The sequence below is a fragment of the Molothrus aeneus genome, chromosome Z, assembly GCF_037042795.1.
Source record: "Molothrus aeneus isolate 106 chromosome Z, BPBGC_Maene_1.0, whole genome shotgun sequence".
In the NCBI taxonomy this organism is placed as follows: domain Eukaryota; kingdom Metazoa; phylum Chordata; class Aves; order Passeriformes; family Icteridae; genus Molothrus; species Molothrus aeneus.
In genome coordinates, this window is record NC_089680.1 from 48702636 (window position 1) to 48846814 (window position 144179).

Genomic DNA, 144179 nt, shown 5'->3' on the forward strand with positions numbered 1-144179 from the left:
CGCACATTCATGGCTGTTTTAGGAACTTCAGTGCTAGGCATTTCAATTATTTACAGTAGGAGCTCATTCAGTTTCAGAAAAATCAGAAGTAACCAGGATGGCTAAACCAAAATACTGGTTTTTATAGACTTTCAAGAATCCAACAGCTATTCACAGTTAGGATGCATATCCCATGGTGAAAAGTAACATATTGCCATGCAATTAAAGGCTGATAATAAAAACTTGAGGTCTAGCCATAGAGATAGCTCCTGAGAATAACTACCATACATGGAGTAGCAGGGAGGAAAGTTTTATGGATAGATACTTTATTGTCACAGGTAATATATTAGATGAATTATATGCAGAACAAAGTTATTGCACTGAGTGAATACCATTATTTCCATTGTTACAAAATTCTTTTAAAGAATAGACTATGATAGAGTGGCAAGTTTGTGAAATCTATGGACAGGTGTGTGTACTTGCGGTCTACACAGTACTGCCATTTTCTAGGAAAATATGAAACAAACAAAAACAAAATGCATTACACTTAAGTTGGTCCCAATCTGTAAATTGAGTGATGCCCTAAAAATTGAGTACAACCCCTATTTCTATTCTTTTGTGTGGTTGAAGAGGTTAAGAATTGCATTGATCTGATCATCAATGAGAATTAATTCAACAAAAAGGGAACTAAAATGTTGAGCATAGCAAGCCATGGGAACGGGATGCACAGGTGTTCACAGTCACAAAGAACAGATAGATCTAAGATGAGTCCTATACCCAAAAACATCCTAAGCCTGAGTGTAAAAGCTCAGATGTACAAGTGTGATGTTTCTTATTGAGATGTGAAACTAGTTTTTACAGTTACAGTTTGGCAAGTTCAGTCTGAATGAAGTCATAAGCTGCAGGTATTTCAAACTGTTCGTCTAAGTGATGACAAAAAAATGATGCAGGTATTGAAGTCTGCATAAAGACACAGGTCTATGCAGGATTAGAATGTTTTAAATTATCTATTTACAGGTGTTTACAAAAGTTAGCAGGTGCAAGCTCACAATCATTGATTACCCTGCACCAATCCCATTTTGTCCATGCTGCAAGTCAATGTCATACTCATGGATATGAACTATCAACCCAAATGGATACAAGTAGTTAAAAACTATAAATACAAGCTTTCTACAGCTGTATCCAATAAAAATCCAACAGTGCATTAATTGAATAACAAAAATTATAATTAAATCCATAAATTTTTTGAGGTTATAACCAAACTTGGACCCAGGTAACCATAAACAAATGTACACTGGGGTAGACTCATTCTCATGGCATGGTTATTCAGACCCATGTCCCACTAGTAATGTCCCTATTTTTGCCTTTCAAAATTGTTGGCAGAGTTGGCACGTACAGAAATGAAACACACTGTTGTCTTGGGCGGGTTTATACATGAAGAAACTCTGTACCTCAACATCCCAGCAACAATCCCTCTGACATTCCTGTCAATATTTATCAGTGCTGTTTAATTTAGGAATATCTCTGTGTAATTTAGGAAGATTACTAGGAATTAATGCATCCAGTACACCTGCTGAAATGAAGAAATACATTACAAAGCCATTTTCTGATGGAGTGTATAATTCAGCTTTCTTAGGATTATCCAAGTTTCAACAGATGCAGGGATTAAGAAAAATTTGTTTAGTTCATGACTAAAAAATAAAACTTACACATTTCAAATATTAGTGAAATTTCCAGAGAACACTAAAACAAAGCTGCTTTTAATTTTCATTTATTTGATTGCTTCAAAGTACAGAAAAGTAAAACCTACACATTTAAATACAGTCCTAGGAAGTCTATAATCACTCTAAGAAATAGGAGAAGACCAAACAGGCTATTACTACTCAGAGCATAGTTCTGTAATAACTTCCTTATTAGGAATTAAATATTACACAGACCTATACAAGAACAGATAACCTTGAACATCTGAGCACTTTTTTACTTTTTTTCACACACATAATTTTACTAGCCCTGCCCCAGAACAGCTTGTATATAATTACATCTCCATAGGTGTGGCCTACCTGAAATTTGCAATGGTGTTTTTGAGCAATGTTGGGCTTTAGTGGCATTAAAAAAAAATCTCAGGTTTATTATTATCTAGCTCTTCTTGGAAGACCAACTAAGGGAGGAAAAAATTTTGAGTTTCAGTGGAGTAAATACAACTAGAGAAAAAGTCTATTTTTTAAACATTTATGTCATAGTCTTTAATGCAACACAACATTAGGTAGTTCTGATTTTCCTGAAAAAGAAGGTGAAATATTTGAAGAATTGTTGTAGACCTATCTTTCTAAAACCTGTGCCAGCCCATGGTGGCTGATCCTGGCAGGATGCCAGATGCCCACCAAAGCTGCTCTATCTCTTCCACTCCCCTATGGAACAAGGGAAAAAATATAACAAAAGCTTATAGGTTGAGATAAGGACAGGGGGAGATATTTCAGCAATTACCTTCATGGAGGGAACAGACGACTTGGGAAAATAAGCTTAATATATTAAATCGGAGTAGGGTAATGAGAAATAAATCTTAAAACACATTCACTTCACCTTCCCCTTTTTCCCAGGCTCAGCTTTACTCACAAATTCTCCAGCTCATCTGCACCTCCCCAGTGGATCGGGGAAGAGGGAATAGGAGCTGTGGTCTGTTCATCACATGTTGCTTCTGCTGCTCCTTCTCTCGGGGGAGGAACTCTTCACATTCTTCACCTGCTTCAGTTTGGAGTGTCTCCCATGGAAGACAGTCTTCCATGAACTTCTCCAATGAGGGTCCTTCCCAAAGGCTGTAGTTCTTTACAAACTATTCCAACATTGGTCTGTTCCCTGTGGTGTAGTCCTTCAGGAAAAGGCTGCTCCAGGGTGAGTGCCTCCTGGGGTCACAAATCCACCAACAAACCTGCTCCAGCATGGGTTCTTCTCTCCATGGAGCCACAGGTCCTGCCAGGAGCCTGCTTCAGCCTGGGCTTCCCAAGGGGCCACAGACTCCTCTGGGTGTCCACTGCCCCATGGGGGCTCTCCACAAGGTGTTGGCGGATCCCTTCCAACAACTCTTTTCCAAGGTCCCTGGATTCCAACAGACAGATTGTGATGTGAAAGCAGTAGTACAACAAAGGAGCTATGATACCAAAACTCTAACATGACTAACAGAAAATGCCAGAGCTTTGAGCCAGTGACATCCAATTACCTCCTCCAGCTGTCTGAGCTGGGAACCTCCAGGTTCCTCCAGGCTGCCATGAAGCCTTTTCCAACATGACAAAGACACATGTCACTGAGTTTGTATTACATATTTTGAATGTCAAGCAGTGCTAGCTACAAGGTCTGCCAGCCAATAAATACAATTTACCAAGATAAAGCTACATTTTAAGAAATGTGTAACTTTAGAATAGGATGAAGGAGCTTGTGTTAAAATGTTTCCAAGGCTAATACAGTATATTCCCATGAGAGCATACCCCAATTTATGTCTTTGTCCAAGGTAATAGTACTTGTGGACATTTTCATTTGAAAACAGTTCAGCTGTTTTCAAGGACATATAAAGTTACCAAGAGTCTGGTTAAAAATGAATAGGGATGTAGGTCTTCATATAGGAATAAGCACATCCATAGAAACATTTGACAAAACATACTGCAAACACTATTACAAGGGTCTAAAGGGAGATGGAAAAAGTTTATGGAAGCAAAATCTGTAAGATGTTACTAAGTACACATCTAGCTTAGAAAAGTGCCAAAGCCAAGAACTGTTGACAGCCGAGAAAGTTTCCAAACCCTGGCCTGTCCTGTGCCTCTGTGTATTCATTGTCCTCACCATAAAAGCAATTTTGGGACTAGTTGCCTAAGTTTTCCATGTTCCTGCACCACACAGCACTGCCAAGAGCAGAACAGTCTGTTCTCTATTCTTTCTACTTCTTACATAGAGCTTTGATGATGCTTTCACTTCAGTACTCTATACACAGGCAGGTGCTACACATTTCTGAATAGGCTTCTCTACCCACTCCTTAACCCCTGAATATGGACCAAAAAGCTTAACTTGTCAGTAGAAAGGAGCAGACCCTGAAGGGGTCTACAATATTACGGACTTGAGATACATTCAATCAGTCATAATAATTTTCACAAGAAAAATAACATGCTCAGTTATTGAACAGACCTGTACTCCAGAGAATACTGTTTCAGGAACTGAGATTTCCAGTTCTGAACAGTGTAACTATAAACAGAATCACAGAATGGTTCAGGTCAGAAGGGATCACCGTGGATCACCTGGTCTGACCTCCTTGCTCAAGCATGGTCATCCCAGAGCACTTGGCAAAGGATTGTGATCAGGTGGCTCTTGAGTATCTGCAGTGAGGGACACTGTACACCTTCTCTGGGCAATCTGTTCCATGCACAGTCACCTGAACAGTAACAAAGTTCTTCCTCAGCTCAGGTGGAACTTCCTGTGCATGAGTTTCTTCCTCTTGCCCAATTGCTGGGCACCAAGAAGGTGGTCTCATCCATGCTCCTGACACCCTCCCTTGAGATATTTATAGATATTGGTGAGGTCGCCTCTCAGTTATTCCTTCTTGAGGCTGAACAAGCCCAGCTCTCTCAGCCTTTCCTCATTAGAGAGATGCTCCAGCCCCTTTAATCATCTAACCTATGTTAGCAAGTAGAGATAAATTCCCAGTAGGTGGCACCAGGTCATCCTCACACGGACCATGATAGAGAATATTCCTCAAGAAAGTCAGTATCACAGTTTTGAAAGAACCATTTAGACAGCATTTGCCCTAAATTTTTAAGTCTACATATGAAGCAGATTCAAAAGCAGATCTTTAAAATATTATTATATCTTTCAACATTCAAAGGGTTCCACACTTACAGCTTGCTGTCCCTTCCTTGCTCTGTCTCGTAGTTTTGTGTTATGCACAAATCTCAAGGCACTTGGGTTTGTGTGTTTGGGAAACACACAAACCAGACTTTCTTCTGGACTGCTGTTATTATTGACAGCACTAAGTAACCCCTCATTTGAATATCTGTCAAATATGCTGTTTGCTCAAACAGAAAGATTAGACATCATAGTGAGAGAGAAAGCTTCTTAGACATTATTACTTACAAAAGAAACATGTATTATTTGTTAAAGAAAAATAACAAAGTTTTAGCAACTTCAAATATAAGACTTCAAATTCATAATTTCTTCCTCCATAGCTGTATTGGGTTTTGCTCAATAATGTTAATTTTCTACATAGTAGCTTGTATGGTTCTATGTTTTGGATTGGTGCTGAAAATAGAGTGATATCCATGTGTTTTAGATACTGCTGAACAGTGCTTGAACAATGTAAGTCCTGTTCTGTTTCTCATGGTGCTTGGCTGGTGAGCAGGAGGGGAGTGCACAAAAGGTTGGGAAGGGACACAGCTGGACAGTTGACCCCAACTGACCAAAACAATATTCCATATGGTATGGCATCATGCTCAGCACATAGGGCTGAGTGGCAAAAAGGGAGAAGGGGTATGGGCACTTGGAGTTATGGTATTTATCTTCCCAAGTAATCATTACATGTGATGAAACCTTCCTTTCCCAGAGACCGTTGAACATCTGCCTGCTGAAGCTTTGTTTGCACACACAGTTTTTGCTTTACCTATCAAACTGTCTTTGTCTCAACCCACAAGTTTTGTCACTTTTACCCTCCAACTCTCTCCCCAGACCACTGAGGGGGACTGAGCAAGTGGCTGTCTGGGTCAGCTGCCTGCCACAATAGTTCAAACACTCCTGCTGTCTAACTTTGCAGCAATTAAATGTCAAATCTTCTATTTTCTTTCTTCAAACAGATGAAGTCTTTGCTGTAGATCTTTCTAATTCAGTCTGACTACAGAGAAGCCACTCACAGACCAGTCCAGAGAAAGAAAATGACCTGATGAGATTTCTCTATAAAGTCAGAGATCCTTGACAAATGGGTCATTGAGTTTCTCTTGCTAAGGACCTCTTTCTGTGTGCAAGATGAATCAAAGTAGTAACCAGGAGGATATGCACTAGGTAGATATGTTGATAATATTTGCTTATTAATTGCCAGACATTCACACCTTGACCATGTCTAACAGAGTACATGGATTTATCATCCAGACAGTATGTGTTTGAAATGCTGTATAATATCAAGAATTAAGATGCAGCACCTTGATTCCATTGGGAGGATAACTGATATAAAAACCAAGAGTGATATAAATCCCAAGAAGAGCAGTAAAACCAAAGAAACACAGATGATACTTTTTGTCACAGCACACCAGGAAGGAAGGGATTTTCTTCAAGAAAGGCAGAAGGACTGGGAGTCCTTCTGTGGCTTTCTCTCACAGATATAGAGGCAGAAATAGAGCAGAGTCTCTCCTGCAGAAGGGTGATAGATATACAGGCAGCCTGATGTTTACTTATGGTCATTGGATGGAATTCGAGGCTCTTGTGGTTTTATTTTCTGTGAAAAAGTCATGATTAAAGCACTTTGAAGGATTTGCTATGGCAAAGTCTTCAAGGTATGCCTCAAAAGAACAAGAGCTGTGGTCTGGCTGGAGTTCAGAGGAATTAGCTGCCAGGACTGTATATACACTGGCCATTCATTTCTCTAATTCGTCCAAATACACGGCACTCTAGAGAGCTGAATATTGTGGGATAGACTTCTCATCTTTAGTATAGGTAATGGTTTTTATCTCTAAGTGTACTTTTCTCCCACAGAATTTTATCAGTCACATTCCAGCACTTAGATATATATTTAAGAATATAATACTTCTATGTGGGGAGGGAGCACCCCTAGGGCCCTTCTTAAGAAAAGAGACAGCAAGGCCCAAATAGAGCAAAACTACTAATCTAAAACAATAAATGATGCCTGGGTGAGCAGGAATCTGATCAGAGTACTTCAATTTCCCACTTTAGTGTTTTAACCACATAACTTTTTTTGTTCAAGAGAGAACAAAATGACAAACAGAACAAGACACAGAGTACAAAGATAGAAAACAGTGAGGATGTACTGAAGGCTTAGCAACAACTTTGCCACATCCACTTAGAGTGTGCATATTTCCACCCTGGGTAGCACTGCTTCACAGTGAAAAAAAAGCAGTGTGAAAAAAAAAAAAAACAACAAAGGAAAAAACAAAGGAAAAAAACAAAGGAAATTTTAAGAAGGCAGGTAAGAATTTCCTTTCAAATCACCATTCAGTAAGAGCTGACAGATATGAACAATGGTGAGAAGAATAAGAAGACATAACCACCACTTAAAGTGAGGCAGAAATATATTTGTACTGCTGACTGAAATAATTCTGAAATAGGAAGCCCGTAGCTATGAAGCTAGGGTAGTTTTCCTAAAGCCTCAAACCTGTTTTCTTTTGCGTGATGAGTATCAGCTTCTGAAGTACATGAGCAACATCTAGTGTTAGCTGAGGCATATTCCACATCCGTGAATGGTTGAACATCCGGATTATGGACAATCAATGACTATGCAAGAGTTTTCTTGAAAACTCTTGGCCAGGTCAAGAGGATACTGTCCTAGAGATCAGACAGGTATTACCACAAAAGCCACACATCATGTATTTGCTTCCCTTGTCTCAATGCCTGACTGCTGTAAGTTGTCTGTTCTGTTGGTGTCCGTTTTAAACTTACTAATAAACAGTTTGGACCCTGAGAAAGCATGTTAAAGGTACAGTACCAATTCAGAAGTGGTATGTTTTAGACAAACAAGTTTCTAATCCACAGGATATCCCTGTATCTACTCTGGGAGTCATCCAGCAGCCATGCTTCCTGCAAGCTATACATCATTCACAAGCCACAAGTAAGCTAAAAAAAAAAATGCTGTCAATTTCTTCCACTGGGCTCAGTGCAAGGTGCTGGTGGCTGCTGCTGCACCATGAGGTCAGACAAGATATTAGATCCAGGTGTCATGCTAGCCCTTTTAACTGCATAACCTACAGTTTTTCTTCCCATGCTGGATTTTCAAAGATAGCAATATAGTTATGTTTCTTGGGTTTAGCAAAATAGAGCTGGTTTCAGCAAAGGAGGCTTTAATATGAGTTTGATACTCCTTTTGCCCTGGCCTGTACTATTCCTGACTCAAATCCAAGTTGCCAACGATAAAAATCTCTTGTCTTTTTGTCATCCTACTGGGAAAATATCTTGTGCTATAGGTATGTGAAGGTAAGAGCATCTGTCCTTGATTAAGTTTAATCAAGGACCTCTTCAGTGCAAAAGGGAAAATAAATGAGAGGGGAAGTGATAAGGAAGAACACTAAAAGACAAACCTGATAGACAACAGATAAGACAGATGATGCCGAGGATTAAAAGTTTCTAGTTACTAATTGATGGATGATTGAAAGAAACTCCCAGGCCCAGATTTGGAGATGGCCACCTTCATAACTGATAAGAAAAGGGGAAAAAAAGGATTGTGAGGATTTGAGATGTTCAAGGGGAGAGGCGTAGTGACTAAGAAAAATTTACACAGGAATGTTTAGTGAAAGGAGACTGGGGAGAAACAAGGAAAGGGAGTAGAAAGAAAGTGGTACAAAACAGTCTGGTTTGCTGGTCACTACACTTGTCTGAACACACCCTGTGCCTGATCAATAAAGTTGCTCCTATCTTCTTTTTTAAGTCTTTCCTTAAATACAGTGGGTGGTGGTCTTGGCCACCAGCCACCATGACAAGAACAGTGGGCATCCTGAAAAACAGTAACTGTGAGGGAGAACAAAGCAGGTGAAGGGCTCAGCTCCAGCAGCTGGACTGACACCTCAAGTCACAGGCACAGGTGCGTGGCACCATCTGCCATGGGGCACAAGAGGGTCTGTGTCTTCTGCCAAGCCACTGGGTGCAGATGTGGGGTGCACTTCACTGGCAAACCTCAAGCTGCAGCTGTCAGCAAGCAGAAGGTGCTGGGTCCAAGCAGAGGTACCAAGCAGGCAGAGGAGCAGGGTTGGTACCTGATGGCACCTGAGATTGTATGGGATCTGTGAGAAGAGCATGTGAGTTCTGGATCTGTTAACTGTACAAAATGGTGAGTAGGAGACTTGTGAAGCATGTAAAAGGTTTCAGGATCCAGCCAGGAGTGGTGGATAGACAGACGGGTGGGCCGTGCCAGTACAAGCTGATTGATTGCAGCAAGGCAGAGGTGCTACAGAGACCTCTAACATGCTCTGGTTTACCACATACAGAACAGACATAAACACCTCCAGTTGTACAGCACACTTACTCTGCATTAAAAAACTTACTTTTAAAAGAAATCTGAGTTTTAATGAAATTAAGGTGCAAGAAATTCCATGTAAAGCTTGAACACATAGTAGAGGAGGCTGACTAGACAAAGCAGATAAATTCAGTAAAGCATTGGGCATTTGAAGAATATTCAGCTTCTTTTTAGCAGTGGCCACTGAAACTTTGGAAAGGTTTTTTGTCAATTTTTAGGCTGTAAACCAATCCCTGTACTGTACTTCATCATTGACATCCTAATTTCTAGGCAATTTATTTTGTATTCATTCACAGTGGTACACCTAAACACTTCATGGATTATCCGTTTCCATTCCTGCTGACTAGGTGATGAACTGTTAAGACATTATTTGCCAGCTCTTCTGCAAACTGCTCTACTTGCCTAATTTCCTTTATAGCTAATCAGTTCTTGGGCTCAAAAAAAGAGGCTTTTTCAGAATTCTGAAACCCAACTGATTTTCCTCAAATATGAGTCTTACCATGGAAAACAACTCCAACAATACAGCTTTACCTCCCAAGCAGACAATGGACAAGTATGCCCACAATAATAAATAAATAAACAATGCAGTTAATTCTGCTGAGTGTAGTACTTTGAATGTGTGTAAGCTTCCACACATTCAGACAATTTAGGCATCAAGCTTGAAAAAGCTTGAACAAATTTGAAGAAGCTCTTCTGTCAGCCCAAGATCCTTTGGTAAAATACGACTGCATCCTAGGCAATGTTTGGTGATTTCTATTGCAAAGACTCTGTATTTTCTTGTATCACTGTTAATATGAACAAACTTCACTAGAGTGACAGTGGTCCCAAGTCACCTTCTAGAGAATAAGTTCCTTTGCTAAGTAGTACTTTGATTACTATACTCTACTTCCAGGGGTAGCAGTGCAGACTAACAACACTGCAAAAAACCCCAGTAGCACTGTGTGGCACTCGTCTTGAGGGAAAAGCAGACTGTGTACGTGCACAGGAGCCCGGGTGTGGGATGTCTACATAGTGATGAAGTTCCCCAGCATGGCTGGGGTGTTTGCACAGCAGCAAAGTCCTTGGAAACATTAAATCCCCAAGGCAGACAGAGAGCTGCTGTACCTGTGTTGCACACCTTTTTGCCTTCCATTCCAGGGCAGGAGACTGATATTCAAGATTGTTGTTGCTTATAGCATTTCTTCTCCATCACTTTTAATGGCCTTTGTCCATTTTATCCACTTAGGTGTGAGTTTATATCCTTGAAGCTGTACTGGCAAATAATTATCCAGTTTGCTGCAAAAGTCCAGCACAGAACTTCACATGCCTTCCACATGCAACTGACACCCGAACCCACCATTGGAAGGTATCAGAGAACAGCCTTGCCTGCTACCAAGCTCGGGGATGGGCCAAGTGAGTTTATACAACATTCCACTATGTTAAAATCAGACGCCTGAAATCAGGCACCAAATAGCCAGGTGGAAAATCACAGTAATATAATGTGTGACTACATGCAGCTGCATATCTGCTGCAATGCAACTTGAAAAGACAGTGTCTTATTTTATTTTACTTCTAATCTGAACATAATCCAAATATCTGATTATTACCATTTCTTTAGAAAAGGCCACCTCCATGCAGAGGATGTCTCCCTGTATGGAGACATCAGCAGGTAAGAGGCCACCAGGAGGAGCTCTGGCTCCAAATCCCCTCTAGCAGAGGGCTGAAAACATGTCTTAGCCAACATTTTAGTCTCAGAGCTACCTTAGGGTAAAAAGGCTCTGCTCCATTTTTTCTTGGGACTCCAGCAGCAGTTCCTCCACTGGGTGTCCATGTGTAGAAAGCTGGACCTCTGACCTCCTGCTGGTACCACCCAGCTGCTACTGGGGTGGGGGGAAGCAGAGAGGACAATCAGCAATGACTGGTCTGGAAGGAAAAGTAGGGACTGTAACCACTAGTTTAGTTCACAGATATCAACCCAAGTCCATAAGACCCTCAAAAACATCTTTATTTGATTACTTTGCAGAAAGACTCCCAGGATGCAGCATCTGTAGGCACACTATCCACCACAGTTAAGTACATTTCTATTTCTCTGACAGTCAGGCACTTGGAAAGAGGCTACAAAATGAGTTACACCAGCAGAACAGAATTATTCACAGTGTTACTGCAGGTCTCTGTTATTACAAAGTATTTTAAAACCATCTTTCCTCATACCAACCTAAGAAAAACATTGATGGCTGTTTCACTCAACCCAGTTACCCCCACAGAGATGAAGCTCAGGAGCCACCCTGGAGGAGAAAACACAGAGAAAAGGCAGCCTGGAGCTGTTTTACACAGCAGCCTTGTAATGGAAAAAAGAAATGAAATCTCTGCTTCAACCACTTTCTCCCAGTGCTTGCAGTGCTCTTTCAATCTGTGCTACAGGAATGAGATGAACTCCTAAGGTCCCTTCCAAACCAAACCAAACCAAACCAAACCAAACCAAACCAAACCAAACCAAACCAAACCTAACCAACCCAAACCATTCTATGATCCCATGTGCCCAGTTTGTCAGGCCTGCAGTGCATTTTTGTAAGTAACCTACACTTCATACAATCTCCTCCTTTCAGGTCACATTCAGGTCAAGGAAAACAAGCTCCAGCTCCATCAGGTGTATGACCAGTGAAAGACCAACCAGAGGGAGAGACAGGGGAGCCTGACTGCTGTGAAAGCCAAGGAAGACAGAATGAATTCAGGTACTCAAAGTCTTGCAGTATTATGTGTGAAAAGGAATTCACAATGAGGTGGTGCTGTCTTCTACTCTAGCCCAGACACATTTAATCCCCCACAATGCTGCTGCTCACTGTGACACTTAGCCTCTCCTTTCTGTTTTCCTCAGCAAACAGAGGCTGTGTTCAGGCTCAGCCCTTCTGGAAATGGACCGAAATTTTGAGATCAAGAGATGAAAAGCCTGTTAGGAAAGCTGGAACCTTTGTTTTTCCTCTTCTGATGTTCTAAAGAAAGCTATGAAAAAGATCTACTTTTTGCAGTCAACGGAAAAAGCAGTGAAGTAGGTGTAAAGGCATAGGGAAAGGAAACCTGAAGGTTTTTGTCTTACTGGGGCAGATGATTACTATCTTTCCCAGTTACTAAGCTCCACACAGTGGCTCCAAGTTCACCCATGGGTGAAACTTCAGAGATCTTCCCAGTCAATGAAACCCCGCTAAGAGATGGGGGTGAAATATTACTCACAAATTAAGTGTGATCACAATGTCCTGTACAAATACAGGAAATTCATCACCACTTCCAAGCTTCTTTACATTCCACAGTCAACAGCACATCTACTTCACACAGACAGTAAAGAACTTAAAATAATTTGGAAAGTAATGAACTTAGTAGAAAACTTGAAAGGATTTTCTAGAATTAAGTCTTAATTGTGCAAATCACCTCTTGAGAACCTATTTTGGGAGACTCCAACATTGTGATTTGTGAAGTTCCCACAGAATTGTTTTTTTTCTTAAATGTACATTAGTTTGCACTTATAAGACTTGCCCGGCCACTAGAGGTTCAGGGGGACCCATCTTAAATAGCACCAAACAAACAGCAGACACATTCTGTTCACAAGTGTTCACTGTTTTATTCTACTGTAGGTGTTGCCATGAACCTTTATATGTAATCTGGAGCCCTAACAAGCAAGAATTAAAAGCATTACCAGTAGAGACATAAAATACCAACTCTCTTTCCCAGCTGTGCTCATATGATCAAAATATTCTGTTCTAATAAACAAGTCAGTGGTGTGTGAATCTTTTTACAAGGCACTGAAGGTGAAAAATATGTACTTTAGTTGGGCTCAAACAGCTAAACAACAGCTATGTTATAGCGGCATTATAATCTCCCCAAAGTATTATGGGATAACATGAAATCATTCTTCTGCAAGAGAAGGATAAATAACACTTTCATTAAAATATCTTCTCCTCTATTGGGAAGGTCAAACCAGTTAACAGAGTTAATGATCTGGACTCAGGAAAAGGAAGCAGTTTAAGAACATCCCAAAGAATAGGTGTCCCACTCATAGTCTTCTATTTCTTTTTTGCATAAACTTCTTTCTTTGATTTTTAAGGCAAGAGTCTTGCAGCTTGGGTCCTCCTGCATTTCAATGAAGCATTATCTTACACAAAGTCAAAGTCAGCAGTGGAAGGCAGAGGGAATGGGGAATCTGGTGAGCCCTGCTGGTGTCTGCACGAGCGTGGCTGGACCACCTGTGGCCCCGGGGCTGGGGCTCGACCGTGATGTAGCCATTGATGATGCGGATCCGCGGAGGAGGATCAGTAGCACTGCAAGGCAAGAGAAGAACATCAGTCCTGACCCAGCCCAGAGCTGCCCAACAGCCACAGAGCAGGAGGTGGTCAGCCTCTGTGACCCCCTGTCAGTTTTCTGGGGCCATCCGAATGGTCTCTTGTACAAGTTACACACTGACCAAAACTCTGTGCCTCCTAAATGGCAGAGTGCTGTTTTGTCCCTTCCTCACACATGTGAACAGCTCCCACACCAGCCCACAAGGATGAGGTGCTACCCAGCCAAATTGTGACGTAGACTTGAGGGGGAACAGTGAAGAGACTGAGGAGGGTGATGACAGCACCAAAATACTGGCCCTGTCTCAAATCTACCCAGCCTGCTCACTGCTCCCATACAGTCAGTCAGGTGCGTAAGAATACCATATTCTAACCTCTGTCAGCTGAGCAGAAAATAGATAAGAAGAAAACAAGTGTTGTTGCAGACGAGTGTCACTGGTGGGGCACTTTTTGAGCACAGCTGAAGTGAAGCACCTGTTTTCTGAGTACATCTTCCTCAGCCATGCTCCATGCACCACACTTCATAGGGGCCCACCTTGTTCCTATACTGTATGATCTCTTCCACAGGTCAGGAATTACAAAAAGATTTACATGACATACTTCAAGCAGAGAAGAATGGCTTCCAGAAACACATCCAAGATCACCACATTTCAGAGTATTTTCCAGAGGTAGAGAGTACTCTGACATCATGATGATCAAGAACTGAATTAGAGCATACATAAGCTGAACTCCCATAGTGGTAATACATGATGGAGGAGAGAAATTTGTATGCTCCAGGCTGCTAAGACCAACTGAACCTGATCTGGGGGAGATCACACACCACAGCAGGCCAGGAGTCAGAAGGGTCAGACACTACACAGGTTGTAGTTCTCTTTGGCAATGGACTGAAAGCAATGCTTGACACCACAGGTGTGTGCCTCACATACCCCCCCAGGACTGCAGGGTGCTGTGTAGAACCTGAAGATAAATCTGGACAAAACTAAAAGCAAGTCCACCTAGCAAATACAAAACCAAGTAATTTCTTCTGCAGCCAATCTCCAGCTGCTGTGCACCATTCTTATTTCAGTCCACTAAGCAAAAATGCTTTGGGAAATTAAAGGCAATTACAATCCTTTTTAAAAACACTTTATTCTTCCTTACCCAAAGGGCTCCCCGGAAGATCTGAACAATGGCCAGAGAGAAGCCAGCTGGCAGCACATCAAGGAAATTCAACCAGCGGCTGATGCATACAGGGGCACGAACCAAGGCCATTCTGACAAGCACACTACAACACTACTAAATCACTTGAGCTGCACCTTTCACATTTTCAGGCTCACGGGAGGAATCATAGAATTATGTAGGTTGGAAAAGACCTTTAAGATCATCAAGCCCATCTGTAAACCAGAAAGCTGTGAATGGCCCATTCGTAAGAAACCAACAGCTTTACCGGTGTCTGCACACCCTGAGCAATGTTTGGAGTGAGGGCTGAGACTCCCGGGCAGACGTGCACTGCACAGGCGAGCTGGAGCCCAGAGGTGCTGGATTTCCTTGGGAAGGGATGCTCTGGGAGGTGGGGCTGTCAGCCCAGCCCGGCAGCAGCACGGGGGCTGTGGCAGAGCCCAGCAGACAGCCAGGGCTTTACAGAAGCCCAGTGCACGGGTGGGGCTCTTGCCTGAGGGACAGCTGCCTTCCCTCGGCACTATGGGCACAGCAATCTCCCAGGCATCCTTTGTCTTTCTCAGCACTGCCATGCAACATCTCCATCTCCAGATGTTTAAGCTCCTCTCTGCTGCTAAGGAGTCGCCCTACAAAGCATTTGTCACCTAGCACCAGGGTAAGCTTCTAGCACAAAGGACATCTTAAATAGTAGAGGAAGAAAGGAAACATAAAAAGAAGAAAAGAAAAGCAGCATTGCCTGTTCCCATATTTATGCAAGAGTTTCCTAGGCTGCCATCAATGTCTTTGCTTTTCCCTCACTACTGCCTGGCACTACTTCAAATCTATGCAGCCCTAATATGCCTTCAATTTGGTCACAGTAGCACATCTTCCCATCTTCCGTCTTCTTCTAAAGGCTTGATACAGCAAGTGCACAGGTGTCTTAGAGTCACTGCCCTCTGACTTCCTGAGCTTTGTGGGAGCAACTGCATGTGAAACACTGAACATGGCATTGTGGAGGCACAGTGGGAGATTAAGACTGATATTTGTTAGCATTTTGACTAAACAGACTATCAACTGAAACTCCAAAAATCCATTCACAATCAGCTAGTATAAACTACATTAACAGAAAGTAAATGGTACAATAAGAGACAAAATGAAGTGTGATCAGTATAGGATTTGTTATATTGGTGAATCTTGGACTGTGTGTAGCTCTGTCAGATGACATGTTACATGAGCATTTGTCTCCCAAATAGTTAATATTAAGGCTGAAGGAAGGAGCAAAGAAGGGAATGCGATCTAAAAGATCTGACAATGGCTGAATGCCTCAAAGAAAACAGCTGCTGCAGCCACTTGTGGCCAGCCTGAGCCACGTATCACTCATAGCAGTGGTACAATTAGGATACAGGGACATGATAGGAAAGGCATAGGAGAACTCTGCTATACTGAGTAATGTGGGGAGCAGGAAGAAGTATTCTTCAGAGGGGAAAAAACCCAAATAATGTACAGGCTTAGTTTCAAGAACTGTCAGACTTTTTCCATTACCCCCACCTGTCTGGTTGTTTGTGGTATCACAAAAATTTAATGCCTTCAAGCTGAGTATGGCAGAGATACAAACACACAAAGTACAAAAGAAAGCATATTTGGGCATGTGTGTTTTCTGACAGGAGGGAAACATTAAGGTATACATTCAGTCACAGGCCTTATAGGTAATGAGAGAAATCTTTTTTTTTTTTTTTTTCCTGAGGGTTGCTGTAGTTCTGGTAAGTAAGCTTGATATGTGTGAACATCTGCCCCACAACACACTCATTTTTTAATATAAACTCTGCCATCCATTAGGATGTCATGCTTTTTCAGACTGAAATAATACAGAGACTGAAAATACTGCATGAATATTGCCCAAGTACAAGGAGAACATATGTCAGGAATAATAGTTTCCTCATATGCAGCAGCTTTTGTTTAATGATCCAACGCTTTGATCTGTATCATCTACCACTGGACCCAGCCTTCCATGAAAGAGAGGACTGCCATATGCTCACAATCCCTCAAGCCCAAATGGAGAATGATCTAGACAAGACTTCCACTTATTTTATGCCTAGTTTTCTGCAAATCTAGCTATGCAAAGAAAAAAAAGAAAGTTCAAATACTTCAGAAAGAATCACAGCAGTGGAGAAGGTCAGATCCTGTCCACAGGATATATCTACCCCTGCAGAAGGTTGAGGGTCTGTATGAAACCATCGAAGTTAAAGCCCAGTTTGACAAGCCATCCTCCCCCTCCCCAGCCATTAGCTACCTTTCTTCAAGGCGAACCCAGAGGTCGTTAAATTGTCGCAGTTTTTGTTTCTTCTGCTGCTTTTTCTTCTTCTTTTTGTACTTCCTGTCCACTTTCACGAGCACATCAATGCTGTCAGGGAATAGCAGGTGAGGCAGGAACTCTCCCTCCTCCTCTTCCTCCTCCTTCTGGGGGTGCAGTGGGAGCTCATGGGACATGACATAGGGACTGTGTGATGATGAAAAGGCTAACAAGGTTTTGGGAGATTTTCGGCTGGAAGAAAGAGAGAACACAGATAGCATTTAAAAGGGCTTTGAGGCAAAATCCTGTATCAAGGCACATACATATAAAATAGATGTTTCTCCCTGGATGCTCATGTCTCTGCTGTTTGTTCCTGCTCCCTCTTCCTTAAGCCAATATTGATTTTATCATCAAAATAGTACTCTTTAGCAAAAAAAAAAAGCTTTGGAAAAGAGGCAGTCTGTGTCAGAGGAAAGAATGCAGTCTGGATAAGGGTGGAGTATAACTCTTGGTAATAAGCTTGCACATCTAGAAAGAGACAAAAACGGAATCACTTCTAAGTCAGAGTGAAACCACACTCCTCTAATCTGATGTGCTGCAGAACACAGACCAGATTATTCCTTTCAACATTCCTGCCCAGAGCAACTAACTTGGGGGACAAAGGGAAGGGCAAACAACACAACTAAAGCACAACAGCTGATGAAACCAGGTCTGGATGAGCACCTCTCACTGGTGGAAAAGGTAAGAAACAAGGTAGCTCACAGACCATGACTATGGCTACAGAAACACATCTTGAAAATTACCGCCTTTGAAGTGAAAGGCTTAGCATGCCATTAACAGTAACATGGCTGCATGCTGGACCCAGAGAAGGCTGAGGTTCTCACTGACCACTATATGTCAGTGTTCAATGGCAAGTGTTCCAGCCAAGCTGCCCAAGTCAGGAAAGGCAAATGGGAGTATGAAGGCCCTAAGACAATGTAGGAGAGAATCAGGTTTGAGACCATCTAAAGAGCCTGAATGTGCACAAGTGAGTGGGGCCTGATGAGATTAATCTGTGGGTTCTAAGGAAGTTGGCAGATAAGTTGCTAAGCTACTACTAAATAATTTCTGAAAACTTGTGGCACTCAGGTAAAATTCCCAACACCTAGAAAAAGGGAAATATAACCCTCATTTTTGAAAAGGAGAAAGTAAAAGTCTCACCTCTTGGGTGAGGCAAGATCATGGAGCAGATTCTGCTGAAGACTAAAACAAACATAGAAAACAAAGAAGTGATTGGAAACAGCCAACACGGCTTTACCAAGGGCAAACAATGCCTGTTAAATTCGATTATCTTCTCTGATGGGGCTGCAGCACTGATGGATGTGGCAGAGCAACTGCCATCGTCTGCATGGACATAGGCAAAGTGTTTGGCACTGTCTGACATGATATCCAAACTAGATAGACACAGATTTGATGGATGGATTGCTTGGTGGATAAAGAACTGGCCGGAAGGCTGCACACAAAAAACTGTGGTCAACAGCTCCTTGTCCACATGGAAACCAGTGATGAGGAGTCTCCCTCCAGGGTCAGTCCTGGCACCACTGCTGTTCAAGATCAGCGGCATGGACAGTGGGATCAAGGGCACCCTCAGCAAGTTTGGCACCAGCACCAAGCTCTGTGGAGCAGCTAACACACTTGGCAGGCAGCAATGCCATCCAGAAGGGCCTGGACAGGCTGGAGGGCTGTGTTTGTGCAAACCCCACGGAGTTCAACAAGGCAAAGTGCAGGGTCCTGTCCCTGGGTTGTGGCAATCCCAGACACAGCCACATGTTGAATGGAGATTGACAGCAGCCCTGAGGAGGACTTGGGGGTGATGATTGAAGAAAACCTTAACATGACCCAGCCATGAGCCCAGGAAGGCAATGGGACCCTGGGCTGCATCCAGAGCAGTGTGGGCAGCAGGGTGTGGGAGGGGATTCTGCCCCTCTGCTCTGCTCTGGTGAGAGCCCACTCAGAACCCTGTATCCAGCTCTGGGGTCCTCAGCATAAGAAGGACATAGTGGAACTGCTGGATCAAGTCCAGAGGAGGCCACAACAGGGACTGGAGCACGTCCCTGTGAAGACAGACTGAAGAAGCTGGGCCTGTTCATCCTGGAGAAGAGAAGGCTGTGTAGAGACCTCATTGCACTTTCCCAGTATCTGAAGGGTCCTACTGAGAAGCTGGAGAGGGATTCTCTCAGGAATTGTAGTGACAGGAGTAACAGACACTCCTGTCTGTTACTGAAGAAGGGATACATTTAGGACAGGTATTGGGAAGAAATTCTTTACTGTGAGGGTGGTGAAATACTGGAAGAGGTTGCCCAGGGAGGTTGTCGTGCCCCAACCCTGGCATTTTTCAAAGCCAGGTTGCATAAGACCTTGCAAGCTGGTCTACTGGGAAGTGTCCTTGCCCATGGCAGGGGGATTAGGACTAGATGATCTTTGAAGTCCTTTCCAATCCCTTAACATTCTATGATTCTATGATTAGGGGAATCCTTTGGGCCATCAGTCTGCATCAACTGAAAGCAGATTAGTTTTGGCATCACCAAGTTCACTCTCTTCTCATTTTCTTCTTGATGAAGGCAGACAGTACAATGCAGTGGATTCACAGCCTTTACAAAAGATCACATCAGAGGACATGTCTGACACATAAGAGACCAGAGCCCAGCACACAATTGTGATATTGGCTTCTAGGGTTGAATGCAAAAGGGTGTAATGCTGTTCTGCCACTCAGATAAAGCACACCAAGAAGCATGAAATGGTGGTCCTAATGGGTTTTATGGACAAGTATGGAGGGCTACATGAAAGGGAGGAAACTGAGAAATTGCATCTCTCTCATAAACAGAGCTGAGCTTTGCACACATTTATAGGAAGTAATGACGGAGTAGGAGTCAGACCTTAACCTCCCAGCTGCCCAGATCCTGTATTATGCTGGTAGCATTATTGGGAATTTCAAAGCAGCTCCAGTGAGATATGTACTGAGACTATGGGCATGTACAAACTGTCCTATACAAGAAAAATCTTGGAAACCCCAAGCAGAGCTCCCAGAAAAAGCTCTCAGGGCTATGACTACTCAGCTTCCTGCAAAGATGATAAATTGAAAAAAACCAACAATCAGCTTCACTGTGATTACTGAAGCTGTTTCTTTATTTTTAGAGCAAGCAACATCTCATCTATACTCCAAGGCAGGCAGTCTGCAGTATTCTATTCAGTCATGGCTTTGCTGGCCCACATTTCTCATTGTTTGGAACAAATTTCCCTTGTTACTTGTTTATGAGCATCTTGGACAAAACCACAAACTCAAACCACTCTATGTGTACACAGAACCTAACAGGAATATCTGACTGATCTTTATGGCTACTTCATAAAGAGAAGAAATGCAATAGTCTTTTGTAACAAAAGTGCAGACTGGCTTGGGCTGAAATTCAGGAAAGTAACAGAAAAACACAGACCATCGAGCAGAAACCTGCCTTTAATCAATGAAACTTCCCTAGAACTGTGTTCCTTTTTCAGCTTCCAATGACATGAAAAGGAGGTGGTCTGGAAGGAGGCATATTTTGGCATGGGTGCACTTTTAAAGCTAGCCCATCACTGTATGCACACTTATTTGACAGCAAATACAGGGTAGTTCCTTGAGAAGGGGAAATGAAGTTGTGGACTAGAACATTGAGAGAGTAGATGGAAAACAAAGAAAATTGTCTTATTTGCTGCAAGGAAAATCAGAGTTATCACATGTTTTTTGAGAGAGTCTGCTGCAGAACGGACCCTGGTTATCAATCTCATTCAAAATCATTGCAGTGTCACACATTGTCACACTTTATTGCCTCTGGACTGTCATCACCCTTCAGCTTTCCTCCTCAGCTGCTTCACATCATCCACTCTTTAACTCCACCTTGCAGAGTGATGAACTCTCATTAACTCTCTCCAGCAACCTGATTTAATCTGTTTCAAGATCTTCTGCCCATGATTCCCTTTTCCACCATTTCTCTTCACTGTTTTGTTCCTTAACTAAGTCACAGAGCAGGTAGGGCCTCACCCCTGTGGATTAGAGTGCCATGCTGCCTGCAGCCTTCCCTTCTGAGCCCATGGCCACACCATGCTGTAGCTCAGCACTGCTACAGGTAGAGGATGACCTGCATCATGGACAGAGATTTATTCTGATAGATGCAGCCTCAGACACGTCCATATTCCAAACCTCCTTTGCAACACTTCCTGCAGGCAATTCTTCTAGAGACCACTGGAAAAGGAACAGATTCAAAAGCCCATCCTTCTTCCCCCCCGGCCAATTTCCCATCACAGCAGCTAAGGGAGAGTCAGCAAGCACCTTAATTATGGCTGCAATTGTGTTGAATATTTTACAATATATTACTATATTCTAAAAGCAGGAACAAGAGTTAAAGACCAAAGTGAGTCAGAAGGAGCTTGACTAAATTTGTGGTACTATTTATAAACTGTTCTTTGCAATACTGCCTGCTTGGGGCACCTCTTTTGCCTTCCCTGCCTGGGAGAGACCAGGGAAAAGGAACCTTTCTGTCTCCAACTAGGGACATCCACCCCATTTGCTCTGCAGTTGGAAAGTACACCTCAGGCAGCCCTGCCTGCTACAGGAAGATGAGCATGACTATCCTGCATTCTCATTGGTTCTACACACAGATATCTACAACATATCTCACAAGGAACTTTTTGTTTAGCCAGAGCACAGGAAGCAGCAGACTGTACTGCTACAGCAAAACATCATGTTGCAGGGAAAGGAGATGAATGCAGACTTCCTCCTCCTTGTATTTTAGGATCTCTCAACTAATATACCTACTGTGTCTGACACCAGAGCAGTCATTTAAACTCTCTGTCTCAGTTCAACCACTTGCCTTTTTTACCTTGTCTCAGTCATGAACAGTAAATAGTCCACAGGTACTGACTGGACTGTGTGCAGCACTACATAGGAGAATAGCTGGATACAGCTCCACATTTACGTGAGCAGCACTGGGTTTCCTGTCTAGGCTGCTCTGCTATTTGCCCCTAGAACAAGCCCTGGATAGCAATTAAGTGAAATCTTCCTTCCAAGCCCTAGGACTCTGACAAACTCTTTCCACAGGTCCTTTCCCTTACCTTAAATGCTCTTTTCCTTTGAACCCACATTTTTCTTAAAATGCATTTAATATTTTTAAATCTGTTTCCAAGTCATCCAGAAATGCCAACAGTGAAGTGCCATCTTGTTACTCAGGTTTAGTATCAAGTCTCCAGGGAAGATGTTCTGTTCAATAGTTCTAATAAGAGGTTTAAGATGCAACTGATGGCAAACTGAGGGCTTTCAAAGGCACAAGAGGCTGAAAAATGAACTCCCACAATGTGGTTATGGAACTGGGTGCCCAGCTACTCCAAGTAACCTTGATACCAGCCTTCCTGATAAGTGAAAATCTGTCCCTCCTTTATTCAGTTTTCTACCCTTACACTTACATCTTTACAGAGCAGTATCAGATCTTATTTATCCTCAGGTACCTATTAAGCTATCTTTCTTAAAGCTTTAAGATGCTGTTGTAGCTGTTTTTAGGAATAACTAAGCTAAGAATGAAAAAAACATGAAAATATCAGTGCAGGCTGGTTTGGGTTTTTCTTTGTTTGTTTGTTAGCTTTTAATCATCCTTACAAACACTGATTTTCTAGCATAACTCCAGTGTCACAGAATCATTAAGTCTTGTGCTTAAGCACAGGTGCTTCTCCTTGTCAGACCACATGCCCACTGATAGAAACAGGGTTAGGGACTGGCATTCATATAATCCTGGGCCAAGTGTTGAATCAGTTTTTTTCAGTGCATGTAGAGTTAATGATGTATGTCCATATTAAGAATCATTGCAGAAACACGACCTGCCAGAATTTCAATATCATGTTTTCAGACAACAGCAAAGGTGGCATAAAGAGAAAAAGGAAGCAATCAGAGTATGAGAAAAACAGCTGTTACTAACTTGCACCACACCTGTAGAGCCCTTGGCACAGACCAAGACCCAACACTGTGCCCTCTGCACAAATCCTATCAAAAGGCAGTAGTCCTGCCTGAGAGTCCCACATCAGAAATGTGGGGAAGGAGGGACAGAGATGTAAACAGGGACACTATGGCCAGCACAGAAGATAAAAGGAAAACAGTACTGTAATTGAGACCAATTTCCAATTTTCTCCTTTGTGGTTTTTAGGAGAGAAGAGCAAGTATGTCTGACAGCTACATGTTTGGTAAGAGTCTGCAGAAGGGGAAAGCAAAGATTGCAGACCCTAAGCTGGTGGCAAGAATTCCAGGAAGAGGTGAGTCAAAGCACAAATAATTCTCAGTAGAGAGTGGAGGAGGAGATTATCTGGCATTCTCTAGTTACTGAAACCATGGAGGTGGATAAAAGCATCCAGTGAGAGATAACAAGAAGCAGGAAGGGTATATCCCAAAGGACAGCTGCAGGATGAACCAGAACAACAAGTACCTTAGCTGAAAAATGCAGAAGAAAAGAGGGGACATGAAAGCAATCAGTCATAGACACAGCTTGCAAAGACTCTGGGCAATCAGATTCCAGACTGGGAGAGAGAAAAAAGAAATAATAAAAAATAGCAGTTTAAAAGAAGGGCATTATTTAAAGGCAGGGGAGTCAAACATAAAAAAGAGAGGAAAGAGAAACCTGGGAGCTTGTTTGATACAAGACAGCATCCAGATCTGATGAACCAAGCATGCATAATCTGTGGCTGTTCATTTAAGAGTTAAAAACTTACAAGGGTAGAAATTTTATTAACAAGAAAAACAAAAAACCAAAAAAATAAAAAAAACCCCAACAAACAAACAAACAAAAAAAAAACACAAAAAAACCCCAAACCCACAAAAAAAAACCACCACAAAACCAACAATAACAAACCAATTAACCAAAGAGCCCCAACCCCAACAACAAAACCCAAAAAACAAACAAAATAAACAAAGAAAAAAGCCCCACCAAAACAAAACCAAATAAAATCCCCTTTCCAAACTAGCTCATGGAAGAGAAAAGCAAACTGCTGGGAAGGAGAGAAAAAGCCTAGCTCCCTCTTAGTTATAATTCCAGCTACCATTCCTACTTCATAATTGTTTACAAACTCCCCCCAATAGCTGCTCAGCTAGGTAAAAGCATGCATTACTTGTTGACGGCTTGTCCAGCTGGGGTGTGTTCTACTTCATACCCTTCTCTCCTCAAAACATCAATCACTGTGTTGTTGCCCATGAAATGACCTGCAGTTAAAAGAAAAATGACATCAGAACTCACCAAACACATGGAACGAGGGAGAAGAACAACAAAGTCCTTCCTCATCACAGGAGGTGCCACACTCAAGGCCGGCAGGGCTTTATCACTCCCCATCAACATGCACCAGAAACACAGGATCTCTAATGAGTGATTGCTGAACTTTCCCAAGGTCACTCCAATTACTACATTGTGCCTTTCTAAAATGCAGATGTGATTGCAATTACTCTGGTCCCACAGGTTGCTGCATAATGGGCTGCCCAGGGAGGTGGTGGAGTCACCATCCCTGGAAGTGTTTAAGGAAAGAGTGAATGCATCACTTAGAGCCATCGTCTAGTTGGCATGGTGGTGGTTGGGCAAAGGTTGGACTTTATCATCTCAGACATCTTTTTCAACCTAACTAACTCTGTGATTATCAGGCCATTGTGGATTACTTGAGGGAATAAGAGATGAAGTTTGGACACCCCTGTTCAAAAGCAGCAGTGAGTCTACTACTGGTGGTGATGCAAAGAAGGTCAGAATCCGGCCAACACTCTCCACCCTGAAAGCCAACGACTTAGACCATCAAATGGACCAACTTCTTCATTATATACCACTGGGGCCAGAAACTTGACCTCAGCCACGCTGATGAAAGGACTCAGTTTTAGAAGGACTTAGATAGTTCTGCCCTCATTCTGTGATTTACATCTCTACTCCATTTTCAGACAGCTGTCATGGCTGGTAAGATTGTATTTTGGCATCATAGTGAATAAATGACTACTCAAAGACTGCAGGAGCTTTCCTGACTGTATGCTCTGCTCACAGAATAGCTTCCACCATCACTCTAATCTGTCATCAGACCAGATTCTGCTGAGAAGCAGAAGAAAGAGAGAACAAAGAGAGAACAAAGGCCTTGCACATGCCCTCATAGATCCAGCTTTTATAAAACATTTCTTCATTTAACAGCCTACATAAATTAGAAGAATCTCTAGAAGAACTGTTTTCTGATAATACTGTTCATAAATACATGGCAATAGAACCAACAGAATTATTCTAGTAGCCAGGGAAAGCAAGAAGTTATAAAGAGAATTCTAATAGAGCTGAGAATATCAGGAGACTAAACATAAGGGATTAATGACTTTTCATTCCAAAAGGGGTTGAATGAACTGGAGTACTAAAATTCCAGCTTGTCATGCCACAACAGCAAACTACTTATGATGTACCAGCTTAAGGCATGAGTTGGATAGTACCATTTGAGCACAAGATGAGCTCCCCTCAGAGCCTAAGAGCATAAACCAATCTAGCTCAAATGAAACCTTTAAACTGAACAATGCAATGCACACCCATTGGGTACCATATTTTCTCAGACAGTAAATGGATTTTGCCCCACCTCCTCAGATTAAATTTTGTCTTCAGACGGAGCAGAGCTTATGTACTATTATGTTGACCTAACCTAATACTGATGGTATCTGTTGCTTCAGGATGGCTCAGCTCCAGGTACAGCTAAGCAAGAATTCCATCATGTCAGTAAAAAAGACCAGGTGCAACAGGGAACAGGAATGACTGCAATGAAATATTGTAATTGAGTAAAATTAGCTACTGTAAAACAAACACTAGGTATATAAGATGCCAGACCCAGCTTCCATCTCTCACCTTCAACACAGAGGAGAGGTATGTGCAAAGGGAAGGGGAGAGGGATTCATTCCTCCTTCCCTACCTCCACAGCAGATGAAGGGGTGCTTCCAAAGGGTGATGCACTCCTTTCAAATGACAGGCAGGTTGGTCAACTTGGACTTTTAGAGAAGTGCCTCTCAACTGACAAGGATAGGGGCAGTGTATATTCCAAATTCAGATGAGGCATTCACCTCATGCAAGCAATGATGCATGAGCCAAATCTCATCTTCAGAAGTGAAAAGCAGTGCCAAGTCTCTGTACTCATATTTTCCTAATCCAAATCTTTCAGAAGGAAAGGGACAAGACATAAAGATAAGCAATCTATGGGGCAATGTATGGTCTTAAAATAATTTTCCTTGAGCCAGTTTAAGAGCTTACAGTTACATGGATTTCATGTGTGAGTGAGCTACTGAATAGCTGCTCATACCACACCATTTAACATTCTACTCCTCCATCAATCTTCAGTCATCCTTGCTCAGAGCAGTGATTTAGACTGGAATGTAGGAAATCACTGTAGCACATGGATGAATCCCATTTCAATAAGTCAAATTGCTTGAGTGATTTTCTGTAGCTGGGCTCTTTATTTTAAATTTAATTTAATGCAGTGATAATAATATATTTTTTATCACAGTTATCTGTACATACTTCCACGGAGTGCCTTTGCTCACTGTTGCCAAGGCAATGAGCTATGTCTGCATGTGAGAGAAAAATGATGGGCTAATATTGTGCAAAAGAGAACAGACCAGTTGAATAAATATGTGTGAAAGAGATGCATACAAATACAAACAGGTATGGGATATTAGATTTTTCACCAGACATGATCAATCAGGAGTCACCCAGGCTAGGAACATAAAGGGTTGGGTGATGCAGTATTCACTATCCAGAAGGCGGGCCATTCACTCTTCATGAGACAAAGCTTGTTTGTGGCCCAGAGAATCTACAGGTTCAACTGAGTGAGATGCAAGATTTAAAAAGTGGCAGAAGGTTGAGAGTCTGAGGTACAGAACTCTATCAGGAGCCTCTCTAGAGTCAGAACTTTTGAGTCATTACTGGGGACCATCACAAAAAGCAATCAGTGGTGTATGAGAGATCAGATTGTCAAAAACAACAGTAAGAAACACAAGAAAGAGTCACTCCCCAAGGTTTAAGATGAAGCAGCTATTGCTGCAAGGGAGACTTAGATGATAAGTCATGCGGCAGGATGCAGGCTTCTTTCACCTGTTTCTATTTTAGCCTAACACACTTGAATGCTCCCCAAAAGAAAGGCCCTGGGCTCTGTCCTATCAGAAAGCTTGCTCTTTTCTTTCTGTACATAGCCCTGCATTATCCTCACACCACTAGGTGAAGAGATGCCTCCAAGAGGTCAATTTACTCTGGCAGGGGGTGGGGAGTCATGAATCTTTATTCTTCTATGTTCAAGCTCAAACAGAAACTAGGAAGCTGTTGTGTGGACCAGCTCAGCCATGCACACTACTGGAGAGTAAATAAGACCCAGGCCTTTAATCTGCACTGAAAGGAGATGGCATGCAGGGACCCCAACAGGCAATATGCTCAAAGAACAATGCAGTTGGACCAATGCGCACTTGCAGACTTGACCAGGCTTTGTGTGCTTCTGACCTTCCTCAACAGCCATACCCAATCCTGCAGAACACAGGCTCCTACTGCCCTGAAACCTGTCTCCTGCTTGCAGCTTTTACTGTCAGCGCTTGCAGAGCTGCTTCTGTAACCGTGCCAGTTTGGGTAAGTTTTATCTAGATGACTGGGTTTCAGCAGAGATTGTTGAACCCAAATTTGAGGCATTGGGAGTCTGAAATATTTCTGTGTCTAGCAAAAGGAGTTAAGAAATACTGCATGACAAAGTTTCTGTTTCTGTTAATAAATTTTAATTTTTCACCAAAACCAAGTCTGTAAGACTAATGAAAACTATACTCCTCTCTGAATTTCAATAAAATTGACTATTCCAAGCAGATAAATAAAGTTCTTTGACCTCTTAGAGTTGTGTAAAAGGAAACCCCCAAGTATACATAATTCTGTGTTTTCTTTAGTAGAAAGATGGCACTTCCCATCCGCCCCAAAAGCATGTCAAGACCTCACCATGTACAAACATCCCAAGACAATGAATCACTGGACATACATGTAAAGACACCAAACTGTTTGTTAGGAAATCTGATCTTGACTGCTGACTTCCAAGATGTTGCGGGAACAACTAAAGCCCAGAATTACAGCACTGCAATCACAAAACAGCACAAATTAGCCCAGCCACTGGGGACATCATAAAGCTGGATGTTTATTTGGACTACAAGCACTTGAATGGACTTTTGGGGCCAGAGACTCTATGCATCACTGAAACAAATACTTTCAAGAAAGTTTCAGAGGTATGGATCTTACAATTATTTAGAAACTTCCTGGAAATGCTTATGGTAATTATCATCTGCATTCATTCTTCATAACTTTGCCTTTAACATAAACACAGTTATACTTCTTAAGTACACACTGGGATGCAGAATTTGGGAGTAATTTTAACCCAGCTAGTACAATCATGGAAAAAAAAAGCTATACAAAGTATTTATTACGATCCAAAGCAAAAGAAGGAAAGCAGGTGATGTGATCAATTCAATTACAAATCAGTTTCCTTCATACATATGCTTTCTGCACACACTTTTCAAGAGGAAGACACTGTTTTCAAGCATGAGTATGATACACCCATGTGTAGCAAGCCCACACTTATCACTTCTCCCAGAATCAGGAGGAGGAAATTTTGCACAGTTGCATTAGATAATCCAAGCAACATATGCAAAACAGAGCCACCAGATAAGTGGCTGGACTTCCAAATCTGCCATTTAAGTGTATCAAATGCAAGACATGTAATACTAAATCCAGTAAATTCTTGCTTCTCACAGTATTTCCAAGTCCAGAAAAGGCCAGGTACCAGAACAGAAACCAAAGGACAAAGAGCATGGTAGTCTCACAAATACTGCAGGGAGAAGGAAATGACAAAGATTGAAAGGGATGAAGTGGCAACAGTGATACTGTAAGTCAACTTAAAGAATCCCTGAATTCACACTAGGTGTAGCAGTAAAAGGATGTTGCATTAAAACACTTCTGCAGGCTTGCAGGTCAAATCCCACACAAATAGCCCTCCCATGCTTTCCTGTATTTTTCAGACCACAGACCTCCAAAGAAAATCCTTACTTTGATTACCTACAAGATGAAATATTTATGAAATACTACTCCATAAACTTTGAACCAAGGTTTTATCCTACTGAGGCCATGATAAGTGTTTGTCCACAAAAACATGATTTTGTGGAAATCTTTTATTAGTACAAAGTCTTAGTGGACCATACTTCACTACTCTTAAACAAAACAGGAAAATCTGGTGGGTACAATTGTGGAACAGTGGTGTCTCTAGAAAGTGCTTTCCCTAGACATGGAAAGGCTTAAAGCAAGTGCCTCAAACTTAAATTCACTCAGGAGGAAAAAATATAATCTTCCATTTCTTCAAAAGCGATGTGGTTTGCTAATCAACTCACCTACGTAACTTCTCAAAGTAGTAGATGTTGTGCAAGTGGCCTTGTACAACATGGCAAATACCATGGAAAAGAAGCATGTGGAGTTACAATTTGAATGAGCCAAAATGAAGGCATTTTTCTTGAGAAAGATAAGAAGATATTAATCTACCTGTTTCTGTTGAAAATTAGGCCTCTTAAATGTAAGACGTATTTTTTACCTCAGGGATTCCCATTTTTACCCTTAGGCAAGTCAAACACCCTAACAATCACCAAAAAATAGTGAGAAAAAGCTTTTTCACTGATTATGAGACTGAATTTATAGCTAAATTAACAGAGAAGAAAAGTTTACATGCCCATATTGCTTGTTTTGTAAAAAAAAACAGTTCAGAGAAACAGTTTATATACAGGCAGCCTTAGCTAGTGGGTATCCATTTACTGAGAGTTTTCCTTAAGTTATGAGACAAGAAGACCCTTACAGAGGTGCTACGCTAGCAGCCAGCACTATGTTACCAGTAAGGGAAGGAATTACCAGTGTAATACCTGAACTACACTACTCACAGACACCTCTGCCACTGAACCTGCTCCCATTACACACCACTCCTTCCTTTCCTGCAAAAAAGTTATCAGGAACTTGAAATTCCCCTAGCTCAAAACACACATTACATGATGAAAGTTTTCCCACTTTAGTTGCCCAGTAAAGGCAGTAATGGGCAAACCCAGCACTGATAAGAAGACTGTCAGTACCTGAGCAGAAACAGCACAGTATTTTGGCCAGGCTGATTTTGACAGCTGTTCTAATATATTAGAACAGAGGTGACTGTCTCTAATGGAGAAATGCAAAGCTTTCTTCATTTCGGTGTCAGAGATGTCAGGAATAGTGCCCTTCATGTGAACCCTGCGGCGCTGGATGTGGGTCCTGCCTCCACACAACATTATCTTTCCCCTTCAGGGGTTGTTGTTCTAATAAACCCTGTCATTCTGAAGACTCAAAGAGCCGACTAAGGAAAACAGTCTCAAAGCTGCTGGTTTGTATCTGGCATTCTCAGATTACAGAGGTACAGGCACACCTTCAGGCACTCAGCCTTTCCTTCCATCCAAGGAAGTTAAAATGCTGCTGCATTCCAGAGACACAAGCATGCAGGCAATCAGCAAGCCCTTTGAGCCCAGGGAGAAGTGAGATGGCCCCACAGGACTCATTTAATCTGTTTTTAAAATCTATTTTATCACTACATTGTCTCCTGCTCCTCCCACCAGCTTTTTTTTACCTCTTCCACGTTCCACATATATTTACCCTCTTACAGACTTTTCATGAACTTATTCATTAAACATTTCAATTCTTTAACATAAGGCATAGGTAAATCTACATTCCCTGTGGAGCCCATATCTGCAATTCCAAATATACTGATGGCAGCTTCAAATTTTCCATGGTGGATTCTGAATTCCCACCAAATTTCAAAGTGATATCTCATTTCCCTGAGCAATTTTTGCATTCCCATGGCAAGTTTTTGTTTGGTTTTGTTTTATGGGTATAAACACCCATACAAGCTGGACAGACACATCCTGGGCTTTTACGTCTTTGACTGCTTTTTACACCCACTGCTGACAGATCCTTTCTCCCATCTTTTTTTACCTAGAGACAAAAAATCTTGGTCTTCCTGCATAATTTCACATCTAAAGATTCCAGATGGAAAAGAAAATGTCAAGAAGTAAGACTGAAGAGCTCTACACAGAAACAGCACCACCTAACACATCACTCAGATTCAGCACACTTGCTCCTGGAATTTTTGTTTTGGTTTGGTTTTTTTTGTTGTTGTTGTGGGGGTTTTTTGTCGTTTTTTTTTGTGTTTGTTTTGTTTTGTTGTAGGGGGGTTGTTTTTGGTTTTTGGGTTTTTTTGTTTTTGTTTTTGTTTTGTTTTTTCTTTTTATGACATAAGGATTGATGGAAAAGGGTTTAGACATGCCTGTGTGGCACCTAAGGCTGACACAAAACTGACCTCTCACATCACAAGGATTGCCTCAAAACCTGGAGAAGGTGAAGGAAGCCATTTGGTGGACTACAGCAGACTGGGATAACCATTGGTGGTAACACATTCTGTCTGGGAAAAAAAACAGTCAGTCCCTGGAGATTTGACTCCATACAAGCAGACTAATGCCAAATAAACACATTTGTTATTTCCTTTAGTAATTAGAAGAAATGGAAGCTGAAGAAGTTCTCACCAATATCCTTTTTTTCTTTGTGTTAATGGTGGCTTACCAACATCCAATACACTTTAAAGCCTCAGAATGATGTTTTTTTCAGGAGCAAGGAAAAATAGCTCTAAGAGAAAAAGGAATTTTCCAGTGTTCTCAAGATTAAGAGGACCAGCTTCTGAGGTTGTCAAATCAGCCAGCCTCTCTCACTGAAGTCAGTAATTTCTTCCATAGGGATATAAGGAATCTTAGATCCCTCTGTACTTCTTATTCATGAACTGACACTTTGGAGTTTCTCAACTGTTCAAAGAGGCAGGAGAGACTAGAGGGAATTTAAACCTGGCTCCTAGAAACCTGGCTTCAGCAGAGGTCTTGTCTGTCAAAATAAAGTCAAGATCTCAAGCCATTAATTATGCTTCCTCCTACAAAATAAAAACGCCAACACTTTTTTTTTTCTGTCTTATTCTTCAGCTCCTCTGAGAGAAACCATAAGTAAGCTAAAGGAATAAAATGGAATAAAATTACCATGCTGAACAAAAACCCATCTAGAATTGAATCTGGTTAGAAACATCAAGGGGAACATGGAACACCTCTACTGGCACGTCAGCAGTAAACTGTAGACTAGATAAATATAATCTAAACACCGAAGGGGGCAGAAGACCTGATGGCAAAGAATGTGGAAAAGGCCAAGTAAAAAATGTCTCTGTTACTTTATTTAGTGGTCAAACCTACCTTCAGGAATCTCAGGTTCCCATGACTAGGGCGAAAGTCTAGGGCAAAGAAGGTTCACTATAGGTGGAGAAGGATCAGGTTATGGAACATTCAAATAGACCAGACATGTTCCAGTCCCTATAGGATACATCCAGAGAAACTGTGTTAGGTTGCTTAATGTCAATAGAGGCCACTCTCAATTACCTTCAAAAGGTCATGGCAACTGGGGAAGGACCCTGAGGACTCAAAGAAAGCAAGGGTAACTCTTGTCTTCAAGAAGCACAGGAAGAAGGATCTGGGGAATTAAAAACTGCTCAGCAACACCTCTGTTCCTGGGGGAGGTGGTGGGGCAAATCAGCCTGCAAACTATTTCCAAATGTGTCAGCGATAAGCAAATGGTTGGGAGGGGTCAGTATGGCTTTATGATGAGAGAAAACTCAGTTCATAAAGTTCAGCAAATCAAGTTCTGTACCTGGGCAGGAATAGCTTCAGGCACCATGACAGGCTGAGCACCAGCTGGCTGAAGACTAGTTTGGCAGAAAAAGATGTGGTGTCTTGGTGGTCATCAAGCAGGCCTTAAGCCAGCAAGGTGTCCTTGTGGCAAAGGCAGCCAATGGCCCCCTGGGTTGTGTGAGGGGAAGTGCTGCCAGCAGATTGAGGGGGGTGATCCTTTCCTGCACCTCAGCCCTGGTAACACATAGCTGGGTCCATCCAGAGTCTAGATGGGTGCTTCCCAGTACAAAAGAGATGAGGACATACGAGAGAGTGCTGCTAAGGGCCACAAAGAAAATGAAACTATTAGAACATAATTGTGTGTAATTCTAGGAGAGACTGAGACTATTCTGTCTGGACAAGAGAAGGCTGGGGGTCAATAACTTATGCATAAATACCTCATAGGAGGTTGCAAAATAGAGCAGAACTTCTCCCAGTAGTAATGTTCCATGAAAGGACAAGAGGCAATGGACAAAAACTGATATTCAGAAAGTCCAACTTAAACATAAGAAAAAGCATCTTCAGTGCTTAAACACCAGAAAAGATTACTCAGAAAGATTCTGGAGTCTTCATCTTTGCCCATACTCCAGTCCTAGGAAAACTGCGTGCTCTATATGATCCTGCTCTGAGCACAGGGATGAATCAGACAATTTCCAGAGCTCTCTGCCAGTATCAACTATCTCTTGACTCTGGGAAGGTTTAGCCAGCATGCAGCACCCTTGTAAAACTTGGACAAGTGGTAAAACTCTCCACAGTACAGCAAGACAATGCAGTTCTCACTTTGTCAGTGTTCCCTTCCTAGACAAACCAGAAACCTATGGCATTTCCTGGCTGGCTGGCTACAGAATCACATATGCCATCACTCTCATTGGCTTAGCATCCAGAGCCTGACAATGCCACTCCAGAATGCAGTGAAATCAGAAATGCATTGGGAAGGAAGACTGTTGGTGAAGGATTATAGCTGGCTTTGCTTCACAAGTTCTACCACTGGCAAAAGGGAGTAGGCCTGGCTTGTTACCCTGGTGCTGCCATACATAAAGGCCTGTCCACAATTAAGACAAATTTTTACTGAACATAGCGGAATGCTGCTGGCATTGCCAGCTCTCTCTTCCCATGCTTTCCTCTAATTCCCTCAAAGAGACTTACTTTGGCTTGAAACTTTCCTTGTTTGCACTCTGGCCAGAAGCAAAGTGTTTTGGATCTTTTCAGCAAAATCTGCTGGTTTTTAGTTCTCCGCTTTGGCGCAAATTACTTCCAAACAAAAATAGTTCCAGAAATGTGCTCTGACTGTGAAGCATTTTTGACCAAATATAGGGAGAGTCTGCCTGATTGTTTTTTAAAAAGGCATAAAATGTAATGAATCTAATGATCAAATTGATTATGGCCCAAATTATCACACATAATTCAATGTAAGAAGTTAACATCTATAGTCATGCAGCTATATCAAGACCTAAAAAGGGAGGAGACTTATTTTGCACAATGTGTTACACCTCTCTAAATCCCATCAATCCAGTTAGCATATAAAATAAATCAGTATTTTCTGATTTTCCTCTGTTTAAAATAAAAATACCAAGAGTAGTTTAAATAACAAGAAAAGGTACATGTGATACCACAGTCACCCACAAACCACGATCTTGCTTGCATATAATTGATGATAAAAGTTGTTTTTTCAGTGGTGTTTTGTTAATTAAAAGACTGAAGTTTCCTTACAAAAAGCCTAGCTGTTTTTTTCACAGGGTGAAAAAAATCTGTAAAGAAAACAACTGTAAGTCTTCTCTACTAACTGGGAGACCCTTAAATATCCTACTACCATTTTAATACAACCTTGTCCTGCAGGTTATAAGCTACTGCTAGGAGATAACTTTCTTCACTGGTGGTCAGAAGAGGGCAAGCCACCACGCCATCATGATTTATTTCCATTCCTATAGCCTTTTTTTTCTGCTTCTCTTTTCCTACTACTCATTCTAACCTGCCTTGTATGAGGACTTTCCTGGAACCTTTTCACAGTAATTAACAGCAGTACAATTCCAAACAATGCTTAAAACTGATCACAAGATATTTGTTCATCTTCACTGCTTGCTGGCATAAAAATAACTCTTCCACATAATTATCTATCACATACAGCAATCTGCATAAGCAAACGGCTGAATTAGCTTGCTGGAAAACAACGAAAGACTGCATTCATAATTGTAATATGCACTCAGGAAACCTCAGAAATCTGTAAAAATTGATCTGTTTTCTGCAATATATCCTGTGATGCTACTTCTCGTTTAGATGCTTAATAAGAACCAAATGAAACAAATAAACAAATGAACAAAAACCCACCAAAAAACCTCATGCAGCCAAACAAGGGTGTAATCAAGAATTGTGCTGCTAAATGTGGGAGGCTGGCACTATCCTTTGAACAGAACTATTTGGAAGAGCAGATGAGTACAGAGTACAGACTGGTATCAAAGCCAGAGAGTAATTAGAGACAATTTCAAAATCAGTCCAAAGTCCCCAGAGAAGACAGGGAAGCTGTCTGGGTTCAAAAGTATGATGGAAAAGCATGAGAAGAGCACACCGGGTTCTTGGAGATCAAGCCATGTACACACAGCCAAAGATCAAGGGTGTTCATTTAGGCCCAAGGCTCCTGGGAGTGCTGCAGTATAGAAATGTTGGGAATCAGGACACAGAAAAGGTGGAACTGGGAAAATAAAAGGAAAAAGAAAAGCAAGATTCCAGCAAGCCTGGAAAAGGATTTTAGTACTGCCATGAATGCTGAGAACAAAAAAGCTGAGAAATTAAGGACAGGGATCTGTCCTGCTCCTGCAGTGCTTCTGGGCTCTGAGGCAGTGCTCTGCACACCTGTGACATTGAAGGCAGTCTGGGCAGAGGGGCAGGAACAGAAAGAAATTGATGGAAGGGGAAACAAATGACAAAAAACCATCTAACGACATGTGATTTGCAGCTGCTGGGATTCAGAGTGTGTGCAAGGAGGGGAAGAAGCTCTCTCCTATCAAAGGATCTTGCTCTTGGGACATGTCAGAGCAACACATATGTCTGCTTACATGGGCTGCTCGTCACTCAAGCTGTGATGCAGTAACCAAAGCCTAAATATCTGCAACTGGCCTCCTAACAGAAGAGTAGCTACCTGCAACAGATGCAACTTGGACCTGGGGCTGGCACATGCTTTTGTCAGAAACATCAGTGCAGCAGGTTCAAATGTGGTCAGAACTTCAGCAGTGGAGTGCAGCAACACCCTGATCTTAGCCGACAGAATATATACAACCAGGGCCTGCTTAATTGTTCTTTGTCACAGCAAGTTGCACAGAGCAGTGATACTGCAGAAAAACTGCAAGTTACAATCTTCACACATATCTGAACAAACATGGTCAGCCACCTTTCCTGACATCTCAGCTCTCACACATTTGGCCCTTGTTATGGTAAATTTGTAACCACAACTCCCTATTGCAAACACAGAAATTCTCACAGACTCTGAAAACAAATGCCTTTAGTGTTTAAGTAAGTATTTCCCTTGCCTTGTCTAGATCTTTCATCCTCACTAAAGCAATATGCACTGAGACTAGAAAACCACACATGGATGCTGACACCAGTCTCAGTTTTCCCCCTTTCCCAAAGGCCATATGGCTCATGGCGGAGGGGATGTGATACTTCTCTGGGAATTAGCACCTGTCTTTTTTAACGTTGATCCTAACTTCTTCCTTTCCCTGGAGCTAGAGTAGAAGATGGGAGTCATGGCAAAACAATCGTGTTCACACCCTCTACCCAGCCATAGTCTAAAGCGTGGATGCTAACCTTATTGAGTTGGATGTGCTGCTGGATGTGCCTGTAGAGTCCTGCTGACTGCTAAGAGGCATAAAATGGAGTAGGTTTTCCCCAGCTGGGCCTACTGTGCTGCTCCAAAATAGTAGCAGACACAACTTCCTTGTGGAAGCACAGTGAAAGAGGTAAGGAGGTGCAGGAAGAAGAGAAAGGCAAAATTGTGCCTAGCTTATTCCCTTGCATTTATTGAGTCCCTTAGATTCACACAATTTGGCATATTCTTCTTTTGAACATGTCCTGAAAGGTTAATTCAAGCACTGGTGCAGCCTCAGATGTGCTGCCTTTCATCTCAGTTCCCTATTGCTCCCATTCTCTTGCATTGCTTGCCCAGACAATAAACACGTGTGTATTTTGATGACCTCCTGTTCATGCACTGTAGTTGACTCAGTACCTTTGCCTCCTCATACAACAAATATGTCTGTAATTACCAGATATTGCAGTAAGTACATGCATTGTGAGCTCTTTGCACACTGAAGAAAAACAGTCTCCTACACTGAAAAGGTTTTCCTACTAGGGTACAACTGTTGGGGAAAAGCTGAGTTCCGTGTCCGCCACAGTAAAAATACTGACCCCTCTTTAAACTGAGGCAAGCATTTGCAAAATGCTTCTGAATGACACAGGAAGGATGAGTTCCGGTTAATTGGCACCACAGTCACATACCAGCTCCAAATGCAAAGAAGAAACTCTTGTCTGGGTGCTCTTCCAGCAGGTCCTTCACCCTCCTGCCCATTCGCTCATTTCGTTTGTAGATGAGCTCCTGCCGGAAGTAGCTGTCTATTTCTTGGGCAGTAATGCGTTCATGAGCTGGAAGTGTAGCATTAATGAAATTTGGGACCTAAGGTAGAAAAAAAAAGTCTTCATGAAAGGGGAATTTACTTCAGAGGCAGCCATTATGCACAGGCATTTTTGTTCCACACAGAGTGTAGCAACTGCCTCATCCCTCAAGGCACAGCCAGTAGGACAAAACCCAAAGCAAGCTAAAAAAATATTTAATAATCTTCTAATGATGCATGGTGCTTCATTTCTCTCAATGCATCATTTCATGAGCAGATGGATTTTTTTTAATTGAAAGTCAACAAATACTATCATTTTACCATGTTGAAGACCCTAAACCCTGATTGTTCAGTAGAAGAAAGTAAGTATTTGCCCCTAAATGCCTTTAGCTACATACCTCTTTCTTAAATTGCTACAGGTATGACATAACTATAATGATAATTATGCTCTTCTAAGAGAATTTGACTGGTATCAGAGCCTTCAGGCTGCCAAAGAATAACTGTGCAATTTGAAGTAGTTAAAAAAAAAATCTCTAAACTTTAAGAGGCCCAGATTTTGTCAAGAAGGAACGCGTTACCACCTCCACTTGCCCTGTCCTGACAGTATCTTTTAAAATGCTGGCTTCCTCCCCTGGGGCCCCCAAGGACAGCTGTGGCTGCACACTACCCTGACCTCTTGCCAGTGGAGAGAAAACATGGGTCTGCTATTGTTGCAGCAATCCTGGCTTCTTGACAAGTAGCTTTAGGCATTCAGTTATGGGGATGGTTAACTAAAGGGCCTGCAAGCGGTGATTTCTGGAGAGCAGACCCACTAATAAGCCAGGTGCTTTCCCTTGCAAGGCTGCAGCATATGCAGAGACTTTGGGTTCCCCCAGAGACTATTACAGAATCTTTCCAAAGGGTAGCGAGCCCAGATGTAGTCATCTACTGGGCAACATGGAGTCAAATACAACTTACGGAGAAGTTCTACTTCAAACATAAGCTGACAGTGTGGCACACTATCAGTATTCAGCTGTGCTGCCAAGGAGAGTGCCCTGAGGTGGAGCCCCTCACATTAAGTAAAGGACAGTTTTTCCCTTGGCAACATGCTGGTCTCAGAGCTGCTCTCTCCAAGGACCTAGGGGCAATGTCTGCAGTCTGTAACATCTCCACAGGATAGTGGTGCAGCATCTGCATCCTCTTAAAATGCTGGTCTCCTCTGAGAAATGCTTTGAAACCTGTGCATAGAGTGCACAGTGTAAAAGCTAGGCAGTACTGAAGACCAGGATGCCTGCACCTGCAGAAGGGTGGATGTGCAGGATGGGGAGGCAGCAGCACACACACCAAGCTCGGCACCAGAGAAGCAGGAGTTGGTATGGCTCTGCAGCTCTGCAGTTCTGCACTGTATGCCACAGCAAAACAGTTATTCAGCACAGAAAGGTCAGGTACCAACACCTATTCAGCACTCTAAGGATAGAGCCTGTGTTTTCACTGATGTGCATGAATTGCCAGGCAATACCTCACAAACAAGAACAGAGAGGCCTGATGTCTCAGCCTGAGGTTAGTTAATCTAACAGCCCAAATAGGCCAAATTGGTCCCTGCTGGGCATTTTCTCATGGTTTAAAGATCAGTGTTACATTCCATTGTGCTGCTTAGGAAACCATCTCCATAAACCCAAGTCTGTGAGGTCTCAGAAGGTCTCTTTTCCTTCACATTCAGTCTAAATCTATCTTTTCTTTGTTTCACTCCATTTCTCTCCTTTGGGCCTTGTCCACAGCACACAATCATACTGATAGGGAACATTAAAAAGCTTGTAACTTGCCCAGCCTTACAAAAATGTCCAAGCCACAAGTGCATTGCTCTGTTCTTATTTGCACAAGAGAGCCTGCTGCTGCTTTCTGTTGGCATTAGGTTTGCTCGTACCTAAACTAGCTTAATTCCACAGGATCCTTAAGAAAGTAAATTATTAACTCATAGAGCTTTGATGCTAAAGTGAACACGGCACTCATCCAAAAGGGAAAGCCAGGTGCACCTTCACTGCTTGGGTGCAGGAGAGGGGTTGAGGTGGTGCAAACTCCTGGAACAGAGGGCTCAGGAAAGCAGATGTGCCAGGGAGCCAGAAACATGCCCCTGGACCTCACCCAGAAAGGAGTGAGAGACGAGCACACATGTTACAGGGGTTAGCACTACAGGGAGATGTGTGCAGCACAAGGGCTGCAGCGGCAAGACTCACTTGAGAAGTGTCATGGTTGAAGATGATGGAGCTGAGGTCCCCACAGTTGTAATGCTTGATAAGGTCTTCTGTCGTATAGGGGATCTGGAAACTGCCTGCTCGGAGGCTCTCCTGCTGCAAGAGAGTCTGATTCAAAGCAAAGACCACCTGAGGGAGGGGGAGAAGGGAGGAAAAGACAGAGTTCCTGGTAAGTTCTCTTTTCATCCCATGAGAAGGTCACAGACACACAGCCACTGGCTGAAGGCTCTCTGAATTTGCTCCTGCTCTGAGCCTGCCAGTCTAGATATCACCAATCCATGCCTCCTACAGCTCCACAGCTGCTCACACCTTGGATCCTGGCTGCTCAGGGGGAATGGACTCACCACGTTTAACTCAATGGGGTTTTGCCTGTGACTTGATGAATACAAATGCTACAAAGAGGCAGGCGGAAGCAGGGGCAACCTTGCTCCCTTAGATGACAGTTTGCCTGACCACCACAGAGCCCCAGGGCCTGACAGGCTCCTATCCTCATATCTCCTCAGCCACCTTCCTAAACTAAGCATGGCTTCTCCTTGTTTGCCCTTCCTTCCTCATTTGCAAGAACTGTCACAGGCTGTTGTTTCCTGCTTTGTGTCTCCTCTCAGACACCACATCTATTTCAGGCAGGAATGGCTCTCTGGAGCAGGCCAGGGAAGAGCTGTGGCTGTTGGGGGACACGGGAAGTTGCTTTCCCTGCAGCTGTTCAGCACTCAGTCTCTCCCAGCTGACTGCCTCCCCAGGCAGGGTGCTGACAGCATTCCTTCCTCCTCAGCCTTCCCCTGGGAATGCAAACGTTCCCATCCCCTTTGCCTCAAGGAAAACAATCTGGCTGCCCAGGGACCTCTCTGTTGCCCATAAAGAGAGAAGATCAGAAAAAATCACCCTCCAGATGTTGCTGCCTCCTCACCTCCAGCACAGCAGGGCTCTCCCAAGGTGATGGCCTCAGGGCCTGACCCAGACACTGGCTGCTGATACAAGTGTCCCCTGCCGTGGGCACTGCACAGCCCATGAGGGTGGCAGCCACTTAAAGGGGACAAGAGAGCACTTTGGACCAACAGGTGTCTCTGAAGCCAAAGAGATGCAAAATCTCTGTACCTCTAGCCACTGCAGACAGAGGCCACCAAGCTCCAGAGAGGCAGGAAGCCAAGGAAAGACTTGGGGTGGAACTCCCCAGGCTGAACATGGGATACCTGTGGGCACCTTTGGTGAGGCATGGAGCTGCATACTCTCCTGTGCAGGGACCAGGCCTCTGTCAGCACCTGGCAAGTAAAACACTACCATTTCTTCCGAGCACATCTCTTCATGCTTACACTCAGGCTACCACTGGTTTTCATACCAAAACTGGACAACTGTAACAAGCTTTCTGACTACCTACTGCTCTATTATTTTTATTTTTAAAGGAAGTAAGCTCAGATATATTGCTTTGAATTTTTTCAAAAATTACTCATGAGAGTGTTATTTTGTAAGCTCTGGTTACTCTCTGTGTAATTAACTCCTGGACATTTGCCTCAAACACCATCAAAGGCACTCAAGAACTGAAAGTATTTGCAAACACTATGAAACTCACACATGAGTAAGCATACTCAATGTACTGAGACTATGTGAACCAAATTTTGGGATTACAGAGCAGATGTAGAAACAAACAGGTGCAACTTCCCCACCACAACCATCAGTCTTCTACAGAAAGGTGCAAATTCCATCAAACTTGAAATCATGCTGTTCCCACTATAGCTAGACTTACCTCTTTGGATCCAAACCACTGTGTATGTAACCCAATATGAAAGCACACAACGGAGCATTAATTCTGGGAGGGTGAATAGCAACATTCACTCACATCTCATTTGTGTAAAAAGGGAAAGAATTCACTTTGTTGGTCCAAATTGCACTCAACTAAAATAATAACTCCATGTAGATGTTCAGGCAAGTTACATATAACTAAGCAGTGCCTATCTTGCAAAGGACCTCTGTTATATTTTAAGTAAATTGAACAAAACCAAATTGAAACCACTTTACATTTGAACAAAGGTTTGCATGCAGGCTAGAGTTTATCAGACTCCAAAGTCATTATTTTCCATTTGTTTGGCTTCAGAGAACTCTTGGTGGATGCTGATGACCAGACAACATTCACTGAGAGACAAGCCAAATCCATCCTGAAAATATGGGACTTCTACAGCCATGAGTGCTAGGTCATGCCAGGAAAATGTCACATGTACAATCAGTCCAGCCGAAACCACTTCCATGAGAATGGCCTATTTTTAAGCTATTGGATACCACCTGCTTGATTATTTACCATTAAAGCAGTATGCCCTTTTTCAGACTTGGAAACAATGACCAGACAGTCTCTGTCCAGACAGCAGTCAGGAAATGTAGCAGCCTCCTGAGCTGTTCAGGTAGCACTGCCTCAATGTAGACTAAGGACATCAAAGAGGCTTTGCAATCTTTACTGTTTGATTTCATCCAAACACAAATCAGTAGAAGGTAACTGGCTTCTGGGGAGAAAACACCAGCCTGCTGGGTGAGACGTGAGAAAAAAGACAATCTTCCTCTCTCTGCTGTACCCCTGCAGCCTGTACTCCTGCTGTCACTTGCTCTGCATGCTACACTCAGATCCAAACAGATCTCTTCCCTTCTCCCTTGCAATGTGCTTCAGGTGAAATATTGTCTTGCCTCCAAACAGACTGGGCCTGCACTGCAGCAGCCAGGCCAAGCCATACAGACATCTTCCTTCCCGTAAGCACACAGTAAGCTGCAAAGAGCTACATAAATCTGCCCCAAAAATACAGCATAAATTTCAATGATGACCTACAGTTATGGAGGATGACTGCACAAATTTTCACAGGAACAGAGGCAACTCACCCCCTTGTCCTCCATATCTCAAATGTTACTGCTGACATGACAAACAACTGCCCCAGTGAGGCAGCTTTGGCAGCTCTATGGCCTTTGCTAAGAGTCCACCTTTCTGGTTGGAGGTGTGAGAGTTGATACTGGACATATGAAGAAATTTCAGGACGGCAGCAGCTGAAGGGCTTGCCTGCCCAAATGGGAAAGCACGAAAGACCTTTTACAGTGAGGTTGTTCATGTTTCATCTGAAAGAACAAAGCGTCCCAGCACACTGCTCAAGACTCCTACATCCCATCCTAATCACAACTGCCTGGGACTCCATGGCCATATTGGTGGTTTGAGTCGCAATGCATCAGCTGCTTTTCTTCTTTTGTCATGGAGGACTACAGCTGTTCCCTGACAGCTCAGGTTTCCCCACAAACAACTTTCTCCACTTAGACCACCTTATATTTCCCCACTTAGACCACCTGTACTATCACTGTACATAGTACATGAGGGGAGGTCACACAAGAACCACCTGAAGTCCCCCACATAGAGAGTGGGTCTCCACCTTGGTGCTGTGAGGGACGGGGGTGGTCTCTGCTCCTTTGAGTACAGCAGCAGCAGCTCAAGTCCTTCTGCACCAGAAGCAAGAAAATCAAGATACAACAAAGAGGCAGAAATCAAGAGAGCATCAATGTCCTTGACAATCAGCCCTTCCTAATGAGTTACAGTAATTCATGCATCAGGCTTTGCACAGCTGGAGTACAGGAAATTCTGTTGTCAAAAATACTCTCCACATCAGCTGGTCTGAACAGAACGGTGGCATCTGCTGGAGGGGGGATGATGGCACACCTACTGAACAGCTACACAGAATTACAATTTGCCATCAGTGTAAGTGTACAGCCTCTCAAAGCAATTAGATAGTTCCCCTCAATTCCTCTATCACTCCTACCTTCTTGGGGGAATTGAAAGTCCTCAGCAGAAAGAGAGGAGTAAAGGGGCAGGATCTGTTTGTGATATCAGAGGTTGCTTAAAGCTCTGCCCTAGTGAGAAGGTTATCTCCAGTAAACAGTAATGGATAAACATTGCCAGGGTCTCAAAAAAAAAAAAAAAAAGGTTTAGATTCCTGAATCTACTGTTCTTGAAGGATTTAATTTACTGAGATGGGTCTTGCTCAGAAGTTGATAACTCAGTATCTGTCATTACTTCTCAAAGAAAACATTAGACTGGGTGCAAAGTGATACTTAAAGAAGACCACAGCCATCAAACTCTGCAAACTGGATCTCAGTCTTGTTTACCAGGTGTGAAAAACTGAAGTCAACAGAGCAGAAGCAGGTACCACATCAGCAGCTGGTCTGAAATTGCTATATTTGCTAGGCACAAATACTGCTTGCCTTCCAAAATCCCCATTTGATCCTGCAGTCCTTTTCTTGCTAGTAATTACAAACAGTTAAGAAAACAGCAAATATGGAAAGGTTAAAAAGAAATTTTTGTTTTTTCTTAGAAATGAAACCTAAGAATTTGGGTAGATCTGAGCTCCTCCAGTACGTGGTACCAAAAGTATTCTTCTGTTTTGCAGATATCTCTTGTATTACACTATTTTACTATTTCCAAGATCTTTCCTGTGTGGAATGCACAGAAATCACTCTACATTTATCCTCCTTGCAAGGCTATTCTTCCTCATTTCACACACCCCCTCCAGCAACTCCATCCTACTCTGCTCCATTAAGTGTATTCATACTAGCATCAAAGCATCTTCTGAAAAGATGCATTTGGAGAACAAAAGTAACAAGTTTATTAGAAAGGGATTTTTTTTATCTCCCACCTCCCATTTTCACTGTGATCCCTGTTTTCCCCCAACCCTCTCCCTTTTTGTACTGTGGAAAAAATCGATTAAGCTCTCCAGTATAGATATTGCTGCAAAACTCATTCTCCTCCTGGAGATTTCTTCAGCTGTCAGGAGACACTTGTCCCCTTTGCTAGCATTGTTGAAGTGGCCTGCTAGGCTAAGGGGGTGGGGAAAGGAGAGTTAGAGCCTGGCAGATGCCTTTTTTGTCAAAGACAAAAGACCCCCTGCCATCCTCTCCACTTTTCAGTACTTTCATCCACATTGGATCAAAGTGCTACTCTGCATATGAAAGGAACCTGGCATTATTTGCCTCAAATTAGCCTATCGCCATCCCGCTAGCCTCCAAGTCTTCCCAACAAAAGCACTCACATCTGTTCCATCATTTGCCTCATCTTCGGGGTTTTTATTCTTTCTGCTCTCAGTTTTTGAGGGCCATTCAACCCCTTGAATTATAGTCTGGGGAGCATCTTCCTTGCTCTGGGATCGCTCAGCCGGACAATTTGCTTTTAATTGTCTTAAGGAATCATGGGCTGCTTTTGGGTCCTTCCCAGAGAGAAACTGCATCCATTACAGCTTCCATTCAACCCCTCTTCAGCCAATTCTTTCCCTTTTTCTCCTCCTTCTCAAAAGCATGTTTCTCTCCTTGCTCTTCACCTGGAGGAAACCATTGCTTCTTTGGGCCAATGAACACTATTGCCCCAAATCAAACCGGGCCCTAAATCAAAAGCATCATGACTAAAAAGTCAATAATCCTCCTTTGTCATGGTAATGATCCAGGAGGCCAAGTGTTGAGAAGAAAGCAGGATTTCTTGCTCCAATGTGATGCAGCTCTTTAGAAGTCTGGTGAGCCTTCAACAAAAAGTTGGGACTGGCAATGCCAGTGGCCTGGAAGTCTGAACCCACCTACCATGAGGAGCTCCTGCACACACAGGCACAAGAAGCCTGATTTTGGCATGGGCTGAAAATGGCAAAAGAAGGTTTAACCCACCATCTGCAGCCTTCAGAGCAGTCTAAGTCACTTTCAGAACTGTTGCTTTAGTAATGAAGAGAGAAAAATGAGGCAAATTCTCAAACTTGAACCACTTCTGTGAGAAAGACTGGATTAAAGCCATTAGCAGAGAGAGGTAGTATGAGGGACCTGTCCAGCAGACAAGAGACAAACAGTAGAAGTCAATGAAATAAAAGGAAATGGAAACTACTTTAGGATACTCATGAGTTACACATTTCCCATGGGCTTCGTATTATTTATATTTGGGTTTTTGCTCAAAGCCAGCATTGCAAATACAGGAAGCACCTTTTCTGTAGCAGGATCATCCAAGTCACTTAGATGACATGCAGTTTGCCTCAAGTCAGACAAAAAAATGCAGGCACAGATAAAGGCAGTGAAGAATTTGATCTGTCTCTGCTGACAATAAACTCACACTAACACATCTTTTGCCGAATTTTTGCAGTGTGTCTTACCAGGACCAAACAGAAGACACTGAAAGTTTTAAGTTGTTGTCTGAAATTTAAATAGGAACACACAAACCAAGCCTTTTTCAACGAGGAGCTATAAAAGACAAGGCTTTAGAAGCAATTAATGAATTTTTCCTTCTCTTCTTATTGCAGAAGGACGGTTGATAATGTTGAATCAAAGGAACACTACTTACAGCACTTCTTCCACTTGCAGCTGGAAGAACTGCGATGCATTTACTTTAATAGACTGCACTAATACATAGCCCTTTGTCTGAGCAATTTACAGTGTAAAATGTAATTTTTTTGTTTCACAGACTGCAGCAGAAATAAATGCCCCACTATGTGCTGAATATGGAGTAAGACCAGCAGTAGAGTAGATTGTTCCCATTTCTCAGGATGGCTTGTAATTTACATCTGGACACCTCCAAGACCTCACAGGAACTTGCTCCCATTTTCTATAGGGTTAATTATGTGACTGTGAACCTGCAGCTGCACTCATCCTGAGAAATCTCCATCTAAGCTTATTGGGATTCCTCCCTGTTCTGCAGGAATCTCTCAAGCTTTCATTCTATAGTGCATAGGAAGTGCATTCTTCCTATAGTGTAGAAAATCCTAGAACTGGTGATCCATATTTACACATTATTGGAGAAAGATTAAACTTTTTTTTTAATTCCATCTTTGTTAAAGATTTTGTAAATATTACCAAAGTTTGTTTCTAAAACCTTCACATATAAAATCTCCATCAGATACATTTTTACTTCAAGAAACAGACTAGCCCTTTGTCTAATTTCAGATTTCTACAGTCCTGAAGCAAAATTGAAGGCAAAAGAAATCCCCTCTATTTTCAACCTACTACACTTAGAATTCCTACCTGTCTCCTACTCAGCATTTCTTCAGTTAACAATGTCCAGCTTCAAAATAATTTGGAACAATGACCAAAATGAAAAGGAAATACTAGCTATCCTTATTTCTCTTAGAATATACTCATTTTCCAATTTACAGACCTGTCTAACCAGTACACTAGTACCAACCATTTCTTTCTTTTATGCAATACTTACTTCACAAGACACTTAACAAAATCATCTCAAGATTGTATTAAAAAAATAAGCAAGTTGCAAGGCAAAAAACCTGAAACTAGGGTTTCCTGGGCTGAGACTAGTTATACTTTTAAAATTCAACATCTGCAACTGATGTTTTAGTTGGCATTTTGTTTGTTTGTTTGTTTTGAATAAGCTTCTGCTGAAATAGTTGCTTTGATCCACTTCCTCCGCCTTCCTTTTCACCGGATAGTCTTAAATGCAGTTGCAACAAAACTAAAATCCTGAGGTTAACGGACTTCTTTTCTTACACTTTTTAACATCCATACAGGAAAATTATCTTAGAAAGGTAAAAAAATTGGCTTTCTGACTGTAGAAAGCATTTAAAAATGTAGAAATTATAACACTTCACTGTGTTTGTGACTGAAAGGAGTAAACTAGTAAAATTGCTGAAGACTGCCCATCTTTCACAGCTTCAAGAACAACATTTAGAAGCACTTTCTATCCTCTTGACCCACAAATACAGACACTAAAAGAACTTGGTATTAATGACCTGGGGTTTAGCAGCCATGTTTTTTTCACTCAGTGCTCACAGATGCTCTTTGGAATGCTGCTAGATGAAAGAAAAATTCTTACTTGTCTGCTTACCTTCAGTATTTTTTTAATTTGTCCTCTCTACCACAGGCCATGTATAGCTTAGGACTAAACTCAACAACAGAGATTTTCCTTAGAAAATTTAGAAATAATTTCTTCCTTAAAAATTTAGAATACTGAACATATTCTCACCAATATCTGTACACCTTTTTTTTTGGTGGAATGAAGTAATTCAGAACACGTATTTTTAATTGGCTGGAATGCTTCCCCCTCTTTCTGCAAAACTGATGTACATTACTCGCACAATTCCTCTATGTGTGAACAAATCAAGACTACAAGGTTGCTAGAGTAAACAACCTAACCTTGCAATGCCACAAACAGGCCCAGACAGTTATCATATGTCTTCTGGTAACCATGCAACAAGATCTTTGGATTTTCTTGAAGTTCTGCCAGCTAGGAAAGCATGTTCTGTATAAAACATTCAGCACTGATAAAACATTTTTCCAGTCAATAGAACAATTAGGCCAGGACTTTGGCTGCTGTTCCAAACAGAACAACAGTTTTGAACTACTCTTTATGTTGTAGGCAACTATTAAGAGAAGGTTCTAGCTTCCCAAAGGAGTACAGCAGGGCTGAGATGACCTTTCCATGGGTACAGGGGTGAAAGGAAGAATTTACATTATATTTCTATGTTGTTATATAATGTTACACTTGCAACAAAAAACTTCAAACAAGAACTGCTGGAATGGTCCCTAGCTGATTTCAAGAGGATCAAAGGCTGGAAGTTCTCAATGCAAAAGTTTTCCAAGAGGAATGACTGACAAGATTTTCAAACAGTGAGACACAGGCCTAAATCTATGTTCTTCATAGTACCTGTGAGCTCAGCCACACAGAAAAAATAGCATGTCCCAAGGTAGGATGGGAATTTACAAGCCACCAGCTGTGCATTAAGAACCTCCTAAGATGATACCCTTGGAATGAGTCACATGGATCCACTGCCAGATGGCACCTCTACTCACCTCCCTGGCTGTCCACATTAGGACATGACCAGTTGTCCCAATTCAGCCAATACACCAATCTAAAATATTTAGATTTTCAGACCCAGGAAAATCCATCTGCTGCCAATGCCATGAGGAAGCTGCTGTTTGGCACTTTGGAGCAAAAGGCTAGAAAGTATCTGGGTGGTTTTGTTACATTTTTGTTTCACTCTTGGAAAGGATTGTTGCATGCCAACAAGGATCCCTCAGGAATTTTAAGTGGCTGTCTAAATTCAACTGATTTGCAAGACATCTCCTATAAGGTAAACTGTTACTGGCAAAATATGGAAGATTTTAACCTGTGGACTTCTGAGCCAGTTTCAATGCATCCAAAGCCAGAAGAAAAGAGTCTTATATTCCTCTGCTAACCCTGAGCAGTACTTGTTCATTGTACTACATACCTTTATTATTCAAATTCCTCTGCTACCTACATTTGAAAATAAAAGTGTTATATCATCAAAATGTAACTGCAGTCCATCAAGATAAGAAGGCAGAAGGATGCTAGCTCAAATTGGATAGCAGAAACTTTATTAAAGGTCTCCTCCATCACTACCACTTGGAACGGACAAAAAAAAAGTTACTGCAAGATTTTGTGGGGCAAAAAAGCCATGAGAATATCTCTGAACTTAAACCTTCTAGACCAACTGAACAGAAATGTCTTAAACATCTCAGTGAACAAGGTAGACAACTTTTCCAACTGCTAACCCTATCTTCTTTAGCACTTTTGAGCCCTAGATAGACAAATCATTTTTTTAAAGGCCAGGGCAGGTCACCTTCCCCACAGCAGTTCCAGCACACTTACTGTCAGGGTAAGTGTTCTGGACAAACATTTGCTCAAAGATCCCTAAGAAAAGCAGAGCTCTCTGCCAAGAGCTCAGAAGTTTTGCTAAGTCACCATGATTATGTAAGTCTGACTGGCAAGATTAAAATGGTCCAAGATAAGCAGGCAGGCTCTGGGGTGTGATGAAATGAACAGAAACAAGAACAAAGGATGTCAGGATTTATCTTATGGGCATGTTACACTTTGACCTCAAAGTGAATTACTGGGTAGTTTTCCTGGGCTAGGCAGGGCAATGCTTTTCAGAAATTACGTGAAAAACCCACAGTGTAACTGGTATCAACTCAACCAGCAACTCTCTGTAGGAAAAAATGCAAGAATATATTGACTTATGGCCTGTAACATTCAGCACCAAAGCAAAAAGCTCTGGTGCAAAAGATTGTAAAGGATTCGAAAACATCAAGTGACTTAACTCCATTTTTTGAACAAGAAACCCTCAAGAAGGTCTGTACAGCATAAGCATGAGACTTGTACTACAAAAAGTCTACCCTAAAAATTTACATGTGAATGAGAACACAATGTGTACGAAGTCCTGGGTTAAATTTCACTACTGTTATCCACCCCAAAGATCTGCTGAAGTATGCCTCCCTCCTGCATCATTACATTGTTAGTAGCATGCACCTTCTTAGTGTCAGGCAACACCACTGGAGCTCCTTATGCTTCTGTCTCTTCAGTTAAAATCTGAGATGCAGGTCCACAAGCCTTGTGTCTATGTAGTGTTGTGACACTGGATTAAGGATAAAAGAGTTCAGAGATTACTGATCACTGATGCTATGAATTGTGACACAGAATAAGTAACATAAAGCACATAATCAGCCCTTGCAATATTCTACATATCCCACATCATATAGCTTCTACAGGGTTTTTTAAAATATTCATATACATTAAAGGATTAAAACACTCATCCCAAACTCATATGCAAGGAAAATAAAGCTGGAATTGAAAAACTTGTGTCAAAATCCATCACCAGAAGAAAGAAACTCTCATAAACATGAACTTCTACGAATTCTTCATTTGAGCATAAGAAAAATGCTGCCCTGTTGGTATTTTTGACTCATCTGTAAACTTTCTAACTAACAATTTCTGACACAAATTTGCCTCCTAAGAACTGGACATATGGTGTCTGAGAGCCAGAGATGCGTCATTCCCAGGTAGGGAATCTTTTACCAGAGTCATTAACCGTGAGGGCCCCAATGGGCTGGGTGGTATCATGGCTTACAGGGAGCCCTTCCCAGCACTACACACACCAGCATGCCACAACACACAGGGCACCCTAATGCTGCAGTCCTTACACTGCATTCTGTTATGAGTCTGTTTCCAAAGCCATGCTTGTTTGCCCTCCAAAGCAACCCTAACTCCAAATCTCCCCTTCCTTTCTATTAGCTGTTTTTTTCTGAGATGCACTAGCTTGCTTTCTACTCAAGTCCACACTTGGGAGTGGTTTTGCCTCCTTATACATGACCAGGACAGGGATTCACTGATGACAGAGAAATATCAGTATTACTTCTTGCCTAATTTTTTCAGATACATCAGTATTTCATCAGGGAAGAAAAGCCCACAAGAGCCCTGCTAGTGTAGGAATCTTCCTAGACATTTCCCTAAGAACAATCATCCAAAACCACCCCTCCACCAAAACTAGACTTGTGTTTCTCCCAGCCATGCCAGTTTTTAGGCTCTGCACCATTCAAGATTTAATAAAACTAAACAGAAACCTAACAGGACAACAGAGGTTCCTGTTCAGAACATGCCATATTTATTGTGTTGTTCAATGAACTTGGTTCTGAAAATTAAATTCACATCAAACATCTTGTATAGATCCAGCAAACCTTATATAAATTAACATCTGTTTGTGACAGCTCAAACATGGAAAGAAATCACCATCCCTCAAAACTGCATTTCAAACTCTTACATAAATCCCAAAAAGCTCAGAAACATGGTCACACTTCCAGAATCTGCTGAGAGGTTTGGAATTAATGTAAAAAGGAAATGTAAGTTTTTGAAGAGATTTCAGAAGCCACTGGATACCTTGCACATCACTATGATCTCTGTGAGTCCAAAATGCAGTGAATGCACATGCAAATTTCAAGCATAGAGAACATTAAAAACTTCTGTCATGTGCATGCACATCACTTTCCAAAAATTCAGCTCTAACCAGCTGAACAGTGCTGAAAATTAGGTGTAACACTTGCTAGTGTCTCACTTCATTGCTTCTACTCGCCTTCTTGTACTCAAAAATAGGATTTCACACTATATGAGCACATTGAGCTGGTTGTGATACATGGGCTGAAGTCCTTCTTCTTGCTGCACAAACCAGAGCTCTATATAAATTCTCTTCCTTTTCCATTCCAAGCACCGTCTTCCAGGCTTACTTGTGACCTGCTGTCATCCACTTTGACTGTATGATTATGCAAATAAGCCACTCAGCCAATGAAAGTGCCATTAGTGGGGTGGGGACCTGACAAGTCAAGTCAGATCTCACCCAATTCAGTGCTCCCAGTTTTCTGCTGCTCCAAAGGAGGGAAAAAGGGTAGGGTCTATTCCTGATGGTCACATGTTAAGTGCTGTCACATTTGCTTTTTATAATGAGGCTCTCCATACCTCCTGGATGCAACAGCAAAGGGTGTCAATATTTCAGTATGAAATTTGAGCTGCAGGGTGATGTATCAGATTCTCCTGACATGGCAGTATTGATTCTCTGCCTGATGACAAGAAGCACTGTGGAAGGAAGTGCTTCCACATCCAGCCATAAATGGTGAGAATGAGATCACAGGGAAATAACTCACTCCCTTGGTATGTCCTCTGCTCATCATCAAAGCTTAGTGCCAAACCCAGAATCCCAATCTTCTGCAGCCTCTACTGCAATCCCCCCAGTACAATTCCTTCCAGGAGACCTTTCAGATGAAGTGGACAGAACTGCTACCTGAGAACAGTCCTGCTTGTTTTGTTCACACCAGAACAGTGCAAGCTCACAAACACAAAACAGCAGCACTACTGCTCAAAAAGTGCAAACCTGAGTCATACAGCAGGCTCTCATCATGTCCAACTCCATACACATTCCTGAACAGTTCAAATCAAATAAAACAAAACTTGAAGGCTGTACACCCTGGCAAGTAACTACTTGATTCTCTATCCTTGGCTAGGGAAACAATGTATTCCAGCAACAGAAGGTGGCATTTCTCTGAAGTCCTCTTTTTGCAAGGATGGTCAGATAAACGTCAATCCAAATCATGAATGTGCTTTCAGCCTGTCTGCTAGAGATACACAGCCTCTGCTGGGAATATATCACTCCTCTGCAGAGGCCCTTAGAAAATATTTTAGCACATTTATTTTTTATCCAGGATGGAACATAGAGACAATTTTACTCACATTTCAATTAATCCAGGCCCATGTTTTCAGTTTACTCAGCAATCACACAGCTCTGCTCCAGAGGCCCTCAAAATTTTGTCAGCCCAACCTTTTGTCTTGAATGACTCCATGAAACTCAAAAGCTACTGGGCCAACCCTCAGTACACTGTGTCAAAGATGTGTTTGGTGCAGCACAGTGATGATTTAAATTTTGGTCAGACAGAGGAGTAATCCAGGGACACCGGGCAATTATATATTAAATGACTGCACATTTTGAACAACTTAATCAAAAATCAAACCTAAGCAATTATGAAATAAAAATAATTCTTACTTTAAGCCTATCATAATTTTTTCTGTACTGATGGAATTGTTGCAACAGCACTACACAGAATGTTCTGCAATCCTCTACCAGCAGAAAGGTTTAATTCAATTTCGAATCAAAAATAACTGAAAAAGTGTTTTTTATATAAGTGCTGACACGTTTGACCTTCATAACATTTGAAAATTTTTTTAATTCAACTTTCTGCTTAACAATTTCCAGGGACATGGCTTTTATCTTGTTAAAGACTGTTACTACATTTGCCTAGCTTAGTTTCCTTGGATCTTGTTTGTTTTCCATGGAAGTTCAAACAGGCTGCCTAGCAGTTTGTAGTATCCTGTGCTAGTTCCTTTAGAAGCCTTGGCTGCACGTGCCTGCTTCTGCAGGTTTTTAAATAGTTACTTTTGCCAGGTATCTTCTCACTCTCCCCTCATCAATAAGTTTCTGATGAAACCAGTATCAGTTCTATTCTCTTCCTGATGGTCCATAACAGCACTTTTTTTAAACAAAAATATTTGCTTACTTCAGCCTTTCTGCCATGCTCAGGTAGTCCAAGGCTGTTCTTTCAAGTCCTTCTCTCCTCTCCTCTCCTCTCATCTTCCTCTCCTACCTCCACAGCTTCTGCTCCCCTGCTGCAAAATGGTGCAATGAATATTTGGGCATAACAAGGGCAGATCTGCTGGTGGACAGTGCTCAAAAAAACTGGCCACCAGAAAAAATATTTTGTACATTACTTGCTTATGTCCATTCAATTTTCTTATCACACTCATTAGACTTCACGGCTTTTTCTACCCTATAAGAAAATTCCTAATTTAACAAGTCAAAGAAAAGTATTAAATGACCACCAACCTGTAAGTCAATTTCCTTCATTTGGAAGGGAACATAAATAACAAAGCATCAGCTGCATAAGTAACAGTTTTAGCTAAACCCAGACAGTCCTCTGAAACTTTTATCCTAGTTTTGAAGGGCAGCTACACATTGACAGGTTACTAGAGGGGGCGGGAGTGGCTGTAGAAAGGGAGTCCCGTGGTCGCTTTCTATAAAAAGGTTTTTTACAGTCTTTTAAATTCTTAACTTCTGACACAAGAAAATATGTCTGCTTCTGTCATAAGGTTCTTAATCCTCAGCCCTGTTCTTTTCAAAAACAAAGCATGGGGTGTCTTTCAAAGGTGTTGGCAAGAACTACAGCTAGCATACAAAAGAAGCCTTGCAGAAAGCACACACTCCAGAGGGGAAAAAAGCCCCACAGTTAACAAACAGCCCAAGTGCTACCACCAGGTTCCCTTTTCACAGAGTGATCAGATGGTTGCACCAAGCCTGTTGAAACAGCTCACCAGGAACTACCAAAACTTGGAGCACGGGCACACTGCTGGCACTAAAGCTTCTCACTGCAGAAGTCCTCCTCTGCAGATGTGAAATATCACAACCTCAGACACACTGCTAAAGCTCCCAAAACATTTGCTGCTTCTCTTTCCAAGCAATGCATACCAAACTTGGACTTTAGCTAGAGCACACACAGTGCCCTGTGCTACTGGGCACAGCTGTACCACAGCTTAGGAGTCTGCAGTCACACAGGGCCTGGGACTTGTGCAGCACTGCAAAACACACTGCACTCAGGATCACTGCACAAACTGGCACAGCTGAATGAACTAAAACACCATAATCCTTCCACATTTCATTTCATTCTTCATATGTTCTGACATTATTTAATAAGTATTTGATATCCAATAAATGCTTATGGGATTTACTACATTAATGAAATAAAAGCACAATTACAATTAATTTGTAACATTTCTGACAAATTTGGGTTTCAAGCTTGTCATATCTGTTGAGCTTCCAAACCAAATGGGCACAGAAATCAAAGGACTTTTTAGACTTAGAAACAGGCAGTATGTTTAGGCAAGCTAATTTATGAGGTCTTCCCAGGACAGGGGCTCTCACTGCAAACTGAATGAGCCTTTCTGTAATAGGCTAAGGAGCTAAAAATAGCAAAATTGATTGTGAACTCCTGGGTCTCTATCTCAGTACATGAAGATTTATACAACAAATTTTGGTGGGATTTTGGTTTGTTTTGGTTTGGTTTTTTCATTTTTGGTCAGGTTGTTTTAATTCCAAGGTCAAAAAGGTCACTAGAACTTCCTCTTTGGAGATAGCACAGTATTTCACAACAGTTATGGTAAAATGAAAGGATAATCTCAGGTGGATCAAATCAAAATGTGGGAAGCAAAAATCAGGATCAATACAAAAATAAACATCAGGAATTATTGAGAAGGTAGTCATACCATCACAGGATCTGTGGGTGGCAAGGCATTAGAAAATTTGTGAATCAACAACATGATGTTTTTGCCAAAGCAATTTCCAGTAGTATAATCCATAACAACTGGGAGGTAATTAAGCTGTCCTATCCAGTCCTGTCAAGGCCTCTGCCAGTCTCTTGCATTCTGTTTTGTACACTACTGAGAAAGAAACAAATTCAGAGGAGAAAAGGAAGACTGTTCAGAGGGTTGCAAACATAAGCTACTGGAAAGGATGAAGATACTGACTTAATCAATTCAGGACAAAAGAAGCCTGAGGAAAGAGAAAGGCATCACCACAGTTCATCCTGCCTACAGAAGACAGTTAACAAACAAAAAAATCAGCAAATTATGGTCCACAAGAAGAAGACATCAGCTTGCAACAGCAAATGTGTTGGGTATGAGGTGAAGCTAATTTGGGAAGGAAAGAAGAGGAATGGATTTCCCTGGGTCACTGTACAGTTTCCAGCACTGCACTTAAGACACCATTAGCTTCATTTTCATGCATCATTTGGTTCACTTTTACCTTGGGACAAGAAAATAAATTTAATTCAGGAAGTCTTTTTAACGGTCATAACCAAGTGCTCTCACGCTATAAAGTATATGCTTCCTCAGGCATGAAGACAGCAGCTCTAGACAAATAAACTGTTAGGAAAGGCTGAGTTGCAACATCCCTTTGCTAGTTCTTCAGCCTTTGATGCCTAACTAGTCATGTGCTTACTACTCTTGTCAAGCTGTATTCTTAAGGAAAGGATGCTCAAAAAAAAGGCTCATTTCAGAAAGTAGAGTAAGTAGAATACTGTATATTACCTGTATTCGGACAAAAAAAAAAAGCAAAAAGGAAACAAGTTCTGTTTTTACAAGCCATACTAGAATTCATGGACAAAACCAAGCAAAGTGTCTCAAATTGTCATTTCCTACATAGTAGCATCAATTGAATTGCCCAGGTCCATCTCCATTTTGAAGTGATGTAATACTTGGGGATTTTTGCTTTCTAAAAGGTTTGTTGCCTTATTTTCCCAGTTATCTCTGAAACATTCCTAATTTTCTAGGTCAGGCTACTTTGCCCAGAACTTTCCCATTTCACGTGATACCAGAACACCAGACCTTACCAGCCCTGAAAAAGTGATTGCTGAAATGAAACCAAGAGCTCTATTGACTGATAGGTTGCTCCAGCCTCTAGTCTTTTTTGCAAATTTGTTCCTCCCTATTAAAAAGGTTTCAGCTGCTGCTGTAACACTGTGCTGGTTTTGGATGGGGTAGAATTAACTTTCGTCACAGTGTCAAGTATGGGGCTGTGTTTTGGGTTAGTGCTGCGCACATGGTTAATAACATAGAGATGTTTTTGTTATTTCTGAGCAGAACTTACACAGATCCAAGGTCTTTCCTGCTTTTTGTACTGCCAGGCTGGTGAGGAAGTTGGGGGATGGCTGGAAGGAAGGGAGGGGACACAGCCAGTAAAGGTGACCCAAACTGACCAAAGGGATATTCCAGACCATGAGACTTCTTGCTCAGTGTTTCAGGATGAGGAAAAGAAGGAGGAATGGGGAACATTTGGAGTGATGGAATTTGTACTCCCAAGTCATTGTGAGATGTGAGGGGGTCCTGCTGTCCTGGAGATGCCAAACACCTGCCCACCCATGGGAAGCAGGGAATGGGTATGGCTTTTGCTTTTCCTTTTATACTATCTTTATCTGGGTTGACTATGAGTTTTCTACCTCTTACCTTTCCACTTCTCTCCCCGATCCCATTCATGTGGGAATAACCAAGCTGCTGCCTGGGGCTTGGTTGCTGGGTTGCTGGCTGGGATTAAACCACAACTACAAACCTGAAATTGCATACCAAATATTGTACGCACAATAATTAAGAGCCATCTAGAGCAGTGAAAAGAAATGTATGCAGAGAGAAAGTCAGCAATCAAAATAATACCATAATCTTCCCAAAAATTAGTATCTGAGAAGACAGACTATAGAAAAGCATATGCTCCCTGGCAGTTTTGTAAAACTCCACAAATGCACAAGATATGAAATGTTTCTGTTTGTTACATGACAAAAAAAGTCATCTTGGAGATTATTTATATAGTGGTGGTTATAATTTTCTCCGAATCATGAGACCTGGTGATAAAAAATTCATCTACATCATATGAGCTCAGTAGCTGTCTGCAAAACGGCTCAGTCAGGAACTTTAATAACTGCCAACTGCAGGTCCTTCAATTTCTATTTTATTAAATTAAACCAGTCAGTTTATCTTATAAACCTACTTAATATACCAAGTGTCATTGTTGAATTAGCTGTTGATTTAGTTACTGAGCAGAAATTATTCATGGATACCCACAGAGCTCAGAGACCACTCAACTCATTCCTACAGCACAGACATATTCTCAAGATATTTCTAGTAACCAGAAAAGGTTGCTGAAAGTGAGACTGCATCCAAGGGACTGCAGTAATCTCTGCCACAGATGAGCCCCTTCTACAAGTCTTTATGCCAGAAGGCAAAAAAAAAAACCAAAAATCCCACTGAAATAATAAGTCTCGCAAAGAGAATTCTGATTTCCCCATACTCCAATCCTTCTTGACAAATCATGTCTCTACCAAACCCTATCTCTCAACTCCATGTCTTTCTCAGATCCCCTTCACATGTGTCACCTCCCATCACACTGCTGCTTCAGCTTAACACACTCATATGCACACACACACACACTTGAACAGGAATGTGTGTCACAGAATCACAGAAATCACAGAGTCATCTAGGTTGGAAAACACCTTTGAGATCATAAATCCAACCTATGATCAAACACCTCCTTGTCAAACAGACCACAGCACCAAGTGCCACATCTAGTCTTTTCTTAAACAGCTCCATGGATAGTGACTCCACCAGGCTGCTCCCTGGGCAGCCTGTTCCAATGTCTGTTCAGCCTTCCTGAGAAGAAAACTCCTCCTGATTCCAACCTAACTGAATTCACAGGTACAGAGTTCTAGTCTTTCCCTACTGCCTTACACTGCCAGAAACTTGAAAGCCCATGAGAAATCTGCATAGAACAGCTGGATCTTTTAAAGACTGCCAAGATAGCAAGCAAACAGGCACTCTTGGAAATACTGGGCAGAAGGAAATCAAAGCTATCAGAATTTCAGAACAAGCCCAAGAAGTCTGCACAATGCATATCCATCCAGCTTTCTGAAAATCAGAGTGATGTTTTTCAAATGGGGCTGTCCAAAGAGAATCAACCTATGATTGAGTTCCTGTGTATAAGATATTACATGTCAAAAGTCCTGTGACTCTTTTGGCCCAATTCAAAATCACTGGCAGCCAGTAGGACTAAAAAAATATTTAACTTTTACATGCAAATATAATGAGATTTAAAATTTAAAAATTTGGAGATACAAAAATGTCAGAGTCCTTCCAGGTTTCCTGTTGTCACAAAAGTAAAGTCACACTGCTATTCAAAACAGAGAGATCTTACTGAAACCTAGAAAATTCTAGTGGAAAAATAAACCCTTTCCCACACACTTTTAGTTGTACCTTTGAAAGTCAGACCTGAGAAAATATGATTCCTTGCCTTCTGGCTATGAACAATCCAGTGGGGAGAGAGAATAAGCATCAGCTACCAGGGTTGTGCTGAAAGACCCTTTAAGCTACAGAACTCAAGGACATGGCTTGTATTCCCCAAGTCAGTCTTCCTCCTGATTTATTCCCTGTGATAATAATGCTATATCAATGCTAAAAAAGTGTGAGTTGTATGTGCAAAAGGTTCAAATCTCCTTTGACCTGAGTTATATCACATTTTCAAAAAGCCAAAAATGTCACCACCTGAGATTACTGAAAGATGATTGTTTGCACCTGTCTTTGTCTATCCTGCCATCTTTGCTGTAAGCATAATCCATGGAAAAGATACTCAGCAAAGGAAAGTTAGCCACAACTTCCACTCTGCTCTAGGCCAGAAAGTGTGCTGATGCTTTCCCTCAGCATCTCTGTTACATAGCAACACAGCTGAGAGCACGGCCAAACCAGCAAGAAACCATCTTCTCACCTCCAGCAATCTGAGTTGTTACATTGCACTAACAGCTGGAAAATCACTTGTTCACACATCCCTGACGTTGATGATGGGACTGTCACAACACAGGCAAAGAGATTCAGACCTAACATCTTTTAACAAACAGTCTCCACAGTCTCCCTGAAAAGAAATAGGACCCTTTAATAGCTCTTTCAAAAATCCAGAATTATGCAGACTTTGGGTTATCCCAGCAAAGATATTTAGATGCAGACTGGAATATAAGAGTCCAAATAATATTGAGACTAAAAAGACTTGTTCTTGTAACCCACCTGACCCTTTTCAAAATCTGCTTCAGCCAATACGTATTTACTTATCTTACAATTTGCTGGCAAACATCACATCCAGGAGCAAAGGGATGCTCTTCACACTGCAAGAAGCCTACAGGAAACTGTACATCACCCCCTGCACTAAACACAAACCCATCAACATGACACATAGGCTTGAACTAAAATTTGCCATGACCCAGCTTAACTCATTTAACCATGAGACAAAGCACTCATGAGACAAAACTCTCAAGAACATTATCTTCAGGCTGCAAAACAGCATCTGCCAACACACCCTCTTCCCCAGCTGAAAGGCACCTACCCTCCTGCTGTTTTCTTAACAGGCCCATTGGTACAGAAATGTGAAATACTGTTCCAGTCTCCAAAATAATTCATTTACACTCACTAGAGCCCTGAAAATAAGGAAATCAGGAGACAACAGCTATCCTCCTCTCCACAAAAGCGTGTAAAGTCACTGGTGCAACACTATCCTTTAAAGCACTTGTGTTTTAGAATATAATCTTTCCAAACATGAAAATTTAATTCCTGCTAGAGAAACTGAGGTCTATTAAGAGGAAAAACACAAAACACCCAGCTACTGCTGGGTCTCTGCCATACTGGGCCACTGTCAATCTTAATAAAATTTATGGTAAAATTAAACCAACATAAATAAACAAAATCCACATTCACTAAATCCTTTAATAGGAAACATCATAAAGAAAAGCAGCATTACCTGAGATTAAAAGACATATTAACAGATCAGTGGAGAAAGTAAGCAAACTAACCCCATTCTGGTATTTGCTTTTGTCCTATGTAATTTTTTGTCTGTTGCTTACAGGACAGATTTTGTACCCATCCAGGAAAGAGTATTTACTGTAATCTTGATGCATTCTTTCTACTTTTTTACCAAAAATACATTCTTAGCTCTTGAAAGAAAATATTTGAAATCTAATTTATTAACATAGCTTCACTGCATGTGAAAAACCTAGACTTCCTGGGGAACTAAATCTATCTTCATTCAAAGGAGACAGAGTACCTCCCATGTCTCCTCAGCTGGCTTTGCAGTACCAACCCTGTTCTACCTCCCTAAAAGGCTACTGCAATGGCTTGCTACTAATAAGGGAACTAGATTCTCAGACTAGGAAAGGAACAAAAAAAAAAAATGAACCTAGAGTGTGAAAGCATGTGGCCAGCCTGTATTTGTTTAGGAAAGTCAACAGCAGAAGCAGCATGCTACCATCCTCTGTTCCTGTGGACTCTTTTGCTACTGCTATTTCCAGTAGCACAGCAGTATTCACTGCAACATCTCCCTGACAGCTCTGCACAGCACTGTTAATCCTGATATTATACAAGGAACAGAAGGCACAGTACAGGCAGAAATGCAAGGTCAGGTCTCAGAATTAAAGCCAGGTCTTCCTATTATAATTTCTCAGCCTGAAAACACTAGGCCCTTTTTCCATCCCATATTATCCCAATAATAATCACAGTATAGCCTTTTTCAAACTATCATCAAGATGACATTAACATGTTCATGGTTTTCTTTCAACTTACTCCCCTCTGGCCTTTTCACAAAACTTTTGGTAGAAAAGAGTTTCCCCCAGATCCTCAGAGCATCTCTAGTCAAAGCCCACTGCAGAATTGGCAATCAGGAATTGCAGAGCTGCCACAGAGCTGGCTGAGGACACAGGGCATAGGTGAGACATGGAGGGCACTACATCACCTGATCACCCTGGTCAAGATACAGGGGAGTTTGCAGGAACACAACAGCAACAGCACCCACTTCCCCTGCAGCACACAGGACCTGTTTGCAGAAACTTGCCTCCAGCCACCACTTGCAAGTAAGACTCTCCATCTCCTCCTCCTGAACACCAAAGCCTGCTCCTACTCTGCACCTTGTCTTGCAGGCTTTGCCTGGCATTCTTGAACACATCCTTTGGGCTCAGACTTCTTTCCTTTTCACTGAATGCCAAGTCTCTGGCATGTGTCAGAACTAATCACTGCAGAGCACAATGGAGCAGAGGTAAGGGAGAAGAGACCATGCAGCCAGGTGTTCTGACACCAAGAGCACATGTTTGGAGCTTCTGATCCCTGATCTCCCACTTCACATACCCCAGTCCTACAACATCATCAGTGCTCTATGCTCATCTCTTCAAGAGGAGATTCATTGTCCATAAGTAGGGGACTTGCAAAACATGCTACACTGCAATGCAGGATCCAGGCCAGCCTAGCTTATGTCATGTGAACAATTAACATGGATATTTCAGCACACTGTTCCTCTGAATCTATTGCAGTGAGCTAATTATGCAATAGCATTTGTGGCATTCTGATTCACTCCTTTATGGAACCACATCTTGTTCAGCTCTCCCTCCTGGCTACAGCTGGATAAGAAGCTAGCCAGGCCTTGGAGGGATGCAGCGTAAAAGCTAGGAAACCATGACCTCAGAGGATAAAAAACCTGGAAAACATTTAAGGCTAACACTTACTAATTCAGCTGTCCTGATTAACATTCTTTGACCTGTTGGAACTGTGGGAAATAGTAAAGGTAAAAAGATTTCCAGAAAACGGTAAAAGCAGGCCTTAGAAACAGAAAGAACAGAAAACTTAGAACTAGCTGCAGCTGCAAAATCTGAAAGTAGAAAAAGTTACAATAGTACAGCAAGCAAGGACATGAAACAATAACTTGGGTTTTAGGCTTGGCTAAGATAGACTTTAAGACTGCAGAAAAATATGCTTAGCAAGATAGTAGAAGGTTTTGAGCTTAATAATGAAGAACTGTGTATTGTTAATAGGGAGCAGACAAGCAAGCACTGTGTGAAGCAAGTGTATGTGTGCTTTTAGTGATTGGCTAGAACAGTTGTCTGTAAGCTTTAGCAATATGCTATTGGCTAGAAAGCTTTAAAAATGCTCTTTAACAAAGAAATCTTTGGCTGCTGCTGGCAAGATGTGAGCTATTGCCATCTTTCTATTGTTTCAACTATGTAATGAGGATGATGCTTCAATAAAAGCTCAAGGAACATAACCCAGCAGTCCCATCCTGTTCGTGAAAAAAACACCAACACAGGAACAAGTAACACTGTTTATCAGAAGGTCCAGATCAGCAGACATACAAATCACATTACAAGGTAGATGGTTGAATGGAAACTTCTCTTGTAGATCCAGTCCCAAACTAGTTCCTTTTCCTGTGCTCCCTTCCCATTTCTAGGGAAGTTATCTACTTCCACTTTGAAAGATCAGTGGAGACAACAGATAAATAAGTCTGTTAATGTGTCTCATTCTCCAGTAGAAGATACAATAATTTTTTTCTACAGTATACCACTGCTAAGAGAATATCTGGATCCTCCTCTCATCCTTTCTAATTTCCTTGCTTCTAAATACAATTTTCTGCATGTATTTTCCACCATGCTGTGCTGTGTCCAGCACTGGACCCTTCTCTGGTCTGCAAGCCATTAAGTATATGTCTTCTATGTTTTCTGAGTAATCCAATCTCTAGATTTTGGAATTACAAGCTGGAATCATAATTCCTAGATTTTACAGATAAGCAGTGAATGCAAAATTGACATTAATGAGTCAGGCTGCGCTGCGATGGTGGGAACTGCTATGTTCAATCTCTGTCCAGGATTTTCATGTTTCACTGCTCACTGGAGAGAATGTAAGTGAATAAAAGATGTCTTCTTGTGCAATTTTCAGTTGCAAACTGCTAGCTCAGGAGAGGATAACTGATCTACAAAGCATAACTGGAGTCCTTGTAATGTCTGATTAGATGGAGCACAGAAATGCAAAGTAAATTCAGTAGAGTCTACTATGTAGCAGGCTGCACATCAGGGGCAGACTTACTAGTCATGTCAGCACAAATCAAAAGATGAAAAGGTTAGAAATACTTTTGTCAATCACACAGGAAGAGGGCTGTCTGCTATCACAGGTGACACCACTAATAATTACTGATGCAGTACTAGGCAATCTTTGGTACATTTCTGCAGACAACTTGCAGTACAGCATTATAGGATTGCAGTCAAATAGAAACCATAATGGGCTACAACCCAGTGGGCTCCATAACTGGTTTTCCACGCCCCAACCCGTCTGCTTCTTCCCAACACAAGCCTTTCTTGTGAGTCTACAAAGCCCTTGCATAGCCACAAATCAGCACAGGGATTCATGGCTGGCAAAGCCATGTGGAGTCCTCACAGTTTCACCAGGACAAGTTGTGAGACTCTCCACAGGGATCCTCAAATGACCTGGATATCTAAAACCTGAAGTGATATATGAAAAGTGATAGAGAACATCAAGCATCTCTCTCATGAGCTGTACCCCATGTCTTTAATTCTGCAGTTAAGCATTGCTTTATGTAGCTGCCACTCCATTTGCCACCTGAAGTGATGCACAACAAGTGTCTCACCCCTACATCTCAGGGGCAGAGCCTGGTGTAAGAATAACCACCTTGAAAAACCTTAGAGCCAAATTCTGGAAGGCTACACATTGCTTGAACATCAGAAAAAAAGAGTAGGAGCAGGTATGCATGAAATGTAAACACTCAAGAGCAACCAGACATCTACAGGGCATGCTAAGTGCCTGCCACTGACATAGCTTGGAGAAGCAGAGGGGAAAGCAGTGATGCCAACACTAGGAGCTGTTCCATTGTGCCACTTATCATGTGCTGTCACTTACTCAAGGACTGCAGTATCTCTCAGACTTATAGTCTCCATCCTTGAGAAATTTCACTTCAGCCCTCTTCACTCCTGCACCAACCATTTCACAACCCATTTTCCCACAGCTGCTCATGCTGGGCAGTTTTGAAGGCTAAACTAGCAATCCCTTTGCTGTTTGACTCATGCTGGGACAGAGCTGTTTCCTACCATGGTTCTGCCACTCTAAAAAAGATGGCATGTGACTGACGATAAGATCGTCTTCATGGTAGGAGCTGAAGCTGAGAAATGGATTGGCTTCAGTCACCACTCTCTGAGACCTAGACACTTCACCAGATTTTCATTCCTGTGAGTCTTAGCAACAAGATAGTACCTTAATTTTCTCCTGCCACTCATATTAGAGGTCATAGCAGAGATAAGGGATGACTGCTCCTACTCAAATCACTCTGAGGCAAGTACAGTTTCTGCCTTCATTAAAACTAAATGCAGTACAGCTTTCAGAAAAGTGCTTTCCCAGCTGTATTAACTCTTAGCTATGAAAGCCCATCGATAAAATCCTCTGCTGGAACTGTCTGTGGCCAGGATAAAATTCCTGCTATCAGCTAACTAATCTGCAATCACTCGCCTCTAGGGACTGTAGGGGATGGAAGAACATCTTGGCCAGGGCAAATGTTATTAGAACCTGAGTAAGCTATCTACAGGATGCTTGAAAACCTTATGTAATACTTACAATACCTAATGTGAATATTCATACATTGGTGAATCTCCAGGTTTCCATTCTATGACATACGGCTAGACCTTGGATGATAAATTGACTAGTTTCTAGGATTGCCAGGCTGGATTAAAATATAGTGAGAGCAGAAAGCAAACAGGAGTTCAAGCAAACCAGCAGTGCCAGTGCAAACACTTGAGCTCTGATACTGTAGAGGCAGGCATTTGCAAGCAGAGATCCTGGGACTGAAGAAGATCATGGTCAATTTGGTATGAGATCCCAGCTTCAAAGCAAATGTTCCTCCTAATTCAGCAGTACTGCACCTCTGCATGGCATGAGTGACTGGGAAAAAAAGGAGGGGACAAAGAGGGGGAAGAGAAAGGCTCTGAACAGAAGCACTGCATTGTGCTCTGGGACAGTACAGCAACGTGAAGAACCTCTGGTTCACTGAAAGTCCTTGAGAAAGGCAGGTGAGCATATAAAACCAGGAACCTCAGCTAGGGAGAAAATAACTGAGAAAATGCAGCAGCTCTAGAGCGAATGGCTTGTTGCCAGCCTTGAAACAAGTCACGTTTTTGTTCCCTCTGCCAGGCAGAAGATGACAAATGTCTGCACAGCTCTCACCACCAGACCCTGGGAAGCTCATTAACCTTCAGTGGAATGGCACTATCTATGTATAGCACGTGCTCTGGGAAACCCACATCATTAGCCCAGGCTCTGGCCTCCCCTTCACAGCTGGAGGGAAGGGCATTCCTTTTTACTTCACAAGGGGCTGTCAGTGAGTGGAAACCTAAGCCTTATCCCACCACTCCCGGCACCTCTGGCTGTGCAACCTGCAGAGCATGCAGATGTACAAATCCAGCCAGGAATGCAGTCCTGCCTGGAGGGTATTTTCAAGCAGTGTGTAGCAAAGTCTTGGCAGTCAGACTGGCAGGAATCTGGGCTTCTTTCTTGGTCATCTCCTAGCACCACCTGGTGCATGCACACTGAGTCCAGGAGCACAGTGGGGAGACCTGCTGCCCTGAGCCCTGCACCCATCTGCCAGGACATCACACATACTGCCTGCAATGCTGAAGGAACAAACATTCAGCAGACACCAGCTTCCAGGAGGCTTGCTGCCACTACAACAGGGAGTTCAAACAGTAATGCTTTTGCAGGGCTGATGCCTGTCACCCAAGAATCAGGAAAGTTTGCTTAATGGTTGCCTTTGTCTTCAAACATGAAGTAAAATTGCTTGCTTGATTAGTCAGAGCTCAGGCACTAACTCCACTGGTATGCATCAGACCTATCCAACTGTGAATAACAGTGTGTATTCCAGGAAAAATACTTGAAAGGAAAAAAACAAATCAAATCAAACCAACAAACTTCTGGCCAAGGGTTGATTTTAAACTGTAAAAAGGAGCCAGGCAGGAATGCAGTTAAAACACAGTTCTAGAACTGTCCCTTTGTGCTTATTCCAGAAAAGAGCAGGAGTCCAGAATTTGGCAAGGGGAAGGAAAAAAGAATTCTGCTCATCCTGAAGAGGAACAGAACTGAATTTCTGATGCCTGTGGGGTTCAGAGGCAGCAGAGAAAATGACAGCAGCAGGATTATATGGAGCATCATAGTACCAGGCAAACCAGACCTGACTGGAGAGTTTCTGTAAAACTAGGCCCTGGATGTGGGACAAAAGGAAGAATGACCATCATGCCATGCAGAAAATGGGAGTAACTCAAATCCCTATGCTTTTACCTCTCCCCTTCTTCAGCTAGACACACATACCTCAGGGTTTGTCATTGCTGTGAATACAACCATGTGAGCACCAAGTAACATTTCATTTAACTTCTGCAATCAGCAGTGACATCTGCCCTAAACCACACTGTTGTTAAGATAGGGAGAGAAGAAGAAAACCCATCTGAAGGGAAAGTACAACTGAACATGAGTGTTTCTATTAACACTGTGTCCAAAGCTCTTGACCGCTCTGTTTCCATACTGCATGGCAAATGCCCTGACTTGGTGAGGTCTAGCACCATGCAGCAATCTACTGACCTGCTGGAACCAACAGGCTCTCAAGAGATCTCCAGCATCTATATTAGGAGGAAGAACAGAAAAGCATACAGCACATGGGACCACAACTGTGTACACTAGGGAGATACTACTGAGTCACTCCATCACTCCACTGCACTCCCTGAGAACTTGCTTGATGCCAGCATCCAGTCCTGCACTCCCTGACAAGCCATAGCCACCAGCTCTGAGTTCAGCAAAGAGCCTACAGGGTGGTTCCTTCCAGAGAGATATCCCTCTGGTAGGAAGATACATAAAAACAACAATTATGGATGAACATACATCTCCTAAAGATAATGGTATGTGGAAACACCCGTTTCTCCTGTCTCAGTCACACAGAATCACAGAATTAACTAGGTTGGAAAAGACCTTTGAGATCATCAAGTCCAACCTATGACCTAACATCACCTTATCAACTAAACCAGACTAACTCATTTAGGTTCCTAAGCTAAGGACATAATTCCTCTAAATTTTAAATGTCTGCTTAGCTGCATGTGCAATTATACATGGTAAATGGAACATGAAAGCAGTGCCACGGACTTCCCCCTGCAAGCCCATGATCTCTGGAGGTTACAAAAACATTATGCTCCAACAACAGAGGCAACCCATCTTCCCTAATCCACCACAACAGGGAGCAGATTCACTCACGACTGGTCTTCAAAACACCATAATAGCCTCGAAACACTACCTGTTAGAAAATTACCTGAGCAAGGCAATGTCTTCGGCCAGGTTTCCAACCCTCACTGAGCATGAGGAGGACAGAAGAGATATCCCCACCTAACTACAATGCTTTCTCTAACAGTGACAACATAATGACATTTTGGAAGCAGATTTGCAATCATGGCAATGAGCTCCAACTATTCCTTTGGTAAGCTGGAAATGTTAACTTTTATTGTTAAACTGGACAAGCCTAAAATAACAATCAGATTTTGGCCAAAAGTAGATTACTCCCAGGGAATTCATTACAGTGCCACTGTGTATACATGCTGCAACTTCCTCAGACAGTATGAACCTCAGCTGGGGAGGAAATACTGAGAGTATGAACAAGAAGAGTGAATGAAGAGTGAATGAAGAGTGAATGAATTCATCACCACTGCTGCCACAATTTCCCACCTCAATGCACCACCCTGACACTGCTGCTGTCCCAGTAACCTTCACAAAGCACTGCTCTGGGGACCAACTCAAGCATCTTAACAACAGCACACAGGAAAGTGTCTGGACAGCCTTGAATTAAGGGGACCTGGAAACACAGATGCTTTTAAAATCATTCCTCATCTGTCTGGTGCTCCCTGTGCTCAGTGCCACACATCAATGACAAGCTGGGACTGTTATCACTTATCAAAATCCCAGTCCCCCACTTAACAGCACCAGGTATGGGAAGGGCTTTTGTGGATATGAGGGGACTAGTGTCAGACCACATGCACACAGGGCATGCTGCCCACCTGCTGTGCATCCCTGCACCTGTCACACTCTGGGGGCCATCCCCTACCCTGTGCCAGATAGAAACAGGCCCTTTACAGTGTCCTGGAACAGAGGGAAACCATTAAGGTTAAGGCAGGTCCTTAGTGAGATGAAGGCCCTGTTGAATTCCAGTGGATGATTCCTGAATAACCAGAGGAATGTGGCTTCCAGGCAGCATTATGGCTTTAAGGTCCCACTTCATTCCTTGCTAAGCAGCTAAACAGAGTCCAGAAGAGATGATACCTGCTCCTTAGGGACCTTTCTCTGCAGGCACTGCAGCACTGCATGCACACCCACAAGTCTTTTGGTTCCTGTCACACACACACACACACACACACACACACAGACTCACACAGAGCTGATGCCTGAGGGCATTTCTAACAAGGTAGCAAGGGCCTCCAGTACCTCAAGACCCCCACTTATCAACTTTCATTTAAATGTTTCTAAAAGCTCACTCCATTTGCAGAGGATGTGCAGCAAAGAGCACACAGCTTTGACCTGCAGCTGCCACATTATTCTTGCCTGCTGAAGTTATTCTTGCCTGCTGAAGTCACAGTACTTCTGCTTTAGAAAACCTTATTGTCCTATGACTGGTTGTAAGAAAAAGTCTGGTTTCACATTAGCATAAAGATAGTCCCTGGCCAGATAGATCAAAATGTACATTGATACCCTGCACAAATCAGGAGATACCTAGAAACAGTTTCTGTTTCAGAGAAATATCTACTGGCAACTTGAAGTCTAAATAATGGCAGCTCCACTAGGTCCTAAGGAAATTTGTTAACTGGCTAATTGCCTTCACTAGAGACCAATTATATTGAATCTGATAGCGTGTTTCCTCAACAACATCTAGGCCACTAGACATACAGCATTTCTTATATTATCCTGCTGCCTCAAATACCCAAGCAAATTTAAAGAATAATTTGTCTGTTTCTCTAGACATAACTTGTCAGATCAAGTTCAGTTTTGTTGGGTTTTTTAACTTTCCTGTTATAAAAGCATGGTCTTCAGGTCCCAGAATAATTGTGTAGCTCTCTCCTGGCCACTATCTAGCTCTTCAATGCTCTCTGAAGTGCTGACACCAGGACTAGGCAGCATTCCTGCACTAGGATCCTCAGAACATCTCTCCCATCCTTCTATCACTCACATGAGGACTGCAAGTTGCCTCGAAGCTGAACTACTGAGCTTGGGAGTAGTTAATGGATATTTCCAAGCCTGTTGCACCACCAGGATATTCCAGACAAGGCCTCTTGCTAGCTTGACATCTGTGCCTTGCTCTAGATGTACATTCTCACACAGAACAGCTGACCTTGTGTAAAGTTGTGTACGTCCCCTCCAACTGCAGCATTCCCACACTTGTGCCAACGCTTACGCAGCATTTGTATTACTGGCAGAGCCACTGGGTAACACAGGACCAGGAACAGACACCTTCAATGCTTCTTTACATTATTTTTTTAGCTTCCCTACTCTCTGGTGGAGGAGACTCCCCATCTGCAGCTTTTTCATAAGAATGCATGAATATTCTCAGCTATTTACAATAAGCCACTTTGATTTTGTCTGGTGTGTACTCCTGTATAAGAGTATCACCAGGAACAAGGTCAGAAGCTTCCAAAGCTATGTGTAATTACTCCACCAATTATTCCAAAAATCATACTCATATGAAGAAGTTGTCTGACAAAGCCAGTTTCCCATTCAGGGAAAATTGGCTAGTACCAACTGTCTTCTCTCAATTCTCCACCAGCTGTAGAGCTTATCAGACTTTCTGTGCTCTGACCAAACTGAACTTTGGGTAGTCTGGCAGGCTAGTCCCTCATTGTCCCAGAAAAATGCTCTTACAGTAGTTTTTTTTCCACTCCCCTGAATTTTTTCAAGTGCAATTAATGATTCAAAGATCTCCTTGGCTTAGTCTCTAAAAATTATGGACTGTAAGTTAACCATTGTTTTGAACATTTAAAAACAATGACATTTAACATTTTTGCCAATTACTGGAAGCAATTTGTCAGCAGAGCAGAAAACATTCTCTTATGACCAAGCTACGAATAGAGTCTTCTCTTTTCCAAACATCACAAAATAAATAGTAATTATTTCCACCACTGCTTTTTTACTATGCTTTTTTACTCCTGGTTAGTATGGAGCCTAGAGCACTGCTAGCATTTCAGGAATCCCTGATACATTTAAAGATTTTATTGTTCAAATCTGCTGCCCAAAAGCTCTTCTCTGGTACCCTTCAGTTTCCCCATCAATTGTCTGTCTTTGCTTGCAGATTACTTGTTTGTGTTGCTTGCACTATTTTCTCTATTCATTGTATTTTGAGGTTTTTTAATGCTTTAATCTCCTTTGTTAACCAAACCAGCTTTCTTCAAAACCAAAAATTTTGTCTTTGCAAATGCAGAACTGTGGTTTATTGGGGACCTAATTAGGATTCTTGAACAACTCCCAATTATCATTCCTATTTTTATGCTTAAATTCTTCCTTCTACTTTATTTGGCCTATAATTCTTTCCTGTTTCAAAAATCTGACCCCCCTTAGAGCACCAATCATACATATTATTGGTTGGGACTATATATTCTCTTTCCACATAAAAATAAAGTTCAGTCATTATTATTTGTACCTAAGGAAGGATCCTTTTCAGTTCAGTGATTAATTCTTTTTTTATTAAGCTAGACGAGGTCTGAAATTGCATTACCCCAAGACAGCACCAATACTTCCTAGACAGTGTTATTCACATACGTGTTTTAGGTAAATAGCTTTCTTGGATTGCTGAAGTACCTAAATGGGAGTATAATTTTTCTCTTGCTCTTCTCTGGTGGAGTTTCAAGGAGATGCTCATCCAGGAACTGTGAAATACTGGTAACAAGTACTTCCATCCCCTGCATTACTGCTGATCAACTAAAACCTTGAGCTTTCCATGTCTTCTCCTTTTGACTTACCAACAGCTTCAAAGCAAATAAAAATATATTCAGTGTTACCTTCTCTTCCTTCTCCATTTCATCCTTCCTAGAAAACATGTCTGTAGCTACTTTGTTTGTGAACATTACAAAAACGCAGCTTATCTCATGGGACTCCAGCTGTGACAATAGCTCATTTATCTTTATAAACAGGCCTTATAAATTCACACAGGGGTTAAATTTGTGATCAAATTACCCTAGTATAACAAGTTACTGTACACTGGCTGAGCAACAGAGACTGTACAGGAGCTCAGACTTAGGCTGCACAGAGTGACTTATTTCATCAGAAGCTTCCAACCATTCCTGACATGCCTGCATTTTACAGAGTCAAGCCATATATACAGGCTGCTGTGAAACTGGAAATGTAGTGGCCAACGCAGGAGTGAAAGGCACATTATCTATCTATATTAGTCACTCTGGTCTCAAGGAGAGTAAGGATACACCTCATCTCAGGATATCTGCAAGTACTTGAGTACAGACATTTCAGCCTTAAAAACTTCCAGAGATCATTTTGCCAAATATATCAACAGTGACAGGAGTTTAGTTCCTCTCTCAAAGAGCTACTGAGGGGTTTGCTATGTTTGCACTTTGGGGGATACCCTGAAACTCCAGGGACAGGAATTCCCTCAGGCATACATGGAAGTTGGGAGAGTTCTTACAAGATTATAGGCATTGGCTATCATAGGTGGCCCTACGGTTAGCTCATTTGCTTAGAGCAGGGTACTAATAACACCAAGGTTGTGGTTCAACCCTGCATGGACCATTCACTTAAAAGGTGGACTTGATAATGCTTCCAACTCTGAATATTCTGTAATCTGGAAATTATGGTTCTGTGATCAGGTGATCAAACTGCTGCACATTCCCAGCAGAATGAGTTGTTTTGGCCAGGATAAGGCAGGAGCTTGAAAACTGAGCTCAAAATAGTAGCAAATCTGTCTGCCTAGCAGGGGCCAAGGGCATGTCTTTCCTGCTGAGACAGCTCTGGTCTTGGCTAGCAATCACAGAGTTGCCATAGCCTGAGTGAGATGTCTAGGGAAAGACCTGGGAGAGTTAGCTTTTGTTGATCCTGTGCAACCATGGAAAGCTAAGCTGCTTTAGTTTTCTTTACCAATGGATTCTGACATAACTAACCCTCCTTTCAGAAGACAGAGAGGTAAAAATCTGGGAAGAAACCAGTGGATTTTGAGCATTTGAGTGATTTAGCCAGCTCCCCTCTGCAAAGCAAGTCCAAATGAATACCTGCTTTTTACCCACATTATTTAGGTGTATGCAGGAGCCAGGACTCAAAGATTTGCAGTTGGAAAGGCAGGAAGATGTTTAGGACAATGTCTAGATGAAATTTTCTCAGCGGTTAGGATCTTTAAGAAGTTAATCCAGCATCCAAACCAAAGGTAAAGCTTTTAGCTGAGAGAACTGAAAATTTGGCCTACACTCCTGAATCAGGCAAACTGCAGTGTCAGTGCTAGAGTCCTCAACAACACTTTGTGCTGGGATACCTCCAGCAGCACACCAGAGCAGGGCTGTAGCTCTCCTGCTAGTGTAGAGCATCTCGCATTATTTATACAATATGTTCCCATGAGAAACACAAACACTTCCCCTGAGCTTGGAGGAAGCTCTTCAAAATGCCAAAAGATGACGGAAGAGCAAAGCCAAGGAACTGCATGATCCCATCCTGTGCTGACTTCTCTCAAGCAGAAGTGAAAAAAAGGCTTGTGCAGGCTCCCCACTCAGCCAAGTGAAGCACACCATGAAACTCATGTCCTTGGTGGCAGCAGGATGGCTCATCCTGTGTGACATCCCAATGAGCCCGCTGAAAGGCACAGGGGCTAACACTACATGGGGTGCTCTCAAGACATGATATTCTCCCCACAAATCATGTCTCAGTGGGGTCTCTCCCTACAGCTATTAGAAGTGGCCACTGTGACCATACCTGTCCACCAGACATACCCAGCAAAGGCAGCCAGAATCTCAGGTTTTATCTTGGAGAGAACAGGATAATGCTTGCTCTCTGCATCAAGTAGCACCTGGAAGAACTGATTTCTTTGGATTGAATTCACCAGATTTGATGCACAGTTGCAAATCCAGTTAATTTGAGGTTTGACAGCCTGATGGTCCTAAAACATGCATAAATATTTTTCACATATGGTGCTATCTGGGGAATATGGAGGGAGTGGGATACACTGATGATCCATACAGAAATGAAGGGTTTGAGTGCGTAAAATGCAAATCAGTCTCTAACACTATGTGTTGCTAATGAATGAACTCAAAAAACAAAACAGGTCACAAAATAAACACATAAAATCTGCCATTAAAAAATTAAAATTTATTTGCTAGAATAGTCTTGTAATGCATTTACCAGACCTGACTTTGTAGAAGTCAAGTGAGTGTATCTATTTTTGTTGAAGATTAATCTGAGTTCCAGCTGAAGCTAGCAATCCTGCTAATCTTGTTAGGAACAAAAGGATTGAGAAATGCACAAGGCCACTTACCTAAATCTTCCCTCAAACAGTAATAGAACAGGATTGACATCACAGTTAATTGCAGACTAAACACTGTTACACATTTGGTCTTAATTGACAGGACTGTTCTCAAGATCTATGGATAAACCTTCCTAAACCTCTCCCTGGCTTCAGAATTCAGTCAACTGCTCCCCACATACTCAACTGTTCACGTGACCTCTGCATGCTCAAGAGAGATAAGTTTTGTGAAAAGGGAGAACATGTGGGCATCTGAATGCTCCAGCAGGGACACTGCCAAACTTACTGCAGCTGACCCATTCCACATCAGCTTCCAAGCCCATCTCAGTTACATATTGGGAACAAACTGTCCACATTTGTGCAGGGGTGCAGAAGCCCATAACCTCCAGAACAACTCCTCCACTCACACCAGCCCTCAATTCAAGCTTTCAGGAGCCGAGAGATGTCTTGATCCAGAGACGGCACTTGGGACATGTATGAGTTCCCCCAGTGTGACTATCCTTCATCCATCTGTCTAATCCCTTTGAAACTGCTCACACACCTCAGTATCTGAGCATCTTTCATCCAGGCATGCTGTAAATGGATGATGTCTGGTGTCCATATAGCTGCTAAGCTTGCTGGATTATAAAAATTTTATTGAAGAATCCAATATTTTCTCTATCATCAACAAAAAATGAAGAATTGTTCCTACTCTTTCCTTTTTGCCTTAGGTCAGAAAAAGAAACAGTTATCTTAAAACTTATCTTATTTTCAGCCTCATCCTACTTGCAATCAATCTTTCAAATTATCTAATAAAAGCCTTCATGAAGATTATTGCAAATAATTATAGGATATAAACACTTTAAGTCAATAAGTATAATGAAAACCATACCCTTTCCAAAAACCTTGATAGTGTTTTGCAAGTTTTCTGCAGTAAGACAACAGAATCAATGAATAGTTTTCTCAAGAGACTGTATGGCAGTAGGAATTTAGAGAAATACAAAACACTTCGAATACTGAAGACACAGGGAACAGAAGCAGTACTTAGAAGACCTAAAAATACAGATGAGAAAGAATATGTAAGTTGGCTTGCATGTTCACCTTGACCAGGGAGCAGACAGGGAGTGGACCAACAACAACAGTAACACTTTTTCTTCCCTGGGAAGCAGTGTGAGTAAAAAGGACTTTGACAGCCCCAAGCATGAGTGCTCAGAAAACTGCTGCGCCTGAAAGAACCACAACCAAACACAGATGCATAAACAAGGAAAGATGGGGACAGTGACAATACCACTGCACCAAGCACACAAATGACTGCCATGTCATAAGACAGATGCTGCTAGGCCTGGGAGTAGCTGAGTCAACAGTTGACAAATAGAAAATATGCCCTTCTGGGATAGGCTCAACAAATAGAACATCAAAGTACAAACTGGTTACAGCTGAAATGCTCACACAAGTACAGCAGAGGCTCTTCAGTGGAATACAAACCCTCACAAAATCAAACAGATGAAAACTAAAGCTGGGCTTTATTTTTCATCTGATTTGTTGATGAAAATTAAAAATCAGTCTTCAGAACCACTGCCATGAGTCATGTCAGTTGGAATGCAGAAGGTGACATGGATCCCCATGGATCTTGCAATCCAATCTGGGCCAGGTCTCCCCTGGGCCTCCTCATGACTAAAAAAACCCAGCTACCTCAGCAACTCCTCATAAGGCAAGTTTCCTAGGCCCTTCACAAGCCTTGTTGCCCTGCACTGGCCACACTCCAGCACCTCAATATCCTTAATGCCAAATACCAACCTTCATATTTGGTATTAAGGATATTGAGGTACAGGAGTGTGTCCAGTGGTACCAGAAGTACCATCTCACCAGTACTGGACAGGAGGGTTAGCACTGGATAGAAGTGCAGTCCAGATCTTAGGTGTGAAAGGAAGCTGTCTTCCACAACTTCCACAGGCATGTACCTTTAAGGCATGTACCACTGGTTCAGACCAGTGGTAACCCTTTTGTCCAAGGGAAAACCTGGCAGCCAGTCCCATGCTTTGGGTTCTCTAGTGGCAATTAGTGAGCTCTTGGGATCAGGCATCTGACAGAGCCATAGCATCAGACCACTGTGATCCACCACTGTAATTTTATCAGAACTTGAGAACATGCAGAACAAAGCTTCATGCAGAGGCACTCAACTCCTGAACAGCTGACCAAGCCAAGGCCATATCTCTGCCCTGCTCCACACTCCTCAGTTTCGCCTGACCTGTTCCAAAAAGCATTCTGCTCTGTGTGCTAGCTTGAGTGGCCATGATGCCTGGCAGCCCTCAGCCTGCTGACAGGGCTGTGCTCCTCTGCAGCAACAGTGCCCTCACCCAAAGCTGGAGGATCTCCACTGACACACAGTGCACCTGCCAACCAGCCCACCAGTTTAGCACTACTAGTCGGAGGACAGCAGGATAACCCAGCCTAGTGCACTTGTCAGTAGTTAGCACGATAACCCAGTCACAAGAGCTCTCAGAGCAGGGCACACATTTCATTGCCCCACCCTTGCTCACTGAATGAAAAGGAAAGTGCACTGGCATGCTCACACTGTAAGACTGCCAGCCAGACATTCACAAGGAACCTCCTTGGGAGCATCAAGGACAAGATAAGAAGAAGCCATGTTTGCCACCTAACATCTTCTGTTTCTGCTGTGTAATATGCTGAGCTAAGGGCATTTTTAATGGGAAAATCCAGCTAGCTGATAGGCATATGGAGTGCAAGTGCAAGGAGCAAAGTTCACAGTCTGGGATTTCAAAGCCCTACCACAGAGTCCTGGCTGTTTGAAACAAACTCCCCACCCTTTTGAATGCAGAGGCAGCATATCACCACTGACTACCACTTTCATTGGGAGAAGAGCCCTAAAATCCCCAGACAGTTAAAAAGATCTTAATTAAACTGTAATTATTTCAATACATAGGCAAAGCCTTAGTTATTTTGGTTCCCACCAGCCAGCCCATTCCCCATCCCTGATGTCTAGACATGGAGTCTGCAGGTTTGTTTACACACAAACTGAAAACAAAAACAAATCTAGGTCACAGACCCCAGCAGCTAAAGATGCACACAGGATCAATTCATTTGTTCCAGCTTCAATTCATGTGCACAAAACCCTGATGTTCCCATCACTTGAGGAAAAAAAGCTGATACTAACAAATAAATCTTGAAGTTACACCTGTGGGGCAGCAGATGCAACCACGTTACTGCAAGCAGTGTCCCATCCAACATGTTTAGCAATAAAATGCTCTGCTCCTCTGTCTGCTCCTTCACCAAGAAACTGCTCTTTGCCTTGCTCTGCTCCCTTCCTTGCTTTTTTCTTTCTTTGAGATTCTCCATTACTGTTCTTGTCAAAGATGAGCCCAAACCAAGGTTTTGTGAATAGAAACACTGCCAAATCTGGCCTCATCATTCCAGAAATTAAAGACAACTATTATAACTGGCCAATCAAGTGCAGCAAGAACCCCCTTTACTCAAAATGAGAAGACTAGCACAAATCTCACCAATTTAATATTGTATATTTTGTGCCTAATTTCAAGGCATCACTTCTAACTTCCTGAGAACAGGAAAAAAATCCAACCAACAAATCATGTAACACTCGTTAACAAAGCAATGGTGTCTTTGCTTCCTGCTTTCCCCATAAATACAGGCTTTTCCTACATAATAACTTTATACAATGGGTTATCAAGGGTGGCCCTTTCACCCAAGTGGGTACACAGATTAAACAGCAAAAATGATGTTGCTGTCATGTCAGAAGGTTTGTATTTGCTAAGCAGCAGTCTACAGTTCTCACAGTCATGTTAGTAATCCAGAACATGGAAATGCTGGGAAAAGCAAGACTCTCTCAGCACTCTGTTGCTTGCAAAGGCTGTTTTTTTGAGTAGAAACATAAACAAATAATGTTGTAATTATACAAAATGGTCAAGGTAGAAAATTTTGCTTCCTTTTCTATCTGCAATGAGCTATATGAGAGACTGGCTGGAAGATGAAAATGACAGGACTTTCAAGCCCTCAGTGCCAGAGTTGGAGCCTGCAGAGCTCCCAAGGCCTAGCCTGGCCAGGGAGCCAGCCTTGGCCGGGATCAAACCTAGGTCATGGGAAGCAACATCCTAAATTCAGGGACATTGTTTCAAGTTAGGGAGAGTTAAAGTTTGTTCAAAGAGGATCATGGGAATTACTTTGTTAATATGGGTTTCATTGCCAGTTATTATTGGTTAGAATGTTGCTAGAATGTTCTGTGTTAGTGTATATAAATAGGGCTCACCCCTTGCTTCTGGTCTTAGTGTTTGGCTGTCTTCAGGGTGCTCCTGTTACTGCGGCAGAAGAATAAAGCACTCTCAGATTTTTCCACCTAAGACCTGTGACTCGCTTTTCTTCCACACCAACCTGTCACAACCATTTTCTGTCTTGCGGGCGTGGACAGAGCAACGCGACAAGTGGCGCCTGAACAAGGACCTCTCCAGTTTTATAGAAGATCTGGCTGTTTGGGAAATCAGCTATCAGGCAGCAGTGGTTAGCTGATTTGGTCAGCAAGGCCCCTGGGAATTTTGGAGTGCTGCAAGAAGCAGGCACTTGGAGTGGCTGGAAGAAAAAGCATCCAGATCCAACTACTCATCTGCAGCGAGAGTGCGGGTGAGCCTGTGCGAAATTACCATAGGACAAGGAATGTTCGTGGAACAGGGGGGCATGTATGGATGTTATAAGGCAGTTTCAATTGAGCATGGCAAACAATTTTCAAAGAGAGAAGAGGATAATGAAGTGGATCTTCCACAGTTTTCCCGATGGTATGACTTCAATGATCATTACTGTTGATTTTTGGGATTCTGTGAGCATTAAACTTTATAATCTAGCTACTAGGAGAGACCCTGAAGCACCCTGTATGCTGCCTGCTTTTCACCTTATTTTGGAAACCTTAAAATTAGAAGTTAAGTTCAATGGCTCTGGTACTTCTGTTATCCCAACCCCACCCAAGGCAGCACAGTCCCCTCTGCTCCTTGCCCTTTGGCCCCTGTGAGTAGGTTACAAGATGAAACCCGCCAAGAGGTGTGGATGAGATGCCGTCCATGTCTCCTCCTCCTCCAGCCGAAGATAGTGGTGGCCAAAACATCTTGGACCCTCCCCTTCTCGCTGCTCCACCTCTTCCTCTCTCCTCCTCTTCTTCCAGCCACCATTTTCCTGCGTCCCCTCCAAGCCACCATCTTGCCCCAGGGCCCCTGCCATTACTCTGCCCTTTCCATGGGCAACACCCCCTCTGTGGAATCAGAAACCAGAACTGGAACCTTGGCTCTGGAAGCCACCATCTTGTCACATGGCCTACCACCTTCCTCCACTACAGCTAAACATCACTGCTATAGCCTTTCTAAGAATAAAGCTACTTTTATTTTAAGTTATTCTTCCTTGGAAGAAGACCTGGACCCTCCTGGATCTGAGGAACTTCCACCACATGCCCAGGTTCTTTTCCCACCATTGGGAAAAGATCCAAAAAGCTGCGATTAAAGAAAGGGATGTAGAAGTGGCAGCAAAGTTTATTGTGGCACTGGGACAGTATGGAGCAAATCCACAATTAGAGCCACTGATTTATGGGGAAATAAAGGAACTACATAAAGCAGCTAAGGACTATGGGAGGGAATCACCATTTTTTAATAATTTATTTCATGCAACAGTCACAGCTTATGTTTAACCCCTTATGCTATCAAGTATTTAATGACAAGGCTGGTATCACCAACACAGTATACCTTATGGGAGTGAGGACTAAAAAGGCTATTAAATCAATTGTTGGTGGACTCCCTGGGTAATCAAGCTTTGGCAGCACTGATTACAGATCATCTTGCCAGTGAAGGAGCACACAAACAACCTGAGGACCAGCCAGCAAACCTCCTGAGGCAAGCCTTAGATGACATTAAAAATGCAGCAAGAAAGGCACTTATGCAAGTTCCCAATAGTAATATGCCTACATTAGATTTTGTTAAAATAAAGCAAGGGCCTAATGAGCCCTACATTGATCACCAAAGGCAAGCCCAAGAGAGATAAGTTACACACAAAAGGGCAAGAGATTAATTGGTAAAGAAATTGGCTGTATCTAATGCAAATTCAGTGTAAAAACGTATCACGTGCCCTTCCACCAGTGCCTGAACAATGCAAATGGTTAAGGGTTGTAATCGCCTTGGGACATCAGAGCACTCTGTAGCTCTTCATGTGCAAGCTGTAGGCCAAGGGCTTGCTGAAGCTTTAACTGCAATGCAAGCCATTCCAAAAGGGCTGCAGCAGCAAGGTCCTGGCCCATGTTATGGGTGTGGCAAGCAAGGGCACATTAAAAGAGACTGTTATAAATCTAAAGCTCTTTATAAATGCTCCAGATATAAGAGAAGTGGTCATCACCCTAGCCAATGCTAGTCAAAATATGTTGTCGACAGCAAGCCACTGCCAGGAAACTTCAAGGCGAGCACGGGGCAGCCCCATGCAATGACAAAAATGCCCCAGCTGCCTATGCCCACAACCACCAGAGGCCCAGCAGCCTAGAGCTTCAGAACCTTATCCCAGAGCTACCAGCAACCTTGGAAACTTAGGAGCTAGAGCTCCTTGGTTCGATTAGAATGGACTATTGTGTAAAGTTTAATTATTCAAGCTGGAGTTTAACAAAAGATTAGTCAGCTCTATGAGATGTTTCCCCTCACCACCCTGTCTATATTAATGAAAACCTTTGGTGCAGTAACACATCACCCACACCTTCATGGTCCAGCAACAGACCCCTGCAGTTGGCACCAGGGATGTTTTTCATTTGTGGGGATAGGGCCTGGCCTGCTCTTCCGTCACACATTAAAGGTGGACCATGTAGCCTGGGTGGACTTACTCACACCAAACAGCACACTAATTCACAATATAGAAACTCAAGAAAAATTATTCATCCATCAATTTGAATCAGAATTGATTAAACTATTGAATTGATTAAACTATTAAATTGATTTAACTCAACTAAAGATGAGGTTATTTATTGGAACAAAGAAAAAAAAGAGTTGCAGCATCCATATTGGCATCTTGGGTTAATGCAGCAAAAGCACTAAAACAATTGGATAGCTTGGGGCGTTGGCTGAGTAAGCATACCAATGCTACGTCTCTTGCACTAAGTGGTCTGTTAACAGATGTCAGTAGTGTTAGGCATGCCACTCTATATAACAGGGTTGCTTTCTACTATAAAAGGTGACTTTCTGCTGCTGACATAAGGGCATGGTTGCCAAGACTTTGAAGGACTATGCTGCATGAATCTGTCTGACAATAGTGAGTCGATACACTGGAACATCTATTAAAGGAATTAACAACTATTAGAGAAAGGAATCAAGAAACTACAAGTGAAAAATGTTACAAACTGATTAAACGGACTGTTTAAAGGTTGTGGCTTATCAGGTTGGTTGTTATCTCTGGTTAAGACGTGATTGTTAGTTCTTGTAATAGTTGTTGTGTTGATGTTATTACCACGTTTAGTGAGTTGTTTACAGAAGATTTTGCAAAAATCTTTGTGAGGAATTTTTATTAAATTCCCAACAGAAAGGGGGAGATGTGGGAGTTGGATTGGCAGGGACTGACCGTGAATTTGCTTAGGCTGACTATGCAGAAGGTATCAACCTAAAAACCATGGGATCCAAAGTGCAGAAGAGAGAGAATGTCTAGACACAGTATGAAAAGTTGTGTGGGTACCATCAAGATAGATGCTGTTGTTGAGCTAAAGAGCCTGCCAGTTTAGGCATGACATAATATTATAGGTTGATTAAATATACAGTTGAATAAGCTAAGGTAAAGTGCGTTAAGTAGCTTGTTAAGGGGTTTTGCATAGAGGATTGTGGGATTGTTATGTTAATAAAGACTATGTCATAGTTTCATATAAGGTAACATTGTTAGTGATTGGTAAGCTATGTTTCCATATAAGGTAGTAAAATTGTTGATTAGTTGGATAGGGCACAGAAGAACTATAGTCAAGGGTATATATATTAGCATGTCTTCTGCATTATCTTGTCTTCTGAGGTTGCCCTTCCTAAATTCAATTATGTCTGATGCTCTAATAATGGAGCTTCTAATCAAACCTAAGTCATTCCCACCTCTTTCATTGCTGACGGTAGTTGGTGTCCCCACAGACAGGCAACGTAAAGGGTTAATTGTTATCCCACAGCTGGAACACGGGCAGCATGAGCCAGGATTTCCTGATCAGTCAGCCCTTAGTGGCTCCCAGCTTCCTACTGCATCCCAAGCAGCTCTGAAGACTGTGTCTGAATATGCAGCAATGTAATCAGACAATCAGGTGCTCAGGTAGGAAGAATGCTGTGACAAGGTATAACCACAGGAAAGTCATGTGGGGAAACAATTCTCAAATTAAGATCAGGTACAAGAATCTTCTACCAAGGGTCCTAGTATTGAAAAAGCCAAACTGGCCAGGGTCGTGGCTAGGAAGTAGTGATGGCTGGACAGTGTTTACACTCTTAACCATGGGTCCACACAAAGAGTAGACATAAGTCCAACCTCCTTGTGTTCAAGCAGGGACCAGTTTGTGAGGAATACAGCCTGGATACCACCATAGTGTACCAAAGCAAGTGCCTGGCACAGTACAAGGGCCAACACTTGCTCCTCTTCTGAGCCAGTACTAAGCCGATGTTCGTGACACTACTGAAGCCAACAGCAAAGCTGTTTTGGGCTGGAGCACTAATGCCTGCAATATAGCAAACATGTAAGCACGTGCATAACTATAAAGGAAGACTTGGGAGGGACTGACTCCATGCTGGAAGTCAGCAGTGTCAGATCATACATAGCTACAAAGCCCAGACACAGCTAGGAATGAGACCTATACAGGGTATTGCAACAAGAGAGGCACTACCCAGCAAAGAAGGTGGAGTGGGAGACAAACTAGGATGGGGAACAGCATGAAAGAGGAAAAATAAACACCATGGCCCTGGCATGGAGACAAACTAATCTTTCTGTACTCCTGAAGTTGCACAGAACTTGGAACAAGAGAGAGAGATTGAGAAGGCCGTAATGTATTTCACAGATTGTGTACACATCATTGTGTACTGAACAAAAATGATACTTTTATGATTTGGCAATATGGGCAGGCAGCCTGAGCTGAGCATGAACAGAGAGATTTGGCAGGTAAAATAAGAGAGTCATAAACCAAGAGTCTTTGGAACAAAAGTCCAAAGAAAAAGAGCCCCTTGACAGGCACTCTTGGCTGTTGTATGTGGGTTTTGTTTGGTTTTTTTTTTCATTTTTACTGTTTTCACAAGGAGAAGAGAGTTGCTAATTTGGGTTTGTCTGTACTTTGCAGTTACTGAGCATTGTGCCCAGGGAGACAAGAATAAACTGTTCCAGACCTTCACCTGCATACACACACCATCAAGGCCTTGCTCAATAGAATGGATCAAAACAGGGACCTAGCCAGTAACAATGTATGGTTTGAAAGTGGCTTGGGAGTCTGCCTTACCACCACAAGAATCATTTTGGATGTGAAAAAAAATCAAACCCTATGCAGAAACAAACTGAAAACACTGAACTTGCTTTTCTGCTAAGTAAATAATTTCTCTGTGATTCTGCTGTAAGAAAAAAAGCATCTCCCTAGCTCCCTAGATGACATCCAGAGGGTCCTGGACAAACTTGACAAGTGGGTCCATGGGAATCTCGTGCAGTTTAACAAGACTAAGTGCAAGGTGCTGCATCTGGGCCAGGACCATCCCCAGAATCAGCACAGGCTGGGGATGAGCAGATGCAGAGCAGCCCTGCAAGAAGGATTTGGGGGTGCTGGCGGGTGAGAGGCTGGACATGACCCAGCCATGGGCACTCCCAGCCCAGAGAGCCAAATGTGTCCTGGGCTGCATCCAGAGCAGCGTGGGCAGCAGGGGAGGGAGGGGATTCTGCCCCTCTGCTCTGCTCTGGGGAGAGCCCACCTGGAACCCTGCATCCAGCTCTGGGGTCCCAGCACCATGGATGTGTTGGAGTACATCCAGAGCAGGCCACCAAGATGGATTAGAAGAAAGGAGCACCTCTCCTACAGGAAAAGGCCAAGACAATTGGGATTGTTCAGCTTGGAAAAGAGAAGGCTTTGGGGTGACCTATAATGCACCTTCCAGTATGGGAAGGAAGCCTACAAGAAAGACTTTTTACAAGGGACAAAGGGGAATGGCTTCAGAGTGAAAGAGAGTGGGTTCAGATTAGATATTAGGAAGAAATTCTTTACTGTGAGAGTGGTAAGGCACTGGCACAGATTGCCCAGAGAAGCTGTGGATGCCCCATCCCTGGAAGTGTTTGAGACCAAGTTGGATGGGGCTCTGAGCAACCTGGTCTTAGTGAAGAGTGTCCCTGCCCATGGTGGAGGGGACGGAACTAAGTGATCTTTGAGGTCCCTTCTAGGTCAGATCATTCTGTGATTCTATATTTCTTGTACAGTGTTAGACTATTCCTTATGGGTTTTGTTCCACTTTCCCCAACAGAAATTTCTAAGTCACGTCTGTGTGTTTGCACAGAAGTGGCCCAATACTGGGGCTTTCCAAACAGCAGCACACTAAAGAAAGTATTTTCCAAAGAGCCTAGTTCAAACTCTTTGTTTGGCTTCTATTAAACACGTAATTAACTCTACTGTCTGAAAAAACTGACAAGAAAGCTCTGAAATCAAAGACTTACACAAATTGCCAACTATGAAAGTTCACAAGTCAGTTTCTGAAACAGCCATGAAATGGCTTAGAAGCACAAAAATCATCTGCCTCTGGTATTCCTTTTCCTTGAGCTGCCTGTATTAGAAATCTAGTAGTGGGCAGCAGTGGAGGTATGAATTTGCAGTGCAGTAGCTGCTCCAGACCTGCTCCCTCAAGGGATAGTGTGCTCCTTCCCTGGGAAGTAAGCAGGGAGGGAAGGAGGTGCAGCCTTCATGATGCAAATGCACACCTCCACTCACCATGGGGCAACCAAAGGGTATGATTTTCCCAACTAGAGGCTAGATTCTCCTGCAAATTTTGTCTCTCTGGCCTTCTCAGAAGGCTGGGCAATTTTGGATGTTGTTGTGTCCCTTGCCCATGCAGCTTCTTGGATCACTTGGTATTTATCCCATCTGCTAAACAACAAAAAACCACCTGCTCTTCGAAGAAAGCTGTGAAGGCCTAAGAGTCAACATTTACATGAGCTTAGCAGGGATATGATTTGCAGTCAATATATTTCAGTCTCCCTACTACTTTCTTACAAGGCAGTGGATAAAAATGCCCTCGCCTCCACTTCTATCATGATAAACTATAGGGGCAATGCCAGCAAAAGAAAAACATGGGCAATAATGCTTATAAATCCTCAGCCAGGTAAGAGCTGGAAAAGGAGGGACTTCCCAGCCTATTCCCAGGTTAGCTGCAAGGAAACAGCAACAGCGTAAGGATTCAAAGCACCGTGTTAAGCAAAAGACTGGAGATGCAAATGAGGTTGCCCAGCTCCAGACAATGGAAAAGAGAAGTGCAGAAGGCCTTCCTGCAGTTAAGGACTGCTCAAGTGATGCAGCCTGGGTTGTTGTACTATTCCCTGCACCATGGTCCCCACACCAACGCTGTCTGGGGTAGCAGCTCTTCAGACATTTGTCCTGGGCTGCTGTCCCTGCCCTTGCTGTGCTGCACTCGCCTTCTGCTCTTTCCCTTCCAAACCTCTGTGCATCAGTGACAGCAGAGGCTTCAGGATGCAGGGGAGAAAGGTCAGGCATCAAACTCCCCAGCCCTAAAGGTCTTCCCATCTTCTGCTACTAGGGCATATTGCAAAATGCAAGTCTTGATTATTCCTAAGCAAATGCCACTCAACTCCCCAAACTAGCATCACCCTGCAACAAAGGTACCCCACATCTGAGAGCAATGTTATGCCTGTGATCCCACTGGGCAGAGACAACAGCAGACACCACTGCTTGGTGTATTTGGTTCAGAGAGGAGCACCTCATCCAACACATGGACAACACAGAGGTCATTCTGCTGCATGAACAGCAGTGCTGAATTCCAACAGGTTTGCAAACACAAAGGCATTTGCACCAGGGCCTATACTAGTCTGTGCTGTGCTGACCCTTGCCTGGTAACAAAAGAAGGGAAAAAAAACCCCAACAAACAAAAAATACTTTTCTCATTGCAAATGATGGGCCCCTACTTCTGAGGGCATCAAAATATTCACTGTGATGCTTTCCAACCAGCAACTACTTCTCAGACAGCACCCCTGCTTTCCCCAAGTAATCACTTCTTTCTTTTAAACTTACTATTACAAAAACAAGTTTGGAGACTGAGCCCCAGCCTGTCCTGAGCTCCTGCAGGTCAGCCCAGTCAGAGTTAGAGACCACACATCCAAAGGGGTCCAGTGTCTCTGAGGGTAGAACATGCCCAAGGAAGAGAACAGGTTGCCCAAGGAAGAGAGTAGGCCAGGCCTGGATGAATTCAGCTCTGGCCTGATCCTGTGCTAGCAAATTCTCCTGAGGATGAAGGCAAAGGCACGGGCTGCAGGGAGCAGACACAAGTCTCTGGGTAGAAAGCACTTACCCCGCACCCCAGCCCATGCTGTTTCTGCTGTGATATCTAGCTCAGAAGCTAGCCTGGCACCCTGCACACCACTCCACCTCACCTGGGAGAAGTTCAGCCCATTGAGCGGGTGGCACTGCTCTTCTACTTTCTCCACAGCACCTGTTTGCTTCCTCAGCCGCTCCGCTTCCTGGGCCAGGAACAGATCCAGGACAGGCACGCCTCGTGACTTGATGTCTACCTCTGTCAGGGAGTTCACCATCAGCATCACCCACACTGGCCTCTTCTGCTCCCAGTTGCCAGCAATGGCATTGAAGAGGTAGTCTGCATACAGCCCTTTGCCCCGTTGGTCTGGGGTCATCCAGGACGGCATCATGAGCTTGACATACTCCAGATGCCGCTTCAGCCGGCGGTAGAGGTCTCGGGGCAGCACATCTTGGAGGTTCTTCCCCTGTGGCAGGAGTTGGCAGCTGGTGAGAGCTGAGATGGTGTAGGGGTCAGTGAGATCCAGCTCAAAGTACACAATGTGGCTCTGCTGGAAGGCTTTCTTGGAGTTCTCTGGGATAAAATCCCAGACACGCGTGTATGGGACATGGATGGTGCCAAAGAAATAAGATGGGGGATCTCTCTTGATTGTCCACAGGAAGGAGTTCAGCTCATTTTGCTGGGAGAGAGGGAGACACAGCTGAGTAAGTACACAGGTTTACGCCAGGCCACTGCAGCATAGGGCTTAAGGAAAACATGGTGCCAAGCCAGCAGGTCACCTGGCTCAGCAGCTGGCCAGCATGGACTTTTCCTAAAGTGACTTTGCTCACATAAAGTCCTCTTTGACCATTGTTTTTCTCAGGTCCTGAGGTAAAAACTCAATTTTCATGAAATAAAAACATAAGAATATTGGCCTGGGCTTTCTCCTCCTGAAGGGTAACACTGAGTCTTCTCAACAGTAGTATCACCTGATACATCATCGGGGTATCTACCAAAAGCAGCAGCAGAGCACAGCCCTAGCACACCATGATTCAGGCACAACACTTACCCAACTTCTGCCTTTCATCAAGTCATAAATTGGCACCACTTGCTGTAGCAAAGCAGGATAGCAGGATTTCTATCACTTTCATCTCTCACTTCAGCACAGCAAGGCACCTTTCATCAAAGCAACTGCTGTGATGCTTAGTCAGAAGGTGGTGCAGCATCATGGGTGAATTTCCCATTTGACTGTGCTGGTTTTGGTTGGGGTGGAGTTCATTTTCTTCACAGTGGCTGGTATGGGGCTGAGTTTTGGATTTGTGCTGAAAACAGTGCTGATACTATAGAGATGTTTTTGTTAGTGCTGAGTAGTGCTTGCACAGAGCCAAGGCCTTTTCTCCCTGTCAAATGACTGCGAGCATGCATGCTGAGAGTACGCAAGATATTGGAAGGGGATATAGCCAGGAGAGCTGACCCTAACTGACCAAAGCAATATTCCATACCATATGGCATAACACTCAGCACAAAAAGCCAGGGAGGTGGGGGAAGAGGAGAGAGGACATTCAGAATGATGGGGCTTGTCTTCTCAAGTCACTGCTATGTGTGATGGAGCCTGCTTTCCTGGGGATGGCTGAACACCTGCCTGCCCTGGGAAGTGGTGGATGAATGTCTTGTTTTGCTTTGCTTGTGTGCATGACTTTTGCTTTAGCTATTAAGTTGTCATTATCTGAACCCAACAATTCACCCTTCCAGTGCTCTCTTGCAACCTCTCTTGCATGGAATGGGAATTTAATGAGTGTGGTGCTTGGTTGACAGCTGGGATTATAACACAACAGCAAGACACCAAGAAAATGAATAACACAAAACACAGCTGGCAGGCAGACCTGCTGGAACAGGCAGAAATAAAATTTTGCTCATGGCAGACAGACACCCAGTAAAGACCTCTAATGGCCCAGTACTCTTTCTTGAGTAGCAGAGAAGAGCATGAAATACCTTGGAAAAGAAATGAAAAAAAATTTATGCAGGCCAAACTTGGCCCGTGGTTTCAGGGTATCCACTTGTTTTTATCACACAGAGGGATAAAAAAACCCCATCTTTTTTAAAATTAGCTTTTAAAACCTTTTAAAACTCACAGCCATCAGGAAGTCAGAATCAGATTTAAATTTGTTCTGTTGGAAAATACACCTCACAGCATCACCTGAGATACCTCAATACAGGGTTGTGGTTTTCCCACGGGACAGAAGAGCAGATGGGACAATACAGATCCTGCTTGAATTTGAATCCTTTCAATTCACTTTACACCAGCAGCAGGCACAGCCTTCATCACCCACAGCAGCTCACTGGTGCCACAGTACTCACTGGAACAATGGATACAAGTGGTGTCTGTCGGCACAGACAGGAAGAGGTAGCCTTTGCATGTCTAAGTAAGAGAACAGGCTTCCAGATGCACTCAAACATCTGGTCAGTCTTGAGCCAGCAGATAACTCTAACCTCACCACTGGGGCTAACTGTGCATGTGTGCTGATCTAAGAAGCCTGCCTGACTGCCAAAAGCAGAACAGGCTGCTTGCAGGAATTTACTGGAAGCACATTGCCTATAAACTTCTGACACTAAAGACTCAGGGTCAGAAAGGTTAATCTTAAAGACTGCTCTGCAATGGCTCATCCCAGACAACCTTCTCCAGCAGCTCTGTACATCAGAACCAGGCCACAGATCAGTTAGCACTTCAGCAAAGTGCTACCACCAGTCCTCTTCACCTGCATGGACTATGGAATATAGAATATTCTGAGCTGAAAGGGACACACAGGCATCATTGACATTCAACTCCTGGAGCTGCATGGGAGAGCCCCAAGAACTGCACCATGTGCCCAAGAACATTGTACAAACCAAATATATTCCAAAGGGCTTTTCAGACTGTTCTGCAGCATATCAAGAGTCTGAAGGATACTTCAGATCCTGGCAACTCCCTCCTGCAACTCCAAATCCTACAGAACAGTCCTGGAATGCACACCTGAATTACAGAGCACAAAAACTCTCCTCAAGACCATAGGAAGAAGGGTTAAGAAACAGGAAGAGCCCCAGGGGTTACCAAAGATACAGCACAACAGGTGAATAAAAATCTAACATAGACCAGGGAAAAACACAGAAGAATGAATATGCAAAGTAAAACAAAAGGGGAAATGAGAGAGGATTCTCCCCCAACGTTGTCAGAAGGGGAAAATGAAAGGGCATGCCACTGGTGAGAAATGAACTGGAAGTAGTGGTCAGGCAGCAAGGAGGAAGGACCAGAAGTGCTGCTTTCTATCTACAGCAAGTATAAAGACAGAGGAGGCACCTGGCACAGGCATGAGGTTAGGAGGTCAATAATTCTTCTCTTCGCACAGGTCTGATCGTGTAGGTGGGAGTGCACAAAACCAGCCACAACTGCAAGGAACAAAGCGGTCACCTGCCAGCTTTTCAGCTCCTCAATAAATCCATCCAGAACGCTCAAGCCCAGATGACTGGTACCAGATTTCAACACGATCATTAGCACTGCTCTGGACTACTGCACACAGCCCAGCTAGAAAGGCTTTTGGCATTATACTCTTTTCTTTTAATTTCCTTATCCCCACAACTTTCATAATTGGATACTGAAAGCAGGGTAATACTGCCTGGTACCAGTCGTACCTCCAAAGAAATAAAACAGGCCATCAGGCACAGAATACATGAAGTCTTCCTTTAAAGAGCCTGTAGCACAGGCAGAAGGAAAGCAGGTTGAGACACAGCAAAAATTTTCACACGGTTCTCGAGACCCTGACATTACAAAGCAAAGCAGCTGAGCACTCTTGCTGGCACTTGCATGTCAAAACGAGTAGTCATGAACTTGAAAAATCACCCTAAGCACCACTCAGATCTCCACAGAAAGCTTGGAGCCGGCATGAGAGGACAGAAAACCTCAGTGTCCCACCACTGATGGGAAGCTCCCAAGACCCTGCAAAATCAGTTTCTGAGCACCAGCAGTTTGTCATCATCAAGTGATGGTATACAGGGAGCTCCCAAAGCTCACTCTCCCTCTCAAAGGTGGCACTGCAGCCGCTCCAGACATGCTAGTGCCTCACACTCCTTTGGCATCTCCTTTTCCTTCCAAAGTGGGGACTGGAATCCCAGCAGTGCTCTGCCTCTGTGCCAGACCCCTGCAAACAGTCTCCTGTTACTGCTCTGTGCGAGTGGGCAAGGGGCAAAGCCCTCGGTGTGCCTGAGCAGGCCTGTCTTCTTCCCCTGCTGTACCTTCAGGCACTCCCATCTCCCTGCAGACCTCCTCGAGCTCTTGCATGTCTCAATGCAACTTCAGAGAGGGAAAAGCAAGGATATAATCTCACCCAAACACCATAAAAGGGCAGCTGTTAGCAGTGCTCTAGGTAGCCATGAAATAGCACAGGAGTGGTGCCCAGGCTTGCTCAGCATCACACCATACACCATCACCGCAGCACCTCGCCTCCCTGAGAGCGTGCAGGAGACAAAAGTGCTACAGCCCAATTTTCATTTGCAGTAAGATCCTTTAACACAGCTGTTGCAACAAAAAAAGTTGCTTTAAAACAAACAAATTACAGTCAAAGTGTTGTCCTGGAGGCTTATGGCAGCTGGGCTGTGCAGCTTGAGGAATTTCAGTTGCAGCAGCGTAACAACAAAAAAGGTTCATGAATAGCTCAAGATGCATAGATACATATTTCTGTCTCCACTCTACAATTTACAGGTGGTAGTCAATGCATTACTCATCACAGGAAAAACCCTGAGCAAGGGGAAAGAGCGGCAGTCTCACAAGAGAACACAGGTCTCCCAACTTGTTGCCACACAAAGGTCCAAGGAATCATCAGATCAAGGTATTTCTGAATGCTCAGCACTACAGCATAGTGCCTTCTCCTCTGCCTTGCCTCCCCTGGTGACAAAGCTTAAACAGTCACAGAGAACGCACTGGGACTTGTGGGATCCACTCCCTACCACAAGACTTGAAAAGCCTCCTTTCCCAACCAAGGCTGCACAGGGGACAAACTCCACTGTCCACTGAGTTGCAATGGGGCACACAGGGACAGACAACACTTCCCCAACATGACAGGACAACAGTGTCAGTCACTGCAAAAATACTGCAAATGCATGAGTACTTCCTTGGGAGCTGAGGTTCCTCCTTTTGATTAAAACACCCCAAGCCTCAGATTTTATTCATTTTAACTAACACCAACAGCTTGCTTTTCCAGCACTATTTAGAGATCCATTATAGGATGCAACCAGTAGTCTTCAAACACACAAATACTACTGCATTTGTCAGATATCACACATCACTTCAAGTGAGGCAGCAATGATTCTTCTGGAAGAGAAATGCCAAAGAAAATCAGAGAAAGTGTCTTTTTTTTTCTCCCCTCACAGAAACTGTCTCAAATTGGGCTGAATTACATACTAACAAGAGTAAAAATGGCAAATATCCAGAAAACAATCCAGAAAAGCACCAGGAGGAACAAAGAATTTATCTAGTGAAAGCCCTCCAAACATCTAGAAAAGCATGAGAGTACAAAAAGCTAAACAGAAAAGCATAGACAGAAGACTGTGCAGGGAATGAAGACTCAGAGGGAAAGGAAAACAGTCTAGAGACTGAAGAATTGGATGAGAACTCCAGACATGGACAACCTACACTTGGTCTGCTTCCTTCTACATGAGCTGCTTCCTTCCATCTTCTATCTCATCTGTGTAGACTATGCATTTCAAAGCACAACGTGTATACCTCACTGTGCAGGTAGGTGCCCTCTGTGGCTTCACTGTCTTTCAGGACCCCTAATATTCACCATGTGACCTCACAACCACACCTTCCAAACCTCAGCCCAGAACTGGACTGTTTCTCAATCCACAGTATTCTCCTGCTAGCTACAGAAGCCAAACCGCATGGCATGCAATATTTCACCCAGGCAGGCAGCCTTATAACCCTACCTATTATGGCTTTCTCCCTCTCTCTTATCTATCCTGGTATCCTATCTTGTCATGTTCCTTTATACCTAATTGGGGCAAAGATTTTACTTGCCACATTACATGCCTATGCAAGTACAGTAATGCACACAAAACTGTTAAATGTTAGTACATTTTTAATAGTACTCATACTGAGCTTTTGCCCACCTGCATTACTGACACTCTCAAACTCAGCTTAAGACTGAAAGTAGAACTCACTTGAGGAATAAACACTGCACTGGCTACAGCTGCTAAAAGAACACATCCAAAGTGCCAGGAATGAAAAATAAAGTTTTTAACTAAAAAGCCACAGGTTAAGAACAGACATATGACTTGTTCTGCTGCAGGGCATATATGGGGAAAAGCAGCCATATAAATTAATTGGCCCTCTGTCAGGAACAAGACATCATAAAATGCTAACCAACTACAACTACAAGTATTCCACAATTAATCTGTGATTTCTGGCTTTGATTTTTCCAATACACTCCAATGCTAAGCAAAAAGAAAGCAGTACCAGACCACATTACTTAGTATATGGATACAACCCAAAAAGATTCCAGCATACTTTATTTTAAATTAATTGTTTTCAATGGGTTTTTTTCAATTTTTTTTTTGAGTGGGGGGAGGACGATTAGGCACATTATTGGTTGTAGATCTAACTATAATTTTGAGTCATGATGAGAAAGCCTTCTGAAATACTGTAGGTTCGTTCCTTAAAATAGAAGCTTTTCAGGCAACAACGCACAACTCTTATGGCAGAGACTGAGGCAACCTAACAAAAAGAACGAAGTTAGACCTGTCTAAGAGAGGTGAGAAAAGGAATCCTATAAAGAACTAAAGTAAATTAAAAACCCCTCCGTGGTGATGTAGGAACAAGACAGTATATTTTCCCTAAGGAGTTCATGTAAATATTCATAAGGATAAACTCAACAGTTTTGTAAATAAGGCAGACACTGCCATTCCTAGACAGTGTGGTTATTACCACTGTCCTAAATGACCCTCGGAAACGGCCTGCCTATTCCAGAACTACAGGTGGTCTCACATTTTAATGACAGCGTAATCAGCAGATAATTACCTACCATTAACACATTTCACCTCCAGTCTTGCTAGCAACTGGCAGAAGTCCAGTCAATTGTTTCTGAAAAAAGCTTCCTGCATGTCCCACCCAATCTGTGAAGTTATCCATTTCCACGACTTCTGCTCAGGAGCTGTCCTCTTTGTACTTGCTCTCACTAGCTCCTTGTAGTAGTTTCATAACGGCCCACATCTTTAACACCTCATGCCCTCAAGGAGAAGGGGGTACCCACTCCAAAGGGTTGACCTGGCTTTATGGCAGTGTCACAGCTGGCCACCTACAAATCCAGTTGACAAACTGGTTCCAAGCCAATTGTAAAGACACCATCCCACAAGGTAGGGCCAGGCTCTGTTTAACTCAAGCTCAGGCAGACACCTCCAGCAAAGCACATGTAGCTTGGCATATGGCTGATTCCATAATCCCCTAAATCCTAGGAGAAGATACTCTGGGGAACCAGCATGCTCACAGAGGCAGGAAGGCCCCCAAGAACAAGGGCTACCTGTAGAAGCAGGACCAGGTGAGAGAGCGGAGTAAAGTCACAGAGCAGACCTCCTTCAGATGCAAAACTTTTACACGCCTACCCTGCAGTGAGCCTGCTGTGGCCTTGGCACCTCCCCAGCCTACTTCTAAGGGCTTCCAGTTTCCTTAAAAGCTGCCTGGGAGGGAAGGTGAAGTGGCCATACACATATCCCACAATTATGTCAGGAGATGCCAATTACCAAGGAGATGCCAACAGACAGCACAGATGGCCTGTAAACACAAAGTAAGTTCAAGAAGGCTTTTTGTACAAGATTTTTGGTACTTTTGTATCAGAAGCTTCAAGCTTCAATAAGAATGACTTTTTCTGATCTTTCATGGAAATGACAGACATCGTCTGCACCAGCTTTATAGCAGCTGTAACATCAGCCCTAACTTGCAGCAGGGATCCTCTGCTGTGCTAACTATCCACTGGAGCTAAGTCAGCGCATGCTGCTCCTTGCTACTGCAGTCAAGCTGCTAAGTTTAGGAGACAAACAAAACCTAACATAACGTGTGGCCGCGTTTTCACGCCAAACGGCCATTTGCTGGTCCGAACCTGTTCCAGCACGCTCGGCGTTCTGAAGTGGGACTAGGCGGTAACCCTGCGCGGGATGGTGTTAGCAAGTCACTCCCGGGCACTCTGTCTTAGGGCGAGCAGCGCAGCTCGTCCTACTCACTGCAGGCAGAAGATCCTACTGGGGCTCTCCCCAGGCTCCTCCTCCCCCATGCACGGTCCCAGCACCCTGTCTCGCAGTCCCGCCAAGCCGCAGAGCCGCTGCCGAGCGCTTGCCGCCCGGGCTGGGCGCAGCGCGCCCGCCGGACAGAGGGGACTCCGCCTCGGCCGGGGGCCCGCACGCCAACCCGTTCCATCACCGCACCCCGAGGGGAGCAAACCCGCCTCTCCCGCGCCGCCGGGGCGGGCCGGGGCCGGGCGGACGGCGGCGCCCCCGGGCAGGAGGGCACCCCGAGTCAGGAGGGCACCGCGGGGCGCTTACCTTTCTGCGGAGCGGGCAGGCGGCGGCGCGGCCGTGCGGGGCTGTGGCCAGCAGGAGGAGGGAGCCCTGCAGCAGCAGCAGCAGCAGCAGCAGTAGCAGCAGCAGCGGGCGGCACAGCCCGCCGGGGCGCACCATCCCCGCGCTGCGCGCAGCCTGCGGACCGCGTCCCCCTGAGGTTCCTGTTTTGTCCCCCCACCTTTCCGTGCTTCCACACCTCCTGTTTTATTTATTTCTTTTCTTTCTTTCTTTTCTTTTTTTCTTTTCTTTTTTTTTTTTTTTTGGACGTTTTCGGTTTTGGCCGTCCGATTAAATCCCAGAGCTCCCGCAGGAGCAGCCCCGTCCCCCGGCCAAGCCCTCCAGCCTCTGCCCCCTCCTCTTAAAAGGTCCCCTGCGGGGCGGGGGGAGGAAGGGGAGGGCGCGGGGCCCGTCGCAGCGGAGGCGGGCGGTGGGGCGGCAGCGGGGGGGTCCCGCAGCAGCCTCCGGCCGGGCAGTGCCACGCTGGGACCTCTCCGGGCCCCGAGGGGCCGGGGCGGCCGCGCCCCCGTCCCGCAGCCCGCGGCGAGCGCGCCGCGCCCGGGCCCGCAGGGAACGCAGCACCGCGGCTCTGTCCGCCCTGGGCCAGCCCTGCCCTTCCTACTGCTCTCTTTAGGAGAATGTAAAATGGAATATTGTGATTCTTCACAAGCTTCTATATTGCCCATTGGCTTGAATTATTTTGACTCATTCTTGTTTCATGGGCGGCCATTCCAAAGTTGTGCGTCCAGTGTGCTCTCATAAGCAGTGTTCACAGCATCACCAGTATATTCTGTATATATATATATATATATATATATATATATATATATGTATATGTAATATTCAGAACATTCCAATTTTTCCATGAATGGCCTATACAGGGATCAAGCCTGTGACCTTGGTATTATTAGTACCGTGCTCCAAGTGTGATCCTTACATGATCAAAAATATGCTGAAGAATTTATCAGTCTCTAACAGTGAAATTCAGCTGTCCCAGCCGAGGAGGCTAGTGTTTAAATCTTCACAAAAGTACACCTTGCTGCTAATACAGTCTTAAAAATATTGAGAAAAGCCAGAAATGCACCAGGTTTTAATCCAGTGCAAATTAAAAGAATGAGCTTTCATAGTGCTCAAAATATTCAGTAGTCTCCTGATAATTTTATTACAGCATGGGTAAATAATTAATATATAGCAAAACTGTTACCACTTTTAAGGCTTAAACTGGGTAAACCTTTAAAGTTAAAATCCTAACAATCTGTGGCTCATTAAGGTGTGTGGCATTATTGTATGGAACAATCCTTCTTGCTCATTCTTACTTGTTTTAATTAAATACTTCCCAACAACAAAGCCAAAATCTATTGAAGCCTTAAATAACAAGACAATAGAGCACAAATGAAAGGTAAAAGGCATGTCAGTCTACGAAGCAGTACCTTTTTGTTTAAGTAGAAGAATAAGGTATTACTTTTATGCAGCTCATTCTCTATGATGAATTTTTCCATATTTTGTCAGCATAATTATATATAATTATATTAATTATATATAAGTGTAATATATATTACAGTATAATTCTATTAGTAATATAATACTAATTATATTAGTAATATATGCTATTATATTAGCAATATATATTATATTAATATATTAGTCATATATACTATCCAGTAATTTTTACAATTTCTACCTTAGTAGTGACCATTATGCTCACTGTCCTGAGGGGCTTTCTTCTGATTAGGTTTTTTGGTTTGTATTTTTTTAGTTGCTGGTGGTCCTGACCTACCTTTGGGCTTAGTATACAGAGTAAATAAAGATGGTCTTAAAAGACTACTATAATTTCTTTATTAATGTGGACCCTTCCTTCCAAAGCGTGTATGTGAAAATACAATGCACAAAGCAACACAAGAAAGCATTTCTGGCTGTTTGCAGATTCTGATAGTCGCTGTGTCTTTAGCTTTCCTATGTTCTTACTTCTAAACACATCTTTTTCTACCCCCGAGATCCAGATATCTGTCCCAAGGTAAAATTCTGGTTTAGAATCAATGGCAAATTTCCCATCAGATCAAAGAAAGAAAAGGCACCATTCTTTACTTTTGTCTGGTGTTTTTGGTGCAAATTAACTGCCTCCAGAAGAAAGTAGGCAGAGCCAAAACCCTTAATTGTTTTTCCTTCTTTTATGTGCATTGTTATATATCTGAATCTTGTGGATTTTGATGAGGCAAATTTTTCTGAAGTAATACATGAAGTGCATCTTCTTTTGTTAGGTCATGCCAACCATTTAGAGCAAAGAGCATTATATGACCGAGGATATTTTAATTATTACTTTTTTTTTTCTTTCAGCAGGGAAAAATACAACTAGCATTTTGCCAGACATTAAGGTACTCCTGTAACAATCAGAGCAAGAAGTGCAGGTGGTACCTCTTTCTTTATCTGCCCTCCAAAAAAAGAACCCTGATTCAACACTGGAGCATCAAATAGTGAGTTTTCCCACCAGTCACTGATAGTCAAGCATTCATACAATACCATGATCAATCTAGAGAGAATAAATTTTTCATGGCAGAGAGATGTGCTGGCAAACCAATTAGGTATCTTCTGTGTGACCATTTGGTTTGCTTTTTGTTTTAAAGTAGCAAAATTTGTAACAGTGCTTTCTGAAATACAGCACATGGCAATTGCAGGCAATGCAGATTAACATGCTGCTTGGCCTTATTTTTGAATTGGTGGGAAATGCATTCTTTGTGGTGAATTGCTAATGAAAAATAGGGAATGAGAAAAGACAAAGGCTGTGTTTTAAAGAGACTTCCAAAGTAATTTTTACTTGCACTGTGACATTTCAGTAGAAAGCCACACCCTACTCTATTAGCAGAAATCTAAGAGATAAACACAGCATTTTTATTTAACAAATTTCTTTCTGGAGAAATTGGATTTGTTTATCCCAGTCCCTTGCAAAACTATTTCAATAGGCCTTCAAAATGTCCTTACATCTAAGCATGTGCTTATGAACATTGTACAGAAAGGGTAAACAAGCACGCATTTAAATGCTTTTCTGGATCAGGGCCTTAGACCACAGAGTGTCTGTGCCCTGAGTTGTCACTAGATGGTTCTTAATTCAAAGTAATTGGAGGAGCTGTGTCTGCTACAGCAGCACAGTTTGAGCAGCTAGTTGAAGCAGCTGGCATGCAAAAACAGTTGCTCAGGCTCACATCCCAAGCTTTATCTATGCTTGCTAGGTGAGGCCAGGAGATCACCTGGGCTGTGTGCAAAAACAGACTACGTCTTTCTCTTTTTTTTTTTTTTTTTTGTACCTCAGCTGATGCCTAACTTCAGTTAGTTTCCCAAGCCACAAGAGCATTTATGTGGAAATGGCTGAGAGGCTGTCAGAGGCACAAGTCTCCTCAAGTGGGTGTTACTGGTGACAGATCTGCAGAGCATCACAGTCCAAAACTCCTGCACGTGCTAATTGGGATGGCATGCATCCATGTGTACATGTGACATACATGCCTAAGAGACCTCCCGGTTATGCATGTGCCTTTATTGCCTAACATTAACCTGCAGCGGGGAAGAAAGCCACCCCATACAGCCAAACACAGTAAACCTTGAGTGAAAGAAGCTGCCACAAAAGAGGTTTGCACAGGATTCAGGACAGAATTATATTCACAGTCCTTTAACAGGCAGGTCAGCTCTGATTCACCCACTGTTGAACATGAATGCAAAACTGATTTTAAAGACCATGAATTTTAAGCATGAGTATTTCTCACCATTTAAAATTATGAAACATATCATAAAGCACATATAAAAGGAGCAAAGGAGCTTTTTTCATGGAGTTGAGAAAAAGTACTCTATCTGCATTTGAAAGGAAGTTTGCTTAGAAGGATTGATGTGGACTTCAGAGATTCATGAACACAGAATCTCAATTATGCCTCCAGATAAAAAAGGGTTAGTGAACTTTGTAGTATGTTACTGTATGAAAGTGTTAGGTCAGCTGGAAGGGAAATATGGGGAATATATTACAAAGTGAAGTGGTTACATGTAATTATCAAGCATAGTTAGCTAAAAGCCAAAAATAAACAGGAAAGAGTAGAATTCTGCTCTCCAAATGCATCTTAATAATAGTAATCTCAGTTTGAATGGAGATAAAAAACTAAACAAAAATAAATCTCTTCAACATTGAAAGGAGGTGAAGAGAAAGTACATGACCATAACAGGGAGCTCTGAATTGTGCTAGACCCCAGCACTCTTGAAATAAAGGAGAGGATCATTTGAAGCCAGGCTGGAAGATGTTAAATGACAGTTTACAAACCGCTTTCCCCAATCTGAAAGTATTTTTATAAGAGTGCAATAAAACCCCAAACTATTTAAAATGTGAGAATGAAGTGCTAACAAAATAGTAAAAAGTAGCGTAAGTCAGTTAGTATTTCATAATGTTGGAAGGAAAAATGCAAAGGATTGGAAAAAATGAATGTGATTAATGCATGATTTTATTAAATTCCATAAATAGAGCTTTAGTCCCTGTCTCTTTGTGGAAACTCTAGCCCCACTGCTAGCCCATATAGAGCCCTCAGCCCTTCTGGCAGAAAAACAGCTGCTTAGACCTTGGAAAGGAGGGGTGCAGCACCTCTTCTCTGTGCACTCCCTTCTCAAGCCCTTCGCTGGGCTGGGGAAGATGCAAGAGAAATCAGTCCTGAAAACTCCAGCAAACCCTAGTGCTATGCACATAAGCATCCATCTAGGAAGCAGCTGGATATACTGGGACCCTCCAGAAGGCTCCAAAATTTGTAAAATCTTTAGTTCACGTAGGTATATTTCTGATGTCTTGTAGAAAATATCAGGACAGCTTTGCTTTGGAACAACTGAAGGAAATTTAAATCACTTAGATATGCGTCAAATTCAGTTTATCCATTAAAATCAGGATATCTTTTGGGGAGAAAATATATCCTCATTTTTTAGCAAATGTAATTAAAGATCTTCTACAAAGCAGAGAGGGATTTTCCAAGAGATAAGACTTATTTTCTCTCTGGTTTTGTAACTTGCTCTAAAAATATGAGCAAGCATGTCAGAGTTGAAGACAATATGTAAGCAACAGTAACTTGTTACAAAATGTTGTCTTATCAGTATGTAAGGTGTCTTTTTTTTTTTTTTTTAATCATATAAATACACTGTGAAAGCTGCTTGCATTTACTGAGGCAGTGAGAGCCACAGAGTGCATCATGGGAGTGCAGATCCAGCACAAGGGAAAACATTTTTGGTGTTTTTCAGGATACTGACTTCAGTGGGGTGGAATTTTTCTTTGGGGTGGTGAAGGTCAGATCAGTCATTTGTGGCACCAGAGTTGCCATGTATTTTCCAACCCTTTCAGACCTGCCTTCTGAGAAGCACTTGAATCTGTCCTTGCTCAGTAGCAAGGCGCTGCTTATCCTGCTGGGTTATTTGCTATGCAGGCTTGCACAGCTAATGGCCATCCCTACCTCAAAGCATTTAAAGCTCAGGTCTTGTGAAGAGTTACATAGACAGTTTGCTTCACTGACTGCAAAATGTCCCAGGAAAATTAAAGAAACAGCATACTGAGAAAGTTTCATGGAATTCTGGATTAGCCTTGAGTTCTTTCACAAGACCACATAGCTGGATATGAGCCTGTCAGTGATTATCCTTTACTTGACTGTAAAAATTCTTATTTCTTGTCTGCCCATCAAGTGTAGCAGAGCTGAAATTAAGTTTTTATTCTAGGTCTACTTTCATGGGTAATTTTCTTTTAGTCAGCACTTGCTTTGCTTTCTGTCAATTGGAAATTTTCTTTCTCCTCACTAAATATTGAAGAAAATGCCTGCACTTCTTCCTCAGGATTAAAGAAGATAAATTTTAAAAAGCCAATAAATGTGCTTTCTACTTATTCCAAGAAATGGCACAACTCTAGCCTGACAATTCTAAATGCTGAATTTATTTGCTGAAACAGCATTTTTGGATGGGAAGGGGACTAATATCTGCCTTTAGCCACAGCTGTTGCATCTCACTTTGCCAAGCAGGTGATCTTGAAGAGCTGAAACATTGTCCAAACTTTTATCAGGCACGATGAACATTTTTGCTGGAAATGCTGTGTAACTTTTTTAGCCAGTCTGGATCTGATTTTCACTCTCTCCACTGACAGCTCTGTCCAGGATTTCAGTAACCACAGGATTACTCCCTAAATCCTGTGTTAAAGATGTGCTACACAAACAGGCCAAATTACCTCCTCTGCACCCACTATGATGACATAAAACAAATTATTTTCATCATTGTGGTGTCTTTCAAGTGAGTGAGTTGCCAGGGACATGAAAGAAGCAGGACCATGTTCATCCAGACCAAGAGAGTTCTTGGAAGCACACTCAACTTGAAGCAGATGGACAGTACCACAGCTGAACCAGATCTCCACTCGAGGCTGAAATCTGGTTAAATGCTCTGTTGCGCAGAAAACAAACCCAAAGCAGAACAATCAAGGAAATGGAACACTCCACTGGTCTGTGTGTTTAATAATGAATACATGTAAAAACATTTAGGAGGGTAGTCCTTTCCTAAGGATATCTCCTCACCATGTGAAGATTAAAGACCTGGTACTGAGCCATATCTGCCAAACCATTAGCAAGACAACCCATTCTTCCCTGATTCGGGCACATGCACAGAAGCTACTTCATCCTGCTTATTTCCTTCTGGTGGTGGACAGCACTCCTACTTACTGTGACTATCTGCAACTATTTTAAACCAAGACCTCATTTTTTAAGCTTTAGAGGCATTTGCTAGAATTAGCTTTGACATTTCATGAGGCCTGTAGCCTTTCTTCAGACAGACAGTGACACCTAAGCCTGAGTTTTCACTAGAAGTCCTGCTTTGGATCTTGAATTTTCTAGTGAAAATGCAAGATCTAAAACAGGACTTCTATGAATCTCTCAGGTCACTTCATCTCCACACCTGAGAAGCAGACAAGCCAGCTGCTACACCTTTGTTCTCCTGAGGCCAGGGGGTTAGCTTTTATCAGTAACAGAAGCTCATAGGCTCATCTCAGTCTCTTTCTTGAATCTGCACACAAAGGACCAGGGCTGCTTTCCCAGCCCAGACTGCACAGGATTGCAGCCCAAGTGCACACCCATTCACAGATGGGATCTGTGCCAGATACTGTGCAGACAGGGTTTTGAGCAGCACTCAACATTGACTCCAATCTTTTTTCTCTGCAGATAAAGGGATTTGGGATGTATTGTTGTTTTCTTCTCCTCTTCTTCTGGTCCACGAAGACATTCTGACCAGAAGATGGCATTATGATTTCTATGGATTCGTCCTAAAGCATAGCACGGTACATTTCCTAGGATGCTCTCTTTCCCCTTACCCATCTTCTAGAGATTCTCTCCGCTGTGAAGGGCTTCAGGCCTCAATACCTGTTAGATATTATGAACCATCTGCCTTTGGGTCCTTCTGCTCAACAGCTGCCAACATCACAGCCCAATGGCAGGACAACATCTAGACTCCACACAGAGGGTGCAGACTGGTGCCAAGCATCCAGTGCCATTGCAAACCAGCTCTCACAGCTCTGCATAGAAGTCAAGAGGACCATATGCCCAAATAAAATCATCTAGGTTCAGCACAGGAAACAACTGTGACTAGTTCTACTACAAGAAATAAGGGAGGCCCTATTTTTTTCTGTAATCTAACTTCTTGATCCTATTTAACACTTTTAAATCCAGTTGAAGAATGTTAGAATGTTTCTTTCCTCTGCTGTCTTCTTGATTGTGCCTCTTTCTATTATCAAGAAATAGGACAATAAACCAAGAAAAATCAGTATCTAGATGTGTCAGTTGGTCTCTGCACAGATGCAGCAGTGAGATGGAGTGGCAGTCAAACAACTGAAGTGGACAGAAAATGCTTTAACATCAACAATCCAGAGACTGTGTCCTAAAGTTATGAAAATCTGGGGGAGAAGTGGCATCAAAGACAATAGCATTTCCTGTCTAAAAATTTATTAAAGCTTTGTCAGATGAATACCAAGTCTTATAGGATATATCCTATAAGATATATCCTATAAGATATATATATCCTGGTCACTGTCAGGCCAGAAGAATGGATAGATGTGGAAGTTAAGGCAGGGAGATGTAGTGTTGTTTCTCAAAATGTTTAACAGTGAATTAATTGTTAAAATGGAACAAAATTTTCATTACTAGTATTACTAGAACAAAATTTTCATTAGTACTACTGCTACTACTTCTAAAAGCTATGTACAGGCTGGAGTAGGAAACCAGCTCGGGTGGCTCCCTGCTCCAGCCTGTATATGCCTTTTGCCTGGATGAGAATTCAGACAAATGCATTCTGGCAGAATCTTTGTTTCCTCTGGTGAGAAAAGAGGAAAGAGCCCAACAAAGTCATTCTGTATTTTGGGACTAGGCACAAGAATTTTTCTTCCTGTCACAAAACCTGTGGTGCCAGAGCTTGGCTTTGTTCACCACCCATTTTACTCCCAGAACACTCTGCACACCAGCTCAGCAGCCTTGCTGCATCTGCACACCAGCTCAGCAGCCTTGCTCCATCTGCTGCTCATCCAGTCTTTGCATTGCCTTTTTATCTTTTGCATCACCCACAAGATTGCTTTCCTGGCCTTGCCTAGGAAAGGAGAAGTTGTCTGCCTGTTTGCACTTAGCACATCCTCAAGGTGCTCTGCTAGTAGGGATTTCTTTTCCCCAACCTCTTGCTCCTTCATTCTGCTTGGCACTTCTGCCAGAATGACACTTCAGACTTGGCTTGTGATTTTGGGCTCAGTGTCTTGGACACAGGCAAAATCACTAGTCCCAGGCATGGGGACTCCTGAAGTGACTATGGTATGATAGGGCTTTAGCTGCTGATAAATGAATAAATGGCTGAATGAATGGAAGTGGATACCAGAACATCAGTTATGGTATGGTGAAATATGAAAGGGATTTTCCTTACAGTAAGCTTACATCAAACCAGCCTTTCCACCTAAGATAATCACTTTAAAAAATCATCATCACTCAAAAAATAGACCTCTGTGGTAACAATTCTGTGGCTGTGCAAAATGTCATCCTGGAAGAACACTCCCTCCAGTTGCTCATCAGGACCAGCTAATATGCCTATAGTGGAGACCATGATGAGATGCAATGTACCAGGACACTTTCTTCCTGTGCTGGCACAGGACATGTCCCTGTCAGTTCTAAAAATGGCTTTCAGGCTGTAACCCTAAACGGAAGGAGGAGATTGCACTTCCTCAAAAAGTATGCCTCCAGATATCCATAAATTACAGAGAGACCCCCAGTAAAGACTGAAGGATGGACTATTTTTTTCCTGGAGAGCCTGGGCCAGTGTTGATTCATGACACTTGCTCAGAAGTGCTCTTTCAGCACATTTGCATGAGACAGCACCAGTGTGGGGGCCCTTACAGACACTAAAAGCTCTGCAGGCCCTCTCCTAAGCAAACAAAGGTGTTAAATACTTGGCTAGACCCCAGTGCAGGAAACAAGATCATTTACACCTGACTTCCTGGGATTCTCCCCATCACTCCTGGACACACAATGAAAACTTGTCACTCCTTGCCTGGGATTCAAATCCTTCTGGCTTTAATGCACCCTTTTTGCCTACCAGCACATACCAAGAGGTCAGTTTATTGACAGACTCCAGCAGATTTCTATGAGATTGCTCTGATTCCCTTCTGCAGCAGTGCAACTGAATTGTCAGCGTCCGGCTAGCTCCAGCACTGCTAGCAGCACGAGGGGGCACTTCTCCCGAGAGCTGGCTTCGGGATAGTGCCTAAGGCAGTGCCCAGCTTGCGGCTGTAGGCACACCTTGTGCAGGACGGAGTCTAGTAAAGGCTGCAACCAGCGGAAAGAAGAAGGCGGACTCCAACTGTGGCTTAATCCGGGCTTTAATGAATCCCAGAGGGACCGACAGGAGAAGACAGGGGGGAGGGGATGACAGCAGGTTTTTAAGGGGTAGGGAGAACAAGGGAGGTGCCAGGCATTGGGCCAATGGGGGTGCAGTGGGGAGTGGGGTCCAAGGGATTGACACGTGGGCAACACCAACGGGAAACATTCTGGGGACGGGGCCCGGTCCCTAAGCTAACCATCAAACTCCCCTGCTGGAACATTCTAGCAGTAAGGGTGGGGAGTGAGAGTGATTGGCGGGGTACTGGGGAGGGATCAGAAGAAAAGATACAAGGGTTTCCAGGGAAACTGGGGCGGAGTTTAGGGGATACATTGTTGGCTGAGGTGGAGCCAGGAAGACAGACAGCTCCAAAGGCGGGAAGGGAGAACTGGGGCAGAACCATTTCAGACAGGAGGGGATTGGAACAAACCAACCTAATAACTTAACAAAACACACTGCAACATCCTTCAAGAAAATTTGCAATGGAGGGATGGAGACCTAGTGTGCGTTTGCCACTTGTTGTCTAATTTTAAGGCAGTGTTTGTCACTCCAGAACAGGGTCTGGCCTCCAGAAACATTTTCACAATAACTTTTCCTGCCTGCCTGTTCTCACACACCTCCATAGGCAGATCTTGTTGCCTATATGGAAATGCTGGGAGAATTCATATTTGCAAACTGCCTGCTGTGTCAGAAGAGTCTCTCTGCTGTGCCAGAAGAGTATAACTTTTGGGATTGGTCCCCTCACTCAAACCAATAGAAGACACCCTGTGAAAGAAAAGCTCATATTTTTACAGTTTGTATTTCAGAAAATTTGAGGAATACAGTTTGACAGCCAGGTGTTCAAGTTTGCTTGGAAGTATACAGGGATCAAAGTTCCTTGATAGACGGTGGGATGAATGTCAGATAAACACATAGTGTTGTGCTGAGCTAACGAAGCTAGTTCAATGGCTGGTAGGGTTGCACAATTCTCTAGGGCAGCAACATGCAGGGGACAGGCAGCAAATATGCAGGGGGCAGGGACTTGTAGTGGACATGGTCCTGGACCATTCTGAGTGAAGATGAAAAGCGTCCCAAAGGGAAGCATTGTAGTCAAACATCTTGATACATCTGTGGCAACCAGCACTGTCACAGTCATTATCTACTACTGGTGTAAGCAAAACCAAGAGTTTAGAAAATACATTTTTAATAGAAAAAAAAAGGCTGATTAGATAACCATAACTCTATAACTCTAATATATAGTTATACGTGATATCTATAATAAGAAAAAGTTTTCAATCTCACAAAAAACTGTGGCTGCACCTTTGCTAGTGTGAACAGCACAGATGAGTTCAGCAGACATCAATTGCCACAGAAGCCACTTGAAAATGGGACATCCATGTGCAGTAGTATGCTGAGCAGTAAGAGGGCTTTTCTTCAAAGTCACCACACCAATCCATGAGCACATTTGCTTGTCTTCTAGCCATAAAACCTCTGCTAACTCTGAACACAGTTATATAAAAGGTACTTTGTAAGTCAGAACAAGTAAGAACATAGGTCCCAGTGTCTTATTATGCCACTGATTATGCACAGGCTAGGTTGATCCTGGCACCAGAATTCCAAAACTAAATCTGCCATAATAACAGAAGGGCAAAACCCCCTGCAAAATGGCATTGATATCTCACATAGCTGGTCCTCTGAGACAAAAAAGACTTTTGTATCAGCTTCAGAAGCGTCATGTTTTAAATGCTTAGCTATGTTTTTCTCAGTGCCTGTGTTCTTCCTCAAGAGAAGATTATTGCTGTGGCAAAGATCCCAAAAACTCTCAGAGTCAAGGCTGATTTCCACAGACAGCAAACTATCTCAGCAGTAATGTTGCTCTTCTGCATTTCCAGTGCTGCATGCTCAGAACCATGGTTTAGGTCTTAGACCAGGCAGTCACTGGAAAATTTTCAATATATCTACCAGTACCTTCAGAGAACACATCGGTCAACATTAGGGCTGGTTTTGGGTCTTGTCTCTGAAAATTGCCCGAAAAGAAGCACAGTAAGAGGCATCTCTGAGGTCTGTGTTACAGCATTCCATTTATTAGTTCTTCCTAGCCAGTCTATTATTTTTTCTTAAGATCAGTTAGAGGCATAATTTCAAAATCTATCGAGTCCATGACACTGCTGCTTGTTACCAATGGACTGCAAGCATCTGGAGCATATTTCCCCCACACAGTGGAAGAAAAATGTTCTTGCTGGCTTTTATTTTAATTTATACCACAGAATTACTTAGTTCTGAAACAAAACTGACCAAATCTTTGCCTGTGTTTCAAGTTTAGTAGATCGTAAAATGTTTTGCATCTGCTGATTATTCAGAGACACTTCCAGTTCTGTTCCTCTTCTACTTTTATGTGATTTATTAGATCTGAGCAGGGCACACTTGCAGCAAACTCACTTTTGTCAGTTACCAGTTAAATTGCCCCTGGGCATAAAGGACAGAAGCAAAAGGGAATATCACAGACTTTTTGTAGGAGAAAAAGCTGGAATGCATTGCTTCTTTTATTCCCTAGGACAACATTGTGTAACCACCTCACACACTAATTGGTATTGCCTAGTGCATGGGCCTCTGGAGCTATCTTACACCTAAACAACCCCATATCAACTTTCCGGAGCCCATTTTCCCATGGTTGTGAAATGTGGGTCCTTGTTAATGTACTTCTGTGTCTGCAACAGAGAGAAGCTGCACAAGAGGAAGCACTAATAAAGCCTCTATTCTGGCCTTAGTATCAAGCAGTGCAGGATAGCCTGGGAGCCCAGTCCTCAGGGAGACGAGGTGCCCGGAATCTAGGCTAGCTTGAGGCCAATGCCGCGGGCTAACCCCCTTAGCAAGCTGGGTGATTATCAGCCCTTTAGTGATTGCAAGCTCTCTTAGGATCTCAGCTCTTGCTTGCTAGGTAGGGTGCCCTTGGCTGAGGCTGCAGCAGATGGCGAGAGAGGAGGAGAGGTCCTGGCAGTTCCACAGTGATGTTTATTGGGGGAGTCTGTGAAGGGTCCCATGGACAGCTCTTCTTCTGTTGAATGGGCTAAAGTAGGCCCCTTTTATGGAGTTAAGGGGAATCCAAACTTGACCAATAGTAAGGGTTAAGTAACATAGCCTATAGGGTTACAGAGATAAGCTTTGGGGCGGGGGTCAGGGAGACAGGAACTTATGTTGCTGTCTCAGCAGTTCCTATTGTTCAATTCTCCTCCCATGGGGCCTTAGCCAGGTCCATGGGATTTACCACAAAGCACTGCTACTAACAGATGATCATGGCTAAGGCATTTCACTGCCATGTGCCAGTGAGCTCCCATTACCTGGTGACTCCCAGGTGGACTCCCATTACCTGGGTGAAGACCATGCTCACATTAGACTGGTCTGAAGAGTTACCCTGACTCACTGTCACAGAATCACTCCCAAAGTCCAGCAAAGCCACTTAGAGCCAGTTGCTCAGGACTCAGTCCAGTTGACTTTTGAATATCTCAAGGACAGAGATCTACCACCTCTCTGGTCAATCTGCACCATTGCTTGGTCACCCTCACAGTAAAAAAATGTTTCCTGGTGTTCAGAGAAAACGTCTGGTGCTTCAATTTGTGCCCATTTCCTCTGGTCCCATTACCCAGCATCACTGAAAATAGAATAGCTGAAACATATCTGCAAACTTTTTCAGGTATTTACACAGTTTTTAGATCCATGCTTTTCTCCCCATTTGTGATTTTCTGCTGGTTTCTTTTGAGGCAGAAAGACCTTTCCTCCAGATGGCATGGTACAAATAGAACAGCTCATGAAGAACACCCAAGCCACAGCCTTCAAGGAGAAGATCACCTTTCTCATGTAGACATCTGTAATCTCACACAGGGGATGCCTACAGAAGAGGGGATTCTTCTGCTAGGCCAGTCAGCTGCTCAGTGTCTGCTCTGCTCCTACCAGGAATAAAATACAGTCTGCAAAGCACTTACCCAGGTATCACATCAAACTGGGAAGTTTGAACTACTGTCCTAACAAGCTACCCTTGAATGGCAGAGGGAAGATCATTTAACAGGCTGGCTGATGGTTGTGATTTTAAACTGTGCGGCAGATCCCTTCTGTCAGCTATAATAGTCACAGAGTCCCACAAGGCTGCTAAGCAAGCCTTCATCTCTGCCTGTCTCAGAAATAGGGTTTTACCAGTGCTGCCTGCACAGAGACATTCTACACTCATTGCTCTCAGAGCAGCATAAAAAAACTAGAGCATGACATGATCTCAGGACAGAATTTGGTTGCTGGCTATCCAGATGTGGCACATCAACAGCAGTTAGAATCAGAAAGATGTCTGTAAAAAGGAGTCACTTTCTGACTCTGTACCTGCTGCCTGTATCATGTCTGGGTGGTCACATCTCCCTGCAAACCTCACAGCTACATGCTGCTATCACTTCCCATGACGGTGCAATGTAGGGCTAAGTGAGACAGATTTTCATTTTCTCCTCTCAGGCACTGTTTGGAGCCCTGCTACTTAAGTGATAATTGCTGAATCCTTCACTAATTGCTGGAAGGGGAATACAAGCCCCAGGTTTAGGCTGATTTTGCAGCACTGAGGGATATTGTATTTGCTGCAACAGATGCAGTCATAAACCAGGCCACATCCCCCTGCACACCACATTAAAAAAACTAAAAATGAGAGTCTGCTTCTTTATCAACTTCTGGAAGTGCAGACATGTATGATGATGATTAACTCTTAATCATCATCATACATGTCTGCACTTCCAGAAGTTGATAAAGAAGCAGACAGAAGAGCAAGAACTGCAGGTCTATGTGCTATAGGAAGCGGGCAGTATGAAGTAATGAGGAATGGTGGTGACCAGTCTAAAAGCAATCAGGGATTAGGAAGACAGGAAATAAGACTTCAGCTTTAAATAACAATCTCCAGTGTCACAACTGCATTTGAATAAACCTGATTTAAAAACTAAAAGGGAAGACACCCAAAAATGTTAAAATCCCTGTAACAGAATCTGAATGCTACCCTCTGTATTTCCACTGAGATCCCAAAGCAGTTTCTGGAAGATTTTGTGATATTAATTTGTGGTTTTGGTGATGGCTGTCACAGATAAAGTTATTTTTGCCAAGAACAGATGTGTTCCCACATTTTTGAGATGTGGGCTTTCATTCCTTTATCCATATTCAACCCAATTACTGCACCACGTAAGAAAAACAACTGCAAAAACATAAACAGTGGAACTATATAGAGTTGAAAAGAAGGAAGGGCAGGGGGAACAACTCTCACTGTGCCATGTAGTTTCTCTTTTCCTACTGCTTGGTTATCTAGCCCTATCAAGCTCAAATCAATCAACTGATGTCTGATGTGTTTTGCAGATGGATCAGCAATGATGCATATCTCATGCACAGATGTTTCAACTTGGATTTGCTAGCTATCCAGCAATCAGACAGGATCCTGATCATTCACAGATGTTGCAAAAAAAGACAGAAACTCATCTGTCCGCTGTAAATAAATGTTATAATTTATGCATTTTGCTTTTGGTCAGCCAGTGCAGCAGTTTCTTGTGAAAACCAAAGTGTGACTCTCAGCTAGAATGGTGAGATTTTGCAGTTGGCTGCATTGTAGGTGTTGCTCCTATGAAAGGAAGATCCCTTAAGCCACTGCTTAAGCACATGAAACTGTTACAGCTGTTCAAAAGGCACTTTCCACTATCAGCCAATAGTGAGATCTGTGTTTGAAATCAAAGTCACAGCTGCTTAACTGGCTTGTTCTTTCTGTGGGGAGTTTCAGCCAGCCTGTTGAGGAGCATGTCTGAGGGGCTATGTGGGCCTGCTACAGCTACAGCCAGGGATGTAGCTGGGGTGTGACAAACATCAGCCTAGCAGTGCTGAAGTCTTTAGCTCAGCACCAAAAAATATCTGTGCCATCATTCTGGTTCCTGAGAAATCATGAAGTAGACCTGAAAATATCAAATAGAAAATAAATACAGGTGGAATTTGTTTTCTAGGTTTTTTTAGCACTTGATGAATCAAGTTTTCACATTTTTCTTCATGATCACAACTCTTACCAGAGCTTGGTCCATGAAAACTGGTTGTCACCAAGAATTCTGGACTTTTTACCAGTTACTTATTTACCTCCATGGGAGTTAAAAAATCCTACACCAGAAAAACTTCTAAAGACAGAAAAAAACCTCATCAAAACTATTTGTCTGTGGCAGGCAACTGTGATACTAGCTACAGGAGCCCCAAAGAGCAAGTGTCCTACACCACATGCAGTATCAAAGTGCTAGGCTGATGGCCCTCGCGACACCCACAACACTCCCACAGCAGAACCAGACAATGTAAATTCAACTCTTGCCCTGCCTGACTCGTAAGGGTTGAAAGCAGACAGCATTGGTCCTCCCTGTGATGGCCAGTGTGTTACCCAGAGAAGTGATCTGTCTCGCACTTTCTCCTTGAAACATGCAGTACATAGATTTTAGACAGATGTCCAGGACAAACCTGCCCTTCCTGACACAGCCAGGCATAGCCAAAGGTCACCACTGACAGAAGTTATGCTAGTCTCCGCCCTGTACAACTATTCATGCCACCATGAAATTAAATACTGCAGAGAACTTTCATCAGGGACCAAGTCATCTGATGTCTTTTTCCTGAACTTCTTCATAGTATTTGAACACTTTCTGATCATCAGAAATCACCTGTTCATCATAGAGATGCTCCAGAGAATCAGCTGAAGTACTCAAATTCCTTCCTTAGAAAACACAATCAATGCATGGTGATGTGCAGCCAGGCCTCCAACACTTGGTCCCTTCCATGCAATTTCTGCTTAGTGATTTCTGTTTAGAGCTGCCCCGACTGCCAGGCTGATGATATGTCTCAGACCTGAGTGTAGCTGCACCTTCACTACAAAGCCCCTTGGACATGCTCCCCAAGTCCTGGCTGTGACAATGTACCTACAGAGATAAAGATCACAGAAATGAGGAAGTGAAGGCACCTGGGACCAGAGTAGACAGGGACTTAAAGAAGGGATCTCATAGTTCCAGTGGTTTCCATACACACCTAGGATGTCAGAGCAGGAGGTGAAAACACCAAAGCCATGTGTGCACTGTGTGGTGCTCTCAGCTTGAGAAACCTCATGACAGTGCATGCCTGCAGTGTTATCCCCTCCAGGTCCTTCCATCTTATGCCACTTCTGCAGACCTCTACAGAAGTCACATAGTAAGTTTTACTGTCTGATGAATGTTACCTCCACAGTAAGTGTTAAAATAGACCTGTTTCCAAGTTGTTGTGCCTGGTAGCAAAAAGTTGATAGCATTAATGCATCTACAGGCATGACACTGTCATCCCAGAAAGGGAAATGGACACTATCCATCATACTGGAAAGTACAGATAACCCTTTTGTCTTGATCTGGCCTTGGCCCTCATTCCCTGCAGTCCTTAAATATACAGAGTAGCCAACAAGAGTTCTCACATGCTGAAAATCTAGAGATCTAGACATCTAGAAAATCTAGACATGGGTCCCATTGCTTTGTTGAGGCAGAGCTGGGAGCCTGGCCCTCTGATACTGCAGTCTCACATTACTGGGTTGCTCAGGATTCCTACAACCAACCTAGGCTTCTAAACCCCATAGGGAGAGCAAGGGAACAAGGGCAAGTGCCTCTTTTGCCATGTTTAAGACACGGTGCACACAGGGAAACTCTTTCCCAGAAAATAGGGGTGCTGGTAGGTGGTAATAGCTGCAGGTAGGAGGCATGGAACATGTCAGGGCCTGGGCCCTTCACAGTGCAATCAACACACTGGCAACACACAGCTGGGTGTGCAGAGACAGGCAGGCTACTCTCACTTCCAAAGAAAGAGTCTGGGAAGACTCTTGGAAGCCATTTTGCAATTACAAAAGGAAGTTATTTCATCCTTACAGCTGTGTCTAGTTCCCCCTAGCCTCCAGTGACACTGGTGGACCACCAGCTGGCCTGAAGATGGGAGAAGTGGCAGAGACATTGGTGCATAGGGAGAACAACCAGGATCAAGCACCCAGTGGAAGAGGAGAGGCTTCACGTGAATTGGGAGTTGCATAGCTGGGCATCTTCACAGCTGAAGGAGACTATAAGCCACTGCATTCGAAACACAGCTTGTTTGTCACTTAAATAACACAAACGTGTTATTTACAAATGTGTCCTACAATGTTGCTAACCTGAATTCCAGTTTCAGTTCACTGATTTCTACCAGAAATCACTTTCCATGGTCTCTAGAGTACTCTGAGCATGGCCATCTGGGGAGTGGGCAGGACTATGTGTGGCTACACCAAAAAGTATCATGTGCAGAAGAAGGGGCAGGGAAGGTTTTAGGCTGGGATCTCCCCACTTTCCTTTACATTATGCAAATATTTACTGTGCAAAGGTACTAGAAGTCAAAGCATAATTTTCAGGTACAGCATGAAAGTGTTGCTAGTCTGACACAGCTTTACATAGGCTTTCTGAATGGTGTTTGGTCGTTACAGGAAAGCCTACTGGGGAAGGAAAGCAGATATATGTCAGCAGCCTCCCAACCCCTCTGCTGTGCCATATCCAGTAGAGTTACTCACCCCCTGAAAGCAGATCACTTCCGAGGTGTGTATTATGTTACTGCTCCTGTGATCCCTCAAGTCCTGCGTGTCCTTTTCTGTGTGACTCAAATATAGCAGTCATGTTGTTGTTGTTGTTGTTGTTGTTGTTGTTGTTGTGCTCTCTCTGCATCACATGCTCCCCAGAGTTTTGCCAGCAGTAAGCCTGTTCCAGAGAAGCCTTGTCTGTCAAAGGGGGTACAGGAACCACTCAGAGTCATAAGCAGGAGGGATTGTGTGCAACCTGTGACATCATTTGCCGTGACAAAACACATTGTTGAAATAGAGGGTCATTCACTCACAGCTCTCCACTTGATAACACTTGTCCACCACATGTGAAGGCCTCAGTGCCTCTTGGTGACTCCCATGCATGTTGGAGCAAACCTCACTCTTCAACAATGCCACCTGTAGCAAAATCCTTCTCAAAAGGACATGAGTCACATCTCAGGCACAGTCAGGAGAGGTAAGGGAAATGAATACTCTGCTCCCAGAGCAGGCAGCACTAACCTGTGAAGGCATATGGTCCACATGGCCACCAGAGACACAGAGTTAATCATTCACTGGAGTCAGGGCACAAGGTCTTTGTTAGCACATACTGATAACCAGGCTGTTGCTGAAAAGTGGTGTTGCCAGCTGTGCTGGCAGAGCGTCAGCACACGTGCACAATTCAGCCTGAACTGGGCTAGATTATGTGCTTCTTCCAAAAGCAGTAAGAGCAGTAGGAGTCTCTTCTTTGCTCCTAATATCCCCTACCATGTTTTTTCAGAACAGATCCACTCCCACCCAGTAATTTTTAGTAAAAGGTGCTCCTCACAGGGGCTAAGGAGACAACATTCCCCCTTGCCCCAAGCAAATACTCCAGGGATGCATTGGAACAAATCAATATCAATATTACCACTGCCTCTGTGAGGCAGCTCAGTCAAGACCAGCTCTACTCTCCTTGGATCACAAGAAGAGGAGAAAAAAAAAATCTAAGCTGCTTATTCCATCTGGTGCTAGAGGAAAGTTTGACTTCCCCCTCCCAAAGCACTATTTCAAGGACTATTTGTAAAGAAAGCTCCAAGGTTATAAATCTCCCTTGAGCCTCTTGCACGCATAGCCTTCATGTTAATGTACCATGACAATCTTTTCCCTTTCCTTTTAGCAAATGAAGGGTGAAGGTGTATAAACTGGAGTTTCTGAGGTCACTGGCTTACAGGGCAAGGGATGTGACATATGCTTTACACTGCTTTAAGCTCCAGCTCTGAAGCTTGTGGGGACATTTTTGTTCACCACTGGGTTTACTCCTGCTCCTCCCCTCTAAATCTTTTTACCGTTTTTTGGCTGGAATGCTGGACATGGGTACAAATCAGGAGCAAAGCTGTTAGAGCCAATGAAAGCATTTTCATGAATGTGAAAGCTGCTTAAACAAGAACGGCATCAGGCCTCAGAGTTTGAAAATAAACTACTTCTAGCAGACAAAAAAACCCAACAACTTTTTTTTTTCCTGAGACTGCTTCTCCTCTTGAAAGAAAGCACACATATTATTCAGACGTTTTCACTTAAAATTCTATCTGAAGAGGATTTGTGAAACACAGATTAACATAATGGTTAAGCAGCAAATAATTTAAAGTGTCCTGTCCCCACTTGCCCTTCCCAGCCTTCTCAGCCTGTTAACTTTCACTCACCCCTGTTCCCTCTCTGTCTTACACATTATTTTCAGAAGAGCACTATATTTCCACTTACTAAGGCTGGTAGCATTATATTTCTCTCCCAAATAAAGATTTTTCCCAGCTCTTCCTTTTTAGGATACCCTGAAACCCTCTCAAAGTCAAGGACTAAGAAATGGAGAACATTAAGGTGTTTGTCCACATGGAGCTGTGCATTTGGGTGCTTCCAAGAGGTAGGCTACAAGTCTCCCTTTCAAGATTTGAGGAAAACCAGTCTCAGGTATAAAAACCCTTGAAGCTCTCAGAACACCATTGCAGCACAGTAATTGGGAGAATATTGCCATTCACATCAAACAGTAGCACAAGAGATCCAAAGGCAATTTCCCTACAGATTCTTTTGGCTTCTCTCAGGAATACTAGTACTTCAGGTTGGGATTTTGGGGTTAGGGCTTTTGAAAGGGCTTTTCTCTCCCCTACACATTAAAAAGTTACAACACTGAAAGATTTACAGACCAGGGAGCTGCTCAGTTTTTATTGTGGTTATGTCTCAGACAGAATTAAAATCTCTTGGAGTCAGTCTTGGGTTTGGTTGTTTTTTTTTTTTTCCAACCCAAATACAAGACAGCCCCTATTCTGGGCACATATTAGAGCATCAAGGATAGAGCAGTTGGATTAAAAAAAAAAAGCCTAGTAAATCCTGCAAAACAGAGAGGAGAAGGGTGGATGATTCATCTCTAAACAGGAGCCCATCAGTGAGGAAAGCCAGCTTCAAAGTCCTGTTCTGGTGCAGCCTGCCCATCCTAGCTTACAGCAGAGCACGTTGGAAAGGGCTGCTCTCAAGTACCTCCACTAAGTGTGTTTCATTTAAAGAGAAATTTGCTAGATTAGGATTTGGAGTGAATCTTTATGCAGTCATGCTGTATCTGCCTTGCAGTCCAAGTCAGGATCCAAACCATGTGTTAACCTGTTTCTCTAAAAATGTCCCAGTTCTGCTTCTCAGGACATTAAAGCATTGATGAATTTCTGTTACTAGGCCAACATAATGAATTTGTGATGATTTCAGAAAGCAAAACAGGGGCCTGCAGCTCTAGTACAGCAAATAGCTCATCTGAAATAACTGCTGGATATAGCATTTAAAGTATTAGTACTTAATTGGCTTTTGCTTGTTAAACAATATATGCTAGCAATAAATTGAGACAAGGAGGGAGGCTTCAAACATTACAAAGACAGAAATTTGCACTTCAGAAGGGATTTTTCTGAGACAGTCATGATAATTTCCCCATAGAAATCAGAGATGAAAACACCCACTGAATCAAATGTGGACAGTCTTAGGCCAGCACCAAATCCTTATTGATGGTTTGGCTCTACTTTGGGATGTGGCAAAATGACAGCACACCACAGCAAAACCTGACTCAGTGTTTGGCTATGACTACTATGAACAAGAAGGTGTTTTATTGAACAGCAAAGGGAAACCGCTGCTCCAAATGATACAGGAGTTGCTGAGCAGTCTTAACCCCATACTATTTCATAATCAAAACTCTGGCCAAATCCAGTAATACAGGTGTCTAGAAAAGGGAGCTGCAAAACATCTCTTCCCAGGCCCCAGAGTTCTCTGGTTCTTGGATGCTTTAGGTACTGAGGCAAAGGTTAGTGACAAAATTATATCCCATTTTATAAAGGTGTTCTATATAAATTTTTGGAAAACACCTTTGGCAAAAGCAGAAGAGAGAATCTCTCCAAGACTCTTTTGAAAGCTCAACAACTTCCTCTCCTATGAGATCCCCAAGACAACCCATATCTGTCTGTCACAGCTGCAGGGCATTTCATCTCCACTTTACCACAACAGCATGAACATATTCTCCTCCTAGGTGCAAAAGCCAGGAGCAGTTTTCTTGGCCCTTCCATGTGCTCTTACACTACTTGTATTTTGTGGGAGGGAAGTGCCCCATAGAAATTTCTAAACAGACAGATTTGGATTCTGAGTTTCAGTGGTGCCAGTGGGCTGTCCATAAACATCATGCTGCAAAAGAATCAGATAAGCCTGGAGAGAGTCTAACTGATTGCATCAGATCAGTCCATGGTCTTGTCTGTAAAAATCTCAATTCCCAGTAGATGGCACCATCCGTTTCACTGATGTTTTTCTCCAGGTTCGTGCAACAGACACTGAGCCTGCAGAGGGAGAGTTTAGTGATCCCAGAAACCTGCGTGAGAGCACAAACCACCCGTGGTCAGCACAGGGACACCACACCATTGAAAGAATGAAGATGCAGCAGCTTTGAAGTCAGCGCAGTCATGAAGGAGATAACAGCGAGTGGTGGCTGCTGCGCTCCTTGTGCCACGGGGATCGCCGCGTGGGCAGGGCTCTGTCCCGCGCCCTTCAAACCCATTCCCTTCAGATCTGTTCCTCGCCTGGGGGCACCGTGGGCTGGATCGCCCCTGCCTATGAGGGGATGACATTACAGCCCCAGGCAGCACAAGACGTCATCTGTCCTGCAAGGCGGGGGAGAAATGAGTGATGCCAGCAAGGCACTTGCAGCCCTGTTTCTCACTTCTGGAACTCCAGTGCCCATTCAGAGTTGCCACGTCTCATCTTCCCTGAGGAGGTGTTGAGTTAATAGTTTTATGTAAAACACATAAAAACTGTAATGGCTATTTTTCGAAAGGATTTAGAAGTTCAGCATATTGTATCAATTTATTCGAGAGGCTGAGAAATATGTTTTTTCTCTCAGAGAATAAATTATTCCTTGATAATTAACAATAGGGTAATGGGAACATGCATTACTGTTTAAGCAGAGAAAAGCCAGGTTAAGGATAGCAGGAAGGTTGGTACTGTGGGGATGTGGTGTCCCAGGGGACTAGGGCACCATTTTCTGCTCAGACACATGTGTGACCTTGGGCAATGCACACAGCCTCTCCGAGGCTTCTGTCAGTGTCATTTTACAGCACAGGGGTCAGAGGTGGGGGTGCATGGCATGTCACAGCCTGTCTCTGCATGAGCTGATTCCCATATGCTGTGTATAGTGCCACCCAAGCAGTTCCAACAACCTGGCCTCATCTTCACTTTTCTTTAAGCAGGCCTAAAATTGTGAATGGCTGGAGACCATCTCCTTAACAGAACTGGGCAAAGTAACTATACATTGGCTCTTCTCTTGACACAAAATCCAAGTCAGAATCTCTGTCCCCCTACTTAAAATGCTCCTCAAAATTATTTTTAAGAGAATAAAAAGCTCCCTTCATCAGACAGTTTGATCTGTGAAGGGGAAACACTAATTGTAACTGCTTAGTAGTGGAAATTTGTGACCAAAGTATGATGTGGCATGGAGGGAAAGAAGGCCCATCTGGAAGGAGGTGTTAATCTGACTGGAAGCAGGAATGACAGATTTTGTGAAGGCTATGAAGTTTCCTTTCACGAAGTGATGAGACAGCCTCAGCACTTTCTTATAGCCATCCTAGAATGGGATCCAAGAGGAGCCCAAACTCAGGGAACACCCTTGGACAGCAGAACTAGGCTGGAGAACAGACTCACTGCTGGGCTGAGATGTCCCATGCTCTTGGGATCAGTGCTGCTGTGAGCATATATAAAAAGCGTACTTGAGATGAAACTTCTCAGAGTCTATGCAGACCTTTTTTTTGCTGGGGGACTTTGCTCAGGGCACTGTTCATTAAGATTTTCTCTTATCTTTAAAAAAATGTCTGTTTAATTTACCTCAAAATATACCTTAAAAATTCTCTGTTATCAACCATGCTAATTCCTTTTCCAGTAAGTTATGCAATTCTGGCTTACCAGAAATAAAAGGCAGCAAGACTGATGACAAGTTCTGGACAAACACGCAAAACACACATTTTATGACTAAAAAGTCACCTTGATTGACTGGAAAGAATTAGTGTCTCATTTGGCTGTGGCAGAACAATGATGACTTCTGTAAGTACAGAAGAGCATCTTATCAAGTCCAGCTCTTGTCTGACTTTCTCTCTCAAACTTGGAAACTTTAAAGCCTCTCTTAGGAAGCTCTAACAGGAGAACATGACATGAAGTAATTCCATTTCTCACCTGTGGTGATCACAAGACCTCCAAGCACATGGTCAAGACTGGTGAGTACCACACTGGGCAGCAGATGTACACACATGTTTGTTCTATTTTATTGCTGTACAAAACCCAGAGGAGTTTCATCCAGCAATAGCATTTTTCTTAGAGGCTAGAACATAGCTGATTTATTTCAAGAACCGTGTAATCTCATTTTAATGCCCATGAGAGTTGATGAGTCCCAAACCTGTTCTGCTGTACTATTCAATTACCCTCACAGCCAGATGCCGCTGAGACCACTGCCTGCTTCCTGTCTGCTGAGGAAAGGATCCTGACTGGAGGAAGAATTCTGGCAGAAATGTAATTTTCAGGAAACAAGTCAAAAGCATGCTTTTTGAAAAATTACCTGGCTTTATTTTCATCATTTTTGCTGAAGTCATTGGAGCAGTGATTGGGCTCCCCCCACTTTGTTTCTAATGGTGGAAGCTATATTGGTATCAACAGTCCACATTTGGGTTTATTGAATATTTGCAGATGTCTCTGTTGTACTCAGAATCCTTCTCATGCACTCAGCAGTTAATTCTCTATTTTCACAGCTTGTGTGGAGACAGATGAACGTTTGCTGGAGCTGAGACTGCAATTTATGCAGTGCTGGCTTCACAGAAAGTAAGACTGCTGTGCTTTTCCACCTGCCTTCCCCTGGTCCAGAAACAGTGAACTCAGTCCTTGTACCTTTAGTTTTGTATTTATGTCTGCTCAGGGACTGGTGTCTTTTCCATTTACAGTAGCTGGTGCCAATCCCCATGGGGACTCATATGCTTTTTTAAATGTCCTTCCTTCAACTGGCAAGGCAGACTCCTTTATGTAGGAGACACCATTGCTCTCTAGTGGAAATCTACCCATCTCATCTAACTACCAACTGAGCATCAAAATTTTGACTTGGATGAACAATGATAAGCCTGAGCCCAGATCTCTGCTAGAGGAATATAGTCAGTCCCCAGATCCTATTTGATCTTAGGGTACATTCTGTAAACAGCACAGCTCTTACTGACTGAGCTCTGATGAGGAAAAAAATAGGAGGCAAGAGGATGGTAAGAACATTTTGGTAAAAGCTGGGAATTAAAGGACATTGTTCCCAGCATCTTCTGTCTTCTAAGCTTGTATATCCTCTCTGCAGCAGCTAGCAGAACCAGAGTTTTCCCAGACTTGTGTGTTTCAAGAGGCAGATTTAACCCCTTCCCTGTTATGGGAGGGACCTATAATTTCCATCCTAAAGCAGCTCTGCCCCTTTGTATCACTAGCCATGCTCCATTTCGGGGTGATCTGTCCTTTTGTGTCCAGAAGGCCTGTATCACAACACCTAACAAGGGCTGTCTAAAGAATGAACAGCAGACAGCCCTGTGGTAGCTGCTGAAGTTTGCTTGTTGCATGCTAGTTTCAACAGGCATTGCCATTTTTTGCTCCTCAGTTTATCCCTTGCTTTGCTAAGATTATGTCACTACTCATGGGCTTCATACTAAGGACTGGTTCTTTCCCTCCTCATTTACATCTTCCTACAAGACCTTTCTCCTTCTGCATCCATGGTCATCTTCTACTTGATGACAGAGAGGATCTTTTCATGTCTGTTTAGTCTATACACTTATTATATCTTTCCTTCTGGCTGCACAGTACCCACATGCTGTCACTTCTACCCTTCCTAATTTTTAAACCCTCATGGAGTTCTGGGCTTGAGCTTGATATAGCCCCATCACCACCAGGCAAAGCCTTACCTCCTTTGCAACTCCAACAGCTCTAAGTGGCCAAGCCTGCTCTCACTAGCAAAGGAGAAAGGAAAATTCAGGGTAGCAAAGGGCCTTGTAAGCCCTGAAGTACAACCAGAGTGGTAGAGACTGGCTTCCTGGAACAAGAAAAACTGGTCTGGTGCTTCTTTTTAGTTATACAAACTTTGTAGGTATATAACTCCACTGGGTTTAGCTATGAATTGTCTCAAGTGAGAGAAATAAGAGTCTTATCCATGCCCATGACTTCATCTCTCCAAAGATCAATTATGTTGTGCCACAAGCCTCCTGTCTCCTGATTTTTCTTAATGGGTATGCCCCAGATGACAAGACAGAGTCATCCCTTTCATTCCTTTTGATTATGTTTGATTACCTTCTCAGAAGATAAGGAAGTTACACGTACTCTGGAGGACAGGTCAGAGCTGAGATTTTATGGAACTCGGCTTCAAAAAGAAGAGGTCACTCATTATGTTTTAATTATTGTTTCCAGCATTTAATGGGCCTTTTGTCATGTGATGAGGATGCAGAAGGGAGGACAAACTTAATTCTTTCCAAAAATTGCTGTGGTAAAATATATAAGGTAAGGGGAAAATGAAATAATAAAAACTATCAAAAGAGTTCTGTTTTGGGGTGGGAGAGACAGCAGTAAAATTGCAACAAAGAAAAGCAAACCTTTAGCATAAATTAAAAAAAAAAAACAAAAACCAAACAAAATCAGTCAAAGTTGAGGCTCCCTTGCTCATCAGTTGATAGCAAAGGAATACAGCCCTCTTAGCATTGTTTCTTGCAGGGAGTAAGGTTCCAGCAAAGGAGAGTCCAACACCAACAAAAAAGAAAAAGAAGGAATATATGGAAATACGGAAAAATACTCTGTCAAGGAGTCTGCTGTCTAAAAGCCCAGGATCAATATGGGATTTTTATCTGTGTTTTGCAGACAAGAAACTGAAGCATTGAGGAGCTATGTGATTGGACCAAGATGACGCAGGGAAAACATCTATAGTCATAAAATAAATCATTTAAATGTTTAAATGTTCAAAATGCCATTTTGAGATAAAGAGAAGGTTGGAGAATTGTGGAGCTATGCAAATGGAAACCGTGATAATAACTGCAAAAATCCAGCCTACAACTTGTGTCCTCACACTATTTTCAGCTAATGCAGATGTTAAGATCCCATTATTTCTTAATGTTAAGATAGTGCAGGCTTATAGTGACACTTCCTTTCTCTGGAGAGGCTTTGAAATTACTAAGCCATCTGTCTGCTGCCATCTGTTGTTACTTTGGAAACGAATTTGTCAGGTCAGTTGGAAACAGGTTTCAAATAAACCACTGCTCTGAAAGATAATGTACAATTTCTGTTGGTGGTGTCACCCTTCCATCACAGTGCATCTGCCTCCCAGGAACTCCCAGCTGGTGCCTGTTTTGTCAGTGGGGAAGGCACTCTCCTTCTCCAGCAGAATCTCTGCTGCTTATGCACATCTTCCCTTTGTGGTGGGGTTGCTTGGCACACGTGGGCGTGCTTTGGATGCCACCCACACACACTTCCACGTGGCCTTCTCCCCACGATGGTACAGAGATGACACTTGAGTACATCTGCACTCCAACCCTGTGTGCAGAGGCCAAGTCACTCCCTCCAGCTGCCCATCAGAGGACAGGCAGATACACTTCCACTGGCAGAGTGGAGTCTCCGTAGCTGAGGGAGATCAGAAAGGCAAACAGGAAAGCCAGAGCTGGCATGGGACCTGCCTTTTTTCCTCAGTATATACAGCTGTGTACTTAGAAATGAGTTACAGTGTCAGCTCTGCTCATGAGGGTGCCCTCAGGACAGGGATTCAGCCTGTGTGAGATAGTTTTGGGTACATTATACCTCTGTTTATCAATGTAAATAAAGAACAGTATATTTAGATAACCTGGTGCTCACAGAGAATGTGAAAATCTGCTTGGGAAAATGTGTAGGCTGGAATGGGTTCCCTCAAGACTTCATCAGACAGATCTCAGACCTCTGACAGCAGCAGTCATGCTACCTCAGGTGTTACAGGAATATAAGCCTGAAGACAAGCTCTGCACACCCTTGCTGTGTGAAAATGCCTGTACTATTCAAATTCTCTTGCTGTTGAGGGGCAGGACCAATTTGTTATCACAACAAGATAAGAAAGATGGAATAATGTATGAGCTAAGCCTTGAGATACATGTCCTTTATTGTATTTGTATGACCATGCCAAAAGCTTCTTCTGTATATATAGACTTTTCAAGGGTGATCTGTCCCATAGCTATTGCAGCTTTTTTCATATGGTGGTTAGATTCACAAAAATGAGGGGCAGAAAAGGGAACTTTCTATATTTCTTCTGGGCACAGAACAGACTATACACAGAAAGTCTGAATTTGAAGGTAACTTTAGGGAAATTTATAAATGTACAGCAGCTGGCAAGCAACCACTTCTTGGAAAATGGGTAATTGCTGGTCCTTTCTTGTCTGTTGTATTGCTTCACTGTTCTGCAGCAAAAATCCAATGCACTTGGCCTCTGCTACTCTGACAATTCAAGAAGACAAAGAGGAGCCAAGCCACTCTCTATGCCTCTGTCTGTGCCATCTCTTCCTCCCCACATGCAGCAAGGGGACAGGAATCTTCCCTATATAGCCCTTGCCTGGATGTGGGATCTGAGCATAAAAGATGGTGGGGCTGATCAGGGTGGGGACATATTACTGTTTTGCACAGAAGCCAAGTCCTGTGCACAATCCCACCATGCCACAAATGCCAAGGGGCTCTCATAGGTGATAATTTTAAAATTATTAACTGAGTATTTTCTGCATAGGGTAACAGAATTAAGCAGATGATTCCTAATGAATAATGCAAGCAAAGTATTTTCTGGAAGTACACACTACTGAGCTGCAGCCTGCTTCCCCAGTACTGGCAGGCAACATTCCCAGGGAAGAGTCACTTTTCTACAGGAAGGTCTGGAAAGAAGACAGTGTATTCAATGAAGAAGTAGAACAACTTAAAACAGTAATTCTATGCCTTTATTTACCCTTATAGATCAAAATTCTTCACTTCTCTCCCCCAAGTGCACACCAAATACATGAGCTCCTTATGGGAAGAGCAGGAATAGGACTGAGCAGTAACTAATGGACAAAGGCAGTGCTTGGTCAGAATCCTACTCACAGTGGAAATCCAGAGCAGCAAAACGTGCCCAGGTATCTTTCAGGTCAGATTGTTATTCTCCCAGTGCTCTCTGCTTGCTGGTTCACACCCTCTGCTCTGTGGGACAGCCTCCAAAGCTTCCATACCTGCATATTGTGCTCTTTTCAAGAATTACATACATGTTTGACTCAGTGCTGAACAGCCAGAGATCATTATGCCCCCCCATTGTGTGACCTTGAAGTTTTTGGTAAAGAAAAATTATTTTATTTCTGAAAGAGGAGGTAAGCTAATTTTGAAAAGTTCCATTAGGTAGAAGTCATGCTTATGCTGCTGTTACCCAGAGGACAGTGAGTATTTATAAAGCAAAAATGGGAATGCTACCCAGTTGAAGCCATTTCTTGATACTGACAAAGAGCTCACTGATGAAGCTTTGTGAGAGTGAGTGCAACAACACCAGTTTCACACCCACTGCCAACACAGTTAAGCACCTCTTTATTTCAAACTTCATTACTCGTCTAATTCTTCCAAAAAAAAATAGTCTTCTACCCCTGCAGAACACCCCTGCTCTCTTACTGAGTTGCCCTGTATCCTCTCTGGCTTGCCATGGCTCCTTCTTTGAACACACAACTCAGTTGCTTCCCTTTCTTACTGGCTTCATTTGCTGTCGACACAAGATGCCCATTTTCCTTGATGCTTTGCCCCTTCCAAACGACTGCCCTGCCGTGCTAAGTATCGCTGAATACCCCTCTTTTTCCTGGGTCTTTTGTTTGTATTCTTCCCCTGAGATGCCTCTTTAAAGCATCTTCTTTACAAGCCATTCTGAGTGTGGAAAATCCGTCTTCCAGAGAAAGGCTTAAGAAGCTCTTGTGGTTTAGCTAACACAAGAGAAGACAGAGTGACTCAGTTGCAGTCACAGGCAACATACTTAGGGACCAGACTCCTGGATCTGAGGTCTTGTTAATCCATCCTGCCCCCTACAAAGCCCCTCCCATCCCCAAACTCCAAACCACAAGTTCTCACCACCTCTCTTTTCCCAGCCCCCCTTGGTAATTTTGAATCTGGATTCAGGGAAAATTCATAACTGCTGTGCCAAGCCATTAAAATGATGCCTCTCTCATATAGAAGAGACTGTTTCTCTGATTTTAAGAAAAAGTGGAGTCCAGAATTTCAATTTGCACCCAATCAGGCAGGAGATGAGGCCTTCCTATGGGATTTCCAAGATGCATTTTTGTGACCTGAGTTGCACAAGTCCAAGAGACAAAAAGATCAGTCCATTACAGTGGCTTGATTAATGTCATATCTACACTTTTGGCCTCAATGACATTTGTTACCCTGGCTATGGAGACCCAACATCACAAAGTCCATTTTCCTTGAACTTAGAGCTTTCTACTTTGAACCTTCTCCCTTGGTGCAGGCAGCTCCTGTTATCAGCACAGGCTGGGGGTGAGCAGATGGAGAGCAGCCCTGAGGAGAAGGATTTGGGGGTGCTGGTGGCTGAGAGGCTGGACATGACCCAGCCATGGGCACTCCCAGCCCAGAGAGCCAAACGTGTCCTGGGCTGCATCCAGAGCAGCGTGGGCAGCAGGGGAGGGAGGGGATTCTGCCCCTCTGCTCTGCTCTGGTGAGAGCCCACCTGGAGCCCTGCAGCCAGCTCTGGGGTCCCAGCACAGGAGGGACATTGGGAGCCACCAGGTTAACTAGGGGGATGGAGCTCCTCTTCTCTGAGGAAAGGTTGAGAGAAAGGGTTTTTTCAGCCTGGAAAAGAGACGGCTTTGGGGTGACCTAATTGCAGCCTTCCAGTATGTGGAGGGAGCCTACAAAAAACGATAGAGTGGACAAAGGGGAATGTCTTCAAACTGAGAGATAGTAGGTTTAGATTAGATATTTGGAAGAAATTCTTTCCTGTGAGACTCGTGAGGCACAGGAACAGGTTGCCCAGAGAAGTTGTGGATGTCCCATCCCTGGAAGTGTGTAAGACCAGGTTGTATGAGGCTCTGAGCAATGCGGTATATTGAAAGGTGTCGCTGTCCATGGCAGGGGTGTTGGAAGTAGGCAATCTTTAAGGTACCTTCCGACCTAGACCATTCTGTGATTCAGACAGTAAAGCAAAAAGGCTTTTTTGTTGACTAGGTGGTAACTAAAGAGTCCCTCACCCAAATGTGATTGATTGAAGGTGGCTGACAGCATCACTAAGGCCAGCACAAGTATCCCAGCTCTCAAACAGTTACCCATCTGCAGTGACACACTTCAGGAGAAATTTCAACTGAGACATGTTTTATTGTAGTTTTTTTATTCCTCAATTTTCAATGTCAATTGAAAGCCAGAGATGACAGAAATGTTGGTCTGAACAGCTCAGAGTTATAATTGGATATTGAATGAGAAATTGTTTTGATGTAAAAGAATATCTCAGCCGCATGCCCTCATATACTTACTGTGCTTTCACCTTCTCCCCAGATCACTTCATCATTGCCTTTTATGGAAAAGCTGAATCAGAGCTCCATCTTCTTTATTGTGTTTGGGTACTGATTGCTTTGATCATGTTGAAGTGCAGTATTGCACTAATGATCACTAAACCCACCTTTGATGTTGCTGTGAAAGTGCTGCTTTGCCAGTGGAGAGAATGTAAATGCTTTTGTTTTCTGATTATTGTGTGTCATGTTTAGAGACAACAACAGCAAGACAGGGGAAGAAAGTGTGAATTCTTAATGGAATGAAAAATTTGACTGCTGCTTTGCTCCCTGCATCTCTGCATTCTTCTGAGACAGAGCTGAATGCTTGACTCCATGCTGAATTGTGTGGGAAAAGTGGAACCCAGCTACATGCAACATTACCCCTGGGGGCCAGTACGCTGGTGTGGAAGGCCACTGCAAAGGCAATGCACAGCAAGTCCACTGGGGAGGGGTGCACCCTGGCTGTAGCCTGCTCTGGGGCACTGATGGGTGTGAAAAGAGTCAGGAGCTATGGGTTTCCCCCACTGCTTCCTATCACATCTATGCAGTGCCTGGTCAAGGTCCAGCCCATTCTAAATTTTCTGTTTTGCTGTAATCTCTCTTGGCATTTACACTATGCTTAACCCCATTGTATCCAACTGCTTTACAGTACAAGAAAGTCCATTCTGTGACAGGATCTGTCAACAGTGAAAAATGGCATTGTTACAGGAATACACTTTGCTTCCAAATACTTAATCCTGATAGATGAATGTCCAGAAGGGATAGCAACACCGTCATCAGGTCATCCAAAACTAGTAAAGTCTATGAACTGTGAATGTCTGCCTATTGTGGTTTTCATTTGGTTACTAGCCCAACAGTTTACTGATTGCATTTACAGCAGCTGCTGTCTGGCCTGAATCTCTGTTTCTCCTACGCCCTGTGGTCCTGGAGTCTTTGTAGGTTAGTCCCAAATAGTCTCTCCACAAGGAGAAATGGTGATTTAAATGGTTTTTGGTGACTGACAACTCATGTTCTGTGCATCATGGTCAAGCCATTCCAACAGCCCTAGACAGCTAAAATGCTCAATATCTCACCTGAAGACACAGGTTTATGAAGCAGGAGCCTAACCTCCTGTTTGCACCAGGAGACTGCTCCATCATCTTGCTGCAGTAGAATAGACTACTTACATTGAAAGGATAATTTAAACAGTTGCATCCATTTCTGACAGGTCTCTCAAGTTAACTGAGGTGCAGACTATTCCTGCCACCACCCAGCTGTTTCTTCAACTGGGGGAAGCATGTGTGTTACAGAATCCAACACAGTTGAACTCAGCAGTCAGTCTCCTTAGAGAAAGCAGAGCCCTGTCATATGAAAGTGCAGTGAAGCAACAGTAACAACAAGTGAGGGATCTAGTCTGCCTGACAGCTCCGTTACGTGCTGCAGTAAATTCTTTCTACACTTTTAAATGGCTTAACCTCATTTAGTTATTTTGTTTTCCTGAGTCCTGTCATATAGATTTGCCATCTCAAATAACCTATTTCAAAGCCATTTTGATGATGAGCAGTACTGGTATTCCCATATGCCTATACATATTTCAGATTAGAAAATTGTAACTTTTTGCTAAAGATAAATTTTTAGAGACATTGGCAATGTCTAGGTTCTTTTCTATCTATATTCAGGACAGTATCATTGCTTCATTAATATATTTAGAGCATGAAATATGAAGACTGGTTTCTTTGCTGTCCCCTACTTGGTATGACTTTCATCATGTACTTCAAAGCAATATATATATATATACATGTTAAATGTGTGGCGTGCTCATAATATAGCAGTCTGAACCTTTCAGGCAGAATTTTCCTTAACATCATGGTAACATAGTTATCAAAAGGTAAATATTTCCAGAAGAGAAACACTGATTTCAGTGACACTAAGTCATCCAGAATCACAGTCTGGCTGAAACTGGAAGGGACCCCTGGAGAGCATCTGGTCCAACGCCACTACTCTAGCATGACCATCAAGAGCCACTTGCCCAGGACAATGTCTAGACAGCTTTTGAGTACCTGCAAGGAGGGAAACTCCACCATCTGTCTGAGCAACCTGTGCAGTGCTTGGTCACCCTCACAGTGGAAAAGGGTTTGCTGATGTTCAGAAGGAACTTCCCACGTTTCAGCACTGTCTCTTGTCCCGTCACTGGGCACCACTGCAAAGTGGCTGAATACAGCAGCTGTGTGTATGTTTCTCTTGGTGTCAGCAATGCAATGAGAGGGCCTGACAAGAAGAGGAAAAGTACAAGATATGCAAGGACTCTGAAGTTGCAAAACAACCATTCTGTGCGTTAAACTAGTGATGGCAAAAAGGTTTATCTGTGAAGGCAGCTGGTCACAAGGGCCAGGTATGGGAAGCATGGCCTTGCAGCAGGAAAGAATAGTGCTCCAAATAACTTGAAGACTCTTCACCTTTGTGGTGCAGAGAGTGAATTTTCACAGAATCATAGAATGGCTTGGCTTGGTAGGGACCTTAAAGATCATCTTGTTTTAACCTCCCCCACCATGGGCAGGGACACTCCGCACTAGACCAGATTACTCAAAGCCCCATCCAATCTGGCCCCTGACAGGGAATTCTGACAGGTATGGGAAATCCACAACTTCTCTGTGACTCTCTATAATATCACTCATGTCAACAAAATTGAAGGTTCATGGATGCTCTAGAAAAGTTACCTGCTGCTTGGAAAAGACTGGCATGAGAAAACCATGTTACTCTCAAAGCTGAGTAGTGTGCTTAGAAGTTTGAGGCATGTAGACTCAGCCAATGTTATTCCATGAGCAGGAGTTGTGGACTTCTGGTATTTATTCCAACTTCTGTCCCAAAAGAAAGCACTGCCATTGAAGTTACAGCTGCAGGCATGACTTTTCTTCAAGAGACAAGTCAGATGTTTTCAACCATCCTCAAAGACAGATGTGTTGTAGTGAAGTTGCAGCATAGGGAATATTACTTTGTCTGCATTTGTAGGGGGTATTAAGTGCAAAATAAATACTTGTATAAGGAGTATAATCTCTACTGTGAGGGGAAGATTGTTTCCTATCTGGCAAAGGAAGAGATAAAGTAAGACTTGGCAAGGGTATCCCTGCCCACACTACATCCCCTCCACCCTCCAAAAAATATTAACCATAGAGCAAAAAGAAAAAAAAATATATATATCTTGATTTCCAGAGGCTGTATTCCAAGGAAACAATTACAATATTCATGTTGCTCTTCCAGTCTTGTGCAAAAAGAGCCTGTAATCTCTCTTAAGTGCAAAAGGGTACAAGTGAAAAGAGCACAGGAACAAGTTCAGGAAGAACTGTTTCCAGAAGAACGACATTTAGCTGCAGAGATTTCTCAGAAACAAGAAATCTCAGAACAATTAGAAATTTAGAAGCATTAAGATAAGAGACTCCTGGGGCATAAAGGGAGGGAGAGATTGATCTACACACTCAAAATGCATCCATGGGAAATTTGATCATAGCAAGGTCTCTGAGCTGGCAGCAGCATAGACATAGAGGTCCCTTGCACGGTGCAAGCTGAATTGAGATAAATTTGAACCAGAAATGTGGTGCAGTTTCAATAGAGAACAGATATCACAGTCATTAGGAAGGCCCAGAAAAGCATGTGCTATTGTTTTAAGCAAAGGTACTGCAGGCAGGAATGAAATCAGGTAAATACTAAGGCCTGGTATGAACAAACAAAATCAAGTGACCTTTTTTCATTGTTCAACACAGACAAAATATATTTGCAGCTCTTTTTCTTCCATGAGACTAGAGATATAAAGCTGGTATTCTGACCATTGTTTTTCAGTTCAGGTGTTCCCTAATAACACTGGAGTTCCTACCAAGGCTAACTTTTCCCTGTGTTACCTTGAGCTGGCTTTAAACTGCTTGTTTACTTGCAGGTGAAAGAACAGTGTAACAGTGGTTATGTTTTTCAGTTAAACTCTGGGAAATTAGTTTCTTTAATGCCACTTTCTGGAAGAGCCAAACTTATACTGACACACCTAATGAACCTTGATGCATGAAAAGTTACTTTAGAGGATATGGATATCCATTGAAACATTTCCCTAGGTCATATTTTCAACACTTCTAAAAAAAAAATGTTTATCTCTTTTGCCTTCTCTTTCTCCCCAATGAACTTTGTTAGAATTTCTTAGTTCTGATGAAGTGGAATTTTCAGCTAGAGCAGGCAGGTCTGTTGAAGACCATTCACATAAAATGTGAGGTAAAATCTAAGATGAAAGGGTGAGCAGGTATCCCCAGTCAGTGTTACCAGCAGGAATTCAGAATGTGTGGAAGCAGATGTCCAAGGAGATCTTCAGAAGTCCAAGGACTCTCTGCAGTGTTATGAACTTGCAGGCCAGCCCTGTTCAACTTGGGACAAATTGCCTAAAACAGATGGATACTCAGAAAAAGACTTTTTATGAACTGATTGCAGCAGTGCTGTGGTGACCTACCAAAAGATCTTATCCTGTGGTGTATTAGAGATGCTTTTGTAATGCACATGCTACCAATAGTAGGGAAAAAGAAGAAAAACCGATGGCTCTGGGCTTCTTCGTCTTTCTCATGTCCAGAGTATTGTCACTATGGGCAGTGTGACATACAGCCATCACCACGCAGAAAGACATGAAATCACATCAACTAACATGAAGAATGTTGACATTTTCATGGAAGTAGTCCATAGACTTCCTCAGGCATATCTTGCATCTCAGTAGGCCATGATAAATTGACTTAATAAATTAAGACAAAATGGACCAAAACATCCTCAGGTGGAGTGGAAACTCCAGAATTGCACAGGAGAAGACTTCAGTCACTAAGGGTTAGTTGGACATACATCTTTAACCTTGAGCGTGATACTGATGTATTTTGCCTAAAATACCTGAATTATGATGTGTCTGAATCTTGTGATGTATTCAATATATACATGGACTTCCAGAGATGTGACTTGTGGTGTTTGATAGAGGCCTGCCCCTCATCTAATCAGCTGCTCTAAGTCACATGAGCAGAGGTGGAGGGAAGGACTGGTGTGCATGTCTGCAGGACACAGCTGGAGCAGCAGTATGATGAGCACCCTGGTATGATTCTGTGATCTTTATCAGTCTTTGCCAGCTAGGCTGAGTGACACCACAGATTTGACAGTTCATTAGTGCACTGGGATTGCCATCCAATTTTCACTGTAACAAAATGATTTTCACAAAAAACACCCCACAATGTGCACTGCCTGATTTTTTTTTTTAATTTTTTTTTTTTAGGTGTGAAATAACACTTGCCTCAGGAAACTTGCGCAACTGTATGGACTGCGGAAGTGTCTTCAAGCTACTCATACTGGACAAGCCTTAGGTTTGCACCGCTTTCAGTGCTCCAGGCACTGTTCTTGTGCACAGCAAGGACATTCCATGTGCTAAATCGCTTGGTCAACACAGGAAAGGATATTAGCAGGACATCTAGGATAGAACTCCAGCACCTTGTTTTTCAGACTGACATGTGGCATGCTTGCTTTTTGAGAGATCAATTCCCATCTTAGCAGTGCAGAAATGTCTCATCCTCCCACCTGCCACTGTTCTTTCATCTGAGACCAGAAGCCTTTGCACTGTCATCCTTTTTCTATCCTAGGACAGCATACACCTTTTTTTACTGGTGGTATGTTGTTTAGGTTGAACAGCACTTTCTCCTCTGCATATTTCCCATGCTTTCTCTGAGATTTCATCTTGTTGGGTAGGGCAAGCCAAGCATTCCTTGATAGATACTTCCAAAAAAATGCAGCAGGAAAAGTCAGCTTTTCCAAATGTTGAGTTTTATGTACTTTATGGATGATACTTCACCTGTCACTTGTATGATAGTATATGTGTTCCTCCAAGATGCCTAGAAGTTACTTTATTGGTGGACGATACACTGAGCAGAATTATTGAGGGTAGTGACATGCATGACATAAAAGTATGAGAGTTGATAAGCTTTCCTATTTCTATGGCATTGTCTACTGAGTCATGTCTCCTAGGAGGCCTTAACCTCCAGATTTTACATCCTCAGGGCTGATACTGGGCAAGTTTTTCTGTGCTGCAGCATGACCAGAGCCCTGAAGGCCACTCAGGCTGCTCCTTCCTCCTACCCTACCCCCAGGCCCCTACCCCTGACACACAGGTGCATCTGACTTCAGTGGGATTGAATCTGTCACATCTTCCCAAACCCCTGGAAGACAGAGAATGCATGACAAGGCTCCCAAAAGATGAGGAAGACTCTCAGTAGGGGCACAGTCAGAGTGCTGTGAGATTCGGAACTGGTGGAGATTGCTACTCATTTCAGCCCATGGAGTAGCTTGATCCTGGTAAAAATAAATTCCAATGTCTGAAAATCAATGTCATCAGTAAAAGTCGGATAAACTTGTGCAAAAAGTCTTTGTGCTTCAAAGGAGGAATGATATCATTGCACGGAGTAGGATGCATGAAGTGATGAACATTCAGGGGAAGGCTTATTCATTGAGCCAGGCACCAGGCAAAGGAGCTTCAGCTCCCTGTTCTTTCAAAAGTGTCAGCAAGTCCAAATTGTGTGCAATTCTAGCAGCTGAGAACAAATCAAAAAGCCTTTGCAACAAAATCATCCTGTCCCTACCTTTTGGAGTCATGAGGAGCGAGTCTATTGGCTGTAATATACACAAAGTCTGAACCAACATCTTCTTAAAAATTCAAAAGAGTAGAGCTTTGAATTCTTTTGAAGAACAAAATACTAATGTTTCCTTCTGAATAGTTGTGAAAAAATGCTAGATTTTGGATTCATGCTGGTGCTACTAGGGTAACACACTTCCATACCTCATGAACAATAGGTGGTATTGTCTATATCTGCTTTTAGAAATTATCAAGAGTGAGGATTTGATTTATTAAAAAAAAAAAAACAAGAAACAACAAGTTCAGTCTTTGCCTGAAAAATATGAGCTTCTATATGCACTTAAAGTAAATAATGTCTAACTGTTTCCCACTGATGAAAATTCCCAATCTTTTAGGAAGTCTGGAAATTCAGCCTTCAAGATTTAAAACACAGCAGGTCCACTTAACCTTATAATTTTTATTTTGACCTCCAGTTCCATTTTAATTGTATGAGTTTTTATTGTTTTTAAAACAGCTTTAGGAGAGAGTGCAGTGTGAGGTGCTTTCAATAGTGCTAACTTTTTGGCATGTTGCTGTTCATATGAACATCTGACGGATCTGTGATCTGTTAGGCCATTCAGCCTAGTTTAGCTGTAGCAGAGATGCATATGTGTGGTCCTGTGGTTCCTGCTGGTAAGTCATCAATAAATACACCAGTTACCCCTTTTTCTGATGGCCTCCTTGACTGTTGGAAATATTTTGTTCCATCTCCATGAATAAATCTAGATAATCTGGTGTAATGTCATAAAGCCACATGGATGGTTTCAAACACAAACCAGGGCTCATGAAAAGTAAAAAAGGTTGAAATAATTGTGTGGTCCCTGATGCCCAGCAAATGTTACAGAGAATGGTTTTTGCCACTTAGTGCTAAGATCACCACCTGCATCTAGGCATGAATAGAAGCAAATATCCAAGCACAGAGAAAGTGACTAGAGTGTGGATATGAGGGGAAAGTCAGACTGTGCACTTCTGCCTGGATTCTGTTCCTGTTTCAGCCAAAAAAACTGGGTTATTCAGCATCTCAATTATCCTTCTGACAGGTGAAAGCAGATTTGGTAACACAGCTTTTCTTCAGACCCCACTAAATAATGCAGGACTAACTGGAGAATGCTGACCAGTTGTACCTATGCATGTCTCATGCCAGACTGAAGGTTCGTAGAGTGGCTTGTCCAGAAGAAATGAGGGCAGCAGGCACTTCCTAGTGTTGGGAGTCTGTAGCAATCTACACCTTGTTAAGGTGCTGAGGTAAGTTTAAGGCAAAACACAATGTGCTCCTGAAGACATCCAGGGCGCCCATAGGTCCTGAGTGTCTTTTCAAGGGCCTGTAAGATTTCAAGCCTGTCATTTTCTCATGCATATAGTCTACCTTATTACATGGTAGCCAGGGAAATGTAGTAAGACTGTTTAAATTAGTTTAAGTTGTCCAAACGTGTAATAATTGCTCCTAAGTGTTTGTTCTGTTCAACACAAACTTCTGTATTTTCAAAATCCCCTGTTTTTCTTGCAGCAGTGATCTCCATAATAAAGCCTTTGTTATATGCAAATCTAGTTGCTTCAAACCTGCCAACATTTAAGGTCCTCAAAGATGTGGAGAAGATTTTGTTCCTCCTTGTGCAATCACCACATTTACCTCCACAAGTGTCAAGAGGCTGGACTGAAGAGTAGCACGGCAATGGGATTTCTTTACCTGGAAAAGGCCAAAAACTGCATGTCAGAGGGGAGGCTGGGCTCTTGCCGGGGGGATTCGGAGAGACGGGCTCAGAACCGTGTTGGACCTCTGCGGCTGCTGCAAAAGTGAAACAAGACCGCCCTCGAGTGCCGGGAGGGAAAAACCACAGCGCGGCTGAGAGTGCGGCTGGTGCGGCTGGCTGCTCCTGCTGCAGGCGGCAGGGCAGGGAGGGGAGGGGAGGGGAGGGGAGGGAGGGGAAGGGAAGGGAAGGGAAGGGAAGGGAAGGGAAGGGAAGGGAAGGGAAGGGAAGGGAAGGGAAGGGAAGGGAAGGGAAGGGAAGGGAAGGGAAGGGAAGGGAAGGGAAGGGAAGGGAAGGGAAGGGAAGGGAAGGGAAGGGAAGGGAAGGGAAGGGAAGGGAAGGGAAGGGAAGGGAAGGGAAGGGAAGGGAAGGGAAGGGAAGGGAAGGGAAGGGAAGGGCTCTCCTTAGCTTCACAAGCTAATCTTGTGTTGGTCAAAACTTGGCACCACAGTGACCTCTTCCCAGAGGTCAAAGTTTTTGTGGTACTATGTGTGTATAGAAATAAATGGTCACAGACTTTACTTCCTGCCTATATTTATTTTGCTCGGCCCAGGAAGAAGCCTTTGGGCTACCCAGTGGCTGGTACATCAGAGTTTATGCATAAAGTGGATTGTCTGTCACCTTGAGGTCAGCAGAGACCACCCTGACAGAACCTTGTTAAAATGTTTGTTTTGATGTTGGCTTGCAGTGACAGTATGGCACATCGGAGTTAAAGAGAGCTAAGTTGTACAAACCAAGAACAGTGCAGGAAATTCACTGGCAAAATGCTATTGCCAAAAAAAAAAAAAAAAAAAATTAGCAGAGCACTTGTAATTGACTGTGTAGCCTTTTCTTGTGTCACCCTCTCACAGTCAGCCCTTGCTGCTACCTGCATGTCCCAGTGAGCTAGGGCATAGACTCACATCCTAAGTGAGTAACAAAGTACAAAAAGGAAGAAATTGTTATTGTTTATCAAAGTTTCTCTGGATTTTGGTCATTTCTTTTTTTTTGGGGGGGGGGGGCAGGTTGTTCATTTGTTTGTTTGTTTTGATTTGGTTTTGTTTTCTGACTGAATCTTAACCACACTGTACAGGTCTCATGAATTTGTATAATTGTGCAGTGGGGATTTAGTTGGTTGTCTTCAAGCAAACAGAGAGGGACATGTGACAGGTCAGGCTAAGAGTAAGATGGAACATGCAGAAAAAATTAATGAGCTAGCCTTGACCCATAATGTATTCAAAGCACATCTGGGTGGCAAAGATTATTCACATGCTGTCTTCTACCAAATAGAGTCAAGGATCAGGCAGACATGGGACAAGGTGAGTATTTAAGACTTGGAGTCTTGTTTCAACATTACCAGCATTAATGAACCTTTCTCCAGGGCAGCTGCTCACCTGTCTGAAAAAGAATCAGAAGTCAGGCACAGGATTTTCTTAACTCTTTCCTCTATCCACTGAGACTGAATGCAAAAGTGTAGATACCAGGAAGTTCGTGGTTACCTTCACTGAGATGGAACTTCCTTCTCATTACTTTTTAGCTGGAAATGAAAAAAGATGACCAAACAACCACTGAAGGGGTTGCACATGTGCCAGATGCAGCCTTGCTGCATAAATCATGCATTACAGAACCCTGACACTCAGATCAGTCTGCAGAAGAAGGTGTGAAGTACTGAGAACAAAGAAGATGAGGGAAGAAGGGAGAGGCAGTCTGAACAAAACTATAAGTGGCCACATTACTGAGCAAAAGTCCACTGAGGAAGGGAGAAAAGAGCAAAATTCCAACTCATCATGAAGAAAGGGTCCCAAAACATTTATGAACTGTTATAAACTTGAGACTTTGTATCTTTCACTCTGCAGATACTGTCAGCAAAACTTCAGGGTTTGGGGGCTGTATTGTCCTTGACTGTCCTGGATTTTCAAAGAGTGGATGCCATTCATTTTGTTCCATTTCATAACAGAAGAATAGGACATCAATTTTTCAACTTGTGTCATTGCTTAGCCTATATTACTGCAGAAATGAAGCCAAACAGTTTCACCTACAGATGGTTTCAGACAGATGTTTTCTCAATTAATGCATAATGTGTGCTTTATTAGAGAATATTTTAAGAGAAAACATATGCTCTTTCAAAATTGTTTTCTGTTGTTATGGGAGCTATGACTGTTCACTTGACCACTGTATTCACAAAGAAAAAAAAAAAGGGCAATTAGTCTGTCTCAGTGCTAATCACAAAATAGGCCTATTTTTTCTCTGTTATCATGCTGCAACACAAAGTCAACTTCAGAACAGCCAAATTCTGTTACTATAGATTACCAGTTTTTCCATAGAATCTGCTCTGTCACATTAATGTTCACTAGATGAGGCATAGTATCTCACAAGCAATTAAAAGTATCATTTACAAAGGGAAAACTATCATCTGGGGATGAAATAGCAGGTCACACAGGCAATTGCAGCACCCGTCCATGCTTTTAAAATTCCATCTTCATGAAGAGGTTTTAGAACACAGCCATCACCATCCCATTTTTCTTTTTATTAAAGAATGGGATTTTCAGAAGAGCTCAGTATGGGCCTAATTCTCCTTCTACTGATCCCAAGGGTAAAGCACTCAGTGATTTCAGTGGCAGAAGGGTAAAGCAATTTCCTGTGCTTTTGAAATCCCACTTGCTGATACTGTCTCAAGGGAAAAAATAGAGACTCAAGGGATAAAAGTCTTTATTTGTTAGCAGTGAAACAGCACAGGCTCTAGAAATGCAAGGATCCTCAGGCTGCTTCCCTGAGGATACAGCCCAAACCAGACCTGGAACATCCATGTGTCAAAGCAGAGTTTCTCCTCTGTCCTGTCCCAGTTGTCTATGGCTGATTATAGTCCTGTCTGCTGAGAGTTTCCCACAGAGTGAAGATCAGATTTTTCCATGAACAGATACAGGAACACAAATACCCCATGAATCTGTAGTGAGATTTAAAACACATCCGTAGCATATTTGCAGTTCTAAGGTAACTAACTTTTCAGGGTGACAGAGCTATTACATAATGAAGAAAAATCTAGAAGCAAAGACGTAGAAATCTTCATAATGGACTGTGAGGATGTCTGGAAACATAAACCACCTTGCTTTTAGCAGAAACACAAGTTTCATCCCCAGCTTTGCTAATGCAGAGGCACTTGTATCTCGGCTGGCTAGGTAATATGATGTACATGGAAGTGCCACACTGTTCTCTGCTGGACAGGCAAAGGTCTGTGGATAAATACAGACTTGTGAAGGAAGTCCAAGATAGGAGGAAGGAGAAGCTGAGGTCACTGAATAGGTCAGAGGTACCTGAAAACCTCCACAAAACACAACAGTGAATATGTGCACAACCTGGCTATATGACATAGAGAAGGGGCCATGGAGTCAGCCACAGAGATGAGAACATGAGACAGTCAATAGTACTCTCACGCTGTAGCTGAAGGCTCTGATGTTTGGAAAACTCTTGCAAGAAGAACAGATTGCAGAAGAGTTCAGACCTTTGAAACCCATAGTCAGTCCAGACCAACACTGGGTCAACCATGGCAGTCAGCACTCTTCACAGAAAAGTCCACGCAGAGTGGCCATCACGTCAGAAAACTTCTGGTCTACAGCACCAAGGCTGGGCCTAAGCTGCTCTGGGTGCACCTCTGCTGGTACAGAGCAGTAAAGACACAATTTACCTAACATGTTCTTCACCCACATGGGAGTTTTATTCTGCTGTAGGCTATAGAACACAGGGGATCTTTAAAAGAGCATGGGAAACCAGCAGAAAACAGAAGTTTAACTTTGTAACAAAACCCAAACTACAGGAGATCCTGTATCTCATATCCATATGTTTACAGCTCAAAGTACATAGAATCCCTCATACCTATTTCAGTAGAAGTTCTGTCTGACTCTAAAGAGTCCCATGGCATCTCACACTCCTGAATATCTCTGCTATTCAAAGTTGCTTCCTCATGAAGGCAAAAGTGGTCAAATGGTAGCAATTCTAGTGAAAGCCAGTATCATTAAGGTATCTACATCTTCTTCTCCTCCTTTGGCTGTCTTTCCACCTTGTCTAACAGCAGCATTTTCCCTGCCTTTGCAGGTAAAAAGTGCAGAAACAATTAAACTTGGACATTCAAAGCCATCCAAGACTTTTCTGGCCACCACCACTGACAGTCTAGCCGCTGATACCACATTACTGCTGCAGTGCTGTTTTGCTGGCCTCCTCATTTTCTAAAGTAATCCCAGTCACATCCACCCTTTCTCAAAACAAATTAATCTTTAAATTATTTTTCTTCCCTGTGTTCCTTGTGTTTATAATCTAGTGCAAGGATTTCTAAAAGCAGGAGCACAATGCCAAAACTTGTAACTGTGAGGGGTTTCACATTTAGTTGATTATGCAGTTTAGAAATCTCAAAATAGGTCAGAAAATTATTTGAACTTCCAGTTAGCAGAAGCATGTGTCAAAAGAATGCCCTTGGGTCCATGGTACACAAACTCAAAGGAAAGCACAAAGGCACAACACATGTGGCATGCAGAACAGTTCACTGGGACCCGGTCACCAGTCATCTCATCCTGTGTTTTGTTGGAAAGACATAACTAACAAACCAGTGAAACCAGATAATGTTTCCTGCCATCCCAAATCAAATAACTCTTTCTTCAAAGACAAAACTTTTGAAGTTTGATATGTATATCACAACAACTGTGAAAGTTATCCATTTATTGCTGTGAATGCTAGCCCACATCTTTCAGAATAGTCAACTGAATTACCAAGGCTGCAAAACCTCCATCAACAGCTGACTTTTTTTGCTTCCTGCAATGAGAATCACAATAACAGTAACACTGAAAGGAAAAATAGTCACAAAACTTGACCTAACACACGCTTTGGAATTGAAAAAATAGTAGAAGGTATTCAAATGATTATATATTCAATGCATTGCTTCCTTCAGGAAGGTGACACAAATGAGTTCAGGATTTGCACAGCTAGTGTAACTGGAAAAAATGCACCAGGGAAAAGAGCTTTGGAGGCTCATTAGGAAGTGAGTTAGAAAAGGCTTCAATGTGTTAGTGCTCCTTGTACACATAAATGATTAAGGTTTACTATTTAGACATTGCTTCATAAATTAATAACTTTTAAAGCACACCATGTGTAGATGTGTACATATTTTTTCATTTGACAATTAAAAACGAAGTAACAAAATTAGTTTATTCCTGCTGAGGAACAGGGAAATTACCTTTTTCCTCAGCTGCCACCACAATGTTCTTGAGCAGGGTGGTTTGGTTTAGCTTGGTTTTGTTTTCTCAGACACTAAAAACTGTGTGTCACCTGGAAATGCAGGTGCAGAACTATTTTCTTTCCCTAGGTTTACCATGCCTTACTTAATGGTTTGGAATGAACGTAACAGCTTCCAGCAAACATGTCAAAACTGAGGCTTTCCTCAACACCCTCTAACTCTGTTTCTCAGGTAATAAAAGATCTGGACACAGCGGAAGCCCAGGACCAGTTAATGGCTGAAAATGAGCTGTCAGATCCTGAAGCTTGCAACAAGAAAAATAAAGGGATGCCTGTCAGAACTCAAATGTCACCTTCACAAGCACTTTCCTGAAATAAGGAACAGGAATGGCTACCTGTGGAAACCATTAGTGGAGATGACAATTCTGGCTCCAAACTGACAGCTGAGCAATTGTTTCAGTGATCCAGTGATGGGGGATTCAATCTTGAATTCATAATCCAAACATGCTTCTCTGAATGTTAACTTTCAGCCACTGTATCTAAGGGAGAGTCCTGTTATGGATCCTGAAGACAACCAGTGACTGAAACTGTCTGTAAGGCAACTCAGGGAATTTCAGAAAAGCAATCTCAGCCATTTTTTTGGAAGTGACAAACCAAATCCAAAAATACCAAACATTTAAATTCAGAACAATTACTGGGAATTTATATCATCAAGAGATTGAAGTTAGCTACAAATTTGTTGAAATATGAGAGATTTCAAAAAATGGTAACTTTCACTAGAGAGAGCTTTGTGAAACAAAAGGGAAAAAAGAAAAGTGACTTAGAGGGTTTTGGCATTTAATTCCAACTGAAATAAAAGTATGCTAATGCATACCATGGAGTAAACTGACAAACGAGTCCTCCAACAAAATAAAATAAAATGGGTGGCTGATAAGCCTGAAAAAAATGAAAAGAGATATCTTTACAAGAAGGGAGACAAGAAAATTATGCCAAGACTATGGAGAGCAGAAGCTGAGAGGAGGTTTACTGTTGAGAAAGGTGATGAGGGAGTTTGTGTTAACATTTTCTCTGTTTGTTGCATGCCTTTGAAATGTTCCTATCACACATTTCACAATTTTCTCCCCATTCTTCTTGGGGAGAAATTCTTCAGCCATATTGCCAGAAGCAAGGGAGAAGGAAAGGCATTTCTTTCCTCTGTTTGCAGTGCACTAAGAAGTGAAGTCCACATTGGCAACTTGAGAAAGCTGAGACAAAACTCTGAAGACAAACGGTGGTTGTACTTTAGGAACGATATTCTCCAGTTTAGTATTACCACTAAAGAACATGTTGAGATAAGACTATTTGCTGAAAATAGCAATGACATAAGGACAATAGCAATGACAATAAGAACAACAGCAACAATATCAATAACAAAAGGTATAAGGAAAGATACAAAAAAACCTGGTAATAGGCAAAGTCAGACAGCTCCCTTCACCATGTTTTTTCCTCCAGACAGAACCGCTTCCTCCCAGAAAACAGTCCTTTTGCCCCAGTAATGATGTGAAGTGGTGTAGAATAACCTCAATGCACCAGCCATGCCTTCTCCCAGCTACTGGCCTATCCTGGCTAGAACCAGGACACTGATGTGGTCTGCAGGTCCTTTGACAGTAGTTTTCTCCACTAGCCCTGCATCCTGTCATCACCATCATCATTGCCTCCACCCCCATTAGTGCTGCTTGGAAAGTAGTGACACTCTTTTGACTCCAGATCTTTCCCAATGGCCCAGAATCATTTTTCCTAAACCTTTTCTCTTCAGTCAGATTTTGCATTCCCCTTTTCTTGTTATTTTCTGAGTTTTGTCAATTTGTGCTTCTGAGCCTTCAGCTCAGCCTATTAGAAAAAGACAGTCAGTGGAGCAAGTAATTTAGCTGGTGGAAATCAGTCTGCCTTCTGATTTGTACCTCCTGCAGACCAAAATACCTTATCCATTATCCGATATTGCTAATATGAATTTTTATGTATTAAATAAAGAAATTTTATACATTTCAGAACTGACAAAGAATTACATGGGGATTAACTGCATAGTTAAATCACTACAATGATTCAAAAATGCTTTTAAAACCCCACAGGAAGATTCATGGAACTCTTTTAAGCTATATCAAACTAAACTATTCGTCTCCCCATAGCTCATTTCATCCAGAGGTAAGCTATGGAAAAACACTTGTTTTTCAACCTAGTGGGTGGAAGTCCCTGAAACCCCAGTATAGAAATAGCCTGTATATGATGGAGCAAAAGCACACACTTTTATAAGCCCACATGTTTATGAATACGTACTTGCAGAGCACAACTGAAGAAACTATCTATAGCAAGGGCCAAAGAGGTCAAAAGTGGGTGGGGGAAAAAAGGCTTCACCTCTCACTTGTGTAACTTGGTGGAGAAAAAAAAGTAAGTCAGCACCATCTTTAGGCAGCAGGACGCTTTCCCAGAGCAGAAAGCAGAGACCGACACTCAGCAGGGCACATGGAAATGTACAAACTATGACAGGCTACCCTCTTTTCACAGTATTGTGCTGCTCTTATAAATAATGATCATTGTACAGCAACCCAGATGATTAGCTCAACATGCAGACAGTTGCCTGGCTTAAGTCAAACATGTTTCTACCCACTGTCCCCTCACCTGGGAAGCACCTTCACTTTATCAGACCCTATCTGCAATTGACATAAACTGAATACTTTTGTTCAGCCAGTTCTCACCATTGTGTATTCATTGTCTAGGCTTTGCTGTGAGAAAAAACAGCCCAGCTCACTGAGGTGCAGGGAAGAGGATTATGTTGGGAGAGTAGGAGCTTTTCAAAACATTCAAGGGAGGAAGACTGAAAAACAGGAAAGCATATTTTGAAAAATGCCCTTTGCAAAATATCCCTTAACTTTTGGCCAAGAGTAACAGATAGTAACACTTGCAGCAAAGCCAGACCTGCAATGCAGAGTATAATAAGGAGAAAAATTAAATATTGATTGTATCTTGTGTTAAAGAGAGAAACAAAGACACAGAAAAAAGAAATCAAGTGAGGAGGGAACATTTTCTATATGGCTAAAATCTTCCTGCATCTGCAATGTGATGCTCAAAATCAGTTTCTCAGACAGAGAAGAGATGCAGGTCAGATTGTCTGTCAGCCTTACCTGGTTCAGGGCCAGGGCCACAAGAGTTCTGCTGGACTGGATTAGACCAGGAACTCCTTTCAACTCCAGACACGTTTGCTATCCTATTGTGAGAGTATGGAGACCTTGAACAAATCATGCCACCAGCTTGCAAGCAACACCCTCTTTCTGACCTCCAAAACAGTGTGCGGTGCATGGTGAGGTTACTCTCTCACTCTCTGCCTACAGTGGATGGACCACCTCAGCAGGTGCAGTGCTGCCTGCTCCTGTGAACAAAGACAGTCTGCCAGACATCTTCAGTGGGACCACAATTAGGGTCAAGGCAGGAAACAAAAATCTAGTGAATTCTGTGTGCTTCTCAGAGACAGAAACATTTTTGAAAACTTCCCTTGCTCCCAGAGGGATACTGATGAGCAGAGGAGAGTGCTGAACCCATAGCAAAGTAACAAAGCTTTCCAGCTCTCAGCTTTTTACCTCAAAACGTAAGGGGAGAACATACATTCTCATGTTGAGAGAGTATTCTGCATGTCACAAGGCCCCTGGTGCCTGGCTTATCTCCACACTGAGATGTGTTTCCCTGGGCACTGGGAAGAGACAGGGCCCTGGGCTGTGTGCCCAGCTGGTGTGAAGTGACACAGCTTCTCCAGCAGAGCTGTCATGTCCAGTCCACAGCCAGCACCACCATCACAGGCCTGGCAGTGGGTTCAAGCAGGGTTTAACCCATGCCTTCTCCAGAGCTGCTCAGCCAGACTGCAGGGGATGGGCACTGATTTATAGTAGCTGAGGGCATGTCCTACTCCTTAAGGAACGTCCTTGAAGTGCAAAGAGCCTTGTCAGACGGTTTACTCCCTCTGCCAATCTGTACCTCATATGGGGACATAAACACATATTTGTATATGGATAAACAGACAGACAGACAGGAAATTTTCAAAAATAATACATCTCACCCACATTCAAACTTATGAAAGCTGACCAGGAGCTGAACTCAAACCGATGTGGTCTCAAATTCCATATGAAGACCATGGGATCATACCAAAGTTGTGTGTTATCAATCTGACTAAAATTATTGAAGTTTGGACTCAGCATGGATTTCTAGGGTTTCTCAGTGAATGTCACTGTTGATTAAGCAGAACTGAAAGAGACATTCAAGCAGTAAATCTTGACACTGTGTAAGAATGTGAAAT

The 144179-nt window shown here is 42.9% G+C and overlaps 1 protein-coding gene across 1 annotated transcript; it reads right to left on the reverse strand.

Moving 5' to 3' along the window:
• Window positions 1-12814: 12814 nt before the first annotated feature.
• Window positions 12815-94897, reverse strand: TRABD2A (TraB domain containing 2A). The gene is made up of 7 exons (XM_066569526.1): window positions 94763-94897; window positions 86343-86903; window positions 39544-39690; window positions 37218-37392; window positions 24077-24167; window positions 16919-17170; window positions 12815-13473 (listed from the first exon to the last, which is right to left on the reverse strand). The coding sequence occupies exons 1-7, from the start codon at window positions 94895-94897 to the stop codon at window positions 13293-13295; spliced, it is 1542 nt and encodes a 513-aa protein (XP_066425623.1). The 3' UTR covers window positions 12815-13292.
• Window positions 94898-144179: the final 49282 nt, after the last annotated feature.

Coding starts and splice junctions, on each gene's coding strand:
- TRABD2A (XM_066569526.1), bottom strand. CDS start 94,897: ATGGTGCGCCCCGGCGGGCTGTGCCGCCCGCTGCTGCTGCTACTGCTG. Junction 24,168..37,217: donor CTTCTTTGCATTTGGAGCTG/GTATGTGACTGT, acceptor TTTTAACTGCAG/GTCATTTCATGGGCAACAAC. Junction 17,171..24,076: donor GCTGGACAAGCCGTCAACAA/GTAATGCATGCT, acceptor TCTTTCTTCCAG/CCGAAAATCTCCCAAAACCT.